Source organism: Protomyctophum bolini, assembly GCF_963924005.1.
Source record: "Protomyctophum bolini genome assembly, chromosome: 12".
Lineage (NCBI taxonomy): Eukaryota > Metazoa > Chordata > Actinopteri > Myctophiformes > Myctophidae > Protomyctophum > Protomyctophum bolini.
In genome coordinates, this window is record NC_137873.1 from 18,817,362 (window position 1) to 18,961,540 (window position 144,179).

The window sequence follows — 144,179 nt, forward strand, 5'->3', positions numbered from 1 at the left end:
CGGATGCTGTGGTTTAAGTGGTTAAATGACATTTAGTACAGGGAAGATAGAGCGACCGCTGCCTTCAACTGACTGCTATTGATGTACGATGCTTTACAACCTTTTCTGGATCAGGGCCCATTCTAACGAATGTAGCATAAAACTCATTTGTTAAGGTTTTAGAGAAATAAAATCTTAGTGTTTTGCCATTTATTTGGGGGCCCACTTGCAATATCCTCCCGGCCCACCAGCGGGCTCAGACCCACAGGTTGGGTAATCGCTGCTGTACATCAATGCAATAAGCATACATTGTACGTGTATTGTATTGTTTTTTTATAAAAAAGCGAGGCAGGTTTTATGTGGACTTATCCGTATGAATTATATCTACAGAGCTAAAACAAAGATATAAAGCTCTGTGTGTTGCAGGACTTCTGCAGTGAAGAGACCAAGGAAGATCATCATTATATAAGATCAGGTATAAATAGAAACTGTTAACCAGTCTTTCCCTGTCTGGAACATAGGGCAGGATATTTGGGAGCAGGAAGATAAAGTGACCCTTTGCAATCACTCGCTTTGGATACACGCAACTTTTGACCGATATGTTACAATTACATCCTCTTATCTCAGTTTCCCAGCAGATCTCGTTCACGTGGCGATAAAACTTGCAATAAAACTATGCAAGGAAGCAGCCCCCGGAGGAGGCTCATTTCATGGCACATTTCATTCATCATTTGACACAGTCAAGTTGTAACACTTTCCAAACACAGATCAAGTTGTGCAAGGTTGTCTATATTGTCCCAAGAGTCAGCCAAGAATCTGGGTGAAGTGCCTGTTCCTGTGAAAATACCTCATAGTTGCTATTATTAACACTGCAGAGTTCCTTGCACAACGCATCAATGTCCATGATTTAATGCTTGTGTGCTTTAATACAAACACACAGATTCTCGTGTGTGTGTGTGTGTGTGTGTGTGTGTGTATACGCATTGCAACCTCACACCCACCATGGGTGTTAACATGTATGAATGTGGTGATCCTTGGCAGAAATCACCTAACATTGCTACGATATGACTCAATGTTTTAGCTGCCTACCAGCCAGTCCTTGTGCCACTGTAGTTTTCCCAGATCCACTGGGTACCATGGGCCTTTAGCAGGTTCTGCTAACTTTGCGTGCAATGGAAACAAGAAAAAAAAATACATCAAATGTGAGTTAAACCCCAAACAAATGCATAGGGTCAGGGTGCTGAGTCAGATTAATTAGGCTCTGAGCTGGGTCTGACGGCACCTGGGTCACACTACTGTACTTCAGAAGTGTAAAGCCTACTTCATGCTCCGTCGCCGGGTTAGGGTTATGATGAAAATAGCAGACGATGCGTCTAGCAAGAATTTGGCTTCAGAGTCCCGTTCACTTTCCTTCTATGGGAGCAGGGGGTGGAATGTCTGGTTGCGGTGTTCTGATGCGACGCCTTCAACGCAGAAATAAAAGTGAACTCTGAAAGAACTTGGCTGTTCCCTCCTACCGAGCTCTGTCAAACAGCTCACTCAGAATGAATGGAAAGCAAATAATGTATTTTACTATAACTTAAGTGCATAGCATGATCATAACATGAGCCCACGGTTTATAGCTCTTGGGCGATGGCCATAATATGGGATATAACTTTGATTAATGCTCTCTGAGCAAGGTTTTGAACACAGTAGCTTTGCTTTGTGTCTTTAACGATGACTCCTTTTTTTTAGTGCAACATCAATGTGACAACATGTCACTTTGGACTAATTATTTGCTGTGAGAACCTGACCAAGTGAAGGAACCATCATTCATCATGGGTCCGAGTCCGGTTAACAATCCAAAGATCACCTCTAGAGTGCTCTGTGACAGTAATCCACAGCCTGCTACGGTCAGCTCCACAAGGCCTTTATAATTATTTTGTACAGTGTCTCCACCATTGTACTCCAACACGGTGGTTCTCAAAGTGAGGTTCGGGGACCCCCAGGAGTCCTTGAGGGGGGAGTTTGAGGGGGTTCCCAGCTAAATTTAACCTGACTCTGCCAGATGGGGGCGGTATTGGGTAACCATGTTCCCCAAAACAGCATCCATCTGAGATCGCTCAGGGGATTGAGATAACACCAAACCGCTCCCGGCTCGAACCAATCAGCGTGAGCTAAGGGCGGGATATGTGCAAAACCGGATGTCTGGGGAACATGGTTACTCAATATGATTGGTTGTGTTTGCACGCCCACACGGTGATAGACAGACGGTCCAATCCAATCATCTACCAAGTATCTTGAAAAAAAGGAACAGCCCCGTCATCGAATTAGCTCCCGAGATCCCAGATCCCAATAAGCTGTGAAACAAAGTGTAGCAAGCTTCTTGGATCTGGCAGCGTCAGGTTAAGCTAAATTATCGACAGATGGTAACAACAGATCTGTAACAGTGAGCGTGTACAAATGGAAGCAAATGGGCCAATTTTCTTCCATTTGTACCCTCTCAGATATATGAGGGTTTGTGGGCAAACTTGGGGTCCTTGAAATAAATACAAAAAGTTTAAGAACCCCTGCTGCGGACTGGGTCATGTTTGGGGGGGGCTACAAGGCGGGGGCGCTGGGCACTGGCCCACCCGTCGGGGAGCACAGGCCGGATGGGAAGGGCTGCAGCCCCAGCTGTCGGTTCTCCTGTAGCTTGCGGACGACGATGCGGCAGAAGTACTCGTTGTGGCGGTCGCACGTGTCCAGCAGCCGGCGGACCTTGTCGGTGCGCGTGGGCCGGCCCTGCACCAGCTCGTAGTCCTCCACCATCAGGAGCTGGCGCGCCAGCAGGGCGTCCAGGCTCTGGTTCAGGCACGCCTCCGTCATCTGGGAGACGATCTCCTCGCGCCGCTCGCCGATCCAGCGGGCAATGGGACCCTGTGAGGGCGGGGAGTGGCTCGGTGGCGGAAAGACGTCCACTGTTTTAATTTTAAGAAAGAAAGGGACGAAGAGAAGAGGTTCCGGTTTGAGTTCTACACGCAACAGATGTGATGCGACACTAAATGATACTCCAGTGAGGGACTGGTGTGTAATTTAGGGTGAATTTTGGATTATAATCCAATAGAATTTGCTGAACTGTAGCTTCGGGCAGGTAAACATACAGTGTACGCTGGTATACAGCGTAGGTCACAACATCCGTCTGACATACTGTAGGCACATTCACATGGGACCCTGTGAGGGCGGGGAGTGGCTCGGCGGCGGGAAAAACTATAGGCGACCGGGCCTTTGCAGTCCGTGCACCCTTACTGTGGAATGCCCTACATGGAGAATATCACCTAGATCTGCATATATGGAGCCGGTCAGCAACTCTACATCTGACCTCAAACTCTTAGATCTCCATATATGGAGCTGACCTGTTCCAACATTCCATATGTTGATCCTTTCTCACCCGTCCTTCCTCTTCGATGTCTCCCTTTGACTGATACCTGTCCAGTCAAGCTCTAGACAGGCCCGGAAATTAAGGCCTGGCCCTAACTGGACCCTAACTGGGCTGGCCCGAGGCCCCACCTGGCCTTACTAATTAGCACACATTTTACGCCCTACACGGCCCGAAAAGATGGAATAAAATCACACCTGTGTGAAGTGAGTGGTGCAACTCCGTGTGGGGGTCTCCGGAGGTTCCAGACCCACAGGAACGCCCCCAGGGTACTGGCCCGGTCCGAAATGGTTGAGAAATGACAGAGTTACCGTGTGGGGAGTGTACTGTACTGTACTGTCACACCCGAAATCATCATATATACAGTTAAGTGTGTGTGTGTGTGTGTGTGTGTGTGTGTGTGTGTGTGTGTGTGTGTGTGTGTGTGTGTGTGTGTGTGTGTGTGTGTGTGTGTTAGGCTGCGCAACAGTGACACTTGGTGGTGAAAACCAACAAAACGCTATTTTCGTGCTAGGACAGACCCAGCCAGCCAGGGACACACATAGCTGTCTATAGGAGTGGTTACACCACTCAAAATGTTCCATATATGGACATTCCCAGACCTGTAGTTTCAGCGCGACCTTCTCAGGGCATCTTACTGGTATTCTTTTTGAGACTTGGCCTTATAGATTGAAATGTGCTCAGTTTTGGCTCATTTCTGAGTGCTCCCATAATTAGTCGCTACGCACATCCCTGGTCGTGATCATGCGACCCACTGTGAACTTGTAGATCAGATTTGAACATTTACAATGACATGCCCAAAATAATGATTATTATCATTTAACTTAATTATTAGATTAAGTTATCGATATTCTTCTTACAATAGATTCAATCAATACGTTTTAAATAACTGTTTGCACCCCTAGTTACCTGGTTTTGGTGGCTGTGGTGGTGGTTGTGGTTTCAGAGAGGGCTCAGACGGAGGTTTGAGGGTCATCTCTGCCAGAGCGGTCTGACACTCAGGAACAGGCAGGCATGGGTTTGTAGGGATGTTTAAGTCTTTATGAAAAAAAGAAGCAGCAGCAGCAGCCGGGGATAAGTCGTTCAGATTGTTGTTGGTTGGGCTCTGGGCCCGCAGCGGCTGAGGAGGCTCCAGCGAGTGTGGCATGAATGATGACACCCCTGGATGAGACAGGAGAATGGTAAGGATGGGGAGAGATTGTGTATTCGGAATTAAAATATCGTTGCTGTCGGGCAGAAACCTATTCTAAACTTTCTACTTGATCATATCACAGCATCACACAAGTAGCAGATCCACAAGCTCGAAATGCAGCACAAAGCGATGCGTTTTGATGTTGCAGATCTGTTACTTCACTTGGTACTTTTGAATTTGAATCCGGAAAAGTAACAGTTTTGAACAGTATTTGTAAGACCCCGTCTTACACAAAGTATTTTCAACGTACCTTTTTCATTTCAAGGACCACCCAGGTTGATATGTATGATTAGGCCACAGACCCCCATTAGATAGGATTTAGTTATTTTCTGGGACCCCAATCTCCGCTGTGTTGATTTATCTCAGAGAGCGTACGTTAAAAGGTGTGATGTCATTACCTGTACCAGGAGGGGTGTTGGAGTTGGTGAGGAAGCCAGGCTGGGATATCTCCGTCTCCTGGGAGGAACAAGACTCCGAGCCAGAGGTAGAGCTCTGCTGAGGGAGAGACACACAGCATAAATCTAGAAGTTTTATGCGTTTACTCGTGGCCACTCAACAGATCCAACCTCTTTTTTAATATATACTTCTGCTTCAGCTTTAAAAATATGTGCTCCATTTCACCACTTAAACAGTTTCCAAAACAGCAAAAATAGCCAATCTACAAGCTCACAAGGCATTGCTTTGTGACGTATTGTGAACTTGGACATTGGCTATTTTCGCCTATGACATTGCCAAAATATGGCTGTCAGTTTGAAAGTGGTTAAGAAATAAAATACAACTTATAAAGTATTTAGCAGTTGCCAAATATAGCTGATCAACCAGCTCAGGCAACACATTGTGAACGTGTAGATAAGCTATTTTTGGTGAAGATGTTTGGTGTGAAAATGGCGCACCAAGTACAGTACAGTGCAACTCGGCCTAAAGGGTTTAAGTGGTTAAGGTGGCGAGTGAAAGCATATCAAGTCAAACAGTGTTCTGCCTACGGGAGTCCTGTAGAAAGGTGAAGGGGGTTCTGTGTTGACGGGTTTGTCCTCTCTCTTCTTCCCACACGTGGCCGTGCAACAGCCTGCACCCCTCATCAGCTGTGGACACACATGCACACGCACACACACACAGTGAAAAATGATTCAAAGCAAACCTACAGGTAGACAGTGAAATAGCACTAATACCACCATCAGAATCACTTAATTGGCTGAGTATGTTCACGCATGCACGCACGCACACACACTTTATTGCTGAGATAAGAGATAAACAAAGGTCCGCAATAAATTTGTAATCCACATGAAATTGATCACACTGCGTGCACACACAGAGACAGACACACAGAAAACAAGGAAGGATGTGTCCAACCGAGTCAATAGTGTTGAAATTTAAAATATGTCCAGTCATTCATTTGTCAGAAGTTGAACTGCTTACCCTGCTGAATAAATCAGCTCACACCAGCATGAGTAATAACTACTGTATGTAAGTAAGTGTTGTTCAACAAGATGGCCTACTTTTTTTATGCACCCAAATAACCGTGATTAGTATCGCTACGCGAGGCTATTAAAACGCAGCAATCGAACTGGGTTACTTAAAATGACACACCATCACAGCCACTCATCGTACAGCAATTTTGGAGTAGGTGTCCAAGAGGCCATAGAGTTCATTTCATTGTTGCTGTTCTAGATGTTATATTATTTGCCTTTACCCACTTAGTTATTATGCATTACTGATGAATATTTATCAAAAAAAGCATTGTCTAAGTATTTCATGAAAGCACAATGTAGTCATTACCACAGTTGATAATGAGGTACAGCACTTGACCAAAGGTATTCTGATATTACCTTTTGTCCATGTCACCTAGCCCTACTCTGACCCCTGACTGACCTTTGACTTCTTGACCTCCAGCACCGCCTCCAGAAAGTCAATCTCATCGAATCGTCTCAGCATGGGCTCCAGTTCAATCAGACACTCTGGATAAGAGACAGACAAATACAGCATGAGGTACAGTTCAGACACGCTGGATAAGAGACAGACAAATACAGCATGGGCTCCAGTTCAGACACTCTGGATAAGAGAGGTCCGGAGGACCTTTGTGCGACGGAGCATAAAGTAGGCTTGAGGGGCTGCCTGCATGCCGAGGAGACATGGTTCTGCTGCCGCGATCATGAGGAGCGCTCCCTCCATTCTAATGACGGCGAATGGAGGTGAGGTTTGGAGGACAACTGCTTCACATCGCTATTATTGTTTACTTAAACCAAGGATTATATATTTCAAGAGTGAGAGATCACAGTACACATCCTAAGCATTCTTCCGCCCTCGTCTGAACTTTATAAAGGAGGGAGACTAATGTGTCTGTGAAAATGAAAACAACACATTAAAAATGTGTTACATTTCTAACAGTTCTAGTACAGAAGGCAGCATTGGTACATGTTTCACTTCCTCCAGCAACATTGCTCAGTCATCATGGGTGGTCACATTCAGGCTGATGCAATTTGGTGAAGTGGCATCAAACTCTTCTGCCACATGTTACAGTATAGGTAGGTAATATATCTAGTTGTCTAATGTGATAGACATAGGCCTACTTTAACTACGTAGGTGGTATGGGACCTATGGTGAATGAATTATATTCATTATTTATCTGCGACGTACGAACATATTCGTACCCTCCAGCTATGGGACGTTATCAGCCATGTACGTACCCCCTCGTATACTCCGTGTATAATGGTTGAGGCCCACAGCCGTGTTTAACATTGATCCGGTTGCTATGCAACGCCTCCGCCATCCCCAGCTATGTGACGTTATAACTCATCTCCATTAGTCCATTTACCACAGTTCAAAGCAGGATTTTCAAACCTCCATAAGTCGAAATCTAAGAGTGCTGTCCTTGGTGGATCTTCAGCCATCCTAAGTTCGGATGTCATTTGTGACTTTGTACCGCATCGCTCCCGTCATGTAAACGTTTCTGGCGAGAGTGTCTGTGCGCTAATGATAGAAAATGTGTACAGTGAGTGTGTGCAGGGGGGGTGCTGCCGGGAGGAAATAGATAGCGTAGATATAGAGATACAGCTAGCAGCAAAAAAACATTGTCTGCCTTTCAATTCTGTAAGGGAACATAAACTTATCTCCTCTCACTATAGAGCCTCCCCATAAACTCGTTAATCATAAATCAGATTTCAGTAAATAAAGACATAAAACACATCACTGTATCGTGCAAGTTTAGAGACAATTTGATAGTACTGAGATGTAAGAATGTGTTTGTATCCATTCACATTGTGCTAACACTTTTAAGTCACAAGGCCCAGATATGGTGTAGCTCACTGGTTCTCAACGTGGGGTCCAGGGACCCCCAGGGGTCTTTGAAGGGGTTCCGCAGGGGGTCCCTAGCAAAACTCACACCACTCTAACCCTAATTTATACTCTTTTATACTCCCCACCCTTAAGATCTTAAACAATGTTGGAATCATTTAGAAACATTTTAACGACACAAATCGTCTCTTATGGAGCTCCCTGGCACAAAGTCCTTCCAGATGGGAGTCTGCTGCCATATCAGTTTAGGGATCCTTAGGGAACCACTCAAGGTGTAGCTTACTGAGGAAGGAGGGCCGTTCGTCTGGGTTGGTGGTCCAGCCAGAGACCATGAGGCTGATGAGGGTCTCTCTGTCGGGGATGTCGGGGGGCAGGCTCTCTGTGCCTGTGTCTGGACGCAGCCCATTCATCACGCTGAACATGATCTGAATGGGGTTGGTCGCCCCTGCGGACACACAAACAATACACACACACACACACACACACACACACACACACACACACACACACACACACACACACACACACACACACACACACACACACACACACACACACACACACACACACACACACACACACACACACACACACACACACACACACACACACACACACACACACACACACACACACACACACACACACAAGAGAATGACAAAGTTGATCTTGAAAACAGCCTAGATAAAGATTAACCCACTACTTCTCAAACAGTGGTCCATGCCATGGCAAAATTACAGGTTGTCTACAAGCTCACAATAGTTTGTACTTGTAGAGCTTGCAGATTGGCTACCGTATTTATGGTGTGACACCAACATGTTGAAATCTGGCTTTTAGATCATTAATGTCATGTTAAATCCTAATTAAACATTTAAAATAAAATAGAAAAGACATGCGTTATGCCTTATTATAATAGTAAATAGGGGTGGGGGTGGTCTTTAAGCATTGTTTGAAATAAACTAGTAGTCCAAGGCTACAAACAATTTTAGAACCTCTGGATTAGCCTACAATTTTTTATTTCTATTAAATACTTTCAACCTGGTGTCCCTAAACATTAAATTCTAATTATTGTCAATGGCGTTTTTAAAACAAACGTTGAACTAAAAACAAACATTAAACCTGTATATAGGAGAAAAACTGGATACGATAAAAAATAAATACCTTCATATGGAATCTGCCTGGACAGCACTTCCCACATAATGATGGCATAGCTGCAGGAGATATGTCAGTTAGAGAAGGAAGTCATGTATCATTCATTCCTGTTAAATGGAACCCCACTTGACTGAAAGGAGTTCATGAGAAGCACTCCATTAGCCTTTTCTCAGGTATGTCGTTGACATGATAAGATTCGTCAGGCATTCCTTCAAACCAGCTTGCCGAGAAAGTCTAGGGGAAGAACTCTGCTTATCGCAACTCCATTTAGTTACAAACTTACAACCATTCTTTTTACCCCCAAAATACTAATAAAAATCATCTGAATTCATAACTGGTATAAACAAGACAACAAGTAACACTTGTTCACACTGAAGAGATCATCTGCTTTGACTTCTGTGCTGTTGACGTCTCTGTTTAAATGTTCCTTTATAAAAACATATAGAATGCCTTTCTTGACATGCACAAAAAATAAAACCTGCAAAGGGAACTTGCAGCAAGGCCCAACAGTCGGATTTATGGGCAGTACAATAACATTTTTGACAAATCGTCAATTTTCAAAGTATAAATAATAATAGGTGATATCTAGTATATCATGATATCAATATATTCTTCTTTGTCAGCGACAACTGTGACCTGAATGTCTTCTCTCGCCGCATCCATAAACCTACTCTTTGGCCTTCCTCTTCTCCTCTTATCCTTCTCCCAATGTACCCCTCATCGATACTGTGCACTCACAGTTGGTGGAGGTTATAGCTGGGCTGCGCTGCAGGGTCTCACCTGTACATGTCGTGTTTGGCGTCGGCCTGCCGGCTCTTGGAGGGGTTGTACTGTTCAGGGGGCATGTAGATCACTGTTCCCCCCATCTCCGGGGGTTTGGATCCAGAGCCTTTACTGATGGACAGCTGCCGCCACTTTGAAAGGCCAAAGTCTGCGATCTGTGCACAACATTTTAGCCTAATGTTAGAGCAATGGTTCCTAAATCAGGTCCCACTTGAAAATGTCCAAAGTGTTTTTTGGGCTGCCGTGTTAAAATTTATATTTGGACTTTGTAACGGACCCACAGTTCATACTTTTATTTCGTATGTGTATATTCATGATGTTTAATGTGGTGACAGGGAGTCATTTATTTTGAAGGAATCGTACCAGCTGTGGCAGGGGTTTAAACCTGAACTCTACCTGACTGCCTCAGATTCAAGGAAATGCATGAAGGGGACAGAACAAGGTAGCATGGAGCTGATGGAGGTTTTCACAAATGTTTGTTTGATATGTACCAGGTCACGGACAGATAAGGAAAGGACAGACAAAGGATGGACAAGGCATCAAACATGGAAAGAGTGAGTTGCTGGATTGTACTCAACAATCACCTATGCAAATGGATGGAACGAGTTTAATAGTTATAATGTATTTCAGTCAGAGCTTCAGTTGGACCTCTACATGCTACAGAAGGTTTTAGCATCCAGCTGGAAGGGGGTAGGTACATTTTTGATTGTTTTGGTCTTTTTGGTTATTGGTCTATTATGTATTTTTCTAATGTTTGTGTAAAAGTGTAAAGTATTATGTTCTATGCTGTCATTTTGATAATTGTTTGTTCATGGATTATTGATTTATGCGTTGTTTTATGTGTGTATTTTATGCCTTTTTCTTTGTAGTTTCTGAATAAAACTTTCAAAACTCATCAGTCGGCTTCACCCTTTTATGGCCAGCTGGGTCCGCTACAGACCTATAGAGGGTATGCGCATTCATCATCATAACCGGAAGTTAATATTACTTTCTGGCCTTGACAGCCCATACATCCAAACAGAAAAGTCGTATCTGATTGCATTAAACGATGTGAATCGATGTTAAACTCACTTTGCCACTCGATTTTACACTCACTTTATGCATGTGCATACCCTCTATTCACAGAAACACACAAAAACGCACACACCTTGACGTGATATTCCCCATCCAGTAGAATGTTTTGCGTCTTGAGGTCGTGATGCAGTAGGGGCGGGGTCATGTTGTGGAGGAAGTTGACCCCCAGGGCGATCTCATAGAGAACCCTCAACCTCAAAGGCCAGGCCAGCACAGGGTACAAACTTGTCTATAAACAGAAGAAGATACCAGGTAAAACGCCATATTGTACTTGTGTTCAGGGAGTGAAGGAAATGGTTCTCAGATGCATTGATGTCAAGGACCCTCAAACTATGACTGAGAAAGGAGAGAGGCCGCACAGCTCGTAGTCACGATGCCATCACATTTTTACTGTGCCAAAAAACTTTCTCTGTGTAATAGAGCTTGGTCGATTCAGCTAAGAACCATACACAGATTACAGATCTCACCTAGCCTTCGCCATAAAATAAATCCTACTCTATCTCCTCTCTTAAGTCTTAAGTGTAAAACTGAAGAGGGAAATTATATTCACTGTATATGGTCATGTCATAAGATTAAACGATACTGGTTGGGTATCGTGCAGCAGTTGAATGAGATCTTTAATATGGAATTTGAACCTGACCCTATGTGTTTGATTCTTGGGCTGCCTGATGACAAGATTGTTGACAAGTTCCATACACGTCTGTTTAATCTCTTAACTTATGCTGCTAGGAAAAGTATTCTGTTGTCTTGGATTAATGAGACAAAAAAAGACTGGCACAAAATAATCATGGAGTGCATGCCGTTGGAATTCCTAACTTGCCTGCTACGCTCCACCACAGATACCTTCTATAAAATATGGGACCCATATTTGAGATTTGTTGGCCCTCAGTTAGCTACCACCTTGACCATAGGGTTCCAGGACAGAAGCGATGCCACTAACCTTGATTGATAAAGTTATGGATATTATTGTTATATGTATGTATACTGTATATGCATATCTTTTATTTTATTGAACTTCTGTTTGCCAACTCACAGGAGGGAATTTGGAGAACTCCACAATTCCACAATGTAAACAAGCATTAACCATGTGAAACTCTCTGCTTAGCAACTTTGTCAGACATGTAGTGAAATACCGTAATTCATCTATCTCTGTCTTTTGTCTGTGTTTGTACTACTGACATAAATTTAGATGACTAATATCATCATGACTGCATTGACTGGAAGTCTGCACTGGTGATTAGGCAAAAACAGTAAGAGCTCTAAGATCAGCTATTTTCACCAAATATTAGCCCCAGGAAGGGAAGCTAGCTTCAAATTGATTAACGCCAATAATTTGTGAAATAAAGTAACAAATGAGCAGTTTGAGACTCCAGTTCAGCGCCCAAGTCAAGGAGAACAGAATGTTGTAGCGGGCAGCCAGGTACAGTACAGCAGGTACAGTACAAACCTCATGAAGGAGCAGATCCAGGGAGCCGTTGCTCATGAACTCTGTGACGATGCAGAAGAACTCTGGCTCATTGCACACGCCGAAGATCTGGATGATGTAGTTGAACCTGGCCTTGTGGAGAACCTCTGCCTCCTTCAGCAGACAATTCCTCTCCCTGAAACACCATCACATCATGGCTTGAGCAAGCACTGCTGGAAGATGTACCTGTACTCACTAGTTAGCCACAATTTGCAACACTAGATTGTTTTTTTTAATGATGGGATGAATCTAGACTTCCAATACCCTCCATTGACAGCCCATTGATCTAAATCGAATTTCCGATCTGCTTGTATTAAACAACGTTAAAGTCACCAACATTGCAGCTGTAGGGCAAGCTTGAATTATCCTCTTTCAATCTGCAAAGTGTTTGTTTCATAAAAAATCAACTGTAGACAAGATTCATCCCATTATCTTTTTTAAATCTAGTGACGCAAATTGCGGCTACTCACTAGTCTCAAATCGTTTTACTTATATTAGAAATACCACAGTAGAATACATTGGCCATTAAGTTACAACTTCATGCATTCAAAATTGGGACTTGTTAAGTAAAATACATATTGTATTATTGTATAAGATCTAAATATATTTTACAGTAAATGTAATGAGTACTTGTTGTGCGGAATGACCGACTTAACAATAATATAATACTGTACTCTCGAGTCTCTACTGTATCATAATTATTGATATATGTGATAATTATTCATGTGTAGCTGATATTGCAGCTGGTAAAGGAGGGAGGGGCGGCCCAAATGGAACCTTACAAGTCTGTAACTCTGAGAGTGTAAGGGTCCCTTCGGTTCCATTATTTTGTGCACACATTGGGGGGAGGGGGGGGGGGGGGGTCTTTGAATGTGGTCTAGTCAGAGACGCAACACAGGATATTAAAGTGAAAGGAGTGTCGTCGCCGCCAGGCAGTCATAATAATCATGTCATCTCCAATTTGAAGCAGTGACGTTACATACACGGCCATCAAGCTTCATGTCAGGATCAGGCTGCATGCCATGGTCTCGGTCTGTCACAGGTTTAATAAAGAAGAGTTATCACAAACGCATTAGATACCTTTCACCGACGGGAGAGTCTAGCTTGAGGCATTTGATGGCCACGGTGGTCCTCCAGTCGGAATGCTGAGCCTTGAACACGGTGCCGAAGCCACCTTTGCTCAGGTAGTGCAGGTCCGTCAGCTTCTGGTAGGGGATGACAGGCAGGGTGCTGATCAGACTGCCGATGTTCACACAACCCGTGCCCGTACTGGGAGGCTCCATACCCGGGTTGCTGTGAGCCTGTATGCCCCAGTCCGGCGATTAACTCTGGAAGCTTGAAGGATTATTATTTATTATGAATCGTCCACTCACTAGACTCTAGTGGACTGGAACTGCATAGTATAGTCAGAGTACAGGAGAACAGAGTACAGATCCACTATCGCCCCATTCACAAAATTAATGTTCCATTCACCCAGCTCCTCGCTGGATAGGAAGCTGCAATGCGTCTGGCTGTCGAAGATGGTTTTAAATGAAAATGTAATAATATTACGAATTAATCAGCTGAGTAGATAAATAACGGCGTCATATGGCCGCTATAACGCATCATGTGTATGGATATGGAAGTAGTACTGCGTGTCTGCGGCGTCTGTTGTCATTTATGGCAGGCAGGTGTGCGTTGTGTTGGCGTCCAGTGACGTCACGCCTTCTTTTTCCGGGTGGGCGGGGCGCACACGATAAAACATCCACAACATCCCATGGCCTGGAGGGATGGTCACGCTGTGATTGGCTATGCCGCTCTCTGACGGACCTATTCAATCTGTGGCGTTCATCCCTTCCCCCCCCCCCCTTTTTATTATCAAATAACAGTGATGATGGCAAACAAACAATACATTACAAATGTATCAATTGATTGATTGAAGTATATTTATTAACAATTAAATCAATTACAATTACAGAGAATTACAGTAGGCTACATTTCAAGCACAACTCAATACAAAAACTGTTAACTGTGGCATAAAGCAAAAGCATTCGGGCGCCTACACTTATCCTTTTCAATTCATCAGAACATGAATAGACGTACAAATATACACTTCTAAGTTCTAACCAAAAAAAAGGAAATCATCATAAAAGCGGTAAAAAAGTGTGTGTGTGTGTGTGTGTGTGTGTGTGTGTGTGTGTGTGTGTGTGCTACCTGTGTGTGTGTGTGGGGGGGGGATACTGTACAGTGAGGGAAAAAGGGGTGGGGGGATTCAGATTTTACGGGGGCCATGCAGTTTCGAATTGCACCCGTCCGTAGGTGCCCTTTGAGAGCGGTTTTGAAGGAGGATTCACATCAGTCTTAATGATTGGTTCCACATTTTGGTGGCATATGATCAGATCGGAATGAATTTAGTGATTTTAGTCCCTTGTTTGTAAATTGTGCCGAATCTGGGTTGTACATGGTTTGTCGAAGTCATAACACCACCCGTCACCCGGGATTCGAACTCGGGTCTCCCGCGTGAACGCAGGATGAACTCACTGAACTCAGGATGGGTAGTGGAATTTCCCTGAGGCCAGTGCAGGGGATTCCCCTATTTAATAGGGGAATCCCCGCAGACTCCGCAGTGAGGGAGGATATATTTATGGAGGGTGATGCAATTTATTAGCTAAGCAAGAAGCGGATCAATATTTGGGGAACCGAAATAGAATTGTAGGCCTAACGGCATAACGGCCAAGCTATACACCAGGCTTTTCAGTGCGCGTTTACGCGAAAACGCGCGCACGCGCGAATTTAGGTCAAGTCCTATTTAAGTGCGCGTACGCGGGGTTCGCGTTTTAGGGTAAACGTAAACGCGCATGCGCGAAAAGCCTGGTGTAGTAAAAAAAAATCACACCCGTGTGAACTGAGTGGTGCATAATACTGCTGCAGGTCCATAAATGCACACATGATGGATAGGCTTCTTTTTTAATAACTGCAATATTTGCGTGAAATACCATCTTTTAAATAATGAATGGTTCAAGTACACATAACAGTGTATGCCTACAGCTTTTTTGGGCTGAGTATGCTCAAATCATACAATGGAGAATATACTGACGTAGCAAGGAATTTATTTTATTTTATTTGCGTGGGAAGGATGGGTAGCAAGGTTTTTTTCCTACAGCAATGATGGATAGGCTTATTTTTGAATAACTTCAATATTTGCCTGAAATACCATCTTTTAAATAACGAATGGTTCAAGTACACATAACAGTGTATGCCAGTACAGCTAAACATTTGAAAACTTTGAATAGAATGTCCACACACTGGTTGAATACTTTAGAGTTTTATTTTAATTCAACTCCAAACCAAAGTAAAGTGCTGCATCACTCACATACCAAAAAGCTTATATACATATATATATATATATATATATATATATATATATATATATATATATATATATATATAAGTTCATGTTTCAGCTTCATTATATTATATATATATATATATTATATATAATATAATAAAGCTGAAACATGAACTTGTGTTTTGAAGCAGAGAGCTACTGGCTATCCCTGGATCAAACAAATTAACTTAAACCAACAATGGCATAAAGTTGTATTATTATTATGTATTCATGTAGCTTCAGTTATCTTATGGTCATCATAAGTAAACACCCTGTATGGAGACTACAGTGTAATGTTAGCCTGTAGCTGGTGCTTTGCACAGGCAGACGAGACGACAGATACTTTGCACAGTCCATGCTTTGTTGTGTTGTTGCGCGTGCCGATGGTCTCATCAAAGACAATTTTATTTTTTACTCTGTCGTATTCTGCTCATGATGCAGCAACACAAACGTCCAACATAGATAACCGTTAGCTTCTCTCTTCATGCTAACGTTAGCTTATCTCTCCCCCTTGGAGACTACAGCATAACGTCATCCCGGGGGGGGGGGGGGGTGCTTTGCACGGGCAGACGACAGATACTTTGCACAGGTCCATGCTGTGTTGTGTTGTGCCCTGCGTCTCCTCCTTAATTATGTCTGCAATTTATTTAGTATTCGATCGAATTATTTGTGGCGGTGCCTTGCACGGGCAGACGACAGATACTTTGCACAGGTCCATGCTGTGTTGTGTTGTGCCGTGCGTGTCCTCGCGATGATGCATTCCAAAACATTTGCGCACGTGATATTTATATTTTAGACGAAAGAAAACTTTATTTTGACTTTGCGCGTGCCGATGGTCTCATCAAAGACAATTTAAATTTTTACTCGGGTCGTATTCTGAGCTTTTTTAATAGCAGATCTCCAAGCTCATGATGCAGCAACACAAACGTCCAACATAGATAAAAGTAATTACTCACATAATACTGCTGCAGGTCCATAAATAATCCCAGTGTTGTTGAAGATGCATAATAATGATTGTCGCGTGGTTTAGCGACGACTACCACAGTCGATCCACATACCACTATGACAGGAGAAAGTTGGGACTTTTGCGAAACTTTTGGACTTTTTCGATTGTGTTGCCACTACGGGGGTGCACGCACACACACACACACACACGGGCGCGGGTGCGTGCGCACACCACTGGTGCACGCACACACACGGGCGCGGGTGCGTGCGCACACCACTGGTGCACGCGCAGGTGCACGCGCACGCATGCGCACACCACTGAGGCTCAAAGACACAGGTACACACACACACAGGTAGGTACATGGACATTGCTGATTGTAGGAGTGGTTGCACCACTCAAAAAAAAAAGGACTATGCCTAGGCAGGCTATGAATTGAAATTGGAAATGGGGTCTATTTAATGTGCCTTTTCCTGTTATCGTGAGGCTGTGTGACAGTGTGAGGCTGTGTAATTCGATCGTTCTCTCTCAATTCCCTCTTCCCTATTCTATAAACTCTTTCTTGAGAGCTTGCACAAAAACGAAAATCACTCACTCGATTATTTTATATAGGCAACAATGTGACAAAACTGACAATGAATTGATTCTGATCATGACTCAAGCCAAGTCAATTCAATTAATCCACTGTTACACTATTGAATAGGTGTTTAGAATTAAAACAATGTTAAAATATCCAAATATTATAAACTTGTATAAGATTATAATAATAAACACTTAGTTACATATAAAGAGGATCTTGTACAATGTACACACAAAACTCCAGTAGTATTTAGCCTACTTTGTCACGATTTATAAATAGTCCTATTTGGACTATTTTGAGTATAGCCAAACAAAGGCTACAAAGCAGTGTTGTAGTGCTATTTTTAGAAGTGTGGGGAACACAACATGCACGCACAACACGCACTATAAAACATATGCAGACGAGTATAGCCTATTTAGAAACAGGGTTTAAAATGCTTAATCGTATCCAAAAAAGTAAATGAGAAGTCAAAAAACATATTTTTGCCCACAAATAAGCCAATCATCCCAAATCCAGTTGACAACAAATAAAAAGTGTTAAAAGAAAACCGTGATATTTAACACGATATCTAACATGAATGAACCAACTGTTGTCTTTATTTTTTATCTTTATGTGTGTGTTTGTTGTGTATAACTACTTGTTGAGAAAGTTGATATAAAAAAAAGATGCTCCTGAGCAAGCACGTGATCGTGTTTACGCTCCTGTCCTGTGTGTGCGACTGCATGTGCGTCGTTGCCAACCATTGAGAAAAGTTGTAACCCGAATCCAGGGGGTGTCACCGTTGTTACCCCCCAGGCCAGAAAGGGTATACGTGTCTACGTGGAATGGATTCAGTGCTGTGCTAGCCTATAGAGTTTACACAGATGAGACCGACAGATGAGATGAGACGACAGATATCAAGGTCTACAAAACAAGTTAACAACCCCGATCACTTCAGCTCAACCTGAAATAGTCTACATAAGACGGAGCCTTAAAAGCCAGGGATACAAATCTCGAACTTCTCCAGCCGTGCGTGAATTCACGAACGTCACTGAACGCGTGAGTATAGCTATTTTTTCTGTTTCGTTTCTTTATTTACATGATGAATGATATGCATGCGGCAGGCACTCGCATAGTATACGCTCCAGACAGAGTGACTGCTGTGACTTAGAAAGTGCAAGAGCACTTAGGGCAGGGCAGGGTATATGTTCACGTCAATACAGTGCAAACAAAACAATGAGTGATATTAATACTACTGTCTATAGGTATACTCATTAAACCACAAACCAGCATCTGTCCAAAAATGCGACTGGCTATCTAAATTGCATTCTTAACAGGCTATATGTTTAAAAATTACTCAGCATAACCAACACATTGACATTCTGCATAGTATACTTATAAACTACTGTATCAAACACAATTGGCAACAAGTGAAGGACTGTGCTAGGGGTTGAGGAGGTAGAGAGTCAGAAGAGGTGAGTTTTCAGACTGGGCAGAAACATGGGGAGTGAGTCACTGATTTACTGTGCTCCAATTTTAATTCACAGTATTACCAATCTTGGTGATGGCCACCCCGTTTGTCCCTGTCCCCTTCCCTATGCCACGGTCAGGAGGCTGTCGGTCTTGGTCCAAGAGGACTTCTTCTCCCAGAGGCAGTCATTCCCCTGGCAGTTCTGGGTCCTCCCCTGCCGAAGGGGGCATCCCCTGGGTGAGAGGAGGAGGCGCTGGGTGCTCGGTAGTCCCGGAGCCTGGTGGTCCCAGTGTGCTCCAGCCATGCACCAACCCCGAGGAATGCAGGAGAGCTGCAGTGGACGGGTCATCAGTTCTGAAGGACGGGAACCCCAGGAATAGCTGCATGGACAGACCCAACACCCCAACCCTGCTAGGCTATGAGATCATGGAGGAGAGGGCAAAGTTCACAGTAAGGGACGGGTTAACACAGTGGTTCTGAAACCTTTTTAATTTCAAGGACCCCACCCCCATAACTCTGAGAGCGTACAAATGGAAGCAAATGGACCCATTTGGTTCCATTTGTACACTCACAGAGTTACAAACCTGTAAGGTTCTAACTGACCACCCCCAAGGAACCCTGGGGTCTCGGGACCCCACTTTTGAGAACCAGTAGGTTAAGAGACAGATGTTCTGATCTAGATTTTATTATGGTATAAACAGGACATCCTGATAATGAAGGAAGAACAACTTCAGGCCAGCGGCTTGGAGTAATAAGGGCCGTTCACTAGCACTATAACGATATAACTAAATTTATATTGTTGTTGACCATATATAGTATATTCATACTTCGTAAAAATTATTGAAGTGAACCATCCTTTGGTATAATTTTTATTTCCCATTTCTCAATATGTATGAGAATATGTATACATATTGTATACATCATCATCATACCCGGTTATGCAGGAACGCCAACTGAAAACGACTTTCTGGCCTTGACTGCCCATACATGACGTTAAACTCACTTTGCCACTCAATATGCCACTCACTTTATGCATGCTCATACCCTGTATACACCACATGATAAGTATAACATAATACTGTGTCTGCACTAGTGTCACATTCACATCATATGGTTTCCTTTAGTAAAAGCTGCGAGCGTGTGTGTGTGTGTGTGTGTGTGTGTGTGTGTGTGTGTGTGTGTGTGTGCGCGTGCACTTGTGCTCGCATGTGTGTGTGATGTGTGTGCCATGTGTCATGTGTGTCTGTCTGAGTCAAGCCAGTCAGTCACAAGGTGGTGAGTGTGAAGAGCTTAACTCAGTTTGAAATAGCATCTGTATTCTCTCTATCTGCCTGGAAGGAGATCAGCTGTTTGCCTCAAAGAGGTCTGTGTGTAATAGAACGTTGTCATCAATACAAATTAATTATTGAGCTACATCTATTATGAAATAACATTTTTGCTAAATACTACAGTATCTCCTATTCACTCAATCATCTACCAGTTTTTATTATTATAAAATGATAATTATGTTTCTGTGATCAAACTTACTTTTTAGTTTGTTTTTGCTTTTTCAGGCCTTTATTGATAATAGTAGATTGAAAGGAAATAGGGAGAGAGAGACAGGGAGTGACACGCAGCAAAGGTCGTCAGGATCTGGATTTGAACCTGCGACACTGCCTGCTTGTTCAGGGGAGAAATAGCATTCACATTCAGGTCAAAATTTGTGTTAAACCAGAAAGAGGATTGTGTCAAAGGTCATGTCAAACCAGCCATAGGACCACAGGACCAAATACAACCAAACCAGTTGCATAAGTTTTATTGTTTTAACAACATAGCTTAGCTTATAACACAGCTTTCAGCAACGGATTTAACAATTATCAATCATCTATCCATCATTACTCTCTGACGAAGTTGTCTCCATAACATTGCAAAATATATACTATTACTCATTCCTCAACGTCATGCGTGATTTGTGGCTTTTGAATGGATGCTTATTTCCCCTGTGTGTGTCCTGATTTTAAGTTTAAAGTAAGGATGTATTTGGCCATATCTGTGATGGATGGGTATACGTGGAGGTAACACAGATCGAAGGGGAAACGGAATTCAACAGTTCCACATTCTGCTATTTTACACAGTAAGTAACAAACAGGTTTGCTCCACAGGGGATTCGTGCCATCACACCACATCTGTGTTTGTTTCTGTGTCTGTTCAGGTTTATAAGATCTTGGTGACCGGGAGTCAGGGAGACAGCTGGGTGATCTTCAGAAGGTACGCTGACTTCTCCAGGCTCAATGACAGGGTGAGAGCTGCAAACAATGTCACCCATCACCACATTCTGTTTACTCTGTATGCACCATTGTTTCATCTGTCAACAATCAAAGGCCTTAATTGGCCATAGGGGTTAAAATATGTAGGAATAAATCTGTAAATCTGTGTGAAAAACCTTATTGGATGTGTATTGTGTACGTATGTATGTGTGTGTGCTGTGTCTCTGTAGATGAAAGAAGTTTTCCCCAGGTTCCGCCTGGCTCTGCCTCCCAAGCGCTGGTTTAAAGACAACTACGACATGGACTTTTTAGAGGAGAGGCAGATCGGACTTCAGACCTTCCTACAGAATTTGATAGCTCATAAAGACATCATCAACAGGTACACAATATTCTCTCTCTCTCTCTCTCTCTCTCACACACACACACACACACACACACACACACACACACACACACACACACACACACACACACACACACACACACACACACTGTGTTAAAAGGTAGGGTAAGTGATTTTCTTTGGGTAAAATGTTACAAAGCTCTATATTGTGATAGTACTCATTGCTAGAGAGTTTGTTCAGTAACAGGAGTCTCCATGTCTCTCCTGCTTTTTATTAAACAGAAAATGCTTTTTTAGGTTGGGATACGGGCCCAATTTTATCCAATCAGTTTGTTAGAGAACACAGTCAGGATACAGATTAAACAAGTGGAATTGTAAGTGATGACAAAGAATTGAGCAGACAACATTGGAACTGGAACACTGTAAAAAAAATAAGCTGATAAATGGCTATTCTCTCCTGATTGGATGACATTTTGGCACCTACCTGAAAATATATTTTCTGTTTATTAAAGAGCTGGAGAGACATGGAGACCTGTTACTGAATAAACACTATAGCAAGGGGGGGGGGGGCACGAAACCGAATCAGCCAGGCTAACGGTGGCACAGTCGGTAGCGCTGTCGCCTCACAGCTAGAAGGTCCTGGGTTTGATTCCCGCTGGGGACGCCGTAGGCGCCGGGGAAAGTATCATAGTAGCTTGTTTACAACTGAAACGGACTTCCTGTGCATAACTTCCTCTTCAAAATAAGAGCCACATGTAATGATTAGTCAACACTAGCTTTATTTCTAAATCTACTTACAGGACATTAACATCACAAATCAAAAGTTCCTTTTGAATGCCTGTCAGATTTCTCTACATAACTGTCTCAGCTGTTGGTGCGCAAATGCGCCTTGCATGCCTTTGATCTACGCGCAGAAAACATTTTGACGACTTATGCGCACTGGCGCATCGGTTGTGTGCCCCCCTGATTATTAATAACATCTGAACATGTAACATGTAAACACAACATGAACATAGTACTCTTATTATGCATATCGCATTCTTGCAGAGAAATATTTGAGTAAAAAAAAAAGAAAAACGAATGGTTCAAGCCCATTAATTAAGATTCGAGTGCCAACCCTAACGAGCGAGTCACTGTTAGGGTAAAGTTTATGTTTTGCCATGTAGAGGTGATGATCTACTGCAGGGATACTCAAATAGATTTACCTGTGGGCCACATTACAAAAATGGCAAGGGGCCAGGGGCCAGTAGATAAAATTACGACATTAATGATACTTGATAACTTCTCTCTTTCAATTGCTTTATTTTCGCAAAATGTATCAAAGTACAATGTGCATGCACACAATATGTAAATAAATAAATGTGTTACATTTTCTTGCATAAACACAAAGAGCTGTTTCCATAACTGCACAAATTATTGCACATAACATGAGTAGCTGTTATAATAACATAATAACATAACATGAGTAGCTCTTTGCCTGCCTGCCTGCCTGCCTGCCTGCCTGCCTGCCTGCCTGTCTGTCTGTCTGTCTGTCCATGAGTAGTTATTTGTCTGTCTGTCAATGAGTAGCTGTCTTACTGTCTGCCTGTCTATGAGTAGCTGTCTGCCTGCCTGTCTATGAGTAGCTGTCTGTCTGTCTGTCTGCCTGCCTGCCTGTCCAATTGTCCATGAGTAGCTGTCTGTCTGCCTGTCTGAGTAGCTGTCTGCCTGCCTGCCTAATTGTCCATGAGTAGCTGTCTGTCTGCCTGTCTATGAGTAGCTGTCTGCCTGCCTGCCTAATTGTCCATGAGTAGCTGTCTGTCTGCCTGTCTATGAGTAGCTGTCTGCCTTCCTGCCTGTCCAATTGTCCATGAGTAGCTGTCTGTCTGTCTATGAGTAGCTGTCTGCCTGCCTGCCCAATTGTCTATGAGTAGCTGTCTGTCTGTCTATGAGTAGCTGTCTGCCTTCCTGCCTGTCCAATTGTCCATGAGTAGCTGTCTGTCTGTCTATGAGTAGCTGTCTGCCTTCCTGCCTGTCCAATTGTCCATGAGTAGCTGTCTGCCTGCCTGTCCAATTCTCCATGAGTAGCTGTCTGTCTGCCTGTCTATGAGTAGCTGTCTGACTGCCTGCCTGTCCAATTCTCCATGAGTAGCTGTCTGTCTGTCTGCCTGTCTATGAGTAGCTGTCTGCCTGCCTGCCAGCCAGCAAGTTGGTTAACAGAAAATAAATTGTTATGGCTGAGTAAAATAAAATACAATAAACAGAATTTGCCTGAAAATAGATTACCCAGCTATGACCTTTTTCATGAAAAAAAATGAGTAGTGATATGGCTGACTGAGTAAAATAAAACAATATACCTGAAAATAGATAGCTATAAGTGAAGAGCAATTTCCGCAATTTCCGCAATTACCATTTCCGCAATTTCCTCAATTTCCATTTCCGCAATTTCCATTTCCACCATTTCCGCAATTTCCGCAATTACAATTTCCGCAATTTCCATTTCCACCATTTCCGCAATTTCCACAATTACAATTTCCGCAATTTCCATTTCCATTTCCAACTATTAATGGCAGCTGGGTTTCATCATTCAAATAAAATAGAATTCTGTCCGTTTAGCTATAAAATTATGTCAGGGAATAGGGATACACAGTATGGGCCTGATTCATTAAAAAGAAATACGCCACCGTTACACTGTGGTGGAAACAGATATCGTATTTATCCGTCCGATCAAGCTACGTTGAGATGACGTGTTATTCAGAGAGCGGTGTGTACCACAGGTGCGCTGGCGTATCGCAGGTGTATGTCATACTGAATGCAGTGGGTGCAAAGTGATCGGAAAAGCACCCGACAACCTCATTTGCATTGATCCACGCCCCATATCGCACCATAAAAGGCTTCAAGCATGACTCAGCAGACAGCAGTTTGGTCTGTCAAAAAAAGAAAAAAGGCTTTGCAGCCGCAGACTATGCGGCTTCACAGCCGCGGTCAATGCATGAATATAGCCCGCACTCTATTAATATGTCCACAACGGTGCGTGCTCCGCTGCTGAAACAATATAATTATAATTTATTTAATTAAGTTCGGGACCAAGGCGGGTGCTGCACTCATACCTTTGCACTTTGCAGTCAGAGGTAAAACATAGGCTATCCTATCCGATATTTAAAATATCGGATATATGTCAATGCAAAAGTCGTCTTTTGAGAGAGAGAGAGAGAGAGAGAGAGAGAGAGAGAGAGAGGAGAGAGGGAGGGGGGCATGGCTTGCGCGATAAAGAACAGTACAAGCCTATACATTCATAAGTGAATAATTGGGATCCTCTTGTCTGAAGAATTTAAGAAATTATAATCCAGTGAGTTTAGCCAGTGAGTTAAACTATTCTGTGTGTGGCATCCATGCATGTGATCAATATCAATACATGATTATAAAGTCTGTCCTTCATATTTGCAAGCACGGGAGCAGCGCATGTGGAGCTGCGGAGCGGACCGTTGCCCCGTCGGCTAGAATGCTGTCGGAAAAAAGGCCGCCTCCCAGGCTAATGTGGTCTTCTATTTTTTATACAGGGCTATATAGCCCATTCATTTTCCAATGTGAATCGGATCGGCAGCACGCTGCTGTCTGCCCACCCCCCCACACACACACACACACACACACACACACACACACACACACACACACACACACACACACTGCACACACACACACACACACACCGACCGACAGTCAACTGACTCAAGGAGCTCCGTAACAAAACAATTTCAATAGGCCTGCCGCCTACTGCAGGCATTACTACACTAAACAATGTTGGATTCGTAGTGCAGAATGCAGATAAGCCTATGTGTTCTTATTATAATTGTGAGTTTGTTTTTTAACATGCGCGAGAGCCGATCTACAAGCTCACAACCGTTGCACTGCGAGTAGAAAGCTGTCAAGTGAGAAGCGCAATCGCGCATGCTATAGTAATATCCAAATGAATAAATAAAAAGGTGTCGGGCTTGCAGGGGCAGTTTCTGTATGGGGAAATGCATGCATTTAGGCATACAAGTGCACTCAGCTTTTATTATATAGGCTATCATTTATTTTGTGCTGATCGACCAATATGTCATGGGGACACATGCCTACATATTTTATCTGAGATTTGGGAACAATTTATTGATTCAGCATGAAGACTAAAGCCTTCTGAATAAATCTCACGTGTATGCTTCCGCAAATGTCTCCCGTCTGGGCCGTCTCCGCCACCTAAAGACGTCCCGTGGGAATTGACGGAGTTTCCGACCAACGTACGTGAGCGTCAAGTTCACGGCCATTTCCATGAATTCCAAATTAATGTGGGAAATCCACGTAAATGCCTTTCCGATAGCTTCACGTCATGTTATCACCGTAAACGTCGTTGTGAATCAGGCCCTATATGTCTTTCATTTGCATTGCATCTCCCCCCCCCCCCCCAAGCTTTTATTTTCGTTCGAGTAATAGTACAACTCTAATAGTATTACTTATAATAATGTAATTAAAGATAACTTCATTCAGATTTTTTTATTTTTATTTCATTTTCCAGATTTTTTTTTCTTCTTTTTTCTAGATTTTCATTGGTGGGCCAGTCATAATGGTCCCGCGGGCCTGATGTGGCCCGCGGGCCTGAGGTTGAGTATCACTGATCTACTGAAATGCATTTAACTGTTCTCTTCCTCCGCCAGTGAAGCGGTTAGACATTTCCTGTGTCTGGACGAGCCGCCAGGCCCATTCGACAGTCTGGAAGAGAGCAGGGTGAGATGTCTGCACCATTTAGTACACTCAGTACCCCAAAGTTGTAGTTCAATAGTGCACATTACAATCACTTGCATACAATTCATTAGTGTAAGTGTATTAGGTCTGGGAAATTATCTGTCCTTGTCTGTCCACCATGATGTTATCTTCCTGAGTATTTTGTTTAACTTTTCAATGGAAGCACCGTGTTTTTTGGAAGCCCCTGCAGTGTGATAAGGCGTTGAGCGTTTATTTTGTGCTTGTGTGTTGAGTAGATATAAAAATAAATAAATAATCGTTTATTAATTGTAATCAGGCAAAAGTTGTATATGAACCATACAGTGGGTTGTTAATGTTTGGTGAGCTCAGGTTTCTTTTGCACCCAGGCTTTCTGTGAAACACTAGAAGAGACCAACCATCGCCTCCAGGGGGAGCTGCTAGACAAACAGAGAGAAATTGACCGTTTGAAACATGCTCTGGAGGAAAAGGAAGAGCACATTGGAGTCCTGGAGAAAACAGTCAAGTAAAGATCTGCTTTGCTAGATCAAGTATCATTGTCTGCCCCTGTCCCTGCATGCTGAAAGTGTGAGGATATTAACATGTGTACATTACACATGTGCCAAGACCAGTGGTTCTCAAACATTTTCATGTCATGGACAGCCAAATTCTTACATGTATTTATGGCCCCTGACCCTAAATTGAAAATAGTTTATGACAGGGACCCGCAAGCCGATCTACAACCTCACAATACGTCACAATCCGCCAGGTTATGAGATTGTAAATCGGTTATTTTGAATAGCCAAAATATAAAATAGGGGTTACGTGTTTAAACTCTTCCTTGTTTTGTTGGCGACCACCTAGAATCCCTTCAAGGACCTCTCTGCCCCCAGACCGCAGTTTGAGAACCATTGGCCTAGGCATTATCGGTATATATGTTAATTGGTGTGTAATGCACAGGTCTTTCTTTCTGTGCTGACATTCATTTATTTGTGGTTCCTTCTCAGTGGCCTGACTCTATGTCCAGACAGTTCTAGCAGCTGTGGGCTATCAGCTGTGGGCGTTAACACAGAATCTGCCCAAGACGCTAAGGACGCAGAGGCCAGCAGAGATAGACTGCAAGACACAGATATGAATGCAGAGGTAGACGACACAGGCAGGAAATCCTCAGGAACCGAGACTGACCCAGAGTCCAGTCCAGGAGAAAGGTATGGGTAATACATTATTCTGGGAGCATTTAAGACGGTATGTGTGCAGACCTTCTCCGTTTGTTATGCATTTAGAAACCACCACTGGTGCTATTCAGAGGCGTGCCCAGGGGGTGGCCTCGGGTGGCACAGGCCACACCTGAATCTGAGGTGACACCCGATTACACACATTCGTAAATAAGTTCAGAGAGCGCTGGAATGCCCCAGCAGGGTGCTCCCTCTCGGTTGTTCGGGGAGTGTCGCCGATCGAAAAGAGCTGTTTTCTGTCCCTGTTAACGGTCGGATGAAGTTGCATTACAAAATGTAATGGTTGTTTATTTATCTATTTAGACATTTTCTGTTAGAGGATAAGCCCCTTCATCTTGTTTCTGAGCGGTTCCTCAAGACTATATCTATTGTATGACTGTCGAGGAATAATTTGTCTAAAAAGGTGAAATGTAGAACATTAATACACTGTAATGTTATTAAAGTAGTATATATTATGGGTATTAGTGGAGAACATGGTTATTAGCCTAATGGTATTACGACGCACGTGCGTGCATGCGTAAGTGCATGCATCAATACGGCCACCACAGTCAAAGAAGACTGGACACCCACTGCTATTGTGACCTTTGGGGTGTGTGTGTGTGTGTGTGTGTGTGTGTGTGTGTGTGTGTGTGTGCACGCGCGCGTGTGCGTACGTGTGTGTAATCCTCTACAGATATGAGATTCCTGGGTTAATGAAAAGTCATGGAGCGTACTGGAGTACTCACCCATCACACCTTGAATCGAAAGAACAAAATGAAAGGCAGTGAGACTAGAATATCAGAATGTAACACATTATATTGACAGAACTGGTCTTATTTTAATCTTGTTTCGTTTGATATTAATATTATATGAATGTATTTAGATTCCCTGACGACAGCAAAGTGTGTGTGTGTGTGTGTGTGTGTGTGTGTGTGTGTGTGTGTGTGTGTGTGTGTGTGTGTGTGTGCATGCATCGTGTTATCTATTTATAGTGCATCAAGACAGCCATGTGTTATTTATAGTGCATCAGACATATGTATGTACACATGCAGATATCGAAGAAGTTTATTGTCATGAAGTAAGTGCCTTTGTATTGTCTACCAAGTAATCTCAGCAATAAAATCAGGTTGTTGTAAAACTGATTTGTGGCTGCTGGGTTATGTGTTGATTTGTTGCATCTTTGCTGTAAATATGCGAGAATAGACGTTTGTCAGAAGATGGCGGTATTGTAACTGTTTCCGTAGATTTACAGAACAAAACTTCAATCATCACCAAGGGAATTCCTCCACATGGACACAAAGCTCACGTCTCATGTAATTATCCATCATTGTGGATCATTTTCATTTTATGTGCCCATAAAAAAGGAAACCTATTTGCTGGTTATTTTAAATGAACAAAAGGTGGAGAATAATTTGTTCCAAAGCTTATCCAGTCGCCCTTCATAAATAAATGCATAAATTAATAACGAACTCCAGAAACTTGAATGCTAGTGGGCAGTAAACAATCTCTCCTGGCAGGTGATGTAGTGCAAAACAGATGCAAATGAGCAATAGTCGTAACATTTCTCACATGAGGAAGCTTATTTCGGATCATTTCACTACTGAAATTTATATTGTGTGAAAGTCTGTCAGGAAATCTGGCAAAAACAAGGAACATTTTGTTAGAGGTCCTCTAGTCTAGTTACAGTGGTTCCCAATTTTTTTTCAGGGGACCCATTTTTTAAAGATGAAAAGGGTTAGTGTGTGTGTGTGTGTGTGTGTGTGTGAGAGAGTGCAAAAACATATTTGGGTGACCCAATTGAAATCTCCTTAATTCTGTTGTGTTCCTTGTTTTTGCCTGGTTTCCATTTTGTGTTGTCCTAATAGAAATAATTCAAGTCATACAACTTTTGAAGTTCCAGCTCTACAGTGGTGGTTCTCAAAGTTGGGTCTGGGGACCCCTAGGGGTCCTTGATGTGTGCCATGGGGTACCACAATTTGGTAATATGCAGTAGCATCATCACTTTTATACAGTACATTGACATATTTGAACATTACAATGTTTTGGGAGACGACGTGTTGTTAGATTGTAGATCTGCTTTTGGAAAAATATGTACAGTATCTTAGAGACACCTAAGTCTGTCTGTGGGTTTTGTAGGTATTTAACCAATGAAAAATATTAACCAACTTGAATGAGTCATATTCACCCACCATGGTTGGAATGTGCCTCTGGTTATTGAAAAAGGTCCAACCTGTTTATAATTACAGTGATTCCGATTCCCATTCAACTTTGTTGTCACATTACACTTGTCACATTTTACCGGGGTAAAAGAAAATATTTTTTCACACAACTAATTGAAGACAACTATACAATGTCCAATACAGTTTACAAAGACTGCACTTAATTTTCCTTAAACCATGCACCTTATGTAGGCTACATATCTGTTTAGGGATGTCCTATATTCACTTTTTTCCCCGATATCCAATATCCCAATATTGTCCAACTCCTAATTTCCGATACCTATATGCGGTCGTGGAATTAACATTCCAACAGCGCCACTTTTGCCCCTACTGGTACTCTAAACATAGTCCCATAGTGACATTGCTGTTCCTTGGAGTGGTTGCACCGCTCAAAAAAATTACACCTGTAAACCTGTGATGTGACGATAAAGTTGAGTTGAATTGAGATATATTTCAACGCATATTGCAATTGCAAGTTAAGGTGATGAATGGTAATAGCAAGCAGCAACAATGTAACAACAACGTGATTAAATAATTCAAAATTTTGCCCCTTAAACCTGAAACCCCCTCATGGAACCCTGGGGGGGTCCAGGGCAATAACTCACTCAGCACTGCACCTGTAGTGCAGAGCGACTCCCAAGATGACGAGATCTGCTCCTTATTGATGCATATTTTAGGTCAATCTCTCACCACTTTCATAAAATACACAGCAGCTCATTTAACTCCTCATGATGAATGAAACACATGCAGATGTAACATTTCAATCACACACAACCTTTATTTAACCAGTATAAAATCACAGTGAGACTAAAGTCTCATTTACGAGTGTTAACTCACGAGGCATAAATATTACAGAGCTTTATAACAAATACAGGACAGTAACAATAACAGATCATCGGTACAGCACACCGAGTAAAGCTCAAGGAAATTTCATTAAAGTGTAAAATAACAGATAGACAGAGAGTCCAATATGAAACTAAAATCAATTTTTAGAATTGGCTACACATCGAAGCAGGAGCAGTTACTGGTAAACATGTCCATGGTAATCCTTTTAAAATTCATTAGAGGAATCACAGAAGCAAATTTGAGTCTGGAATGTCCGTCTTGGCACATATGAGCAGACAGCCGCTGACAGAAGAAGCTGCGTTTTACGTAATTTCCGAGTTTGTGGACAGCTGGTGGATGGAAAAGAAGCTCCACCTCTGCGGCTGACTGCCACAGAGGAGAGTGTTTCCGGGAATCTGTCCGTCGCGGCAGTCAGCCGCGGAGGTGGAGATTCTTTTCCATCCACCAGCTGTCTAAAAACTTGGAAATGACGTAAAACGCAGCTTCTTCTGTCCACGGCTGTCTGCTCATATGTGCCCAGACGGATACAAGTCCTTCCACAAGGGCCCAAAGTACGAAATACCTTTTACAGCCTAAAATTACATACTATTTGAGCTGAGATTGAGAGAGTTTTGAACTTAATTTGGAACAAATGTAAGACGGGAGATTACCAAGACTAGTTTTGTAATATGAAAATTGCAGCCTGCAAGATGTTAAAGAGAACAAACCCACTGAGTACATCATTGTACAGTACAATGATGAGATATCCCTGGCCGGGTCATACCAAAGACCCTGCAGTGTCTCCCTGCTTGGCACTCAGCAGGTTGAGCTGACAAGCTGCCAAATCTGGCATTAGAAGAAATCTTCCAAGGTACTTTAGAGTACTTCCAAGTAAAATAGTGATAGACCTAGGTTAGGGTCTCACAGCATGCATTATGGCTCCTGGGAGTGAGTGTCAAAAACAGGAACAAGTGAGCGATAAGAACGGAAAACAGAACAGCAATTGCAAAAGCACTCTGCAGGAAGAATAAAGAGAAAGTCTAAACTCATGACCCTTTCACCTACCTCATTTGAGATATTAAAGCCCGTAAAGTATCTAAGGGCTCACTTGTGTTTCAGCAACACAAGTGAGTGGATACAGTTTAGTCTAATGAGTGACACAGTCTGAGAGATTATACGAGTCAAGCTGCATCACTAACCCTTTAGGTATAGTCCTTCTGTTGTACACTGAATTTGGTACGCTGTACAGCGCCTTTTATGGCTATATTGGCTAGGTGTTGGCTGTGTTGTTGTGGGTTCTTTTATTGACTCAGTCTACAACACAATATTTTTGGCATTCCACTCCAGTGATGGTGGTGTGGATTGGCGCTAGGTAGTTTGTTTTTGTGTGTTTTATGGATTTCTGTCAGAGACCGACCCAGTCAAATCCTCTTTAGGGATGAATAAAGCAGATCTTATCTTATCTTCATTTAAGAATTATTGTTGCGCCAGTCAAGAATGAATTTGATTATGGGAAGACATATGATACACAATTGATTTCAGATGCTTTGCTTGAGAGCAAAGCAGGGCAGAAGAGAATACTGGAAATTCAAATAATGTGGAGAGGAAATTACACGTCTTTTATAGTTATAATTTGGCATTTCTCATAAACAATAAATTAGTTATACACATCTTGGTGATTGAACTAGCTATATGCCACCAACATTCAAAAAACATTGTTTGATTCATGAGTGAGTCAGGATCGAGGAGTGAAAAATGTCCACCCTTATAACCTCACCCATGCTCCCTTACAGCATCATATACCTGAGGGCGACCTCGCCCTAAACCTCGCCCTAAAGGACGAGGTCGCACTAAAACAAAAGGTCTGGGAATGCCTGTATATGGTCTACATATATATATTTATTTATTTTACTTGACGTTTTCAGGCCAGGTAGGGTGTAAAATGTGTGCTAATTAGTAAGGCCAGCCAGGGCCACTGGCCAGCCCAGTTACGGCCTAGGTAGGGCCGGGCCTTAAAGGACCACTTCACCACTTTTCAACTTATCTTCATATAATTGGTCCTAACTAATGTAATGTTCATGATAAAATAGCACAATTATTTTCTACTCAGTCTGTGTCTCATAGGAGGGCTGTGGGCAGTTCAGAAACCTGTCCACCAGTGACATCATCATTAGGCAGATTTTTTTTAAACAATATTTAGATTTGTTGCGACCAAAGGTCACAGTTAACTATGCATTTCCCGTCAGTCAGTTGGTGTCAGTCAGTGTATCCCATACATGGGGAAAGCCCCCATATATGGTGCCCATGCAGGTTTCGTGACATCATGTGACATCATCAGGGATGATAGTAAATCAGGGATCATAGTAAATGCAACTTGCTGTCGCAATGAAGCCCATATGCAGTATGGAGATCCCTGATGTCATCAATATTAGTATATGGATATATGTTAGAACCTGTTCTGACATTCCATATGTTGATCCTTCCCCATCCATCCATCCTTCCACTTCGATGTCTCCCTTTTGACTGATACCTGTCCATTTAAACTCTAGACGGGCCTGCCCCAAAGTTATTTGTGCAGCCGCTATTTATAATAGTACATTTAATTTCATATTTAACTTAGACAAGCTCAGTGGTTCCAAAGCTGGGGTCCACCGTCCAGGGACCCTCAGGGTTCCTTTGAGGGTGTTCCAAATGGACCCTTAAAAGTCTGTAACTCAAGAGCGTACAAATGGAAGCAAATGGACTTGTAGTAGGCCTGTGTATGGGTCTTTGAAATTGAAAGGTTTGAAAACCACTGTTAGATGCCAATCTTGTTTTGAATGCTAGACAAGGTACATTTAATCTAGGTGAATTGTGACATGCTCAAGGTTAGGTGACAGCCATTGGGATTTAGAACAATGTTCTCTTAATTTCTGGAGATGACCATGCCTTTGTGGTAATGATTTGGTCTATATAGCCACAAGGAAACAAATGTAAAAATCTGATAACAGCATGTCATCTGTCTGTCCTCCCTGAATGTGTGTGGGTGTGGCTGATTTATCCTGTTGTGCATTGATTGATTTAATGCACAACAGCTCTGAGAATGACCACAGCCATCGCTCAGCCTTCACACCTATACAGTAGATATACCCTAGATATAAACTAGTGCGTAAGAAGTTGCACCTTATCGGTTGTCGTACCTTTATGCCCTATATATCGTCATATGACGAAGAGACCAAATAACCAATCTATTTACAAGCTCACACCGTGTCAGTTTGCAAAAAGTTTAACAACATGGTGAAAGTTGTTAAAATGTCTCAAACATTTTGGCACTGGGATCAGACGCTGCCTTGTATTAGTGCTCTGTTGGTTGCTGTGAAGGCAATTCCCAGCATGTTTTATGTTTTATCATTATGCTTAATTATTTTTTTGTCACAGATTGCGTCACAGACCACCTCGCAGACCACCTGTGCAAAAAGCTAAACTGGAGGTGAATGTGAATTACAGACAGACAACCCATGACGACTCTTATCCGCTACCTTGCATCGGTGATGCCCCATGAGTCCATGACCATGTATCAGGCTCCAGCAAGTTCAGTTCACTGGACCATTGCACTCTCCCTGCCTGGATGCCAACGATGAACCTCTGCCCCAAACTTTCCAGAACAGCCTGTTATAGCACCACCATGAGGCAGCTTTTCACCTTTTTTACCTAGAACTGCACCGATTTGCGTGAAACGTTGCATGCACCCTCCCTAGACTCCTAGAGGGTGCATGCACCTGCATTTTTCACATAGCGCCACCAGAAGGCTGACTTTTGTAAAACATATTTTTTTATATTACTCCAGATTCTGTCCAAAAATCCCGCAAATCGATACATCTCTATAGTCATGTGCTCAAGACAGATCTGTCCGATATTTCATATTCCATCCTAATTGGCTAACATTGGCTTTCAAAGTTTGCAGGATTGGCCCGTTTTGAACAAAAAGCCTAAAATCATGAATGTAGCATGCAATTTGAATAATTGAATACAGTATATCCCACCCTTCACATTGGCCTGTTATAGCGCCACCAACAGGTGGATTTTTGCAAAACACAACCAATGGCCATCAAAAGCATGAGAAGAAATTGCACCCTTTTCACATTGGCCTATTATAGCGCCACCAGGAGGCCACAAACTGACCTGGTCTGGTGGAGACCGGTGCCCCGAGGGGCACTTTTTCTAGTTTGGACAGTGAAAACCCATAGGCCTGATTTATACTTAGGGGCACACAAGTATCGTGTATGGAAAATAGCTGACAACGCATCACAGCCATAAGGTGTTGTGAGCTTGTAGATTTGGTACACGACAACCGTACAAGACTAAGTATTACCCAAGCTACGTCACGTGGAGGCTGTGTAGCCTCCAAGACTGTTAGTTGGCTGCAGAGGTACTTCCCAACATGACTCGGCATGTCTGTGTCTTTTATGTTCGTGTTCATTGGTTAATGTGCAAGGGAATGTGTTTATTTGGGTTTAATATGTTACGTATCGTATTATGTTAGCGTTTTATTGTTCAATTATTTGTATCATGAGTGTTTGTTCACTAACATGGATCTCCCCATCTCTCTAGCTTTAGTAAACAGAAAATAGATTTTCAGGTCGGATGCCAATTTCATCCAATAAGGATAATGTTCAGACAGTTATTGCATGCAATAAAGCAAAGACTTCATCTATACAATACCTTTGTCCATTATTTACAGGGCACACATTCAACATGAAAATATAAAAGGCATTCATATCATGCAGTATATACCAGCTCAGTGGACTTGCGGTTAGAGTGTACGCCCTGAGACTGGGAGGTCAAGGTTCAATCCCCGGCTGGGTCATACCAAAGACTCTAAAAATGGGACCCGATGCCTCCCTGCTTGGCACTCAGTATCACGGGTTAGATTGGGGGTAAGTCCCTGCGACATACTAGCGTCATGTCCAGGGGGTGTACTTCTACATCAAGCTGCCTCACGCTACAGAAACAGGAGACAGGCTCCTGCCCTATGGGCCTCATGTGCAGTATATGCCTGTCATTAAATGATGACCAATGGCAATTTCCACAAATCATATATTAAACCAGAAACTATTAATGTACCCAATTAAATAGAGATGTACTGTATGTATTTAATCATTTCAAATACACCCTTTCCATTTGATGTTCTTTGAATAACACTGACAATGTTTATATGAGTTAACAGGCTGCATGCAGCATGACACAAACATTTTCCAAATGGTTTAACTGACAAATTGAAACCGTTTGTTTAACTGTTTTTTCCCCTTGTTTATCGCATTAAAATACCTTTTTTATTTGTATTAATCTGGAACATTTACATAATTTATCTGTTTTATCTGTCATAATTTTATACTGCTTATTTGTCGATTATATTCTGAAGTAATTTTCACAATACAAAATGCCTAATGAAAAGAGTATTAAAAACGGACAAATTGAAGGTCTCACATTGGATCTTAATTGAATAATCAATTATACATGCAGTATAGATATACAATGTGACCCAACATTTTAAGTTCCAGGGCGCAACTAATGCTCCACAATTCTCTTGGCACTCTATAGAAAGTCACAGGCACATAATTGACTGCATGCAAGCCAGCTGCGAGACAAGGACATTTCCTCTGTTGACTGCATTGTTTGTCCTCAGCTCTCTAACACGTCTTCGTGCTGCTGCCTTGTACATCATAATCATTAGTTCCAACATGACTCCTTCTGTCAACCGCATCCTCTCCCCACAGGACTCCCCAAAGCACTGATTTTGTGATGGCTATATAGCACGAAACAGCAGTTCTCCTGTCTAAATGAATCTTCATCTGCAGTCATGAATGCATGTCTCCTACCTCAACTCATCCAGAGTGGTACGCTGTGGTTCTTCTTGTGGCCGTAACAAAATGGAGTGTGTAAACCCTGACTACAGGCAATGACTCCGCAAGATTTGCTGTCAAACCAAAAGTGACTTTAAGGAACTTTCCTCAAACTTCCTCCAGATTGTATTGATTGGCACACGCCTCTCTTTGCCTGTACACCGTGTACAGTATGGCCTTTGTGCGTTTGAGCAGAAGCTGAGCCATGCTGCTTGCACAAGACAAGAGCAACACAAGGACATCAGGGACACCTCACATGATGGCAGTTGTGTCTCTTGGCGAGAAGGTTGGCATTGTAGCACAATCCTGACATCCACCTCTTGTTGAGTACTTATCAAATCGGCTCGGATCCTTTTAGGTGGTTTTGGTCTCTGATTGATGTGTTTCCTTTTCCTGTTACTGGATGTCACATAGTCATTACCTACATTCTCCTCGCTCTTCTCACGGAATACTACAAAATGATGGAGTGTGCACGATAAACTAAAAAGAATCTCACCCACTGCTTTACTGATGTGAGAAATAAAACTGATTCTGCTTCCGATTCAAAAAGCTTTGGACACCATACACTAGAGGAAACTAATGAAAAACTCATTCTCCAGGCCTTCAGAAGTTCAGAATTCCTGAGGAGATGGTTCTGATGGTTCTAATTATCCATGTGGAAAAAAACAGTCAGTTGGGTGGTCAAAAGTGGGGGGGATGAAATCACCTATCTGTGACAGTGGGCGTGTCACGATGTACTCAGTGAATGGTGGTGACGCGCCTGTGCTGATGATATCGCCCTAGTCTTGGATACTGCAGAGAAAGGAAGAGAACTACTGATGGCAGTAGAAATTGAGTGCCTAAAGATTGACCACGGAATAGGATGTGAAAGTCATATATGAGTCCAAAAAAGGTGCACTGTTCGACAGTGTTCGGTTCTTATATTCTTTATTTTGTTTTGCTTATAATAAGGTTAGAAATAAGTTTAGGGCATTGTTTTACTGGGGTTAAGTTTAGGTATAGGATTAGGTTTAGGCATAGTTTTACTGAGGTTAAGGTTAGGAATAAGCTTAGGTTTAACCGTCTAAGCATAATTTACTCGTCGTTTGGTATTCAGTCCAGTGGCGGAAGGTTCCTATAACGACAGTGGGTGTCCACCTTTGAGTAGCCTATATATTTTAAGGTGCCCACCCGCCCCGCAACTTATTATTATTGGCTTATTATTTTGCCAGTGGGTGCTTCTGCTCCTGAGCACCCACGGAGTTGACGCCACTGATTCAGTCAAAGATGGAAAAACGTATTAAATCTTTCTGACATTCTGATGATTTAACCTTGAATGACATTCTGATGATTTAAGGCAGATGTCATCACTGAATTGTTTTCGGTTTTGAGGATCCAAACATAAACCATAGAAAATTGCCATGATGCCATCCATTTAAAATACTAGAAAATAGACATATTAGGCTAAAGTTAAAGTTAGGAGCATGGTTCTGCTTTGCACACACACACACACACACACACACACACACACCGCCCCTATTTTCCCTCCCAACATCAGGACAGAAGCAGCCAGCAGCCTGTTGGATTTAAAGGGACCCGAGAGAGAGACTGATAGAAGTTTTTTCTCCTGAAAGGAGCACATGGACATATCATTTTGAGTTGATTTGTTCAACATTTAATTCCAACATTTTAACAGATTTCTTCAGAATGTGGAAGTATCTGCTGGGTATTTTCCTGCTCTCAGTGGCTCTCCCGTTGTTGGCAGAGAGAGATAGCAAGAAGCACGAACATGATTCAGGTGAGACTCAACACCACCGGCTTCAGATTAACATTTCATTTTCACAAATTTAATTGAAGTGACACAGCACACAGGCACAGCGCGTTGGAAACAGTCGATTAATACCTTAGATACTCTAAGATGAATACACTATAGGCTAAAAGGATCGTGCGTCAATTAAATATCATATCACGCTCTCCCGACTCCCGTCGTGATTGTGTGCAAAATGTTAGTCACTCATGTCCCATTCCAAGCAATCAACAGGTGGAATGAGTTTGTTTGTCATAGCCTAATATTCTCTAGGCTAAGCTACATGTTGAGTTTAAAAGGTCCCTTTTCTGTTGCTTATTAGTTGCGTTAATATATTTTTTCTAAATAGACCTGGGCACCTGCATGGCTATACCTGCAAAGGCATATCACTCGATATGAAAGATAAATTTGTTAGGGTTAGGGTTCTGATGGACACGAGAGAAATTGGATCTCGCTGTCTGTATAGCTACACTACAGAATCACTACGAAAACTAAATAAATAGCCTACTTCGATCAATCAATCAATCAATCAAGACCAATAGAACTATAGTGACATACAAATATATTTTGCACTATAAATTGAGTTGTAGCCTCTATAGCGTATGACATCATCGTACATTAATTATGTTATGCGGGAACGCCCACTGAGTGGCAAAAAACTATACTTTGTGTCCTTGACAGCCCATACATCCAAACATAAAAGTCCTGTCTGATTGCATTAAACAATGTTAAACTCACCAACATTGCAGCTGAACGAAAAGCTTGAATTATCCTCTTTCTATCTGCAAAGTTTTGTTTCATGAAAATCCACCATTGAAACGTTATGATCGAGCTACTTTCTGTCAAGAAATGCCCTGCAACATTTTGCTGCCTCCTGCATTATGTGACATTTAGAAACAGGTGATATGCATTATGCAGGACGGTTGAGTGCTTCCAAACTCCAACACTCCATGCTGCTCAATGTTTTGCCACTCAGTCTAGATGAGGGGGGCGTGTCCTGATGGGAAAATCATGCAAATTGTGCATACTCTCTATTGGTCTATAAATGAAAGATATTAATTCTCGCTATAGTCCCACAGGTCCTTTTCCAATATTGTTATGTGTTATTATTTTTTATTATTTTTTTCTGTTGTATTATAAACATTAATCTCTTGGCATTATTCTTGAAATAACAAAGGGAAAGGGGAAAAGGATAGCCAGCTATCACATATCACATTTGGCTGAGTGTAGAACTGGAATAAGGTTAGTAAGATAATGATGATGATGATGATGATGATAAGTAGAAGAAGAAGAAGAAGAAGAAGAAATCAGAATAATTCAGTACCCTTTTCATCACATTTCAGTTATGATGTGACATATATTCCTGTTTTCTGTTCTTAAACCATCACCTGAACCACTATCACCAAGTTAAATTCCTGTGTGTTTGTTGTACATGATTCTAATGACCTATAGCATCCTTATTCCGGGTTAACATTTATAAAATAGAAGATCTACAAGTTCACAACGCCTTGCAAAGAGACATGTTGTGAGCTTGTAGATTACAGTAGCTATATCCTGCAATTATATTTTAGTGAAACTATAGGAGAGGGCCTAGTATAGAGCCCGGGGTATTCAACTATAGGCCTATAGGGTTTCAGTGTTCATTTCCAGCTAACTTAACATAAAAATTACAGAAGCCGTCTATACCCTATATGGGCGGTTAACATAATGTGTCATCTATAACAGATACGCCAGGCTGTTTTCTTTTTCTCTTAACCCAATGAAAAGATGATTTCGGCAAATTAGCAGTGATGAAAGAGCTAGAGGCACAGCCTACTCGGGAACAATACAAGTTGGGAACGATGAAAGTTGGAAAAGCATGCCCCATCTGTTTATGTGGTAAACTGAAATACTTTCATGGCATTAACTATACTATAGCTAAACCTTTACATAAAATATGTCCTTAAAATGTACGTTGATTGGCAGCGATGATGGCACCATATGTGGGGAGGGTTGGATGCTCCCCTGGCCCTACGCTGGGAGTTCTTCAAAATTGAAATAGATATCCGTGTGCACATGAGTGAGGGCATGTGCACAGGACAGGCCAAAGGATTTCATACCACTATAGTGGGAGGGCATCCATGATGGGCACAGGACAGGCCAAAGGATTTCATACCACTATAGTGGGAGGGCATCCATGATGTGCACAGGACAGGCCAAAGGATTTCATACCACTATAGTGGGAGGGCATCCATGATGGGCAGCAAAACAAGAAAGAGAAAAGAAAACATGAAAACGAAAAGTGTAATAATAATGTATACAATTCTCAAACAAGCAAAAACACACAATAGGACAGCAGCAGAAGAAAGCAAACAGATCCAATGACAAAGGATTGGTTTTAAAGCAGTGGTCATAGGTTTGCTACCATGTCCATAAAAGCCTAGTTCATTCAGAGAGAGAGAGAGAGAGAGAGAGAGAGAGAGAGAAAGAGAGTGTGTGTGTGTGTGTGTGTGTGTGTGTGTGTGTGTGTGTGTGTGTGTGTGTGTGTGTGTGTGTGTGTGTGTGTGTGTGTGTGTGGGTAGTCGCAGGCATGTGTTTTTACCTAGTGGGATCAAAGTCTTTCAACAAGAAGTATGAAATGACTGTGGACAAGATGATGGACGTGTGTGTGTGTGTGTGTGTGTGTGTGTGTGTGTGTGTGTGTGTGTGTGTGTGTGTGTGTGTGTGTGTGTGTGTGTGTGTGTGTGTGTGTGTGTGTGTTGTAGTTACAGGCATGTGTTTACCTAGTGGGATCAAAGTCTTTCAACAAGAAGTATGAAATGACCGTGGGCAAGATGATGGACATGCATATGTGCATGTGTGTGGTACCAGTGTGTGTGTGTGTGTGTGTGTGTGTGTGTGTGTGTGTGTGTGTGTGTTATTGTGTGTGCACAAGTGCGTGCATACGTGTGCATGGCATGCAGCAAAATGCTCACAAACTGTAGTAAAATCTCCCAACATTATATATATTTTACTATAGCAGCAGGCCACAGATCCTCAATTCTTGAATATCTTTTTAAATTGGTCAGACATACAAGTTACAACTATGTCATTTAATGTAATTGAATAATTATAGCACAATCCCTCTAGGCTCCTGCCAGGCTACAGGACAGATTCTAGCCAATCACAGACATGGGTGGTGCTGGCAGGAAAACAAACCCAATACCCATACTGACCCCAAGTCCTATACCAGTGGTTCCCAAAGTGGGGTCCGGGGACCCCCAGGGGTCCTTGAGGGAGTTCCAGGGGGTCCCCAGCTAAATGATAGTCTAATGGGTCCATTTGGTTCCATTTGTACACTCCCAAGAGTTAAATTTACATTGATTCTACTATATAAATTGGGGTCCCAGAGATAGAAATGCCATTAAATGGGGTTAGCCTAATTCATGCCAAACTGGGGGTCCTTGAAATTAGATTGTTATAGAGCGTTATAGGTCCACGGGCTAATCCGTGTCAATTTGGGGGTCCTTGACATGAAAAAGTTTGGGAACCACTGCTGTATACTTTGTTCGTTGTATGACACAAATCTAAATAACTGATTTACAAGCTCACAACGAGTCACATCGAGACGCATTCTGTGAAGTATTTTGTTTTTATTCTTAAATCCGACATGCCCAGAATAGATATGCCAGGTTGAAATGGTTCAAGCCAAATTATAGGGAAGACCTGAGTATACCATTGATTTACTGCTGATGTGAAATTATGAATTAGTTAGTACAAGGAAGAACACACACATGGCTATCATTGTGATTGTGTGTGCTTTGGGATTCTGGGATTCAGACACACACACACACACACACACACACACACACACACACAAGGGCTCTGCTGGTTTATCCCACATATGAGAGGCCACACGGGTGGATGGTTGAAAGTGTCACATCTGGTGGTGAAGTTACACTGTGCACAGGATCCACATTAGAAATTACCTTATTATTTGACATTATTGTCCAGGAAAGTACGAGGTGTTTGGGGGTTATGATCAGATCTCACCAGCATCGATCTGATGTTTGGTGCCCTTATGTATTTAGAGATATATTTAAAACATTTAAAAATATTTAAAAAAAATATTAAAACAGTCTGTAACAAGCTAAAAAAACAGCAAGTTTTCTTGAAACTGTTTTTAGTTTTGAAACTGTGTTGTATTATTGTAAACTTTCTTGCTGTGGTGGTTATTCATACTTATTGTCATGTCACTCATTGGTGTTTGTAAATTACCTACCCAGTCAACATCAGTCACGTGACGTGACGACCTTGAAAGGGAGGTTGTCACATACTAACTACTATCACCTGATGAAGGCTGTTCACGGCCCAAACGTCGTGTCTTAACTTATGGTGTTTTAAATACAATAAAACACTACTGGAGCAAAGCCTGTGTGCGGACTACTTTCTTCACTGTATGCATCTACCTTAGTCCAGCACATATTTGAAAATAGCACCATTTGCATTGAAGAAACGGATAGCAAATCACTTTTTCCCCCAGGTGACTCCGCCCCCCACCTGTTGACGTGCTGATGACACCATGCCGTGTGTGTTGCTGTGCGCCGAAGTATAATTTTTTTTTTACATTGAGGCCTGTAGATAACTAAGTTCAATTTCCTCACAATCGTGAAATGAATACATCTATCTATTTGATTTGATTTAATCTAATATGAGTATGGCCATATAATTGCATGTAATCTTCGCCAATCAACCAACACTAGCCCACCCACTGTGACAAAGAAATTGGAAGGCCACATTAAATGATCAAATCAGCCGCTCAGGCGTTGAAAATGGAAAATGGAAATCAGAATTATAAATCAGAAGTTGACTATAAACATCTAAAAGGGTCAGGCACTGGATTGTTTTTCACGGACATAAAAACCAGGCCTCTTAACAAAAATCTGTGTTTCCAACTGTAGCCTGGGGCCAAGGAAACCACCGACGCTTGTTTGCCAGGAGAAGAATCTCTCCACTCCAGGGAGATCATCTTCCTGTAAGTTGTTTGCTACATCAACCTCATGTTTGGGAACTCTAAACTCCAAACAAATGTTTTGTTGTCAGTCAATGAGCTTTGTTCTCCCATCCTTGACTGAAGAAATATTGGCTTTCCCTAGTACAGTATCGAAGGGAAAGCCACTGTGTCTTAATCTCTCTCTACAGTATATATCTTGCTCCATCTTGACCTGTTTCACCCTTCCTCTCCACCCAGCTCTCTCTCTGACAGTCACAGATACACTTGGTTGAATTTAAGATATTTTATTCCTCCCTTCATGTTCCTCTCTGCGGTCTTTACTTTCCCTGTGGCCCTGCTATGTGGATTTAGCTTTTTCTGTAAAGTTGCTGTGTATTTCTTTTGTGTGCACCTTATGTCTAATCATACACATCACATACCTACTGCTATGTGGATTTACACTATGCTGGTCTTATGCAATGCATAGTGTGTGTGTGTGTGTGTGTGTGTGTGTGTGTGTGTGTGTCTGCAACTCTGCATAGATATCTTGATCTTTTTGAGCGGTGCCTCCGCTCCATTACGCAGCTATGTGTGTCCGTATGTGTACGTGTATGTGTACGTGAGCACGGAAAGCTGCAACACGGTAACTGTCATTTCTCGACCCGTTTCGGACGTGGGAAGGCTCGCTGGAAGCACGCCTTCTGACAAGCACAAGAAGGCGTGACCACATTTCTCCCGTTTTAGCTTCACTGCACTGGCTCCCTGTATGTTTCAGGATTAAGTTTAAGATTATATTGTTTGTTTTTAAATCTCTTCATGGGCTAGCGCCTCCATATATTTAGGACCTTTTAAAATTGTACGTCCCAGAAAGGGCATTGAGATAGGCAGACAAGCTGCTGCTGGAGGTCCCGAAGTCCATGCTGATACTTTATTCGAAAGCTTTTAACCCAGGTCCCAGAGTGAGTAATTTTTTGTTTTACCGTTTTCCCCCACCTTGACCTCGTTGTATATTTGTATCTCTATACTATGTTTTTTTTATCTTGGACTCTTGGACTTTTTAAATGTGCTCTATAAATAAAGGATTGGATTGAAACAATGATGGAGCTCAGTTTAGGCAATTTATTTTATTTTATACCCACTTCTTTACATCTGTAAGCCAGTGATGTAACAATAAAGTTGATTGGGGTGTGTGTGTGTGTGTGTGTGTGTGTGTGTGTGTGGTGCAATAGCAGAAGCGGGTGAAGGCCCCGGGCCCTGCGCGCCGCTGCAGTAGGCTGATGGAGAACTGCTCCTTCAACGAGCCCTGCTGCGACCCGTGTGCCTCCTGCCGCTGTCGCCTCTTCAACACCATCTGCCACTGCTGGAGGATGGGATCGCAGTGCTCCAAGAAGACTTAAGTCTTCATTTAGTGCAGTGGTTCTCAAAAAACCTTTTTAATTTCAAGACAAACCCCCCCCCCCCCCCCCCCCCAGTTTGATATTGCATTAGGGCCACAAACTACCCCCATGACACAGAGAGTGCACGAATGAAACCGAATGTGTCCATTCGGTTACATTTGTACACTCTCCGATAAGGTTCTGTTTGGTATCTAGGTATCTAGATCAAGAACCACTGATACTATGTAGTACTGCGGTGTCGCTAGCCACAAATAACTGTAGATTGCGTCGGCTGTGTACGACATATAACATAATTTCTAATTGAGAAAGTTAGAAGTTCAAATGTTGCAGCAGCTGAAATAGTTACAAAACAGGCATAAGTTACAGTTTACCATAAATCTCACACCCTAGTCGTTAGTAAGCGTAAAGTCCTCTGTAAAATAGTGAAAGTCATGGTGCATCCTGCATAGTTTTGGATAACTTGGAGGGGCGATTTATACTGGCCGTTTGGCGTGGCCAGTGAATTCTCTGTGACAGATTACATACCCAGTAGTAATTCACGATGACAGATTTATGCCTGTGCTTTGGTTTTTCCACGAGTGGAGAAGCTGAGGATTACTGAGCTGCTGACAGGCACAATTACACACAAAACTTTTTTTCTCCACCCTCCGGCGAGACCACATCCCGGGGCGAGAAACAGTTATTGAGTATGACAGGTTGTTGCCTCCGAAATTACGTTACATAAAAACAATGTTAATAAAATAGTACAGTAGGCAACAACCTCATCCTCGATCATAATGACTGTTTGCATTTAGGTTATGTAATTTAACAACACGGCAATGAACTACCAAGAATTACACTGTTCGCTGAAAATATTCTGTGACAATATAGGGTGGACTAAGATGAATCTTACATCTTTCTCCTTAACTCGGCACAGCTTTAACTAGTTTCAACGTATTGTTTAGTGTGGACCCTAAATGAAGAGAGAACTTGCGTACGGCTGGTGCAACTGACTGCTATAGGCCTACTGTATCTATAACATGTCCCGGCGTGATGCAATGTTAGCTTGTAGATCTGTTCTTTCTGGCAAGCAAACATCCTTGTGCGATGGATTATGCATTAAGCTCAAAGCTAAATTTATACTATGTCACTCAATGGTGCCGCTTGTTGAAAATAACTGATTTTGGTTTGATACTGTGGTGTATAGGCTCTCACACACACACACAGACACACACACACACACACGCTGCATAGAAAATATGTAGATGCACAAACATACTATGGACTGAACTTGTACGCCCACCACTGTTGACAGAGGGAACTTCAACACAGTTGCAGTACACAGAATGATCTCATATTACAATGAATGTACATTGTATGTGAACGATATAAGGGACACATGATGTCATGTTATAAACTGACCAGGTTTAACCCAATCTAACATCTGATCCCCGTCTAATTCCACTTGGTTTAGTTAAAGCTACAATCTTTATCCAATAAGTACACTGAAGATGGAGGCTACCATGCAAGACACCGGCTCATTGGGAGCAGTTGTCCGCTCTCACTCTACACTCCTTGTTTCATTTCCGGGTTATTCAGTGAGGTGGGGGCTATTGTTGTAAGCACAGTCATCGTTAGCCATAGCTCATACCCCTTAGCTATCATTACAAACAGTTACATGTGCTCAGCGATACAAACTCACAAATGATTTACGATCGTCGGGATGCGCGACGGCTCACCATGGACGCTCAAAGCTTTAGAGAAAATCCTGTTATAATGGAGGCTCTCCATTGTAACCGAAGCAATGCTAAAAGGTAAATACGAATGTACATAGTTAGCACCTTTAGTACCGTTGGCTTTAGCTACGATTATAAACGTAGCAGGCAGAGAAAAAGTTAAGGACACTTCGACACAAGAGCCAGGAGAAGCAAGAAGAAACTGGAACCTTCTAGCTCCCATGGTGGCCACTCTACCGCCTGAGCTATTGTTACTATTAGTTAAAATCACCTTTTTATAGACATGTCATAATGTATGACACAATGTCACATCAGTAAAACATGAGGGTACAGCCCAGTATTAGGAAGGTGTCCCTTACTTCTTACAGTATATCTTATGCATACAGTCATAAACACAAACAAGTGTATACAATGTATCACATTTCACACAACATAACGCTTCATGAATATATTTTGTGTATGCGCCTTCACCTCTGGTATTGTCCCCAGTTAACCCCATTAACCCTGGTGTCCCTATTTTGGGCAAGTCATTAAAAATCGCCTATTTTTACAACAACACCGTCCTACGACAAAGTATAAAATCAGGCTAAGTGGTTAACTGTATTGCAGCTGCTTCTGGTTATCTGAACCATTTCCTCTTTAAATTCAATTATCTTGTCAGGAATGAGTACGTGGATCTATATGGGAACAGAAATAATATTTCTAACCTCATCTTAAAGCTCCTTTCCTTTATTTTGAAAGAAAACAGAATGAGTTGTTTTCAAGAAAAAAGAAAAAAAGTTTCTGTTCCTGTATGTATGTGATTCAAGCCTTTGAGAAAAGATTGTCTATATATATTTTTTTCTATTGAATAAAAAACTATTGGCCATATGTTCCCTCTTTTATTGTCCTCTTTCTAATCTAATCACTTCTGGAAAACTGGTTTATAACCAGAATTCTACCAGCAGACCCAAACATTTAATACAGCCAAATACAGCCCAAAATTCCGTCTGGAAGCTCTATCCACTATGCAGCCATCTTCTCATGTCTTTCCGGGGTGGGGTTAGTCAGACAATCCTGTGCTGCAGGTTAAAAATCACCCATGGCTCCCGACATGTGTGGCAGGTTAAAACGCTGGGACATTTAACAACTTGTGTTAAATGCTCAACACTTTGTAAACTTCACCTTTGACTTGGTCTGCTCTTTTTACCCTGTACATCAAATCTCTTTGCTGAAAATAGTCAATCTACAAGTTATTTAGGGCCAATGTTATAGGGATGCAAGGGTAAAAATAACAATAATTCCCTATGACACAAAGATTTGGCATCTCTGAGAACCCCCCAGGAGTATCGGTCCCGCTGTAGAACTGGTTCTATCGGTGCGTCAGGCGAGGCGTCAGCGCGCGTCGGACGCCGCCGGTGTGCGATAGGTTCATTGAAAATAATGCAGCTTTTTTGACACACGGCGTTCGCAGTCGGTGTGGGAGGCCCTTCAGTCAGTCACTGCTATAATATCTATCTATCTATCTATCTATCTATCTATGTATGCTCAGACCCAGCCAGCCAGCCAGCCACACACATATTGCTCAGACCCAGCCAGCCAGCCAGCCACACACATAGTGCTCAGACCCAGCCAGCCACACACATAGTGCTCAGACCCAGCCAGCCAGCAAGCCACATACATAGTGCTCAGACCCAGCCAGCCATACACATAGTGCTCAGACCCAGCCAGCCAGCCAGCCACACACATAGTGCTCAGACCCAGCCAGCCACACACATAGTGCTCAGACCCAGCCAGCCAGCAAGCCACATACATAGTGCTTAGACCCAGCCAGCCAGCCAGCCACACACATAGTGCTCAGACCCAGCCAGCCAGCAAGCCACATACATAGTGCTTAGACCCAGCCAGCCAGCCAGCCACACACATAGTGCTCAGACCCAGCCAGCCAGCAAGCTACACACATAGTGCTCAGACCCAGCCAGCCAGCAAGCCACACACATAGTGCTCAGACCCAGCCAGCCAGCAAGCCACACACATAGTGCTCAGACCAAGCCAGCCACACACAGCTCCGTAAGGGAGTGGTTGTACCACTCAAAAAATCTTCAAAAAACTGAAGAGGCTACTGGAGATTGGAGAACCTGATTTGGACATGATCTGATGCAGGACAATGTCACTATGACAGAAAGAGATGGGTCTTCACACACACACACACACACACACACACACACACACACACACACACACACACACACACACACACACACACACACACACACACACACACACACACACACACACACACACACACACACACACACACACACACACACACACACACACACACACACACACACACACACACACACACACACACACACACACACACACACACACACACACACACACACACACACACACACACACACACACACACACACACACACACACACACACACACACACACACACACACACACACACACACACACACACACACACACACACACACACACACACACACACACACACACACACACACACACACACACACACACACACACACACACACACACACACACACACACACACACACACACACACACACACACACACACACACACACACACACACACACACACACACACACACACACACACACACACACACACACACACACACACACACACACACACACACACACACACACACACACACACACACACACACACACACACGACTTTGTCCCTATAATGTGCACGGGCTACTGGCACCGTTCCACTTCATCATATCACGCAAGAGACGCCACACACCAGTATGGAAGAGAGATAGTCACTTACTCACTTGTTGTAACTTGTATACAGGGATGCCACAAAGTGACTATCAGCCAAATTGAATAGTCGACAGCTCTGCCGATTAATAATCAATTAATTGAACCCACCCCCCATATTAATCAATATCAGATAAAACGTATAAGATTTTATATTATGCACATGCCATGGTCACATAACCATTATGTTGAGTGCATGCTTTGATGGTTACAGTTATATAATCATGAGTAAACCTTTGTGGAGATCTTCTCAGTTCTCATTGTATGCTAGTTACTGCCATTCAGGATGGAAAATGAAATCAATTTGGATTTGGGGAGAAGTAGTTTCATAAGGGGCTGGTATGAAGTACTTGATATAAAGAGAACATGTTCAGTTCACTAGTCTACACTCTACTCTACACCTGCCTTCATTTCATCTGATTGTCTGTCTGGCAGGCACTTAACAAGCAATCGTTAACTGTGTCTGTTAGAGAGAGGGGCAGAGAAGAGTGGCTTTGCTCAACTTGATTTATTTATATTCTCCACTCTGATGAAGGTACATGTTCGATATATCATGCAGCCTTACTTATAAGCCTATATTTTGGCTATTAAAAAAAATAGCTTGAGGCAGGCGGGCCACATAAAATGACATGGCGGGCCACATTTGACCCGCGGGCCTTGACTTTGACACCCATGCCATAGCCCATGGGACAATTGCGCTGCTAAAGACCAAATCTTTATGACATCACCACAACCTAATGTGTATTTCTGGGTAGATCTGGGTAGTTCCGGCAGCATCGCACTGTGGCAGTTTTATTCATTAACCTAATTTTTTATATTATCGTTACTGAATAGCCTATTAGAAATATGTTGGCTGACCAACGTGTGAAACTTCACTCTGAGGTCATTGCATGGAGCCACTTGGTTTATGTGAGGTTGAGGTTTTGTGTGATGGGCCGCAGGACAGTCAATTCCTCTATAAACCTTCTGTGTGAAGGCTGGGGTTTCATTTCACACTGGCCAGGCGTGTCCCTCCAGCACTGCTGAGAAATTAACCACATTTTTCTCTGACTTTGTCAGGGGAGAAGCTTAATTACTTAGACTCACTTGCCGACCTGATCTTCAAGCTGACAATCATGAATCGGATTATTTAAAAAATAAAGAAAATAGCTGATCCACAAGCAGGTCCGGCTTATTAATGCACAATTAGGACATGCACAATGCACATTTAGGACATGCACAATGCACATTTAGGACATGCACAATGCACATTTAGGACATGCACAATGCACATTTAGGACATGCACAATGCACATTTAGGACATGCACAATGCACATTTAGGACATGCACAATGCACATTTAGGACATGCACAATGCACATTTAGGACATGCACAATGCACATTTAGGCCGGGCTACGAACCAGGGTACCCAGCTTGTTGGGGCCGGGCACAAAACGCTTGAAAACACACACACACACACACACACACACACACACACACACACACACACACACACACACACACACACACACACACACACACACACACACACACACACACACACACACACACACACACACACACACACACACACACACACACACACACACACACACACACGATTATGATATGATACCTTAAACATGAATTCTAGCTACCTTGCCTAAAATGGCATATGAAACAAATCTTATTTAAATTATATATTTCTTTCTAATCAAGGCTGCATCTGTAGCCTACATTGATCCGTATCTTTTCCTGGGATGCTGTCAGCTTTCCTGGAAGGTGATGAAAGGGATGGAATGCATCACAAACTGTAATGCTGCCCAGTGGAATCAGTGGAATACAGGAATAACCAACATGGAATTGAATGTATTACAAATAAAAATCTAGCGCATCTGTAACACATCTTACATGTCTGAAAGCCAAAGGTTTTACAGTCCTTTGAGGAAATTATTACTCAATCATTACGGTTGCCAGTGCCTTCTGGTATCAAGTACACAACCCCAAATATCTTTAACAACCTAAGCCATACTACTCTATAGATCCTCCAGAAAGCCATACATCATACTCAGAAAACCACACATCGTACCTCTTGCTCGAATGTCTTATCTAATACACCAAACTAAAAATCCAAGACGGGCTTGTTTCTCTACTGAATGTAATCACATGTGCTTCACAAATTAACGAGATACTCAACAGACACTGGCATGTGCTTCAAGCTGAACCATCTTTGAAGGACTTGCAAATCCCCACCCAAAATCCTCTCATTCAGGAGAGCATCCACAATCAAACACACTGTAATGTTCAAAAACATGGTCCAAAAAAATAACCACATGACAACAACTGGAATGTAAGTATAGCTGTGGTAACAACAGACCGCTCAAACGCCACACCGGAAGGAAGATTCCGATTCATGAATTCATTCACTGTAAATCAACACTTTACAATCAGCTTTTAGGTCCTCTGACCAGCTCCTCCAGGTAGTGCCTAAAACCAGGCTGAAGCTCAGAGGGAACCGGGCTTTTGCAGTGGCAGCTCCCAAGCTCTGGAATGAGCTGCCTCTGCACATAAGACAAGCCCCCACCCTTCAGGTGTTTAAATCACGCCTCAAGACGTATCTTTATTCTTTGGCATTGCCAAGCCTAGTATGAGCTGTTTTTGATGTTGAAAGTGACACCGTGTATGTCGTTTGTTTTTAAATGAAGTTGTATTATTATTATTTTATTGTAAAACACTTTGGTACAACTTTGTTATTTAAATGTGATATATAAATAAAGATGGCATGGTATGATATGTCCCTGTGGTCTAGTATACATGTACTTACTTAGTACCAGTTCCTGCAGTCTCTTCTCCATCCAACACGGTTTTGGGCTATCCTTTCTGCCTCCTAGTACAAACAATCAAACGACCCCTTATCCCCCGCCGGCGGGGGCAAACGGCTGTCCACCTCATGAACAGCTCTCAGTGGGTAAATGGGGCTGGTCAAGGTCTCAGGTTCCAACTCCGATATTTTAGATTTTCCCTCCCGGACCCCCGTGGCGTTTAAGAGGTTAAACAAAGACCGATCAGAACACAAAACAATCCGTACAGACAAACAATATCGATTATTATGCAAAGCTAAATGTTATGCTGAAGCAAATCATGGTTCTTCACCCTCATCATTACGACACTCAATGGACTGAATGATGATTATACAGGTAACCTAAAATGGAAATTTGAGCCCAGCTCACATGTTGTAAAAACGTTTAACACAAATCTTCCTTGGCACCAAATCTTTTCAGATGGTGTTCAGCGGCCAAATACATATAAATGTACTACAAAAGAGGAAGGGAAAATAAAGAGAGCCTGGGTGTTTGTTAGTCATAGAATGAAAATGCAGAAGTCCATGCAGAGACAGAGCTGGACATTGTGAAGGACAAACAGTACAGTAAAGTGCAGCCTGTCGGGTTAATATCTTTGGGTAAATTTGATACATTTGGGATGATGGCAGTGTGTGCAGAGCTGGCATTCAACGTGGACCATGGATACCTGGAGGGTCTGGTTCGAGGAATGAAAGCCCAGATTCTGACGTGTACCGACTATCACAACCTGGCACAGTGCGAAACACTGGAGGGTAAGATACCACATGAAGACTTGGATTGTCATAATATCATTAGGTGATATGGTATTTGTGGGCTCATATAATTTGTTTATTATTTGAATGTTAAGGGCTTACAGCTCTGAGTCTGAGGTTCTGAACACGTACCCTCTACCGTGTCAGTGTTGACACTGTTCCATCAGTGTCCAAGAACCTAGGAATTATGTGACAGCATCAAAGCCATCTTGTCAATCTTCTGTTCAGCATAAGGAGACTTTTATTCTTTACACTAACATGTCCTTTGATAAATTATGCCATGAATGAAGAATGCACCCACGAGCTTTCAGTCCTAAGATCTTCATGAGGCCTTAAATTATGCCATGAAATTGGCATGATCCATTGGACTTTTATATATTTTTAGAATCAAGTGTGTCACAAGGTGGAATGTTTTTTCCATTCCATCCAAACAATCTGGTGGTTCAGACATTGTTAACTATATAAGAAGTTACCGATAACAACTTACTCAGCCTTTAAAACCTTCCAATAATACATTAAAAAGTGTCAAAAGTGGGAGCACTCAAATGACCATCATAGATTTCAGGAGGACATCTTAATCTCAGATTTATTCTAAGGTAATAATAAGAGAGATACAGTAAGAGGATAGATCATTTGAAATAATGTGACGAAAGACGCACTAGAATTCCTCACAAATACTTTGTGTTTGATTCCAATATAATATAATAATATAATAATAATAATATATAATATCTAAAAACAGATCTGTCAGACAAAACTAATATCTTCATTGCTGGATAGACTGAAGTTCTTATTCAGATATGGCAAATCAGGGAACATTAAAAAAAACATAAAGATAGCCAATGAATAGCAATTATTCTGTGTGTGTGTGTGTGTGTGTGTGTGTGTGTGTGTGTGTGTGTGTGTGCGTGCGTGCTTGCGTGAGTGCTTGTGTGGTTAGTCACTGTCACATCCTCTTCAGAGAGAATTAATCATGTTTGTGTAGCTTTTCATTGGATGATATTTGTTAACAACCGTGTGGTTTGTAAATATAATTGAGCTATGATTCAGGGTATCTGCAGAAGTCTGGAGGCACATTTAAAGGGAAACATAGCAGACATTGGCTAATCAAAGTGACCAAGAGCCACATACAGTACAGTACACATAATGTATACTGCACAGTGCCTTCAATGGCAGACACAACACAACAGACAGATTCATCAGCCTTCAAATCCATGCAGAGCCAGAAACTAGAAACAGTTCCCTGAATATGTTTCATTGCCACTCATGGTTGGCCCCAATACAGCAATACAGCTTGCCTTGAATCACAATAGTATACGATTACGCACAGCATACAACACAAGCAGCAGCAGCAAATAAGAAAGAAAAAAAAATGTTTCCGTGTTGTATTCTACCAACACAGATGATAATTATAACTTCTCTTTCAACTGTCACATGTGACTCAGGCTCAGCACTCCATGACAATGGACAACACTAAACTCTACTCAACTTCCATGAGGTGTAATGTTACAGTACATTATCTGCCAAACGCCAACACCTTATTTTGTGTCTCAATTATCTGTCAAAAATATCAATGGCATGACTTCAATCTAGGTTCATATATGACCATGAATATCATAATAATAATAATGTTGGCGATGCCACCTACTAGGACCGTGGCAAATCGTCAACTTTATTATTTCATATTCATCACCAGATAGTTTATTGCCCACCAGTGTCTGGTGGCCCTGGTCCACACCCTAGGGTGGGGCAAACGCTTATAGAGTCTCTGCTTGTCTCCTGTGCAGACATGAAGCTCCACCTGCAGACCACAGAGTACAGTGGGCTGCTGTCCACGGCCAGCGAGGAGGAGCTCACATTGTCCCTGGTGGACAGCAGGCTGAGGGACAACCTGCTGACCGAGTTCAGCTGCCTGCGCTCCAACGCCCTGCCGCCCCTCTCAACCTTCCTCGACTACATCACGTATGTTATCATCAGTGCTTATCAAAGTTAAAAGATAATCAGTGAAATCACTCTGCATTAGAAACAGATAATAGTGACAAATAGTGATCACAAAACACACATTTGTTGGATGGGGAGCATAAAATTCCAGTTCTCGTCATACAGTACAATGTGTTTGTGGTCTTGACAACACCAGAGGAGTTCAGTGTATTATCCTCATGACGAAAAACACAACATATATTCCAAATAACATCATGCAGTTGGGTAAAGACAAGCGGCAAGTGAAACATTTTAGAGTATGTGGGGAGCCGTTCCACAGGCAGATGCTGCTGAACAAGAGGGGCTATGGGGAGATATGCTGAAACGCAGGTTGGGGTTTAGCAGTGACTGCATGATGATGTGAACATCCAAGAACCCATGAAGGTGAAAGGGCAAGCGTACTCAGCCTGCACCAGAAGTCGTATTATAAGTATACAAATGAAACACCCTGAGGGGGAGCATGAAGAGAATCAAAGCGGAGATGAGGATGATTAGATGGATGTGCAGTCAGTGTGTCACTGAGGGAGAGAAAGACCAGTGCTGAGCTGACACATACAATTTACAATTTAGGCATTTAGCAGACGCTCTTAATCCAGAGCGATTTACATTAGGCAAGAACAAAAAAGCATGGGAATACATCACATAATACATCTATATATTATATAGAATGCATTTATCATGAAGCTAAGAACGTAACTAGAACATATCTATATATGGGATGGGAGTGGAGTTCATTGTGGATTTGATGGGAGGCAGACTGTGATTTGTACAGACGTAATAAGGAAGGAAGACAATGGGAGAAGAAAATTCCAGTTTTAGGTCAAAAGATGACCACCTAAAACTACATGAAGTCACACCGTGGTGATAAGCGACTCACCGCTCACCTGAACACATCTCTTTGTTTTTACTAATCACAGTTTTGGTGGTCACATGAACTGGAGTTAATTTTCTCCGTAGGCTCAGACTTTTTGGTGTAAGTAGAAACATAATGCTGATCTTCTATAGAGCTAGTATAGTCAAATCTATGGTATGGCATCACCAGTTGGTTTGGAAACCTAACTGTAAAATACAAATCTGAGATCCTTAGATTAGCCAAAATGGCAGGGAAGATCATGGGTATGTCCACACTTCCGATCACCCCCCAGGTCATCTTTGAGCAGGCCACCATTGGACAGATTAAGAAAATTGTGTCTGACCCCTCCCATGTACTATACCCTGAGTATCGGCTAATGCCATCAGGTAGGAGGTACGAGGTCTATGCGTACAAATATAATAGGTACAAGCATTCCTTTGTCCCTCTGTCAATCACACTCCTTAACAGAGTCCTTGCAGAGGGCAGACAGGGTAGGGGTCGAAGGTTATGAGGTGATGTTCTTCCTCTTTTGCACCTGGGTATGTTGGTGTGTGTGTGTGTGTGTGTGTGTGTGTGTGTGTGTGTGTGTGTGTGTTTTTTTTTTATGTTGTACGTGTCACTGTGTGCCTTTGTTGTCTTGTATTGTTTTGTTTTGTATTGTATTGTATTGTATCTGTATGCTGCAGGGTGGGTCCTTGGGGTCCAAGACAAATTTCTCCCGTGGGAGACAAAATAAAGAAACCTTGAACATTGAGTATGAATAGGCCTTTAGAGGGGACAAGACCCACTGGACAGCCTAAGAAGACCTGGCAGACGACCGTCTGGCCCGTTTCCAGGGTAAGAAAGCCAGAGAGGATCCAGTCCAACCCAGCGGGATTTTGATGATTCTCAGCAGCACTTGACCAAATCACTGGGCAGTACTCCAGGTGTGACAAAACAAGTGACCAAACAACATGACTCATAACAGAAGATGGAACATACAGTACAGTATGCACAGCAGTTCCTTCGAATAGCAATGCTCAATCTCAAGATCAATTTGATCAGACCAAGACAATAAGCACCCAGTGGCCTGCAGGCTTGGTGACTCAACTCGACATGCTCAACTGATATTCCATCTATAAACAAGATAAAGTGCCCCTCGGGGCACAGGTCTCCACCAGGTCAGGTTGTGGCCTCCTGGTGGCGCTACCATATAGGCCAATGTGAAAAAGTTGGGATATATTCCTCAGCCTAGTAGGAAAGTCTGTGAAAGATGTCACGTAAGTTGCAGGATGCGTTCATGATTTTGAGGCTTTTTGTTCAAAACGGGCCAATCCTGCCAACTTTGAAAGCCAATGTTGGCCAATTAGGATGGAATATGAAATATCGGACAGATCCGGCTTGAACACACGACTATGGAGATAGTGTCTAACGATTTGCGGAATATTTGGACAGAATCTGGAGGAGTAATATAAAAAAATGTGTTTCTCAAAAGTCAGCCTCCTGGTGACGCTATAACAGGCCGTTCTGGAAAATGTGGTTCATGTTGGCCTCCAGGGAGTGTGTGTGCAAAATTTGGCACCGGGTTAACTGTTCCGGAGATTAGCTGTACACAGACGGACGGACGGCGGACACACACACGGACGGAGTGCAAAACGTACTCTCTCTCCCCATTCCTTCGGCCTGGTGGAGACAATAAGTACTGTACAGTGGCATTATAGCCATTAGCCAGAACATTCCCAGTATCAAATGCAATAGTTATATAGTTAATAATTTAGTTTTGGCAATGTCTAATTGGTTCATTTGTTCAGACCACCAGATAGATATAAGCCATCAGGAGCAGCAGTATGATCATAGTTTATAGCTGAAACCTGTTTGTTTTGATTCCTACATAATCTGTGAGCACACTGTGCTTGAATAATAATATTTATTGTATTTATTAAATAAATAATAAAAGGCTGCAGATGGCCTAAATGAACAGACAAATGGGACAGAACTCAAGTACTAGTCTGGAACCACGCTCATGTTTTCCTCCTCCGTATGGCCTCGTTTCCATAGCTACAGCTACATGATAGACAACGTGGTGCTGCTGATTACCGGAGCCCTGAAGCAGAAGGACGTTGGCGAGCAGCTCCCACGATGCCACCCGCTGGGCGCCTTCGACCAGATGGCCGCCGTGGGCATCGCCCGCACCTCCACCGAGCTCTACTCCACCATCCTGGTCGACACACCCCTCGGTACTTGAATGCTGGCATCCCTGTTAGAGAGTTTGAGACATTCTACTGTAACTAAAATCATAGAGTCTATATGATTTTAGTTACAGTAGTTTGGGTTGGTTTTTATACACAATACATCTTCAGTAATTTCTTGTTTTTGTTAAGCATCAGCCTAAAATGTTTGATGGATTCTAGGTTTAGTAATGCAGTTGGTTTTAGTTAACTATGATAACCCTACAGTGATGTTCCATGTGTGGCAGCTCCATTTTTCCAGGACGCTGTGTCTGAGTCCAACCTAGATGAGATGGGAGCCGAGATCCTCAGAAACAAACTGTACAAGGTAATTCATCAAAAGTAAGAGTACAAGATTTCTAAAGATTTGTCACACGACAAAGTGTGCTCGACCACAAATGCTAAGAATGTTATTGTTTGTTTAGACAGATGCTGGGTGTGATGTTTGTGATTATGACTGTGGAACTATACCGTTTTACCTTTTAATATGGCTTCATGTACATTGACCTTAAAATAAAGATGCCACGGATCAAAAAAGAAGCACCAAAAATGTAGTATTTTTGTGTGCCGAGATAAACACATTTTCACTAGATTTTTCATTATCCCTTACAAATAAGAAATAAAAAAATAAAAAGTAGCCACTGCTTTGCACGGAGACAAGTAGCGAGGAGAGCAAGAAAAGGAGAGTGTAGTAGCCTATTGCAGAATAATATTAAGATATCCAATCTGAAGAAGAATCCATTTTGGAAGTCCAGCATACTGGGCTGCGTACCGGTCGCTGTCATACTTAAATAGGTGGTTTAAATAAAGAACATAACTTATAATTAGCTTGCAATGTGATATCGGTCACATATGTGTCTTCTTGGACATAAAGTAGGAGATATTACAGGAGAAAGGTGTCTCCCAACATCATTATTAATTAATGAATTAATTAATTCACTTCCTTTATGCTCAAAAGGCACTGAGGTTGCCCTCATTTACAGTGACGTTGAGCGAATATACGAACTGTAGCAAACAATAAGACAAACATATATAACAAGACATATAAAATAAATAACTAGAGCTAGATCCTAAAATATATTAAAGTTAAATACTAAGTAGATTAAAAACAATTACAAACATACACAATGGAGCGTAGTTATGGATTTGAACTGTGCAAACTATGGCATTGAAGCAAACTTTAAAATGTGTTAAAGGAGTGGGAGGCATTAAAAGAAAAGTCACACCTATGTGAAGTGAAGAGTGCTCTTATCATCATAGATCACATTCTGTGCTCAACCAATCAAATCATCACAAATGTCATTCTGGCCAATCACTTTCTGCCCTCACTTTTATCTTCAATATGTACTTTGCATAGCCAATCAAGGGCCAGTCAACAATACATAAAGTGCAGTGATGCATCTCCTGCAATAAATCTGAACTGAGTCCAGGGGCTTTAGGGTTGAGGCTGCAGCATTCCTGTAGTCCATATATAGGATATTGTCTATAGTATAGATAATCACCAGTCAAAACTGAGGAACACTGCCTCCATAACCGGTTTCCTCAACAGAAAACTGTCAGTGTCCACTTCAACTTGCCGAATACCTTAATGAACTAAAATACTCTTAAATAGGAGAAAACACACGCCTGACTATTCAGATACTAAATACAACCCCTTTGCACCTTGCATGGGCAGAGGCTTTGCGCCCAGATAACACACTGTTTATTTAACAGGCAAAAAAGTAAGGCAGAAATACCCAGCACATTTGTGCTCTGCGTTTTAGATTGTCTAGGACCCACTCAAAAATAGTTCAGATAATCAGGACAAAATAAAGACAGTCCGATTTGTTTACAAGAAACTGATAATACCTGTAAAACTAAAAATTACACCTGTGTATAGTGAGGGGCGCTTTGTGTTGCCACACAAATTTACGTCATATTTGGCGGACATTTGACCTAATTTCTCCTTTCATTGTCAATGGCAAATATTGAGACGTGTGGGACAAAAGCTGTATATAGGAGGGGCTAGCGCCCCTCAACTAACACTTGTGTGAAGTGAGGGGCACAAGATGTATAAATTGACGTCACATGACGTTTAATGCTGTAAATATACTTGGCTCCCACTCTGTTTGCTAAAAGTGCTCTAAACAAACATTAAAAGTCCATAGATTTGGCTGCCATATTAAAAAGCCAGATGTGGGAGGCGCCCCTCAAAAAGGGCAATGCGGTTGTAAAACGACAGCACCATAATAGTACTAAAATATTCTGTCTAGAAATGTGACATCATACATGGAAATCAGACAGGTGTGTTTGTGTCTAAGACACTGGTTCTCAATATTTTGTACAGGGACCACAGGAGGTTGAAGGTCCAGAGATTCAAAATAATCACACTTGTGTGAAGGGAAGGGCGCTCTTATCATCATGCATCATCATACATCACATTCCGTGCTCAGTCAATTAAGCTGAGCACATTCTGTGCTCAAACGGACAGACACACAAAGCTGTGAATAGGAGGGGCTAGCGCCCCTAAAAAATCATCCTAAGGTGATGGGGGTCCGTGGCCAAATGCATATACCGGTAATCACCAGTATAACATGTACAACACCAGGTGGCAAGTTATTAGCATTTGTGAGAACAAGGAGCTACATGTATAGGATTATGGCCAGCATTTAGGAATTAAAAAGAATGGCACCAACTAAGTCAGGCAATGCTCAACATTTAGACAACTGCAAATTGCCCAAGTCTATTGTCTACCAGTTTTTACATCCTCCTCAGGGTTCGAGTTGTAAAAAAAACATGGGGGACATTAACCACTTAAGCCCTATTTACGTCATCGTACAACGAATAGTGATATACTGTAGTCGATCAAACATAATTATCAGTCTGCATGTCCCAAAAGGAAAAGCATTGACTAGAAGCGGGGATAAGACATTATCCCTACATTCAATAAAAAACAATGACCAGAGGGGTCAGCAAATTAACCCCTGGTCCTTTCACTGATTTTTCTCCCTTACCCGACATCTCTATGATGTACAGTATAGGGCACGGAAAGCAGTACTTTAAAAAAACCATGTCAACAAAGTTAAATAGCAGATAATGCACTGCAGGAACTAAAAATATTATCAAGACTCCCCAACCCCCGATTCCACCCACCGCCATTTAATTATATTATAAAATGTTAGTTAAAGAACCACAGTGAAAATAAGGATTATTTTGGTCTTTTATACATTTGAAAGATGTACAAATAATATGCATGCTTAATACAAAATATCAATCAATCAAAAAACATCAGACGGCAACACAGACGGCTGTTTCTTGAGCCGGGTGGGAGATGGGAGTTTAAGGGACATGTCTTGGATTCATGTGGTCCTTGGAGGGAGAGAAGCATCAGTGTTGAGAACTAAGTGGTGGAAATAAAATCTGCATTCAATCGTCACCTGGTGTTCGTCTCACCTTGGGGTCTGGCAGAACTTGAGAGACTATGCGTCTGCCGGCTGGCTGAGCAGGAGCGCTGCCTGGCCTGTCTTCTGGCTGGAGCGGGACACGGAACGTTGGCGGCGGCTGCCATTGCTACCACGGCTACGGGAGCGAGAGCGGTAGCGGTGGCCGCGGGGGGACCGAGACCTGGAGCGCAACGCCGGGGACCTGGAGCGAGATCTGCTAGATCTGCGAGGAGGGCCGAGGACTCCTCCTCCTCCTCTCTTGAAGCTCTTGCAGTCGTAGGCGTAGTGGCCCCTGTCCCCACACTGGTAGCACCTGTCATTGGGATCGAAACGACGCTTGCCGGGGCGCCCGCCGCGGCCCCTCCTGGACATGCCTGTGGACATTTCCACGCGGATGCGGTTGCCACACAGGAACTTTCCGTCCATGCTTTTCACGGCGTCCTCCGCGTCTCTGTGGTTCTCATACTCGACGAAGGCGAACCCGGGCGGGTTCCTGGCTACCCAGACGGTTCGCAGGGGACCGAAGAGATTGAACGCCCGCTCCAGCTCATCTTTAGCAGCACCGGTTCCCAGGTCACCAATATAGACTTTACAGTCGGTGGCCCTTGAAGAGTAGTATGACATCTGTCCTGGCCTCCTTCCGCGAATCGGGTTGATTTACTAGTCGACTCTGAACAGAACGGACACCCTGGTTACATACGACCAATAAATAGCTTCGACTTTTATTAACCCTAATTAAAATTTGAATTATACAAGTTTCTAGTAAAGTTGCTACTTGAATGAGTATTCATTAATCGTACGCGTCACCTATAAATACGTATTCATGATGTATGATCCCATATTTGGGCAAGGCTCCAGTGCTTCCATCCATTATAAAATGATTAAAGTTAAATATGTCAAATAAAACATGGAGGAAAAAAAAGTCCATGGCCAACTGGCAGCATGCACAAGTAACATCAGCTCGACAGACTCAGACTCAGACTCATCTCCAATTGTGGGTAAAAAAGGTGAGGCCAGGCCAGTCTGTGATGTCTAACGTATGATGACTCCATATTTGGTCACGATTCCAGCCCCATCTTACTGACAAGTAAACCTATGGTTTTCAAAGTGGCTCCTCGGGGAGTTATAGGTCTGTAACTCTGAAAGTGTATGAAGAATATTTGATGAACCACACTGACCATGTTTTCTGCTATTTCACATTTATGGGCAAGCTTCATGCTATAGTTGGCTTCAGTTGTTGACCATCTCTTAAACATTATGTCATGACACCCTCTCAGCAGGCACCAGTGTTGATCAATCAGGTGATTTCCAACTAAAGCTGCAAGTTAAGGTGTCAATGTCAATCATGTGGGTGTCCTTGCAAGGGGGTCCCCAAAATAACTGCCTGTCCCTCAGCTTTGTGTAGCCTACCGGTATATATTCTGACTCAATGTAAGGATGGTGTGCCGTTGGGCTGGCCACCATGGTGGTCAGCCATGCAGGTTCCTGCTTGTCCTCTGCTGTATTCTGTACTCTGGACTAGGGATTAGGGTTAGGGTTTTATGATATTGTAGATTGTGGCCCTAGAGTTAGAAAAGTACATCAAGTCCTTGGCTTTAAGCATATAAAAATGGGGGTCCTTTTTTTTAAAGAATTGAGATTGAAAAGTTTGCGAATCACTGATCTAAACTACACAAACATGTACTGTGATTATTTGCCAGGCATATTTGGAGTCCTTCCACTCATTTTGCCAGCAGATTGGTGGTGCAACAACGGAGGTTATGTGTCCTATCCTTGAGGTAAGGCAGTAAGGTCCTCTGCGGTCTAAAAACAAGGCTTACAACAGTTTTCACTCATTTGACAGTTTGATCTTATACAGTACATGTGCGAGCGCGTGTATGTGGTGTGTGTATGTGTTTGTGTGTATATGTGTGTGTGTGTGTGTGTGTGTGTGTGTGTGTGTGTGTGTGTGTGTGTGCGTGTGCGTGCACACCTCAGTTCGAGGCGGACAGGAGGGCGTTCATCATCACGGTGAACTCGTTTGGGACAGACCTTGGCGGTTCGGAGAGGAGCGCTCTGTACCCTACCTGTGGCAGACTTCACCCTGACGGGCTGCGGCTGCTGGCCAGGGCAGAGGACCATGAGCAGGTCAAAGCTGTGGCTGACATCTACCCGGTGGGTCTGGAGAACACTGCCGGTGGGCTCTGTGCATCACTGCAGTCCTGGCTCGGCAGCAGATATGAAGGTCTGCTGCCGAGCCAATCAAATGAAAAAGTGCCAAAGAAGTCAACTTCAATTTATGATGATCGAGTCAAACACGTTTAAATGTTTACTTTGTTGTTCAAAATGCACGTACAATTTCAATTATTTATTTTTATATAATGGCTAGTGTTTGTGAAAGAATGCAACTTGTGAGTTGACGCGAGTGAAAAAATGTATACAAATAGAAATGAATGGCAACATACTGAAGAATTGTTATCTTGTTCAATCGTGGCCCAAGAATCGTAATCTTATGAAATTGTGAGTTCCTTAACGAACATTTCATGAGATGTTGCTATATTCTAAATGAGTGGTTCCAGGGCCCCTCAGGGTTCCTTAAAGGGTTTCCAAAAGGACCCCTACAGGCCTGTAACTCTTTGTTATTTTGAACCAACGCTCCAGATTGAGTTTATAACATTAAATGACGCATGATGCAGTGAGACTCAGCTGTAGAACAGTTCATAATGGAAGCATTCCCTGCAGGACTATAAAATTATCTTCACGGAACGTGAGCCTGGATCCAATGCCAGAACTCTGGAGGACAGATTCTTTGAGCGAGAGGTAAAGTCACGCTGATTCAGTTTATCCAATTGCAATTACCATGCCCGTCTGTCCTCTTTTTCTTTAAAGCAAAAATAGCACATCTACAGGCTCCCGTTCTTATTTCCTTGTGTACATTTTGTTTGTTTTAATTTGTTCATGTTATATGAAAGTATTTGTTTTTAATTTACAGTAGTTTATGTACATATGTATGAACTATGGATTTTTACTTACTTTTACTTACTACTACTAATTTTGCTGTTTTTTAAATCTAGTTTTTTGCATGTTTCAGAAAGTGCTTTATAAATTAAGTTTATTATTATTGTCATCATCAATTCTTCTGCAGGTGAAGTTGAACACACTTGCGTTCCTGCAGCAGTTCCACTTTGGAGTGTTCTACTCTTACGTCAAATTGAAGGAGCAGGAGAATCGTAACATCGTGTGGATCGCAGAGTGCGTCACACAGAGACAGAAGTCCAAGATAGACAACTACATACCCATCTTCTAGATCACCCACTCTCAACGTCGTCCAAATGAACGTCCCTTAAGGTTCTGTAACAGTGTTAAATACTGGATGTTCCACTGTACATTGGGGTCCCATTCCCCCCAGACAAAAACTGAAATCAAATGGTACTGTGTTGTATGGTAATGTAATAAATGCAGTTCATCAGTCTAAAGGTCTAAAGTATGTGGCATTTATAGTTGCATTAGACCCCCTGCTTCATTGTTTGCACTGGTTATAATGAATGACGGAACATTTGGTAGCACAAATCTCAAATCAAATTTGTACATACTTACAGATCATTCATACAAGAGACACAAAACGTTTTCCCAATAAAGCTACTGCAAGGGCATTGGGATAGTGTTTGATATAGTGTTTTCATTCACATTGTTGACATACAGCATATCTACACAAATCCAACATTGCGTGTGTTATGAAAGTACTTAATCAGTTTGTACAAAACAAATCTGAAATGAAATCAGACAGTGCATTAGTATCAGAGAGTGCATAAGTACAGTATAGAGAAGTGGTATAGCACATCAAAGTGATCAGCTATAGCAGCTAACGCACATCAACCAAAAGGCCCGTCTTCATCTGTGGAAAAAGGTCCTCCCGTGACCGTCTTTCATAGCCGTGCTGAAATGAAAACAAGAACATGCTTTTGTTTTGTCATTTCAGCGTCACACTGAGGAATTCACTGCAGAATAGCACTGCAAAATGGAATTAAATTGTATTTTCAGAGGATTTAATTTCCATATTGTGACATTTTTCCATCCAGAATAAGGATGCTGGGGTTCAATTGTTTAAATAATTAGGGACCATGTTCTGGAAAATGTCATATATTGGCAACTAACTGATGGATTTGAGCTGTCTTTAAGGATAAAAGAAGGGGTTTTGAGGGTTTTTTTACCATGCGACCACTGGTTTTAGGAGCAGCTTATCAGCTCAGCAAAATGAACACCACAGTGGCCACACGCGCCACACGTGTCATAAATTATGAGAACTCACAGCACTGTGCAGGGATCTCCAGTGGGACGTAGTTTCTCTGGCAGAGGTGGACAAAAGCCACAGCCAGTCGGCATTGGGTTCTGGACACACCCGGGACAGTGTCACAGTGGCTCGTCTCACATACTGACAAGAACTGGCTGGGATCCACCTGACAGAGAGAGAGAGAGAGAGGACAGTGAAAGATTAAACCCATTTTGACCTGAGATCAGATTTTACAGTTTTCTGAAAAAGCTATGTTTCTATGTCAGTCGTTCTTCCATTTTTCACAAATAGCAGACCTACAAGCTCGTAGCGCGACACTCGGTGGCGCGCTATGAGCTTGTAGGTTTGCTATTTTTCAATAGCTAAAGCATAACTAATACTAACACCAAAAGGGGTTCCCGCCCAAAATGGATTAATGTAGGGTCCAACAACGATAGGCAAAGGCAGAGTTTAAAAAAAATCTAAAATAGTAATCTATTGTAAGCTTGACAAGCTTGACAACGCTGTTGAGCGACAAAGTATAAAATAACTTATGTGGTTAATTGATTTGTTGATATAAAAAAATATATTTAAAGAAATTGATTATTTAATTAAACGTAACATAGATAACACAACATGATAATAATATGGCACAAACTCCCTTTTCACTGTATACAATATATTTTGCATGTCATCTCTATCTGTTGGGTGTCCAAAACTGCTAAAGTAGCAGATCTACAAGTGTCATCCCCCAGCAGCTGATAGGGAAGCTGAGCACACTGGGTCTCAACACGCCTCTCTGTAACTGGATTCTGGACTTCCTCACCTGCAGGCCGCAGTCAGTCAGAATAGGAGGACATAGCTCCAGCACCATCACACTGAGTACCGGCTCCCCCCAGGGCTGTGTGCTCAGTCCACTCCTGTTCACCTTATTGACCCATGACTGTTCTGCCAGGTCCAGCTCCAACCAGTTCATTAAATTCGTTGACGACACGACAGTGGTGGGTCTAGTCAAGAACGGCGATGAGACACAGTACAGAGAGGAGGTGGAGAAACTGGCCATTTGGTGCAATGACAACAACCTGTCCCTAAATGTGGACAAGACCAAGGAGATGGTCATTAGAGGCCCCACTGTGCTCACCCCACTTACCATCAACGGTGCTGCTGTGGAAAGGGTCAAAAGTACCAAGTTTCTAGGGGTGCACATTGCTGACGACCTAAAGTGGTCCACTAACACCTCAGCCATCACGAAGAAAGCCCAGAAACGCCTGTATTTCTTGCGGAGTCTGAAGAAAGTGAACTCCCCCCCCTCTATCATGACATCCTTCTACAGAGGAACCATCGAGAGCGTCCTGACGTACTGCATCACAGCCTGGTATGGGAACTGCACAGATGCCGACCGCAAGTCCCTACAGAGGATAGTGAGAGCAGCGGAGAAGATCACAGGTGTCCCCCTCCCCCCCATAGCTGACATATACACAGACCGTTGTGTCAGGAAGGCCATGAACATTATGACCGACCCCTCCCACCCCTCCCACCATCTCCTTGAACTCCTGCCATCTGGTAGGAGGTTCAAGAGCCTAGGAGGAAGCACCAGCAGGCTGTCCAACAGTTTCTTCCCCCAAACCATCAGGACTCTGAACACTCGCCACATATTGCCCCCAAGGATAGGATGAATAGCACTTTACACACATGCACTTTGAATGCATCAGCACTTTTTTCCTGCCAATGTTGTCTGCTCCTTTTATCTTCTTAATGTTTTTTTAACAAGGCCTTGCCTCTTTTTAATGTGTCTATTGTTTTTAAATGTGAAGCACCATGAGCCATGGAGAACGGTATTTTGCTCCCCTGTATGCCCATGAGTGTATATTTGTGGAAGTAACAATAAATCTGATTGATTGATTGATGTGGATGCGACTGGAGTAGAGTGCTACTTTTGATGCTTTTGTGTGACGCTGTAGTATGAAGAGTGGCCTCACTCACCACTCTGAAACAGGAGCTGAGTGGAGAGCCAGGGGAGGAGAACACTCACCACTCTGAAACAGGAGCTGAGTGGAGAGCCAGGGGAGGAGAACACTCACCACTCTGAAACAGGAGCTGAGTGGAGAGCCAGGGGAGGAGAACACTCACCACTCTGAAACAGGAGCTGAGTGGAGAGCCAGGGGAGGAGAACACTCACCACTCTGAAACAGGAGCTGAGTGGAGAGCCAGGGGAGGAGAACACTCACCACTCTGAAACAGGAGCTGAGTGGAGAGCCAGGGGAGGAGAACACTCACCACTCTGAAACAGGAGCTGAGTGGAGAGCCAGGGGAGGAGAACACTCACCACTCTGAAACAGGAGCTGAGTGGAGAGCCAGGGGAGGAGAACACTCACCACTCTGAAACAGGAGCTGAGTGGAGAGCCAGGGGAGGAGAACACTCACCACTCTGAAACAGGAGCTGAGTGGAGAGCCAGGGGAGGAGAACACTCACCACTCTGAAACAGGAGCTGAGTGGAGAGCCAGGGGAGGAGAACACTCACCACTCTGAAACAGGAGCTGAGTGGAGAGCCAGGGGAGGAGAACACTCACCACTCTGAAACAGGAGCTGAGTGGAGAGCCAGGGGAGGAGAACACTCACCACTCTGAAACAGGAGCTGAGTGGAGAGCCAGGGGAGGAGAACACTCACCACTCTGAAACAGGAGCTGAGTGGAGAGCCAGGGGAGGAGAACACTCACCACTCTGAAACAGGAGCTGAGTGGAGAGCCAGGGGAGGAGAACACTCACCACTCTGAAACAGGAGCTGAGTGGAGAGCCAGGGGAGGAGAACACTCACCACTCTGAAACAGGAGCTGAGTGGAGAGCCAGGGGAGGAGAACACTCACCACTCTGAAACAGGAGCTGAGTGGAGAGCCAGGGGAGGAGAACACTCACCACTCTGAAACAGGAGCTGAGTGGAGAGCCAGGGGAGGAGAACACTCACCACTCTGAAACAGGAGCTGAGTGGAGAGCCAGGGGAGGAGAACACTCACCACTCTGAAACAGGAGCTGAGTGGAGAGCCAGGGGAGGAGAACACTCACCACTCTGAAACAGGAGCTGAGTGGAGAGCCAGGGGAGGAGAACACTCACCACTCTGAAACAGGAGCTGAGTGGAGAGCCAGGTGAGGAGAACAAGGAGTGGCAGCTCATGATGGGTCCGTCAGACGCTGTAGAACATGCTTCTGTGACAGAACACTCCGTAGTCATCTGGACACACACAGGATCACGACTCACATACCAAAATTCTTAAACTAATTCTTAAACTTAATTTAATTTCACCACGCACGCACACACGCCACACACCCTCACAATGGACCCGTACACTCTCTGAGTTAAGATCTGTAAAGGCCTGGTTCCTCACTATCAAACATTTAGCTGAGGACCCCCTTAAAGGACCCATGGGGTACCTGGCCTGGAACCGACTTTGAGAACCATTGTGCTGGAGAAATGGATGCTCTCATGTCAAGATACTTGTCAACCCCTATAGTCTAATCCCTCAACGCACGCACGCACGCACACACACACACACACGCACGCACACGCATGCACACGCACACACACACACACACACACACACACACACACACACGATTCAGTTTGTGTCATGATTATGATACCTGCCAACTGTAGATGAAGTCAGCCATGTTGTCAGCCTGAGCTCCGTCAGGCAGAGGTAATTCATTCCCTGCTTCATTGTCATTGGTCCCCAGGAGACCAGTGGACATGCCTGCAAAGACATATTGACACATCTTTACTCGTACTTTGCTGGCCGGTTGCTCATCATTGGTGACATGTTTTGTCTTCCTATAGCGTGTAACTGTTAATAATAAATAATTTACATTTGGGAGATATCTTTCACAATAATGAATAAAACATGTTCTAGACATTCTAATGATCACAAAAAATTAGTTATTTTACTTACTTTTATCCAGAGACTTTTTAATTTGTGTTAATTTCAGCCTCTGTGGGGGGTATTTATATGCAAATATCATGACCAATGGCATTGCAACGAACATCAATGATGACGTTTAGGTGAAAAAAGAACATTAAAAAATATATAATTATTATTAATTAATTAATTAAAATATATTGTAGTATTGCAACGCTGGGTGTTACAGGGTTTTAACTGAGTTCAGTACTGAGCAGGGAGTAATGTATAGCAAAGTCTGAATGACAAGATCAAATATAAAATTCACACTTGTATTTACATACCGGTATTAACACTTTATCTGCCCGCTAGGTGGTAGCATAAGCACAGCTAACCTGTGCCAGGCATAGATTCCAATTGTAACGAGTCTCCGTTTAAGGGAGGAGGGGGCTGTTGTTGTGAACAGTGATCATTAGCATTAATGCTTAGCACACACCGTTTACCTCTCGTCCGAAACAGTTACATGTCCGGAGCGATGAGAGACAAAGTCACAAATTAAATCCGATCATCGGATGCGCAACGGCTCACCATGGACAGCACTCGAAGCTTTAGAGATACAGCTCAATGGAGCTGGAAGAACCCATAGCTGGTGGGGACGGAGGCGTTGCATAGCAACCGGAGCAAGGCTAAATGCTAACCATCTAACCCTGCTAACCATCCATGCAGGGTCAAGCTGCACACGTCCAGGTCCAAGTAGGGCGTACATTTACAAAAAACACACGAAAAGATGGAACATGGAGATAAGAGGATTCTGCCTGACAGCAACGATTTGCTTCTTGATTGTTATTGATAGAATATACGTAATATCTAAGAAAATATGGTAATCGATGTTTGCAGTCCTATATTCCAACCATGTAACCATCCATCTAGACCAGGGGTAACCAACCAGGGGTTCGCGAGCTACTAGTAGCTCGCGGGAACCTTTCAAGTCGATCGCGAAGTGTCAGACCCATTGGAATGCAAATGCTTGCCTTTCAGGCTGCCTTTATATCCTACTCGTCTCTTTGAAAACGCTTCTGATTGTGATTGTGGTTGGGGGGGGCGGACGGATGACGGGGACCAAACGGCGGTGAAAAGTTGACTTCACTGACTGATTTATAAACGGCTTCGAGTCAGTGTTACTTCCATGTTGCGTAGCACTGTCCAATCTTTGGTATCTTTGGCAGCAGCAGCTGTAGGCTATTTTGTCACGATCGCGTTAATGAAACCAAACGCTACACGCGGTGCAGGATCTCTATTTCATGTGAATCATGTCAAAATGAAAAGATGATGATGTGGTTGGCACACAGCGCAGCAGCAGCGCAGCACAGCGGCCCGAGAACACAATAAGAAATATAACATTATTATTCTCCTCCTCCAACAACTCGATAACGTTCTCATTTTAGTTTGTTACTCATTTTCTGAGCCATGCAAATAAACAACCACCAGCACTGACTGGAGACGGAGAGGTTCATGTGCCCTGCCAGAAACAGGACAGTCATTGCGTCAGCATGGATGTAGCCTCGGAAACCCAGACGTTATATTTCCAGCACAGAGGTGAGGGGGGGTATCGTTTGGGGGTAACGTTTCCGGCTTCTATCTGTTACTTCTCTGACACAGCGCAGTTCAAACAGACTTCAGCCAGTCAATAGTGGAACACTGCACGCTGAGAGCCACATACAGAGCTGCATTTGGTTTTTAATTAAGGGCGCGTTCTGAATATACCAGTGTGCAATGCAAACTAATAGGCGAGTGCACTCCAGGGCATTATGCAAAGGGAAAGAATGACTTCTGTCCGTGACAATAATCAATGCTCCTGTTTGAATTCTGTACACACGCACACATAGAGCAAAAAATATGATAAATATGAAATATGAAAACTTGTTGAAGTACAACGCATGAGTCAAGTAGCTGCTTTTGTATCAAACCCTTTCCTCTTTACTGAGCCTACTGTCATTGAACTGCTGTCCGATAAAATGCAGGATGTGTTTGCATTAACTTCAGATATTTAAATGGAGATTATTGGATTAGTAAGTGACTGTCACCTGCAGGTCAGAGCTAAAGAGAAGGAATTTTGGTCTCTTGTGAGGAGAGAAGTATCCCCTGATTGTGTCGTGTGCACTGAAGCTGCATGCCTACTTTGGTTCCACGTACTTATGTGAAATGGCCTTTTCACAAATGAAAATAATAAAATCCAAGTTTAGAACTCGTATGACTGACTCACATCTTAATGACACCCTCAGACTGGCAATCACTAAATATGAACCAGATTTCAAAACGCTTGCAGATAAAGTGCAGTCACAGCAGTCTCATTAAAGGTGGGCTGACCCTGAGAGTATGTCACCATATCTGTGCAAATATATATGGTCATGTTATGCCTATGTCATTTGAACATCTGCCAATGTGAATATTCATTCAAATGAGAAACAAAATATTTCTAATACTAATTATTTCTAATTTGTCTTAATATTATTTGACATTGATAATATAACTTACAGTACTATAAGTATTTATTCAAATTTAAGCTTTAGTCTTTGTGTGGATGTGTGCACATGCATTGAGCCTGTCAGAAATAGCAAAAAAACAAGTGTTTTTTCTAACACGTTTTAGTGGTAGATCTTGGCTTACAATTGGGAATAAAATGGGCTCTTGGGCTTGAAAAGGTTGGTTACCACTGATCTAGACTCTAGTCAGCCCTTTGTTCCTACCATGTAACCATCCATCTAGACTCTATACTAGAGTCTGTCCAATGTTCCTACCATGTAACCATCCATCTAGTTCTATCTAGACAATAGAGTCAGTCCTATGTTCTTACCATGTAACCAATACCATCCATCTAGTTCTAGACTCTAGAGTCAGTCCTATGTTCCTACCATGTAAACATTCATCTCTAGACTCTATAGTCAGTCCTATGTTCCTACCATGTAACCATCCATCTAGTTATATTCTAGACAATAGAGTCAGCCCTATGTTCCTAACATGTAACCATTCATCTAGAGTCAGTCCTATGTTCCTACCATGTAACCAACCATCCAGGGTCAGGCTGCACACGTCCAGCGATTGGTCACACAAAACAGACACTCCATTCTGATTGGTCACCTCCACCATGTTGGAAGTTCTCCTGACGACCATGTTGTTTCTATTATGGGATGTGGTGGGGGTTATGTGGCAGCTGTCAGTCACCTGCAACATAAAACCAGGTCCTCAGGTAAATGTTTCCTCAATGTTAATTTATAACTCTGAAGAGTACACAACTGGAATCCTACATTACATTACATTCATCCATTGCCACTGACGGCAGCAGAGGAAACCATGCAAGGCACCAACACTAAAGGTAACACAGGGGGAGCCCAGGAACCTTCTGTGCTCCCATTGATTGTCGTACAAACACTTTCGGGATCCTACCGGTCCGTTGCGGTGGATTTCGACCGTGCTGTTGTTCATGCGCACCACCAGGGAGCGCTGGTGAGAGTGCGAGGCAGAGGCGAGTAGCAGCGTGAAGGAGGTGGCCTGGGTGACATCTTGGGCCAGGAGGACTGGACACGAGGCTGGTGGCAACTCGTACAGGTGGCCGTCGAACGTCACCACAAACTGGTCTGCTACCAGTAGAGCCTGGTCTGATGCGGACAACGACAGAAAGACAGACAGGTATAAAGATACAAGAATAAGAGGAACAGAGGAGTTCCTTTATTATAGGATTCTTTTTTTTTTGTGGAAGCATTTTCATAGCATTGCTGTCGGGCAGAAAACTCTTATGTCCATATTCTGTGTTTTTGAGTGGTGAAGCCACTCCAAAGAACAGCGATGTATGTACTAGTCCTTACCCGTTCTGAATATATGAACAGCAAATATATATATAGTAAATATATATATATATATAATATTAGTGGTCCATGACATGAAAATGTTTGAGAACCACTGCTCTAAAACAACATTGGACAATGATGTTTGACAGTCAGCAATATTATTGCTTATTCTAGATTTATTTTCGGATTTTCTGACTGAATTTATGTCCCCGAATGTATGGATATGGACTTATGGCTCCATCGCTGCCTCTTTCTTTAGTAGAAGTAGAAATTTAACGTGTTGCTGACTGTTTACCGTCCGCGCGCGCGCGCGCACACACACACACACACACACACACACACACACACACACACACACACACACACACACACACACACACACACACACACACACACACACACACACACACACACACACACACACACACACACACACACACACACACACACACACACACACACACACACACACACACACACACACACACACACACACACACACACACACAGCCTCCTGGCCTGAGGGGGTTGGAAATATCCCGGTCACTGTGAAGGCCGTAGTACTGTAAATATGACATGAATATGAATGCAAAGTAGTGGTCCATGTGTGGACAGGCTAGCTGTCGCTGCTGTGCATGGTGAGATGTGTGCAAACCGTGTAGTTTAGCAGTAGAAGACGACCAAAGGATGCAACACACACACACACACAGTCAGCGGCGCCAAATTGTATAGGGCACATTTTGTTGTGTTGCGGCGGTAGCTAGAGGAAGCATGCCAGTGGGGTAACGGTGAGAACGGTGGCCTGTGATGCAGGTGTCGCTAAGGGACGGATTTGTGTGAGGGTGCGAGGTTAATTCACTAATAAATTCATTATTAATCCTTAATGTGTCAAATGGGAAAAAGGGCTCCGTTAAGACCTCCATATAATTATGGTCCATGCCTGTGTGAAAAGTGGGAATGATTCGTGCAGTTAATGATGAGATAACGCGCTGTCAGTGACATTCAGACAGACAGACATTGTTAGAATTATTAGATAGATAGATGTATGCATGTATTTATGTCTGTCTGTACCAACAGTGCCACTGTCATTTCTCAACCGTTTCGGACACGGAATGCTGTCTTTGGTTTAGGCAGTGGGTGCTCAGCTCTAAATCCTCTGAATGCTGTCTTTGGTTTAGGCAGTGGGTGCTCAGCTCTAAATCCTCTGGATGCTGTCTTTGGTTTAGGCAGTGGGTGCTCAGCTCTAAATCCTCTGAATGCTGTCTTTGGTTTAGGCAGTGGGTGCTCAGCTCTAAATCCTCTGTATGCCGTCTTTGGTTTAGGCAGTGGGTGCTCAGCTCTAAATCCAATACCAACAAGTGGAAAAAGCAGCACTCCAAAATAAATGACGCAAGACTGGCTCATTTATTGAGAACACGTTCTCAATAAATGAGAAATTGCATCTGAGCCAGTTTTGCGCATCATTGATTTTGGAGTACCGCTTTTTCCACTTGGTGGTATTTGATTGAAGTGAACCCAGTACTTTTCTGACTGACTCATGATTTTGTTTGCCTTGGAGTTCGCTATTAATTAATATATGAGATATAAGACATAAAGCAACAGGAAACTTTGGTTTGTGTAGTTATCCCTGTCATGACTCATAATGTAATAATAGTCCAATTGGCAAGATATTGCACATAATCATATTAACTAATAACAAAGGTGATTCTGACACTTTACATAACATCACAAAACCCAGTACGGCATTTGTTTAAAAAAAAAAAATATATATATATATATATATATATATATATATATATATATATATATATAATTTGATACGAATATCCACTTCATGTTGTGAACACTTTTGCTATTAAAAATAGGCGATCTACAAAATATCGACCTCATGGTTGTTGACATGTTGTGAGCTTGTAGATTTTCTATTTTTGAAATGTTGTTAAAAACCTTTAAAAAATAATGTGAATACCGGTAATCGGGAAATGTTTTAAGACAAATATAATCTTCTGGGGGTCCCTGGCACAATATCTTTTCAGATGGGGGTCCGCGGCATGAACACTTTTGAAAATCTATGTAATGATTTACCTAAATGGACCTGTACACTGTGTGCTGTATATACAATGACATACGTACAGTACAGTAACTGTGAGCTTACATGTGAAGGGGCTGTCGATGATCCTCCTCTTCAGGCGGTAGAGCTCTGCCGCAGGCCTCAGCGAGGCCAGCGTCTGCAGGGGTCCCAGGACCCACTCCTCCAGAAGGACGTCTAGCACCCCAGACTGGGGGGTCCGCGGCAGGGGCAGCGGGACCACCACAGACACTGAGCAGTCGCTGCAAAAGTCAACACGAATGTGTGTGTTCAGAATATTATTTTTAAAAATTGTAAAAACAAATCAAGATTTTTCAAATTCTTCAAAAGCTCACTTTAATCTTGTAGATCCATTGGCTATTTTTCAACAGCCAAAGTATAAAATACAAAAATATGGTTAACTATATTATGAAATTTAGCTGGGGACCGCCTGGACCGCTGGGATTAACTGAACCCACAGATGAATCCAACGCCTTTTACAGCAGCTGACACGTACGACTGAGAACGCTTCCCATAACTTAATGAAAAACAAAAGTACAGCATAAATCCAACATAATATTCCTTTATGCCGCTGGCATCACAGTCGAGAGACAGCCATTACACAAACATCCTCTGAAGTCTGAACCGAGTATAATTTGTCAATTTGTCAAGGAGCAGAGCTGTGCATCACCTGGGGCCATGTTCAAATTGCACACAGGGTTTATTATTAAGCCATTTTCCAATAAAAGATAACATAGCAAAATGTAAAAAAAAATTGCCACTCTCTGCACTCTCTCATGTTGCAGATTGGCTATTTTCAGCAAAATCTTTCCCCACAGAAAACAGAAAATAGCATAGAGCCCTGAGGGACTCCGCTGAACCATATGGGGTTTTAAGTGGTCAAAGTTCTCAGATCAGGTTGTGTGTATGTATCGTGTATGTCATCTCTGAGGGGTGAAGAGCCTGACCTGAGGGACAGTTTGTAGACAGACGCCAGACGCTTCCTGGTTCCAGACAGCATGCCTGACAGCCTGCTCTCTGCCCAGTGCACTGTCTGCTGGCCTGCCTAACACACACACACGCACACGCGCACGCACATAATTATATTATAATCCGTTTGTATAGAACTGCTGTAACAGATTGCCGTAAGCAATTGACATAAAATATAGGATATTAAACAAGCAAGATCACTTTATGAAAATGTATCAAATCAACGAAATAATAATAGAAACCAAAAATACACTACAATCTGTAGACACGCATGCACGCAGTCAAAACAGCTACCATCTATACCCAATACTAGTGTTGTACCGATTATGAACTTTTGCAATTATCGTTTTCTGTACACTGGAACTTTGGAACTTTGGAACACTGGAACTTTATGAATAAAAGTTACGTTTCTGTTTGGCTTTTAGGCTTCGTAAACAAAAGTATTTCCAACATTTTTGAAAATGTTTGAAAATATAGGAACATTTCTAACATGGAAATGATTATGAGCATTATGCAATAAATAATTTGCGATTATCTCAAACAATTGCAATTCTAAAACAATTGCAATTGGGCGATTATGTATATTTGTACTAATCTTCCACAATGATGGAGCACAAACTTCACACACTTCAACGGGTAACTTGCCAACTTCCCTTCCCTTAAACACCATTGTGTAAATAAAGGTCATCTCACCAGGTCCAGGGCGGTGCCCAGGGTGCTGAGGCCGGCCTGGGCCAGGGCTCTGAGCTGAGGGTGGTGTAGCAGAGGAGGCAGAGCCTCCACCATGCTGGAGCTCCACACAGACACCAGCTCCCTCCACAGCAGCTCCAGCCTCTGGCCTGTCACGTCGTGGTACACTCCTGCCACCGTGGCCAGTGGCCCTGTTGACCATGGACAGCATATACTGTAGTAGAGTGTTCACGTTTGAGTGCTTCTCAAACGGTTTTTTATTTTTTTTTTAATTTTTTGTCAAGGATCCCTAATTGATATAGCGGTACATTTGGCCATTATAGATTTGTTTGGGCATTTTCAGACAATATTACATTTTTCTGCTACATCTTCTGATACAGAATATATAACCATATGTGACCAAGTAAGTACTGCTTTGGAACACAAGGAGCCGGGGGCCAGATTTGCTTGCACAGCAAATATTAATTCCTTTGCACGGGGAAATGGAAGTAGGAAACATGATGGCATTTCTAAATCAACGGCGCCAGAACATCATCGTGAAAGCATGAAAATATGTTTTAGAATACATTTTACGGAACATTTATTGTATAGTACACATGTTAAGAGTCATTTTTTTAACAGTATGTTAATCTACAAATCACCCATTCAGACTCACTCCTCAGCTCCTGCTGGCCCAGCAGGGAGGCGTGCTGCAGCAGGGCGAGGAGGCCAGGCAGGGTGTGGGTCAAGAGGTGTCGCGCGGGGCCGTACCTCCACAGACCCCACGCCTCCTTATCCTTCTGCCCCAGCAGGGTCTCTGCTTGCTGGGTGACGTGAAGGACTGCGGCACTCACCTCCTGGAGGAACTCACTGTCTCTGGACTGGGAAGAAGAGAACACGCACACAATTCCAAATCTAAAATTGCCAAAATAGCAGAACGACAAGGTGGGGGGGGACAAGAAACGAGGGGAGAGAGACGGGGACTCGGGGAGTGACATACAGCAGGGGTTCGCCAGGGAACGAGACTCGAACCCGCGATGCGCTACATTAGGAGCCTATAGCTGCCCAGACCGCTAGGCCGGCCCGGGCCGTAGCTCAGCTCTTTTATGTTTTTGTGTAACACTGCAGCTGTAGTATGAATGTATGATCAAGGAATGCATTTATTTACGAGAAAAATCCAAAGAAGAAGAACACAGCAAGTAAATGTTAAACATTGTAAGACAGTCTCCTCCATGAATCACCATGAACACAACGTTGTGAATACTGTACCTGGCGTCTGAACTCTGTGAGGAGGTGCTGTGCAGTCCTGACTCTGTCCAGCAGGGTGTTCCGTATCCGCAAACTCACATAGTGAACACGTTCCTGTGGGAGATGTCACAAGATGACAGGCTTGATTTTCAAACTCCTGGGGTCATTTGAACGTCTACTCATACTGTGTCTGTGTACACCCCAGAAAGTTGCTTGATTCAATATTTAGATATTCGATAGGATATTCATTGGATCAGACATGCCTCCCTCCAAATTCTCCAGTAGAAGACCATTGAACTCCAGTCTCCATTTTAACCATGAACTGTGGTTCAATGTAGCTACTTTTATATTTTCCCCCAAAAAAGTATAAAACTAGGCGTCATGAACGGCATCAGCTCTCTATTCCATAATCGTTCGTACCTCCGTGGCAAACAAACTTTCCGAACAGCCGCTGGCTCTGAAAAAAAGGCTGTGATTGGCTGCTCCCACGGATACGGAAGCCAGAACTTGAGGGACAACTGTGTCCTCCCGTCTCTGGACATCCAGGGTCAACATCCGTCCCCTCTCCACACACACCGAGACACTGAGGTCTTCGCCTGGGTCTGGGTCTAAACACACATGCACAGGTGTGCACGCACGCACGCAAGCACGCACGCAGGCACACACACGCACGCACGCACATTTGTATTGCTGTACTTTTTATTGCAATTTTATTGCTTTTTCAGTTTAGTCACACAAACAATTAAGACAACAAATGAAACAAAACTAGACAAGAAAAGAATAAATACATTACACAACGAAATATTTACAGAAAAGATAATACAATACAGACATGTATTGCTGTGTTGCTGGACATCAACATTTTAGGACGATTTGATAAATGCCATTTGATTTGTGCCAACTATAAATCAGAGATAACTCAACCCAACCTCTATGTCTAAACCTAATTCCAACCTGAATGTTTCCTAAGCCAAACTAGCCAAACTCTAAAAATATATGTTTTTTTTTACCTTTATGGTTAAAAAAAACATATCTCTCACAAGTTGTGAGAGATTTACGTTCTGTAGTATCTGTATTATTGTTGCACTGCACTGTACATCAGCTACTTTTGCTACTTTGCCATTTGAATCCTGAAAAGTAATAGTTTTGGTTTCCACCCGAACAGAGAGACGATAATGGAATAGTAATTCAATGGAAATAATATCTGTGTTTACCATTTCTATACCCTGCTGTGGTGTGTAGACATCTGCCCAGTAGCGCCCCCTTCAACCAGAAGTGCTCGCTGCGGTCCAGCCTGGCCTGTACCTGAAGCCCGGGCCCCTGAGGTGAGGATAGGACCCTGCCCACCACCTCCACACTCCAATTACCTATCCTAGACTGCACACACACACACACACACACACACACACACACGCACACACACGCTTTTGTGTGATGCTGTAGTATGATACATGATATGTAAATGAATGCTCTACCATTCACTTACAGGGGAAAAAGGTTGAATAGTGGAGATAGGAGGTTTCTGCCTGAGAGCAACGACAAACGAGTGTGTGAGGATCCGTGTTACCTGGGTGAGCAGGGACATGTTGGTGCCATGGACAGTTACCTGGGTGAGCAGGGACATGTTGGTGCCATGGACAGTTACCTGGGTGAGCAGGGACATGTTGGTGCCATGGACAGTTACCTGGGTGAGCAGGGACATGTTGGTGCCATGGACAGTTACCTGGGTGAGCAGGGACATGTTGGTGCCATGGACAGTTACCTGGGTGAGCAGGGACATGTTGGTGCCATGGACAGTGGAGCTGTTAGTGAGGGCCAGCGTCAGGCTGCAGAGCGGCGTGGGACGTCCCGTCACTGAGAGGCGAGTCTGTGTGTAGAGCAGCTTCTCTCCTGAGTTCACCCTGTGGGTCCCTGACCACGACACAGTCTGGGGGAGACGGAAACTACAGTTCACCCTGTGGGTCCCTGACCACGACACAGTCTGGGGGAGACGGAAACTACAGTTCACCCTGTGGGTCCCTGACCACGACACAGTCTGGGGGAGACGGAAACTACAGTTCACCCTGTGGGTCCCTGACCACGACACAGTCTGGGGGAGACGGAAACTACAGTTCACCCTGTGGGTCCCTGACCACGACACAGTCTGGGGGAGACCAAAACTACAGTTCACCCTGTGGCTCCCTGACCACGACACAGTCTGGGGAGGCCAAAACTACAGTTCACCCTGTGGGTCCCTGACCACGACACAGTCTGGGGGAGGCCAAAACTACAGTTCACCCTGTGGGTCCCTGACCACGACACAGTCTGGGGGAGACGGAAACTACAGTTCACCCTGTGGGTCCCTGACCACGACACAGTCTGGGGGAGACCAAAACTACAGTTCACCCTGTGGGTCCCTGACCACGACACAGTCTGGGGGAGACGGAAACTACAGTTCACCCTGTGGGTCCCTGACCACGACACAGTCTGGGGGAGACCAAAACTACAGTTCACCCTGTGGGTCCCTGACCACGACACAGTCTGGGGGAGACGGAAACTACAGTTCTCCCTGACCACGACACAGTCTGGGGGAGGCCAAAACTACAGTTCACCCTGTGGGTCCCTGACCACGACACAGTCTGGGGGAGACGGAAACTACAGTTCACCCTGTGGGTCCCTGACCACGACACAGTCTGGGGGAGACCAAAACTACAGTTCACCCTGTGGGTCCCTGACCACGACACAGTCTGGGGGAGACGGAAACTACAGTTCACCCTGTGGGTCCCTGACCACGACACAGTCTGGGGGAGACCAAAACTACAGTTCTCAACAGGCCTGAAAAATAAGGCCCAGCGGTTTGCCCAGCGGTTTACCCCCCCCCCCCCCCCCCCAAGGACCTGGAATGTAAGAGTTGTACATTACATGTCTGGTTCCACAGATAAATATTGTGGAATTATCTTGAGCCTTACTGAATTCGAAGTACAGATGGTGGTACTCACTGGCTGTGTGGGGCAGAGCCCCAGCAGCACGCTGTGCTCCAGGGTGGTCCTCAGGTTGCTGTGGACCTCTGCCCGGAGGCTGTGAGAGGGACAGGGGGCAGCGGGCCACATGTTCTCAGCCCCAACCTCCATCTGGAGAGTGTGCATGCCCCTGGGCGTCCTCTGGACACAGACACACACACACACGTTCGAGATCCGAATCAACTTTATGTTGTCATGTCACAGGTTTAAATAATACCCGTGTTAAAAAAAGCAGTGGGTGAAATTCATTTTTGTGTGAGCTCCACTGTTTGTGTTGTTTTCAGAAGGAGAAAAGAAAAGACGAGGGAAAGGAGAGGCATACCAGGTACTTCAGGGCTTGTGTTACACTCCTGTTATCCCACTTCAGCTCGGCATTCTGGAAATATGAGTTCATCTCCTGGGACACTGAGACGCAGCCTTCGACAGATGAAAGGGCTGCCTACACAGGCACGCAAAAAAATATATAATAATATTAATAATCTTCTGAAATATTTCTCTTTTTTTAACATAAGTAACATAAAAAAGGAGATATATACTAGCGACCCAGAACAATGGGTCTGTAACCCCAAAAATGGGTCCCAACCCATGGTTTGAGACACACTGGTCTACAGCAGCAATAGAGACACACAGGGACTACAAATGTCACTGCCCCAAATGAGACAGCGGCCCACTTCAGGTCCGTTAGAACGCTGTACTGCAGCTGTCAATGCAATGCATCATAAAATACTCTAATTTCACTGGTTCATTACTGAGGCTGTAGCGATTATTTTGTGTTCTTTCTTTCAATCATTTAATTTTTCATTTTTGCACAAACTGATACATGACTCACATATACATACAGACTAACCGACATACCTACATACATTATACATACATACGTCCATATGGACATCATCTTCTTCTTACTACTTATATATATAATTATTCATGTAGTCTTGTAGAAATCATAAAGCCTTTGTTCTTAACATGAATGGTTCCTTAATTTGCCAAACCTCTTGATAATATTTCTGCGTATTCTACTCCCATGTATTCCACAACTGGGCCCCAAACCAAGAAGAATCCATCCATGTCTCCTTGGAGAACATGTGTGAGCCGTTCTAGTGGGAGCAGTTGTAGAACATTATGGAGCCAACTCGATACAGATGGAACAACATTCCCAATCCAACATTGTAGTATTGACATTGTGTTCTAATAAAGTGTCCCATATGTTTGATCTGTCCTTTTCAATGTCACATACCTGCCATCTTTTTCGTTTTATAGGATTTATAGGATATGCATTTGTGGAAAATTATCCAAACAGCATCTTGCAAGAATAATTATTAATACTCATCTGGATAATTCACTAGGTTGTTGAAAATGTCAGGATATGTCACTCCTCCATTTAGCTGGTTATTTCCCCAACTATTCAGTTATAGTTATACAACAATTAACGATAAAACACAGTCAGAGCTCCACGGTAGCCGGTAGGTAGAACATATATAGTATATGTGACCCAAAATATAAACATGATGAATGAACAAAGTCAGTCGGAATCGGGATACATATTATTATTGAGAATTCAACTCTTCAAAGTCGGCACTCGTAGCCTCGTAAGAGTCGTAAAGGCAGTGACGTCTCCCCTATGCTCTGTTAAATTATGGGTAACTCATTCAAGTGGTAAATTAAATGTGAAATACATCCTCTACTGAGAAAACAACAAGATATGTTGACAAAGACACTTCATAGATTTGGAAACATATTTTTATTCAAATCAATATAGTCTTCTTCAGTTCATTTCGTATTTAAAAGTAGGCTAACTACAGTTGAATTTCAATTGACTTCTATGGGCTGGCCTGCAGTACACCGTTCTAACGGACCAGAAATGGGGCCGCTGTCTCATTTGGGAAATTTGTAGTCCCTGTCTCTATACCTACCTGTCTGGTTGAGAAGAGGGCACAGGCCTGCCCCCTGCTGGACGTGTCCTGCCACCGTTTGCTCAGACTGAGGGAGATGTTCACAGGGTCCCCGCTGTCCCATGACACATGGCCCTGGACAGCATGCAGACACAAAGAAACCCCTTCAGTTGTCAAAACGTGGTCACTCACCCGGAGCCATGTCGAACTACATGTCGAACACATCCACAACACTAGAGTGAGCGACCATGATCTGGTACCGCCCAAATTTAGAACAAAACACAGGAAAAGTCTAGAACTCTGCTTGCCACCAAAATGTGGAATGCCCTGACACCATCCATTAAAGATGTGAAACACTTGTTTCTTTCAAAACTGGCCTGAAAATCTATCAACCATAGGGAGACTTTTGTACATAATACTGTTTGTATTTTCTTTTTTTATTACTGTGTAAATTGTTATGCTGATGAGTTGAACACATTCCATCCAAAGTTACATTTGTTACAGTTTAGTAACAATGCATCGCATTTCTACACAGACACCATACACATACAGTACGGTGTCTTACTTAGTCCTGACCAGAGTAATATAGTAAGAGAGTGGCGACACTAGCATTGTTACAAAGAAATGCGGAAGTGCTCAATCTATCTCAATGGGATAGTTCCAGCCATAGGAGCAATGTTCGGAACTATAGCCCATAGGCACCCGCTTTGCTGCGAGATCAAAGCATGTCGCCACTCTCCTACTCTCTGGTCCTGACAGGCCAGCACCTTCTTCCTGTGGCTTCAAGCCACATCTGATGTTTGTTGGCAGACTGGTGCAGCACAAGTGTGTACTGTAATGTACTGTAGGGCCATATGCATTCCCCTGTGTACTGGAGTGTACTGTAGGGCCATATGCATTCCCCTTTGCTGATGTAGTAAGTTGCTAATACACCTCTACAATCTGCACCAATCTGCACCAACTACATAGATCCAACACAGGTCCATTTGGTTATGTTTGTAAACACTGAAGATGTTACTGTGTGTAGACATACTTCTGTGGTGTCAGGCTTGTATCAGTCACATTCACTAGTGTGGAACTTACCATAGTGGTTCACTTGCCGTAGGGCAGAGGTTCTTTGTGCATTTTCAGAACATGTTTATTTGATTGATTAATCAATCTATTGTGTTTCAGCTTGGATCAATGGAACTAACATAGTATACTTTAAGGTCCTATTCGGTATCACAATGAAAAGTAACTTTAAACTAAGAAAAAACACTATACGTTTTACATTGAAGTCCTAAATGTGATGTGGGCCACACGTGGGCCAGTTAAATACCTGATGGCTGTTCCAGCGTCCTCCCTGAGCGGCCTGAGACAGTGTGTGGAGGGAGAACTGAGAGAGCAGGGCACTGAAGGGCTGTTTGAGCTCTATCCTGGCCTCACTCTGGTCCTCTGACTGATGCCACTGACTGAGCGCCTTCACCTGGAGGCGAGGGCAACACGGTAAATGAGGCTAGACTGACATCAACCGACAAGGTTTGAAGAACAAGCTTTGTGGCAAGAGGTAATCTCGATTCCTCACAAATGTGTACTGTAAAAATAATAATAACACAGATCACAGCGGTGGACAAAGCATATCGCTATTGTCAGGCAGAAACCTCTCATCTCCATACTATACACACTACATACCTTTTGTGTAAATGAATGCCCTACTGTGTGAATGAATGCGCTACTTGATCTTACTAAAGCGTCACACAAAAGCAGTAAAAAAAAAGTAGCAGATCCAAAAGCTTGAAACGTGGCACAAAGCGATGGGTTTTGAACTTGTATCTGCTACTTTCGCTACTTTTGTACTTTGAATCCTGAAAAGTAATAGTTTTATTAAGCAAATACTCAAATATATAAAAGTTGTCTTTTTAATATCGATGCATTACATTACACTATATTTGAAAGAGAACTAAGTGGTTAATTAATTTTGTACATTTTGACTACACTACATAGTGGTGTCAATATTTCTAATTGAAATGTAGCTTCAAAACATGTACTTAAAGGACAACTTTAGTTTTTTTCAACCAAGGTTCATGTTTTAGATTGTTATTAGAGAAAGTAAAAGATGAATGTTAATTTTCTTTCATTTGTTGCTTTCTTTCGTTTTAGGGATTTTAGCTGTTTTTGACAGGGGGGCGGGGGTATTCGAGCATGGGCCTAAATATGTATTTTTTTACAACATTTTATGGCGATTTATTTTTGTATTATTTACTATAGTCCTAATATACCCCAGGAAATTACATCTGGCCACAGAAGATCACAGGATCTACTGAATGTGATCTACCTACTGGGGGAAGGCTTATACTGTGTGTATAGGGCTCAATATGTCAGTTTGTCACATTCAATAGATCCTGTTATATTTTGTGGTCAGATGTAATTTCTTGGGGTTTATTAGGACTATGGTAAATAATAAAAAAAAAAATCGCCATAATATTTTGTAAAGAAATACATACTTAGCCCAATGCTAGAATGCCCCCGCCCCCCTGTCAAAAACTGCTAAAATACCCAAAACAAAAGAAAGCAGCAAATGAAAGAAAATTAACACTCACCTTTTAGTTTATCTAATAACAACCTAAAACATGAACCTTGGTTGAAAAAAACTAAAGTTGTCCTTTAAGTACATGTACACTCAAGTAAATGTATTTAGTTGTCCACCACTGACAACAAGTCCATAGTGGTCATAGAGGCTGCACAGATATTGTACTTACATTTTACATCTTGGGGAAAATGCCCTCTATATTAGAGTCATAATTCTTATTTCTTTCCAAACTTGGACTTTAACCAGCTGTTATTCTATGTATAAAGTATACACAATGCCTCTATGGCATTTTAAAATGAGAATATCCATCACTTTTTCTATATACAGAGATGAAATGAATGAACAGAAGAGAGATTGGTGACAGCCAAACACTAAACAGACACAAATAACTGCAACTGCAAGTGTGGACATAAATCGCCATGTAGCGAAAAATGAAACTCTGCGTGTATTATGGAAAACCGTGAGCCATCTTATGTCCTGACTGAGTGGTTCTCAAAAACGTTCATATCAAGGACACCCTTTCATTATTATTCTGAGTCCTCGAATGAGTGAATAGGGGAAGGGGATCAACGCCATGTGATTCTTTGTTTGACCCAGCAAAAACTCAGATGTGTGTCTCAAAGAATATGATTATTGGCAGAATCGTGGAAAGTTTAGAATATTTGGCAGTCCCGTTTAAAAATGTGGTGGTTGTTGCAATCATCTGCTCTACAATACTTCACCATAATGTTGCGCTATGACAAGAAAAATGTAATATGTAATAAATAAATAAATAAAATGTAACAACGTGTACGTGTACGTTCCCTAATGCAATTCCACTGGTAAACTGTGTTGTTTACCAGTGAAGCAATAGCCACACCCTGAAATACCCGTATGTGTGTCTCAAAGAACAGCCCAGTGGTCTTCAACGTTTTTAAGACTCTTTAGCTGAGAGAGACATGAAGCCCCTCTACATATTGTTGAAAGTTATGTTGCAGATTCAACTTTTTGATATATTTCATAAAATAGCTTCATAGACTTGTTTGACAGCACTGTCATCACTGTTGTGTAAATTCATGTTTTTTGGTTTGTTGACTTAACATTATAATTAATTGATGATTCATGTTATTTTCAGAACACTTAAACCCTCAATACTAAATAAACCCGATGGCTCTGTACTTGGTCTGCTTTTTTTACCCTCTGTCTACAGCAAGCCTTTTTGATGAAAATAGACGATCTACAAGCTTGTAGTATAGTGCTTGTAGGGATTCTAGGGTTCAAGTGCCTTAATACAGACACTAAAACAAGAGAGAATGGAGACCCCCTGTAGTAACTGAATACGACTGGTATATAGAGTTAAAGTGGTTAAACTGATGACCCCCCCCCCTGGAACCCCCTGGACTGTGTTACTCTGAGAAGCACTGCTCTGACCTGCTCCAGTCGTCCATGCTTGGTCCAGCCCAGAAGAACGGTGTCCAGTCTGCCCCACAGAGAGCGTTCCAGTGTCACCTCCAAACTGCTCCCACGGGGAACGCAGGCCATGTGAACTACCAACAGAGGAGCACTGTCCTTTCATAAAGATGAAAACATTCACCCGCGCGCCGCTACCCGTTTGCTCATTTAAATCAGTGGTTCTCGAACTGGGAACTATTTTGGGGGGTCCACTCCCCAGATGATTTAACCTGACTCCACCAGATGGGGAGGTATATTGAGTTCAAAATTACAAACGTGAAGCAAGCGTCTTCCATCTGACGGAGTCAGGTTACAGATGATTATCTTAATGTGCCACATTGTTTGTTCACTCAACAGTAAACAAACCAACATACAGAATAAGTGTATACAGGCCATGGTATCTGCACATTTCTAAAGTGACAATTAAATTACTTTTGACGAGACATTTTAATGCCGAATTGTCAAATAAAGAGACAAACAATGTGACAATAGCCAGTTGTGGTTCCCGGTGTCTATAGCTCCAGAGGAACATGGTAGAGTCCTATACCTTTCAGGGTGTGGTTTCCTAGTCTCTAGCTCCAGAGGAACATGGTAAGAAGAGTCCTATACCTTTCAGGGTGTGGTTCCCAGTCCCCAGCCCCAGGGGAACATGGTAGAGTCCCGTCAGGCTGACCTCCTGGCCGCCCCAGACTGCTCCATGCTGAACCTGGTAGCTGCCGTTCCTCGCCTCGTACAGTGTCCTCACAGCCACCGTCCTGGGCAGAGGTTTCAGCTGCACAACCAAAACACCAAGTACACAAACCGTCACTCAACGTCAGTGGAGAGATCACTGAGCAATTTTCAGGAAATTATACTGATCGCCCAGTTGTTATTGTTGTTGCTGCGCCCATGCCGTGGTCTGACACTCTGCTAGTCCAAAACGCTAAAGGCCCAAGCTCAAACAGTTTAAAAGCACTTAAACCCACTAAACTTAGTGAAACAGTGCAACGCCTTGAAGAAAAAAGAAATACAGAAAAAAAAATCTAATTGTACTTAAGTACAGTACGTACTTACGTAAATTAGTACCGGTACATAGTTACATTACACCACTCCAAAAAGATACGAAACCTCAAAGCAAAGCAGGGTATCTGTCATCAAGAGCTCATTCTGCAGCTTAACTTGAAATATGTGATTGTTTCTAAAATGATTAAGTGCATTTTGAACAGATTTCATGTGCCATAAATCCATTGCACGTAGACTAGATTAGCCATTTAAACCCTATTTTGGATTTCCGAAATAACTCTGTTGACAACTGCTGATCCTGTTGATAACTGCTGATCTACAAGCTCACTGTATTTTACAGCCAGGGTTGTACAGCCTTAGTCAGATTAACATTCTAATAATTTATAAATTAAACACTGATCGCAGCGTGATGCGTTGTGAGCTCATGTCTAATGTTAGTCCCAGAATAGAGATGCTAGGGGAATGTGGTTAAATCATTGAGTGTACAATGTCACACAACAACAACTTTCTTTACTTTCTTTAAACCTAAGTCCTGGTTATTTGTACCGGTAATTGTGAAAATATTAAGTTCTCATTGGTCTGCACTAAACAGCAATGTTTCAGACAGATAAACTATAGGACGCATAGACACTGAATAAGCGGCACCTGTGGGAAGGAGTGGTTTAGCTCCAGGGTCTGCTTGTAGCCCCCCTCAATGATGGTTATCTCTCCCAGAGCCCAGAGCCTCCTACGGCCTGACGACAACTCCACTAACCCCCCTACACTGGAGTCAGTCTGGTTGAACTGGAAAGACAGACAGACAGACAGACAGACAGACAGACAGACAGACAGACAGACAGACAGACAGACAGACAGACAGACAGTGAATTTGTCGCAGTAAAATAATAACACATTCCTACACGGACACCATACAATGCCAGACAATAAACCAACGTGTCTTACATAGACCTGACAGGCCAGAACTTTCCTCCGTGTGGCTTCAAGCCACATGGCGTAAGTTAACACTGAGGAAGGCCTGCGTGCCAAAATTCGGCCTGCATGCCGAAATTTGTTTCGTTGACTGCTGCTGCGGATCTTCAACATTATTAAAAAAGACTCCTGAGACTTCTACAGAGAGTGTCTGTGGTTTCTGCACCCAGTTTATTCAAGGACTTTCCCCTGAAGTGAGTTGCATTCAAGCCACATCTGACATTTTTGTTGGCAGACTGGTGCACCGTCCGGCATCATTTCAGTGGAAGGCAGTGCCTAACTACGGCATGTTTGTTTGTCCCATGCATGTCTACTGAGGCAGGAGGTTTCTCCACTATTAGAATTAGGGATGTCCCGATAAACGTTTTTCATTTCCGATCCGATACCACAATTTCTGTGTTAGCCAATATAATACTGAATACCGATACCAGAGCTATCTAGCTATATATCTTGTGTTGTGTTTATAGCCATCTAGCTATATATCTTGTGTTGTGTTTATAGCTATCTAGCTATATATCTCATGTTGTGTTTATAGCAGACTCCTCACTCATTATGTGCACTTGCAGTTTGGGCAACTTGAAAGCAAACTCCACATGCCCCAACATTTTATTTACCTGCCATAGTGTCAACACCTTACCCCTGTGTCGGATCGGTGGTTAGACTGGCAAGTCTGGCATATTCGCTGATCATGACCCGATATGGCCTAATAAGGACCGAACTGATACTTTTCCAATACCGATACAGTATCGGGACATCTCTAATTAAAATCATCACTAACGCTTCACGTTTGGTTTGTTATAAATGTTTTATTTTATGTTATGCCATAAGACTCAAGTACAACTCAGACCTTTGTTGCGTTATGACCAGCTTGCGTGCATAATATGGGGGTGAGGGGTGGTGCTGATTAGTCTACCTACATACAGTTACAGTATCTATGACCATAGAGTGACCATCTGCTTCTGAGTCTGCAGTATGCCATAAACAAACACCCCAGATGGGACTCAAACCCACAATCCCACACTTCCACACTAAGGCCAGTGCCTTAGGCAACCAGGGCTAAAACAAAGGCCAATGGAAGTTGCAGATACACTTCCGCACTAACTTATGTGGTGGTGGCTCAGGGGTAGAGTGCCTGGATGGGAACCGCAAGGTTGCCAGTTCGAACCCGGGCTCCCCCAGAGTTACTGTCGAAGTGTCCTTGAGCAAGACACTGAACCCCTAATTGCTCCCGATGTGCTAGTTGGTGCCTTGCATGGTTTCCGCTGCCATCGGTGTGTGAATGGGTGAATGTAATGCACAATCTATGTAAAGCGCCTTGGAGAAAGGCGCTATATAAATGCACCATTTACCATTTACTTAACATAAAAACTTTACTGTGATAACACATTATATTTCGTCTCTGTTGGGTGGAAACTGGAAAGGTCATATATCCAAAACTAATTTCACTCATTCAATTTTAAAAGTTGCAAAAGTAGCAGATCTACAAGCTCAAAGGATCTGCTACTTTGGAGTGAGGTTGTAGTATGATCAAGTAGTATGGTATTAATTCACGAAAAATCACAAACCGTTTCAATAATGGAGATACAGTGTCACGATATATGCCATTGATACACAATGTACTGTATGTACAGTATGTAAACCAACCTGAGCCCGGCCGTTGAGTTGAGCAGGTAAGTAGATCAACAGCTGGGGAAGATTCTGCACCACCTTCAGCATCATCTCCTTACTGGGCAAAAAGGACGTCCATCAGTCAACATAATAGAAGTGATCCGATGGGGGTCCGATGGGTGGGTCGTGTGCATTTCCAGAGCATGTTTATTTTAACCAATTTAGACCGGGAACCCCTATTTATTGTTATGCCTTTCAATCCGGGAACCCATTTTTGTAACATTAGCTGTTGCTATATAGTACTGTATATACTAGCTGCTAGCAACATATTTATTTGATGTTTTTCAGAAAAGTTCGGTCAGAATTTAGAAGCCGGCCTCAGTTCTAAATGGGTTAATGATTAATCAATCAATTGTTTTCCGGCTTGGATCAACGGCACTAACCTAGTATTTTTCAAGGTTTTAATGAAAGAATACCATTTTGTTTTGTCATACATTTTAAAATCTTAGTGTTTTAGTGATTTGCTTAGTGATTTGGGGGCCCACGTGCAGTATCCTCACAGGCCACAAGTGGGCCCAAGCCCACAGGTTGGGGATGGCTGGTGTCACAGGCCTTCACACAGATGGAATGTGTGGACCAAATGTGTCCAGAAGCATATAGTATAATTTGAGAAATAGACATTGTGAGGACGGTTTCCTGGTCCCCACAAGAGAAATGGTTGTTTTGTGGTTGATAATTAATTATATGCTTATAGATAAGTTTTAGGGTTAGTGTTAGGATTAGACATTTAGAGGTCAGGTTTAGGGGTTGGAATTAGAGTAAAACGTGTTTTGTTTTATGTGTGCTAGTGTCATGCACCGAAAAATATCAGATCTGCTATCAGCTCAAGCTTGTAGATCAGCAATTTTTCGGTTTTAGGCTTATGGTTAAAGAAGTCAAAAAAATGTAGGGAAAAATGGCAAAATTAAATTCATGTGTACGTGCATGCATGTGTGTGTGTGTGTGTGTGTGTGTGTGTGTGTGTGTGTGTGTGTGTGTGTGTGTGAGTGTGCATGAGTGTGTGTTTGGCGTGCACACGCACGCGTGTTCGTGCGTGCGTGTGTCTGTGTGTGTGTGTGTGTGTGTGTGTGTGTACCTGTCAGGAAGACGGTGGCCCTGTAGGATCAGTGCCAGTGAGGAGGGGAGCTCAGGGTTCATGGCCATAGAACACCTCAGCTGTGAGTCAGTGATTCTGCCCCACGCTTCTACCTACAGTACAAACACATGGTTACACAAAGACACCACAAGCAGCCATAGCAGAATGACTTTTCCATTATTCTATTTTTGTTTCTCTCCTCATCAAGTATTTTACCTGTATCGCCCCAGTGGCCTAATGGATAAGGCACTGGCCTCCTAAGCCAGGGATTGTGGGTTCAAGTCCCATCTGGGGTGACTGATATAGCAGAGTGGCGCAGCGGAAGCGTGCTGGGCCCATAACCCAGAGGTCGATGGATCGAAACCATCCTCTGCTACAAGCTTCTTTTTTTAAAAATGTCAAATCAAAAGCTAAACTCATCAATTTCTGTCAGCCATGTCTAGCCACATCTGTCTAAGTCGTGACTTGTCTTGTGCCCATCAGAGCGTGAGGAAGCTGGGGAGGTGGACTCTTAGAGGCCCCTGAACAAGCGATTTTAATTTGGGGTTGAATGGCTAATGCATTCATGACACGCAGTGTCAAACCTTGGCAGTTTAGTTTGCATGTTCTCTCAGGGTTAATAAACCAAGTGTACTGTATCTTTTGGGTCTCGAGCTGAAAGGTTTGGGAAGCCCTGAGATACAGTAGATCAGCCACACATCATCACAACTATTCATGTGCTCTCTCCTAAGATTCCAGAGATTCCACGTGGAATGTAACTAATTCATGGCTACAGCATGGCTAACAGCTGCATGTATGGTTTCTGTAAAGCTCTGGGAATAAATAAAAACGTACCAAATACTGCCGTTATCTGTCCTCTGTTACAACTAAGCACATTTTCTATTTTAGGCGCTTTACATAAAGGCAAGGCATTCAAAGACAACCAAAAACAACCTAAAAGAAACACAAAATATAGTAGACAAGCACTGGATCAAAATATAGTAGACAAGCACTGGATCATCTGGGAGTTTGTTCCAACTATGTTTGGCATAACTACTGCATGTTTGCCGTCCAAGAGAGCACACTGAATGAAAATTTAAACAGGTTAAATCAGGATAAACACCATTACGATATAGAGACTACATCCTCGCTGTTTTCAATGCTCTCAAAGGGTACAAAACTTAGTCAAATACAATGTTTATGTATCCGAGGAAAAGCATTCTGGCCAAAACAGTTTATATAAACTGGTACAGTTTATATATCGTTTCTGTCGGGCAGAAACGTTGTATCTCCATAGTCTAACTTTTTGTGTTTTTTTGTAAAGAAATTGTTGATTGATCAAACTATAGCATCATAGAAAAGTATCCAAAATAGCAGATCCATAAGCTCGAAATATGGCCGCTTACTTTTGCTATTTTTTTATTTGAATCCTGAAAAGTACGTTTTGGACAGAGATTTCCACCCGACAAAACATTGTGCACATATCCTGTATTTATTTAAAAATATTGAGTGATTTAAAGATCACCAATCAGCAATATTTTAAAATTATAATAGAGAAATGCAGTAGTCCCACACACTGACTGTCTTATTTCACTTACAAAGCAAATGTATAACGTAGAACGTTTCGGTCAACCTACGTTCAACTGTCAGCAGGTACCAGATGAAAGTGAGTTGCCCAAACATAGTCTAATAAATTTGTTTTGTACGTGCACTAAGTGGGACTACTTTCTCAACATTGGCCATACCTGTCCTTTGCACATGTCTATTGTAAGCAGGTGTGCAATTTATGAATTATGAATGGATGGAAACCTCATTATGTCCAAAACTGTTACTTTTCTTTTTTTCAAAAAATGTGTTGATTCACGCAGCAGTTCAAGCTTGCGGATCTGGATACGTTTTATGCTTTCGTGTCACGTAAATTTACAAAAAGAAAAACTGACGAGATACATTCCAGATGTGTAAGAGATTAACAGATTCATATTTGCACCCACATTAAACTCTGAGAGCAGCTCTTCAGGGGCATGAATGTGTTTTGGAGGAGGTTTGGTATAAATTCATCATCACACTGGGGCCTTAGAACTGAGACTCTCAAAGTGGAATCCTCTTTTTGTAATGCCTGGGGCTTAGCAGTTGACAGAGATAGACAGCTAATTTCAGAACGCAGAAACTAGAGGTCTAACAATCTGTAAGAACACTTTATACCAACTTTCAGATCTCTGCACAGACTGGCAGAAACCTCTTATCTCCATATCTTAAGAGCTGTTCCATTCTGCCCTCTATTGGCCGTGAATACCACCTTTGTTTGATGTATTGTTGTTACAGCCCCACTGCCCCAGTGGCCTAATGGATAAGGCACTGGCCTCCTAAGCCAGGGATTGTGGGTTCGAGTCCCATCTGGGGTGTTTGTTTATGGCAGACTCTTAACAATGAAATATGGTGTACTGTACCCATAGAGGATAGATAGATATAAACATAGAGTGTCGCAGTCTTGCCCCCGACAAGCGGCCCGGAAGAGAATTTCCATTTTTTTCCCATAGACGTTCCAGAAAGTATTTATTTAAAGACCTGTAAGCCTCAGATGGTGACAACTCATGACAATACACTTTTGTTTTTGGGCCGAACAAATAATTTCTTTTGGGCCCAGAAAAAGGGCCCAAGGGTTGTCTGCTGAAGCAGGAGGTCTATCCCCTATTCAAATAATCAGAATTCTCAACCAATTTTCACACGGTTTGGTTTGTTATTAAAGAGTTAATGTCAATACATAGCCACGGACACATACATAACATAAATACATGTATTTATGTTAAATAAATAAATTGTGTTTCACACAAAAACACCTTATCTAACATAGATATTAAGTAACAGTAATGGTCAAAAAAGAGAAAACCTTTTTTTACAATACACCTTTCTCACAGTGGAATTATGACCAGCTTCCCTAATCCCTCCATAATATGAGGGCGGTGCTGATGTGTATGTAGCCCAGTGGCCAATGAGGTGTCTACCTATTTATGACTATTGCTATGGTTTGGTCACTCTGGTTTTGCCTCACCTGTAAGACGGGGCTGGTTTGTCCGTGCACTCTGTGCTTCAAGGTGACTCTGACCTCTCTGTAGCCTACATGTGTGCCCCAACCCCTCACATCCGCCAGCAGGTACAACCTGCGGCCCGCACAATGCACGTCCATGGACACGCTTCTGAGGGGGCCTAGAGACGAGGACAAGTCCACTGATTAAATGAGTAGTTCTCAAAACATTTCGTGCCAAGGACCCCCCCAAATTGATATATATTTGGCCGAGTCCCACCATCTGAAAACGCTGGGACAACGCTCCACACGTCCCAAACTCTTCTCCCTTCTGGCTCCAAAACTATGGAATGCACTTCCCATTACAATCAAAACTGCATCCTCACTCCCAATCTTCTGCCCTAGTTTGAAAACCCACCTTTTCAGACTCCATCATGGCCCGTAGCACTTGCCCTAGCCCCTTAGATAGCACTTTTTGTAGACTTGGATAGCATTTTATACAGACTTATAGCATGTTACTAGAATTGTATTTTATGTAGTCATAGCACATTAGTATAGTAGTATACAATATATGTATAGTTTCATTATATAGATATTCCACTGTTACGTTCTTAGCTTACACATGTTTCATGATAACTACTTTTTATGTATGTGATGTATTGCCATGCTTTTGTTCATGCTTCATGTCTTAACGGTACCACGTGCTGATTTACATTTCTGACTAATAAAGTATCCAATCAATCAAATGCACAGTTCTTGAGCATGACCTGTGAACTGGGCAGCCATCACGGCATCCAGATAGTGTGGTCTTCCTGTCTGACTGACAGAGAGCAGCAAGGCCAGTCTCCCACTCGCTGCACTGACGTTGAGACCAGAGAGCAGCAGTCTGTGTCCGTCCACTGTGAGCTGCGCCTGGGACTGAAGCTGAGACCAGGGCCCATCCATGGAGCACAGGGCCTGAGGCAGACAGAGGGAGGGAATGTCAATTGCGTATTGCTCAGAGATAACAGTTCAGTACAGTATGGGCACAATCTGACATGCTTATTCTCTTGTATATTTTCAGTGACGGGTGGAAACCGTCTCCATATTTTAACTTTTTGTGTTTTTTCGTAAATTAATGCCCTAGTGCATCATACTACTGCGTCACACAAAGGCATCAAAAGTAGCAAATCCGAGGCAGGGTTGGCGAAAGGGCCTTTCTGTGTAGAGTTTGCATGTTCTCCTAGGGTAGGTACCCTCCCTCACAAAAACATGCAGTAATCCTGGTCACTAAACTACCTCCCCCTGGCCAGCTGGGGCGCCTGATGGGAGGGGAAAGGAACTGGTCGGAATAACGTGTTCCATCCACGTGCTATTTCCGACCGGGGGAACTCCCCCTGTCTGGTGAAAAGAAGCAGCTTGGACTCCCCATCCATATAAGTAAGATGAGGTCAGTCTGCTGCCGGTCGGTATTGCTGGATTATAGTGCTGCCTTTGAAGTTATTGATCTACTGTCAGACAATTTCTGTTACTGTATACTGTATAGTGTCTCATCACAAAGAGCATTCTTCAATTTGAGTCTCTAATATTAAACATACATTCCAGGGAAGCTGCCTTGGGCTATTATCGTTCACCATATTGATATTGACCTGACATTAATCGTAGACAGGGCCAAATGTAGGCTGACGACATCACTGTGCATATGCCAGCCACTAATCTGAAAGACATGACTGTGGTTCTAGACAAGGAATTACAAAGGGTATCAGATTGTCTTGACGGTCTTAAAACAGCTCAAAAGCAAAAGGTATTGTTTTGGCTCATATTACATGCAAAAGTCAAATCTCAAACTCAATTTATCTTACTGAGATTTAGGAATTGAACAGGTAGATGAAACAAAACTGCTTGGCATTTCATTAGACAGTCATTTTACAATGTAAAATGACTGTCTAATGAAATGCCAAGCAGTTTTGTTGGTCCATATGGTCCACTCATATTTAAAACATAAGGAATAAAATGTGAAGGGGGCTGGCTGTCCATGATCAGGAGATTTGTGGAGCACTTAACGTCAGTGGTGGAAAGTAACTTAATACTCAAGTATTTTTACTTTATTTTAGCATTTCTCAGTGCTCCATCTCACAGGCAAATATTGTACGGTACTTTGAAATCCATTAGAAAACTTTGAGTGAAACTTTTGACTCCACTACTTCATGCCAACATCTGCTGCCCAGGTTTTCCAGGCACTGGTGCTATCTATCCCACCTAACTAGCTGTCTGTGTGGTCCAGTCCAGCAAAAGAGGATAGTGGGGAAACTACACCTAGGCCAGAATAAGGCAGCACATATTGCCCTTAGGTGCAAGGTGCAACACACTAATAATGCATCACAACCTATGGAGCACAGATTAGCAGCAAGTGTTATGTTATTGTTTCAGGGATATCTGTATGGAGCAAGAAAACTGCTTATGTAAAACTAGACATTAAACTAGTATTACACATAATACAGCCTAAAAATAGGGCTTAAGTGGTTAGGAATGCAAAAGAAAGAACAAGAAGTTCTTGCGAGCAACACCTTCGCAGCATGCTACTGTATAAATTAGGCATGACTCTGAAACCCATGGATTTGTCCAGGACTAAATCATTATGAATGGTTTTAACCGCTAAATCCCATCATCCACTGTCTGGACAAAGTGTTCTATTTTCAGCGAAGATATATAGTTTAGAGTGGAATCACTAGTATAGAGCCCAGAGGGGTATAGGGGTTTAAGTGGTTATAGAAAACAATGTCTGGATGAATACGCGTGATGTTTCACTAATCTCCATCTATGATTTAATGGATTGAAGGTTTAGGATTTAAAAAAAAGTTAACATTGTTTTTAATTTACTTTATTATTATTATTATTATTATTATTTACTATATTTTGTAATGTCAAGGTACTTTATTTCTCAGACGAAATATTTTCTAATTTAAAATTTAATAAAGGATAATTACAAAACATACCATTTAACTTCAGATATTTGAAAATAGCCAATGTACAAGTGCACAACGAGTGACATGTTGTGAGCTTGTAGAGAGGCAATTTTCGGCTATTTTGAGTTTATTCTTTTTTTTTTTTGCATATTTTTTGTATATCAGCAATTGTTTTGCTATTTACGTATAGATTTGAGCTATTTTACTTTGGCACTGTGTTCAGTATATTTTGATGCCAATACTACATTGCTGCGGTAATGTTACTTTTACTTACTCTTTCTTACTTTTTTCTTATTTTGAAAATATCTGAGTACTTCTTCCACCACTGTTGATACAATAAAAAGAGTCCTTTCCATGCCAGTGTGTATCGTATTACCTCGGCACTGAGTGGCAGTCCTTTGTCCTTAAGCCAGTGCCAGCTGTGCCAGACGCTTCCCCTTAACTCCGTGGTCACGGGGAGGGACTTCATGCTGAGCTTCAAGCCCGCCCGCTGGGCTCCAAACTGGGCCTGCACGCTCAAGTTCTTCCCCTCAGCACGACCCAGCACTATCTGCTCTAACAGCAGGTACAGTACAAGAGACATGGCCGTAGTTATTGATCGTTTACCGTAACACCTGACCATATTTTTTAAACTGTAAAAATTTCAACGTTCATATTTATGAGCATTTACGGTAACAAACAACTATATTTATGATGGATTTATGGTAATACCCGAGCATATTTTTGAACATTTTCGGTAACATATATAATATTTATGATGTTTTTTTTTATGGTAATAGCCTACCCATCCATATTTACGAACATTTACAGTAATATCCGACCATGATTATAATGCCCTTACGGTAATACCGAACCTAAATTATGAACGTTTATGGTAATACCCAATCATATTTACGATGCTGTAACTGAGAACAATCACAAAAAGTGAGTGAGTGAGTTAACAAGAGGTACACACACCTCACAGAGCCATCAATCACATATAATGTTGTCAAGGTAGTTTTGAGCCAGAGGAAAAGAAAGAGTGAGAGCTACAGAGGAAGAGAGAGGAAGCGCCGAGTGTTGTGTGCTGAAAATAATAGAAAAAAAACGGTATACATTACTTTGTCGTACAAAGACTGGTGACAATAGCCAATCTTCAAGCTCACAAAGCATAGCAATACCATATGTTTTGAGGTTGTAGATCGGCTATCATCGCTATGAGGCAGATTCTACAAATTACTTTTAAATCAGTAGTTCTCACACTTTCAAGATTAAAAACAAATAAAAAGAAATAGCAGATGTACAAGGTCGCAGCACGGCCCAAAGTGACACGCTGTGATCTCGAAATAAGAAAATCCGAAAATTGTGTGTCTGACCTGAAGAGTGTTGCTTTCAGGCACTCCAGATCTCTTCAGGTAGCCCACAGAGTGCCGCAGAACACTCTGGACTGTCACAGACCCAGAGCTCTTTTCCACTGTCGCCTCTTGAATCAGCTGTCAAATAAACATGGACAAAAATATCACACCAGTGAGGAGCTCTATCTAACAGTATAGCGAAGAAATACTATGTATAGCAGTGGTTCTCAAACCTTTTGGTTCTCTATTCCCAAATAGATATGAATTTGGCCCACAGACTCCCATCTGAAAACATTTCCTGCCAAGGACCCCAATACAAGGATTATTTGAAAATTACAGGGCCACATGAGATTTAGAGTTGTGTTTTTGATTTCTAATGTTGTGGACATGTTACATTACATCTGGCCCTGACTGTTTTTCGTGTGGAAACAATGTGTGTGTGATTTGAAAGATTCAGCCCTGATTAGAGCTGTGGAAACTCAACCGTGTGAATCCATCGACAACATAAAAATGTTCCCCAACTTGATTTGCCAACAAGTTTTGAAGTGCGTGTTTGTGTGTGTGTGTGTGTGTGTGTGTGTGTATGTACACATATCAATGAACCAGCTGTACACAATTTAGTTATTGTTGTTTTTCAGCTATTAAATTGTCACTTGGCTGAGGTTAAAAGACCCAAAACTACTTAAATACTCTCCATATTTCTCTCTCTCTCTCTCTTTCACTCACTCACACATACACACACACGCACAATGTGCTTGCAATGACATACAGTAACGTATACTTTTTCACGGGACACGATATTATCTTATGCGCCTTCATTTGGACTTCATTTGTGCCATTGTCTTCGACGTATGTTATGGGTACTCAAAGCATGTGTGGACCTTCTTCCCTGAACTGTTTGACCGTTTGATTAATTAATCTATCTATCGCGCATTGCCAATGTTTTATCGCACGCAACCCTTATTTTGAAGAGCCAAGGTTATTATTTCCACACAACAACTCTAAGGTATATTAATGACATAGTAAAATGTTGAAAATGAGTGTTATTCCCCTTTAATGAATGCCACATTAACGTTTTTTAATTAAAAAACACACTTCTCGATTGATAGAAACATTTCTAAGAAAATAAAAATAAATTGCACCCCTAGTGAAAATGTGTGCAAATCTTTGAATACTGTAGGTAGGCTATATATATCTTAACTATATATTTAACTAAAAGCTTTGCTTCTGGAGGTCTCTGGCCCTTTTTTAAAGTTTGAGAGCCAGGCTTATTGCCTCCTACCTACCTGTTGCTTTGTGACAGCGCAGTGCAGGAGATAATGGTAGGATCCATTTGCATGGTTCAGGGAGTTCAGTATGACAGCAGCATCTGTGGGGATGCCCACCCACTTCATCAGGGGCACAGAGTGGTTGAGAGAGGCTGAAGCCTCATTTCTATGCTGAAAGACAGAAACACACTTTTATTGTTTATTTACTCCAACACGCATGCATAGCCTACAGTAAGCAACATTTATTTATTCATGTTGGCACCTGAAAGATGAAAACCTTTTGAAAAATGCTCAGTGGAAAGTGGAAAGAAACAAAGTACATTTATATACTTGAACATACTCAAGTTGTGTGGAAATTATTAAAAAAAGTCCCCCCATTCTGTGTTGCCTAGAACTGGAGGTCTGAAAAAACCATTAACATTATGAAGTACATCTCAGTGACATCACAAAGATGTACACAAAGATGTTACAGATTTTTTCAGCTTAAAAGATGAATCTTAAAAAGACAAAAGTGGCCGCACACACCGATAGCCAAAGTGCTAATTATTTATTAGGACGCAGAGTGAGAAACCAACGTTTCGGCAGATGCAACTGCTTTCTTCAGGGTAACTGATTTTTGTCAGACCTCCAGTTCTAGGCAACACAGAATGGGGGGGGGGGGGTTATTATTTCCACACAACAACTCAAGGTATATTAATGACATAGTAAAATGTTGAAAACGAGTGTTATTCCCCTTTAATTAATGCCTTATTTACTGTACTTATGGTTATGTCCATTTTTCAAAACATTATATTTCTACTCCACTACATCTCAGAGGTTGATATTGTGCTTTTCACGCTTATTATTTGACAAATGTGCTTTTTATTTTTTTTATAACTTAAAAATTTATTGTATTTCAATACAAGACAGAAAAGACAAAATTACATTATTTGACACTTTTGGTTGTTGAAAAACAGCTTCTAACCATTATTTGACACTTTGGTTGTTGAGAAACAGCTCCTAAAACATTATTTTACACTTTTGGTTGTTGAGAAACAGCTCCTAAAACATTATTTGACACTTTTTGTTGTTGAAAAACAGCTTCTAACCATTATTTGACACTTTGGTTGTTGAGAAACAGCTCCTAAAACATTATTTTACACTTTTGGTTATTGAGAAACAGCTCCTAAAACATTATTTGACACTTTTGGTTGTTGAAAAACAGCTTCTAACCATTATTTGACACTTTGGTTGTTGAGAAACAGCTCCTAAAACATTATTTTACACTTTTGGTTATTGAGAAACAGCTCCTAAAACATTATTTGAAACTTTTGGTTGTTGAAAAACAGCTTCTAACCATTATTTGACACTTTGGTTGTTGATAAACAGCTCCTAAAACATTATTTTACACTTTGGGTTGTTGAGAAACAGCTCCTAAAACATTATTTGACACTTTTTGTTGTTGAAAAACAGCTTCTAACCATTATTTGACACTTTGGTTGTTGAGAAACAGCTCCTAAAACATTATTTTACACTTTTGGTTATTGAGAAACAGCTCCTAAAACATTATTTGAAACTTTTGGTTGTTGAAAAACAGCTTCTAACCATTATTTGACACTTTGGTTGTTGAGAAACAGCTCCTAAAACATTATTTTACACTTTTGGTTATTGAGAAACAGCTCCTAAAACATTATTTGACACTTTTTGTTGTTGAAAAACAGCTTCTAACCATTATTTGACACTTTGATGGTTGAGAAACAGCTCCTAAAACATTATTTTACACTTTTGGTTGTTGAGAAACAGCTCCTAAAACATTATTTGACACTTTTGGTTGTTGAAAAACAGCTTCTAACCATTATTTTACACTTTGGTTGTTGAGAAACAGCTCCTAAAACATTATTTTACACTTTTGGTTATTGAGAAACAGCTCCTAAAACATTATTTGACACTTTTGGTTGTTGAAAAACAGCTTCTAACCATTATTTGACACTTTGGTTGTTGAGAAACAGCTCCTAAAACATTATTTTACACTTTTGGTTGTTGAGAAACAGCTCCTAAAACATTATTTGACACTTTTGGTTGTTGAAAAACAGCTTCTAACCATTATTTTACACTTTGGTTGTTGAGAAACAGCTCCTAAAACATTATTTTACACTTTTGGTTATTGAGAAACAGCTCCTAAAACATTATTTGACACTTTTGGTTGTTGAAAAAGAGCTTCTAACCATTATTTGACACTTTGGTTCTGGTTATTTTGGGAGGCAAATTATTTTGGCAAATTATTTTGGGAGGCAAATTATTTTGGCAAATTATTTTGGGAGGCAAATTATTTTGGGAGGCAAATTATTTTGGGAGGCAAATTATTTTGGCAAATTATTTTGGGAGGCAAATTATTTTGGGAGGCAAATTATTTTGGCAAATTATTTTGGGAGGCAAATTATTTTGGCAAATTATTTTGGGAGGCAAATTATTTTGGCAAATTATTTTGGGAGGCAAATTATTTTGGCAAATTATTTTGGGAGGCAAATTATTTTGGGAGGCAAATTATTTTGGCAAATTATTTTGGGAGGCAAATTATTTTGGCAAATTATTTTGGGAGGCAAATTATTTTGGCAAATTATTTTGGGAGGCAAATTATTTTGGCAAATTATTTTGGGAGGCAAATTATTTTGGCAAATTATTTTGGGAGGCAAATTATTTTGGCAAATTATTTTGGGAGGCAAATTATTTTGGGAGGCAAATTATTTTGGGAGGCAAATTATTTTGGCAAATTATTTTGGGAGGCAAATTATTTTGGGAGGCAAATTATTTTGGCAAATTATTTTGGGAGGCAAATTATTTTGGGAGGCAAATTATTTTGGCAAATTATTTTGGGAGGCAAATTATTTTGGGAGGCAAATTATTTTGGCAAATTATTTTGGGAGGCAAATTATTTTGGCAAATTATTTTGGGAGGCAAATTATTTTGGCAAATTTTTTGGGAGGCAAATTATTTTGGGAGGATTATTTTGGCAAATTATTTTGGGAGGCAAATTATTTTGGCAAATTATTTTGAGAGGCAAATTATTTTGGGAGGCAAATTATTTTGGCAAATTATTTTGGGAGGCAAATTATTTTGGGAGACAAATTATTTTGGCAAATTATTTTGGGAGGCAAATTATTTTGGCAAATTATTTTGGGAAGCAAATTATTTTGGCAAATTATTTTGGCAAATTATTTTGGGAGGCAATTATTTTGGGAGGCAAATTATTTTGAGAGGCAAATTATTTTGGGAGGCAAATTATTTTGGCAAATTATTTTGGGAGGCAAATTATTTTGGCAAATTATTTTGGGAGGCAAATTATTTTGTGAGGCAAATTATTTTGGCAAATTATTTTGAGAGGCAAATTATTTTGGCAAATTATTTTGGGAGGCAAATTATTTTGGGAGGCAAATTATTTTGGGAGGCAAATAATTTTGGGAGACAAATTATTTTGGCAAATTATTCTGGGAGGCAAATTATTTTGGCAAATTATTTTGGCAAATTATTTTGGGAGGCAATTTATTTTGGGAGGCAAATTATTTTGGGAGGCAAATTATTTTGGCAAATTATTTTGGGAGGCAAATTATTTTGGCAAATTATTTTGGGAGGCAAATTATTTTGGCAAATTATTTTACACTTTTGGTTTTTGAGAAACAGCTCCTAAAACATTATTTGACACTTTTGGTTGTTGAAAAACAGCTTCTAACCATTATTTGACACTTTGGTTGTTGAGAAACAGCTCCTAAAACATTATTTTACACTTTTTGTTATTGAGAAACAGCTCCTAAAACATTATTTGACACTTTTGGTTGTTGAAAAACAGCTTCTAACCATTATTTGACACTTTGGTTGTTGAGAAACAGCTCCTAAAACATTATTTTACACTTTTGGTTATTGAGAAACGGCTCCTAAAACATTATTTGACACTTTTGGTTGTTGAAAAACAGCTTCTAACCATTATTTGACACTTTGGTTGTTGAGAAACAGCTCCTAAAACATTATTTTACACTTTTGGTTATTGAGAAACAGCTCCTAAAACATTATTTGACACTTTTGGTTGTTGAAAAACAGCTTCTAACCATTATTTGACACTTTGGTTGTTGAGAAACAGCTCCTAAAACATTATTTTACACTTTTGGTTGTTGAGAAACAGCTCCTAAAACATTATTTGACACTTTTGGTTGTTGAAAAACAGCTTCTAACCATTATTTGACACTTTGGTTGTTGAGAAACAGCTCCTAAAACATTATTTTACACTTTTGGTTGTTGAGAAACAGCTCCTAAAACATTATTTGACACTTTTGGTTGTTGAAAAACAGCTTCTAACCATTATTTGACACTTTGGTTGTTGAGAAACAGCTCCTAAAACATTATTTTACACTTTTGGTTGTTGAGAAACAGCTCCTAAAACATTATTTGACACTTTTGGTTGTTGAAAAACAGCTTCTAACCATTATTTGACACTTTGGTTGTTGAGAAACAGCTCCTAAAACATTATTTTACACTTTTGGTTATTGAGAAACAGCTCCTAAAACATTATTTGACACTTTTGGTTGTTGAAAAACAGCTTCTAACCATTATTTGACACTTTGGTTGTTGAGAAACAGCTCCTAAAACATTATTTTACACTTTTGGTTATTGAGAAACAGCTCCTAAAACATTATTTGACACTTTTGGTTGTTGAGAAACAGCTCCTAGAACATTATTTGACACTTTTGGTTGTTGAAAAACAGCTTCTAACCATTATTTTACACTTTGGTTGTTGAGAAACAGCTCCTAAAACATTATTTTACACTTTTGGTTATTGAGAAACAGCTCCTAAAACATTATTTGACACTTTTGGTTGTTGAAAAACAGCTTCTAACCATTATTTGACACTTTGGTTGTTGAGAAACAGCTCCTAAAACATTATTTTACACTTTTGGTTATTGAGAAACAGCTCCTAAAACATTATTTGACACTTTTGGTTGTTGAAAAACAGCTTCTAACCATTATTTGACACTTTGGTTGTTGAGAAACAGCTCCTAAAACATTATTTTACACTTTTGGTTATTGAGAAACAGCTCCTAAAACATTATTTGACACTTTTGGTTGTTGAAAAACAGCTTCTAACCATTATTTGACACTTTGGTTGTTGAGAAACAGCTCCTAAAACATTATTTTACACTTTTTGTTATTGAGAAACAGCTCCTAAAACATTATTTGACACTTTTGGTTGTTGAAAAACAGCTTCTAACCATTATTTGACACTTTGGTTGTTGAGAAACAGCTCCTAAAACATTATTTTACACTTTTGGTTATTGAGAAACGGCTCCTAAAACATTATTTGACACTTTTGGTTGTTGAAAAACAGCTTCTAACCATTATTTGACACTTTGGTTGTTGAGAAACAGCTCCTAAAACATTATTTTACACTTTTGGTTATTGAGAAACAGCTCCTAAAACATTATTTGACACTTTTGGTTGTTGAAAAACAGCTTCTAACCATTTTTTGACACTTTGGTTGTTAAGAAACAGCTCCTAAAACATTATTTTACACTTTTGGTTGTTGAGAAACAGCTCCTAAAACATTATTTGACACTTTTGGTTGTTGAAAAACAGCTTCTAACCATTATTTGACACTTTGGTTGTTGAGAAACAGCTCCTAAAACATTATTTTACACTTTTGGTTGTTGAGAAACAGCTCCTAAAACATTATTTGACACTTTTGGTTGTTGAAAAACAGCTTCTAACCATTATTTGACACTTTGGTTGTTGAGAAACAGCTCCTAAAACATTATTTTACACTTTTGGTTGTTGAGAAACAGCTCCTAAAACATTATTTGACACTTTTGGTTGTTGAAAAACAGCTTCTAACCATTATTTGACACTTTGGTTGTTGAGAAACAGCTCCTAAAACATTATTTTACACTTTTGGTTATTGAGAAACAGCTCCTAAAACATTATTTGACACTTTTGGTTGTTGAAAAACAGCTTCTAACCATTATTTGACACTTTGGTTGTTGAGAAACAGCTCCTAAAACATTATTTTACACTTTTGGTTATTGAGAAACAGCTCCTAAAACATTATTTGACACTTTTGGTTGTTGAAAAAGAGCTTCTAACCATTATTTGACACTTTGGTTCTGGTTATTTTGGGAGGCAAATTATTTTGGCAAATTATTTTGGGAGGCAAATTATTTTGGCAAATTATTTTGGGAGGCAAATTATTTTGGGAGGCAAATTATTTTGGGAGGCAAATTATTTTGGCAAATTATTTTGGGAGGCAAATTATTTTGGGAGGCAAATTATTTTGGCAAATTATTTTGGGAGGCAAATTATTTTGGCAAATTATTTTGGGAGGCAAATTATTTTGGCAAATTATTTTGGGAGGCAAATTATTTTGTGAGGCAAATTATTTTGGCAAATTATTTTGAGAGGCAAATTATTTTGGCAAATTATTTTGGGAGGCAAATTATTTTGGGAGGCAAATTATTTTGGCAAATTATTTTGGGAGGCAAATAATTTTGGGAGACAAATTATTTTGGCAAATTATTCTGGGAGGCAAATTATTTTGGCAAATTATTTTGGCAAATTATTTTGGGAGGCAATTTATTTTGGGAGGCAAATTATTTTGGGAGGCAAATTATTTTGGCAAATTATTTTGGGAGGCAAATTATTTTGGCAAATTATTTTACACTTTTGGTTTTTGAGAAACAGCTCCTAAAACATTATTTGACACTTTTGGTTGTTGAAAAACAGCTTCTAACCATTATTTGACACTTTGGTTGTTGAGAAACAGCTCCTAAAACATTATTTTACACTTTTTGTTATTGAGAAACAGCTCCTAAAACATTATTTGACACTTTTGGTTGTTGAAAAACAGCTTCTAACCATTATTTGACACTTTGGTTGTTGAGAAACAGCTCCTAAAACATTATTTTACACTTTTGGTTATTGAGAAACGGCTCCTAAAACATTATTTGACACTTTTGGTTGTTGAAAAACAGCTTCTAACCATTATTTGACACTTTGGTTGTTGAGAAACAGCTCCTAAAACATTATTTTACACTTTTGGTTATTGAGAAACAGCTCCTAAAACATTATTTGACACTTTTGGTTGTTGAAAAACAGCTTCTAACCATTATTTGACACTTTGGTTGTTGAGAAACAGCTCCTAAAACATTATTTTACACTTTTGGTTGTTGAGAAACAGCTCCTAAAACATTATTTGACACTTTTGGTTGTTGAAAAACAGCTTCTAACCATTATTTGACACTTTGGTTGTTGAGAAACAGCTCCTAAAACATTATTTTACACTTTTGGTTGTTGAGAAACAGCTCCTAAAACATTATTTGACACTTTTGGTTGTTGAAAAACAGCTTCTAACCATTATTTGACACTTTGGTTGTTGAGAAACAGCTCCTAAAACATTATTTTACACTTTTGGTTGTTGAGAAACAGCTCCTAAAACATTATTTGACACTTTTGGTTGTTGAAAAACAGCTTCTAACCATTATTTGACACTTTGGTTGTTGAGAAACAGCTCCTAAAACATTATTTTACACTTTTGGTTGTTGAGAAACAGCTCCTAAAACATTATTTGACACTTTTGGTTGTTGAAAAACAGCTTCTAACCATTATTTGACACTTTGGTTGTTGAGAAACAGCTCCTAAAACATTATTTTACACTTTTGGTTGTTGAGAAACAGCTCCTAAAACATTATTTGACACTTTTGGTTGTTGAAAAACAGCTTCTAACCATTATTTGACACTTTGGTTGTTGAGAAACAGCTCCTAAAACATTATTTTACACTTTTGGTTGTTGAGAAACAGCTCCTAAAACATTATTTGACACTTTTGGTTGTTGAAAAACAGCTTCTAACCATTATTTGACACTTTGGTTGTTGAGAAACAGCTCCTAAAACATTATTTTACACTTTTGGTTGTTGAGAAACAGCTCCTAAAACATTATTTGACACTTTTGGTTGTTGAAAAACAGCTTCTAACCATTATTTGACACTTTGGTTGTTGAGAAACAGCTCCTAAAACATTATTTTACACTTTTGGTTGTTGAGAAACAGCTCCTAAAACATTATTTGACACTTTTGGTTGTTGAAAAACAGCTTCTAACCATTATTTGACACTTTGGTTGTTGAGAAACAGCTCCTAAAACATTATTTTACACTTTTGGTTGTTGAGAAACAGCTCCTAAAACATTATTTGACACTTTTGGTTGTTGAAAAACAGCTTCTAACCATTATTTGACACTTTGGTTGTTGAGAAACAGCTCCTAAAACATTATTTTACACTTTTGGTTGTTGAGAAACAGCTCCTAAAACATTATTTGACACTTTTGGTTGTTGAAAAACAGCTTCTAACCATTATTTGACACTTTGGTTGTTGAGAAACAGCTCCTAAAACATTATTTTACACTTTTGGTTGTTGAGAAACAGCTCCTAAAACATTATTTGACACTTTTGGTTGTTGAAAAACAGCTTCTAACCATTATTTGACACTTTGGTTGTTGAGAAACAGCTCCTAAAACATTATTTTACACTTTTGGTTGTTGAGAAACAGCTCCTAAAACATTATTTGACACTTTTGGTTGTTGAAAAACAGCTTCTAACCATTATTTGACACTTTGGTTGTTGAGAAACAGCTCCTAAAACATTATTTTACACTTTTGGTTATTGAGAAACAGCTCCTAAAACATTATTTGACACTTTTGGTTGTTGAAAAACAGCTTCTAACCATTATTTGACACTTTGGTTGTTGAGAAACAGCTCCTAAAACATTATTTTACACTTTTGGTTATTGAGAAACAGCTCCTAAAACATTATTTGACACTTTTGGTTTTTGAGAAACAGCTCCTAAAACATTATTTGACACTTTTGGTTGTTGAAAAACAGCTTCTAACCATTATTTGACACTTTGGTTGTTGAGAAACAGCTCCTAAAACATTATTTTACACTTTTTGTTATTGAGAAACAGCTCCTAAAACATTATTTGACACTTTTGGTTGTTGAAAAACAGCTTCTAACCATTATTTGACACTTTGGTTGTTGAGAAACAGCTCCTAAAACATTATTTTACACTTTTGGTTATTGAGAAACGGCTCCTAAAACATTATTTGACACTTTTGGTTGTTGAAAAACAGCTTCTAACCATTATTTGACACTTTGGTTGTTGAGAAACAGCTCCTAAAACATTATTTTACACTTTTGGTTATTGAGAAACAGCTCCTAAAACATTATTTGACACTTTTGGTTGTTGAAAAACAGCTTCTAACCATTATTTGACACTTTGGTTGTTGAGAAACAGCTCCTAAAACATTATTTTACACTTTTGGTTGTTGAGAAACAGCTCCTAAAACATTATTTGACACTTTTGGTTGTTGAAAAACAGCTTCTAACCATTATTTGACACTTTGGTTGTTGAGAAACAGCTCCTAAAACATTATTTTACACTTTTGGTTGTTGAGAAACAGCTCCTAAAACATTATTTGACACTTTTGGTTGTTGAAAAACAGCTTCTAACCATTATTTGACACTTTGGTTGTTGAGAAACAGCTCCTAAAACATTATTTTACACTTTTGGTTGTTGAGAAACAGCTCCTAAAACATTATTTGACACTTTTGGTTGTTGAAAAACAGCTTCTAACCATTATTTGACACTTTGGTTGTTGAGAAACAGCTCCTAAAACATTATTTTACACTTTTGGTTATTGAGAAACAGCTCCTAAAACATTATTTGACACTTTTGGTTGTTGAAAAACAGCTTCTAACCATTATTTGACACTTTGGTTGTTGAGAAACAGCTCCTAAAACATTATTTTACACTTTTGGTTATTGAGAAACAGCTCCTAAAACATTATTTGACACTTTTGGTTGTTGAGAAACAGCTCCTAGAACATTATTTGACACTTTTGGTTGTTGAAAAACAGCTTCTAACCATTATTTTACACTTTGGTTGTTGAGAAACAGCTCCTAAAACATTATTTTACACTTTTGGTTATTGAGAAACAGCTCCTAAAACATTATTTGACACTTTTGGTTGTTGAAAAACAGCTTCTAACCATTATTTGACACTTTGGTTGTTGAGAAACAGCTCCTAAAACATTATTTTACACTTTTGGTTATTGAGAAACAGCTCCTAAAACATTATTTGACACTTTTGGTTGTTGAAAAACAGCTTCTAACCATTATTTGACACTTTGGTTGTTGAGAAACAGCTCCTAAAACATTATTTTACACTTTTGGTTATTGAGAAACAGCTCCTAAAACATTATTTGACACTTTTGGTTGTTGAAAAACAGCTTCTAACCATTATTTGACACTTTGGTTGTTGAGAAACAGCTCCTAAAACATTATTTTACACTTTTTGTTATTGAGAAACAGCTCCTAAAACATTATTTGACACTTTTGGTTGTTGAAAAACAGCTTCTAACCATTATTTGACACTTTGGTTGTTGAGAAACAGCTCCTAAAACATTATTTTACACTTTTGGTTATTGAGAAACGGCTCCTAAAACATTATTTGACACTTTTGGTTGTTGAAAAACAGCTTCTAACCATTATTTGACACTTTGGTTGTTGAGAAACAGCTCCTAAAACATTATTTTACACTTTTGGTTATTGAGAAACAGCTCCTAAAACATTATTTGACACTTTTGGTTGTTGAAAAACAGCTTCTAACCATTTTTTGACACTTTGGTTGTTAAGAAACAGCTCCTAAAACATTATTTTACACTTTTGGTTGTTGAGAAACAGCTCCTAAAACATTATTTGACACTTTTGGTTGTTGAAAAACAGCTTCTAACCATTATTTGACACTTTGGTTGTTGAGAAACAGCTCCTAAAACATTATTTTACACTTTTGGTTGTTGAGAAACAGCTCCTAAAACATTATTTGACACTTTTGGTTGTTGAAAAACAGCTTCTAACCATTATTTGACACTTTGGTTGTTGAGAAACAGCTCCTAAAACATTATTTTACACTTTTGGTTGTTGAGAAACAGCTCCTAAAACATTATTTGACACTTTTGGTTGTTGAAAAACAGCTTCTAACCATTATTTGACACTTTGGTTGTTGAGAAACAGCTCCTAAAACATTATTTTACACTTTTGGTTATTGAGAAACAGCTCCTAAAACATTATTTGACACTTTTGGTTGTTGAAAAACAGCTTCTAACCATTATTTTACACTTTGGTTGTTGAGAAACAGCTCCTAAAACATTATTTTACACTTTTGGTTATTGAGAAACAGCTCCTAAAACATTATTTGACACTTTTGGTTGTTGAAAAAGAGCTTCTAACCATTATTTGACACTTTGGTTCTGGTTATTTTGGGAGGCAAATTATTTTGGCAAATTATTTTGGGAGGCAAATTATTTTGGCAAATTATTTTGGGAGGCAAATTATTTTGGGAGGCAAATTATTTTGGGAGGCAAATTATTTTGGCAAATTATTTTGGGAGGCAAATTATTTTGGGAGGCAAATTATTTTGGCAAATTATTTTGGGAGGCAAATTATTTTGGCAAATTATTTTGGGAGGCAAATTATTTTGGCAAATTATTTTGGGAGGCAAATTATTTTGTGAGGCAAATTATTTTGGCAAATTATTTTGAGAGGCAAATTATTTTGGCAAATTATTTTGGGAGGCAAATTATTTTGGGAGGCAAATTATTTTGGCAAATTATTTTGGGAGGCAAATAATTTTGGGAGACAAATTATTTTGGCAAATTATTCTGGGAGGCAAATTATTTTGGCAAATTATTTTGGCAAATTATTTTGGGAGGCAATTTATTTTGGGAGGCAAATTATTTTGGGAGGCAAATTATTTTGGCAAATTATTTTGGGAGGCAAATTATTTTGGCAAATTATTTTACACTTTTGGTTTTTGAGAAACAGCTCCTAAAACATTATTTGACACTTTTGGTTGTTGAAAAACAGCTTCTAACCATTATTTGACACTTTGGTTGTTGAGAAACAGCTCCTAAAACATTATTTTACACTTTTTGTTATTGAGAAACAGCTCCTAAAACATTATTTGACACTTTTGGTTGTTGAAAAACAGCTTCTAACCATTATTTGACACTTTGGTTGTTGAGAAACAGCTCCTAAAACATTATTTTACACTTTTGGTTATTGAGAAACGGCTCCTAAAACATTATTTGACACTTTTGGTTGTTGAAAAACAGCTTCTAACCATTATTTGACACTTTGGTTGTTGAGAAACAGCTCCTAAAACATTATTTTACACTTTTGGTTATTGAGAAACAGCTCCTAAAACATTATTTGACACTTTTGGTTGTTGAAAAACAGCTTCTAACCATTATTTGACACTTTGGTTGTTGAGAAACAGCTCCTAAAACATTATTTTACACTTTTGGTTGTTGAGAAACAGCTCCTAAAACATTATTTGACACTTTTGGTTGTTGAAAAACAGCTTCTAACCATTATTTGACACTTTGGTTGTTGAGAAACAGCTCCTAAAACATTATTTTACACTTTTGGTTGTTGAGAAACAGCTCCTAAAACATTATTTGACACTTTTGGTTGTTGAAAAACAGCTTCTAACCATTATTTGACACTTTGGTTGTTGAGAAACAGCTCCTAAAACATTATTTTACACTTTTGGTTGTTGAGAAACAGCTCCTAAAACATTATTTGACACTTTTGGTTGTTGAAAAACAGCTTCTAACCATTATTTGACACTTTGGTTGTTGAGAAACAGCTCCTAAAACATTATTTTACACTTTTGGTTATTGAGAAACAGCTCCTAAAACATTATTTGACACTTTTGGTTGTTGAAAAACAGCTTCTAACCATTATTTGACACTTTGGTTGTTGAGAAACAGCTCCTAAAACATTATTTTACACTTTTGGTTATTGAGAAACAGCTCCTAAAACATTATTTGACACTTTTGGTTGTTGAGAAACAGCTCCTAGAACATTATTTGACACTTTTGGTTGTTGAAAAACAGCTTCTAACCATTATTTTACACTTTGGTTGTTGAGAAACAGCTCCTAAAACATTATTTTACACTTTTGGTTATTGAGAAACAGCTCCTAAAACATTATTTGACACTTTTGGTTGTTGAAAAACAGCTTCTAACCATTATTTGACACTTTGGTTGTTGAGAAACAGCTCCTAAAACATTATTTTACACTTTTGGTTATTGAGAAACAGCTCCTAAAACATTATTTGACACTTTTGGTTGTTGAAAAACAGCTTCTAACCATTATTTGACACTTTGGTTGTTGAGAAACAGCTCCTAAAACATTATTTTACACTTTTGGTTATTGAGAAACAGCTCCTAAAACATTATTTGACACTTTTGGTTGTTGAAAAACAGCTTCTAACCATTATTTGACACTTTGGTTGTTGAGAAACAGCTCCTAAAACATTATTTTACACTTTTTGTTATTGAGAAACAGCTCCTAAAACATTATTTGACACTTTTGGTTGTTGAAAAACAGCTTCTAACCATTATTTGACACTTTGGTTGTTGAGAAACAGCTCCTAAAACATTATTTTACACTTTTGGTTATTGAGAAACGGCTCCTAAAACATTATTTGACACTTTTGGTTGTTGAAAAACAGCTTCTAACCATTATTTGACACTTTGGTTGTTGAGAAACAGCTCCTAAAACATTATTTTACACTTTTGGTTATTGAGAAACAGCTCCTAAAACATTATTTGACACTTTTGGTTGTTGAAAAACAGCTTCTAACCATTTTTTGACACTTTGGTTGTTAAGAAACAGCTCCTAAAACATTATTTTACACTTTTGGTTGTTGAGAAACAGCTCCTAAAACATTATTTGACACTTTTGGTTGTTGAAAAACAGCTTCTAACCATTATTTGACACTTTGGTTGTTGAGAAACAGCTCCTAAAACATTATTTTACACTTTTGGTTGTTGAGAAACAGCTCCTAAAACATTATTTGACACTTTTGGTTGTTGAAAAACAGCTTCTAACCATTATTTGACACTTTGGTTGTTGAGAAACAGCTCCTAAAACATTATTTTACACTTTTGGTTGTTGAGAAACAGCTCCTAAAACATTATTTGACACTTTTGGTTGTTGAAAAACAGCTTCTAACCATTATTTGACACTTTGGTTGTTGAGAAACAGCTCCTAAAACATTATTTTACACTTTTGGTTATTGAGAAACAGCTCCTAAAACATTATTTGACACTTTTGGTTGTTGAAAAACAGCTTCTAACCATTATTTGACACTTTGGTTGTTGAGAAACAGCTCCTAAAACATTATTTTACACTTTTGGTTATTGAGAAACAGCTCCTAAAACATTATTTGACACTTTTGGTTGTTGAGAAACAGCTCCTAAAACATTATTTTACACTTTTGGTTATTGAGAAACAGCTCCTAAAACATTATTTGACACTTTTGGTTGTTGAAAAACAGCTTCTAACCATTATTTGACACTTTGGTTGTTGAGAAACAGCTCCTAAAACATTATTTTACACTTTTTGTTATTGAGAAACAGCTCCTAAAACATTATTTGACACTTTTGGTTGTTGAAAAACAGCTTCTAACCATTATTTGACACTTTGGTTGTTGAGAAACAGCTCCTAAAACATTATTTTACACTTTTGGTTATTGAGAAACAGCTCCTAAAACATTATTTGACACTTTTGGTTGTTGAAAAACAGCTTCTAACCATTATTTGACACTTTGGTTGTTGAGAAACAGCTCCTAAAACATTATTTTACACTTTTGGTTGTTGAGAAACAGCTCCTAAAACATTATTTGACACTTTTGGTTGTTGAAAAACAGCTTCTAACCATTATTTGACACTTTGGTTGTTGAGAAACAGCTCCTAAAACATTATTTTTACACTTTTGGTTGTTGAGAAACAGCTCCTAAAACATTATTTGACACTTTTGGTTGTTGAGAAACAGCTCCTAAAACATTATTTGACACTTTTGGTTGTTGAAAAACAGCTTCTAACCATTATTTGACACTTTGGTTCTGGTTATTTTGGGAGGCAAATTATTTTGGGAGGCAAATTAATTTGGGAGGCAAATTATTTTGGGAGGCAAATTATTTTGGGAGGCAAATTATTTTGGCAAATTATTTTGGGAGGCAAATTATTTTGGGAGGCAAATTATTTTGGCAAATTATTTTGGGAGGCAAATTATTTTGGCAAATTATTTTGGGAGGCAAATTATTTTGGGAGGCAAATTATTTTGGGAGGCAAATTATTTTGGCAAATTATTTTGGGAGGCAAATTATTTTGGCAAATTATTTTGGGAGGCAAATTATTTTGGCAAATTATTTTGGGAGGCAAATTATTTTGGGAGGCAAATTATTTTGGCAAATTATTTTGGGAGGCAAATTATTTTGGCAAATTATTTTGGGAGGCAAATTATTTTGGCAAATTATTTTGGGAGGCAAATTATTTTGGCAAATTATTTTGGGAGGCAAATTATTTTGGCAAATTATTTTGGGAGGCAAATTATTTTGGCAAATTATTTTGGGAGGCAAATTATTTTGGGAGGCAAATTATTTTGGGAGGCAAATTATTTTGGCAAATTATTTTGGGAGGCAAATTATTTTGGGAGGCAAATTATTTTGGCAAATTATTTTGGGAGGCAAATTATTTTGGGAGGCAAATTATTTTGGCAAATTATTTTGGGAGGCAAATTATTTTGGGAGGCAAATTATTTTGGCAAATTATTTTGGGAGGCAAATTATTTTGGCAAATTATTTTGGGAGGCAAATTATTTTGGCAAATTTTTTGGGAGGCAAATTATTTTGGGAGGATTATTTTGGCAAATTATTTTGGGAGGCAAATTATTTTGGCAAATTATTTTGAGAGGCAAATTATTTTGGGAGGCAAATTATTTTGGCAAATTATTTTGGGAGGCAAATTATTTTGGGAGACAAATTATTTTGGCAAATTATTTTGGGAGGCAAATTATTTTGGCAAATTATTTTGGGAAGCAAATTATTTTGGCAAATTATTTTGGCAAATTATTTTGGCAAATTATTTTGGCAAATTATTTTGGGAGGCAATTATTTTGGGAGGCAAATTATTTTGAGAGGCAAATTATTTTGGGAGGCAAATTATTTTGGCAAATTATTTTGGGAGGCAAATTATTTTGGCAAATTATTTTGGGAGGCAAATTATTTTGTGAGGCAAATTATTTTGGCAAATTATTTTGAGAGGCAAATTATTTTGGCAAATTATTTTGGGAGGCAAATTATTTTGGGAGGCAAATTATTTTGGCAAATTATTTTGGGAGGCAAATAATTTTGGGAGACAAATTATTTTGGCAAATTATTCTGGGAGGCAAATTATTTTGGCAAATTATTTTGGCAAATTATTTTGGGAGGCAATTTATTTTGGGAGGCAAATTATTTTGGGAGGCAAATTATTTTGGCAAATTATTTTGGGAGGCAAATTATTTTGGGAGGCAAATTATTTTGGCAAATTATTTTACACTTTTGGTTTTTGAGAAACAGCTCCTAAAACATTATTTGACACTTTTGGTTGTTGAAAAACAGCTTCTAACCATTATTTGACACTTTGGTTGTTGAGAAACAGCTCCTAAAACATTATTTTACACTTTTTGTTATTGAGAAACAGCTCCTAAAACATTATTTGACACTTTTGGTTGTTGAAAAACAGCTTCTAACCATTATTTGACACTTTGGTTGTTGAGAAACAGCTCCTAAAACATTATTTTACACTTTTGGTTATTGAGAAACGGCTCCTAAAACATTATTTGACACTTTTGGTTGTTGAAAAACAGCTTCTAACCATTATTTGACACTTTGGTTGTTGAGAAACAGCTCCTAAAACATTATTTTACACTTTTGGTTATTGAGAAACAGCTCCTAAAACATTATTTGACACTTTTGGTTGTTGAAAAACAGCTTCTAACCATTATTTGACACTTTGGTTGTTGAGAAACAGCTCCTAAAACATTATTTTACACTTTTGGTTGTTGAGAAACAGCTCCTAAAACATTATTTGACACTTTTGGTTGTTGAAAAACAGCTTCTAACCATTATTTGACACTTTGGTTGTTGAGAAACAGCTCCTAAAACATTATTTTACACTTTTGGTTGTTGAGAAACAGCTCCTAAAACATTATTTGACACTTTTGGTTGTTGAAAAACAGCTTCTAACCATTATTTGACACTTTGGTTGTTGAGAAACAGCTCCTAAAACATTATTTTACACTTTTGGTTGTTGAGAAACAGCTCCTAAAACATTATTTGACACTTTTGGTTGTTGAAAAACAGCTTCTAACCATTATTTGACACTTTGGTTGTTGAGAAACAGCTCCTAAAACATTATTTTACACTTTTGGTTATTGAGAAACAGCTCCTAAAACATTATTTGACACTTTTGGTTGTTGAAAAACAGCTTCTAACCATTATTTGACACTTTGGTTGTTGAGAAACAGCTCCTAAAACATTATTTTACACTTTTGGTTATTGAGAAACAGCTCCTAAAACATTATTTGACACTTTTGGTTTTTGAGAAACAGCTCCTAAAACATTATTTGACACTTTTGGTTGTTGAAAAACAGCTTCTAACCATTATTTGACACTTTGGTTGTTGAGAAACAGCTCCTAAAACATTATTTTACACTTTTTGTTATTGAGAAACAGCTCCTAAAACATTATTTGACACTTTTGGTTGTTGAAAAACAGCTTCTAACCATTATTTGACACTTTGGTTGTTGAGAAACAGCTCCTAAAACATTATTTTACACTTTTGGTTATTGAGAAACGGCTCCTAAAACATTATTTGACACTTTTGGTTGTTGAAAAACAGCTTCTAACCATTATTTGACACTTTGGTTGTTGAGAAACAGCTCCTAAAACATTATTTTACACTTTTGGTTATTGAGAAACAGCTCCTAAAACATTATTTGACACTTTTGGTTGTTGAAAAACAGCTTCTAACCATTATTTGACACTTTGGTTGTTGAGAAACAGCTCCTAAAACATTATTTTACACTTTTGGTTGTTGAGAAACAGCTCCTAAAACATTATTTGACACTTTTGGTTGTTGAAAAACAGCTTCTAACCATTATTTGACACTTTGGTTGTTGAGAAACAGCTCCTAAAACATTATTTTACACTTTTGGTTGTTGAGAAACAGCTCCTAAAACATTATTTGACACTTTTGGTTGTTGAAAAACAGCTTCTAACCATTATTTGACACTTTGGTTGTTGAGAAACAGCTCCTAAAACATTATTTTACACTTTTGGTTGTTGAGAAACAGCTCCTAAAACATTATTTGACACTTTTGGTTGTTGAAAAACAGCTTCTAACCATTATTTGACACTTTGGTTGTTGAGAAACAGCTCCTAAAACATTATTTTACACTTTTGGTTATTGAGAAACAGCTCCTAAAACATTATTTGACACTTTTGGTTGTTGAAAAACAGCTTCTAACCATTATTTGACACTTTGGTTGTTGAGAAACAGCTCCTAAAACATTATTTTACACTTTTGGTTATTGAGAAACAGCTCCTAAAACATTATTTGACACTTTTGGTTTTTGAGAAACAGCTCCTAAAACATTATTTGACACTTTTGGTTGTTGAAAAACAGCTTCTAACCATTATTTGACACTTTGGTTGTTGAGAAACAGCTCCTAAAACATTATTTTACACTTTTTGTTATTGAGAAACAGCTCCTAAAACATTATTTGACACTTTTGGTTGTTGAAAAACAGCTTCTAACCATTATTTGACACTTTGGTTGTTGAGAAACAGCTCCTAAAACATTATTTTACACTTTTGGTTATTGAGAAACGGCTCCTAAAACATTATTTGACACTTTTGGTTGTTGAAAAACAGCTTCTAACCATTATTTGACACTTTGGTTGTTGAGAAACAGCTCCTAAAACATTATTTTACACTTTTGGTTATTGAGAAACAGCTCCTAAAACATTATTTGACACTTTTGGTTGTTGAAAAACAGCTTCTAACCATTATTTGACACTTTGGTTGTTGAGAAACAGCTCCTAAAACATTATTTTACACTTTTGGTTGTTGAGAAACAGCTCCTAAAACATTATTTGACACTTTTGGTTGTTGAAAAACAGCTTCTAACCATTATTTGACACTTTGGTTGTTGAGAAACAGCTCCTAAAACATTATTTTACACTTTTGGTTGTTGAGAAACAGCTCCTAAAACATTATTTGACACTTTTGGTTGTTGAAAAACAGCTTCTAACCATTATTTGACACTTTGGTTGTTGAGAAACAGCTCCTAAAACATTATTTTACACTTTTGGTTGTTGAGAAACAGCTCCTAAAACATTATTTGACACTTTTGGTTGTTGAAAAACAGCTTCTAACCATTATTTGACACTTTGGTTGTTGAGAAACAGCTCCTAAAACATTATTTTACACTTTTGGTTATTGAGAAACAGCTCCTAAAACATTATTTGACACTTTTGGTTGTTGAAAAACAGCTTCTAACCATTATTTGACACTTTGGTTGTTGAGAAACAGCTCCTAAAACATTATTTTACACTTTTGGTTATTGAGAAACAGCTCCTAAAACATTATTTGACACTTTTGGTTGTTGAGAAACAGCTCCTAGAACATTATTTGACACTTTTGGTTGTTGAAAAACAGCTTCTAACCATTATTTTACACTTTGGTTGTTGAGAAACAGCTCCTAAAACATTATTTTACACTTTTGGTTATTGAGAAACAGCTCCTAAAACATTATTTGACACTTTTGGTTGTTGAAAAACAGCTTCTAACCATTATTTGACACTTTGGTTGTTGAGAAACAGCTCCTAAAACATTATTTTACACTTTTGGTTATTGAGAAACAGCTCCTAAAACATTATTTGACACTTTTGGTTGTTGAAAAACAGCTTCTAACCATTATTTGACACTTTGGTTGTTGAGAAACAGCTCCTAAAACATTATTTTACACTTTTGGTTATTGAGAAACAGCTCCTAAAACATTATTTGACACTTTTGGTTGTTGAAAAACAGCTTCTAACCATTATTTGACACTTTGGTTGTTGAGAAACAGCTCCTAAAACATTATTTTACACTTTTTGTTATTGAGAAACAGCTCCTAAAACATTATTTGACACTTTTGGTTGTTGAAAAACAGCTTCTAACCATTATTTGACACTTTGGTTGTTGAGAAACAGCTCCTAAAACATTATTTTACACTTTTGGTTATTGAGAAACGGCTCCTAAAACATTATTTGACACTTTTGGTTGTTGAAAAACAGCTTCTAACCATTATTTGACACTTTGGTTGTTGAGAAACAGCTCCTAAAACATTATTTTACACTTTTGGTTATTGAGAAACAGCTCCTAAAACATTATTTGACACTTTTGGTTGTTGAAAAACAGCTTCTAACCATTTTTTGACACTTTGGTTGTTAAGAAACAGCTCCTAAAACATTATTTTACACTTTTGGTTGTTGAGAAACAGCTCCTAAAACATTATTTGACACTTTTGGTTGTTGAAAAACAGCTTCTAACCATTATTTGACACTTTGGTTGTTGAGAAACAGCTCCTAAAACATTATTTTACACTTTTGGTTGTTGAGAAACAGCTCCTAAAACATTATTTGACACTTTTGGTTGTTGAAAAACAGCTTCTAACCATTATTTGACACTTTGGTTGTTGAGAAACAGCTCCTAAAACATTATTTTACACTTTTGGTTGTTGAGAAACAGCTCCTAAAACATTATTTGACACTTTTGGTTGTTGAAAAACAGCTTCTAACCATTATTTGACACTTTGGTTGTTGAGAAACAGCTCCTAAAACATTATTTTACACTTTTGGTTATTGAGAAACAGCTCCTAAAACATTATTTGACACTTTTGGTTGTTGAAAAACAGCTTCTAACCATTATTTTACACTTTGGTTGTTGAGAAACAGCTCCTAAAACATTATTTTACACTTTTGGTTATTGAGAAACAGCTCCTAAAACATTATTTGACACTTTTGGTTGTTGAAAAAGAGCTTCTAACCATTATTTGACACTTTGGTTCTGGTTATTTTGGGAGGCAAATTATTTTGGCAAATTATTTTGGGAGGCAAATTATTTTGGCAAATTATTTTGGGAGGCAAATTATTTTGGGAGGCAAATTATTTTGGGAGGCAAATTATTTTGGCAAATTATTTTGGGAGGCAAATTATTTTGGGAGGCAAATTATTTTGGCAAATTATTTTGGGAGGCAAATTATTTTGGCAAATTATTTTGGGAGGCAAATTATTTTGGCAAATTATTTTGGGAGGCAAATTATTTTGTGAGGCAAATTATTTTGGCAAATTATTTTGAGAGGCAAATTATTTTGGCAAATTATTTTGGGAGGCAAATTATTTTGGGAGGCAAATTATTTTGGCAAATTATTTTGGGAGGCAAATAATTTTGGGAGACAAATTATTTTGGCAAATTATTCTGGGAGGCAAATTATTTTGGCAAATTATTTTGGCAAATTATTTTGGGAGGCAATTTATTTTGGGAGGCAAATTATTTTGGGAGGCAAATTATTTTGGCAAATTATTTTGGGAGGCAAATTATTTTGGCAAATTATTTTACACTTTTGGTTTTTGAGAAACAGCTCCTAAAACATTATTTGACACTTTTGGTTGTTGAAAAACAGCTTCTAACCATTATTTGACACTTTGGTTGTTGAGAAACAGCTCCTAAAACATTATTTTACACTTTTTGTTATTGAGAAACAGCTCCTAAAACATTATTTGACACTTTTGGTTGTTGAAAAACAGCTTCTAACCATTATTTGACACTTTGGTTGTTGAGAAACAGCTCCTAAAACATTATTTTACACTTTTGGTTATTGAGAAACGGCTCCTAAAACATTATTTGACACTTTTGGTTGTTGAAAAACAGCTTCTAACCATTATTTGACACTTTGGTTGTTGAGAAACAGCTCCTAAAACATTATTTTACACTTTTGGTTATTGAGAAACAGCTCCTAAAACATTATTTGACACTTTTGGTTGTTGAAAAACAGCTTCTAACCATTATTTGACACTTTGGTTGTTGAGAAACAGCTCCTAAAACATTATTTTACACTTTTGGTTGTTGAGAAACAGCTCCTAAAACATTATTTGACACTTTTGGTTGTTGAAAAACAGCTTCTAACCATTATTTGACACTTTGGTTGTTGAGAAACAGCTCCTAAAACATTATTTTACACTTTTGGTTGTTGAGAAACAGCTCCTAAAACATTATTTGACACTTTTGGTTGTTGAAAAACAGCTTCTAACCATTATTTGACACTTTGGTTGTTGAGAAACAGCTCCTAAAACATTATTTTACACTTTTGGTTGTTGAGAAACAGCTCCTAAAACATTATTTGACACTTTTGGTTGTTGAAAAACAGCTTCTAACCATTATTTGACACTTTGGTTGTTGAGAAACAGCTCCTAAAACATTATTTTACACTTTTGGTTATTGAGAAACAGCTCCTAAAACATTATTTGACACTTTTGGTTGTTGAAAAACAGCTTCTAACCATTATTTGACACTTTGGTTGTTGAGAAACAGCTCCTAAAACATTATTTTACACTTTTGGTTATTGAGAAACAGCTCCTAAAACATTATTTGACACTTTTGGTTGTTGAGAAACAGCTCCTAGAACATTATTTGACACTTTTGGTTGTTGAAAAACAGCTTCTAACCATTATTTTACACTTTGGTTGTTGAGAAACAGCTCCTAAAACATTATTTTACACTTTTGGTTATTGAGAAACAGCTCCTAAAACATTATTTGACACTTTTGGTTGTTGAAAAACAGCTTCTAACCATTATTTGACACTTTGGTTGTTGAGAAACAGCTCCTAAAACATTATTTTACACTTTTGGTTATTGAGAAACAGCTCCTAAAACATTATTTGACACTTTTGGTTGTTGAAAAACAGCTTCTAACCATTATTTGACACTTTGGTTGTTGAGAAACAGCTCCTAAAACATTATTTTACACTTTTGGTTATTGAGAAACAGCTCCTAAAACATTATTTGACACTTTTGGTTGTTGAAAAACAGCTTCTAACCATTATTTGACACTTTGGTTGTTGAGAAACAGCTCCTAAAACATTATTTTACACTTTTTGTTATTGAGAAACAGCTCCTAAAACATTATTTGACACTTTTGGTTGTTGAAAAACAGCTTCTAACCATTATTTGACACTTTGGTTGTTGAGAAACAGCTCCTAAAACATTATTTTACACTTTTGGTTATTGAGAAACGGCTCCTAAAACATTATTTGACACTTTTGGTTGTTGAAAAACAGCTTCTAACCATTATTTGACACTTTGGTTGTTGAGAAACAGCTCCTAAAACATTATTTTACACTTTTGGTTATTGAGAAACAGCTCCTAAAACATTATTTGACACTTTTGGTTGTTGAAAAACAGCTTCTAACCATTTTTTGACACTTTGGTTGTTAAGAAACAGCTCCTAAAACATTATTTTACACTTTTGGTTGTTGAGAAACAGCTCCTAAAACATTATTTGACACTTTTGGTTGTTGAAAAACAGCTTCTAACCATTATTTGACACTTTGGTTGTTGAGAAACAGCTCCTAAAACATTATTTTACACTTTTGGTTGTTGAGAAACAGCTCCTAAAACATTATTTGACACTTTTGGTTGTTGAAAAACAGCTTCTAACCATTATTTGACACTTTGGTTGTTGAGAAACAGCTCCTAAAACATTATTTTACACTTTTGGTTGTTGAGAAACAGCTCCTAAAACATTATTTGACACTTTTGGTTGTTGAAAAACAGCTTCTAACCATTATTTGACACTTTGGTTGTTGAGAAACAGCTCCTAAAACATTATTTTACACTTTTGGTTATTGAGAAACAGCTCCTAAAACATTATTTGACACTTTTGGTTGTTGAAAAAGAGCTTCTAACCATTATTTGACACTTTGGTTGTTGAGAAACAGCTCCTAAAACATTATTTTACACTTTTGGTTATTGAGAAACAGCTCCTAAAACATTATTTGACACTTTTGGTTGTTGAGAAACAGCTCCTAAAACATTATTTTACACTTTTGGTTATTGAGAAACAGCTCCTAAAACATTATTTGACACTTTTGGTTGTTGAAAAACAGCTTCTAACCATTATTTGACACTTTGGTTGTTGAGAAACAGCTCCTAAAACATTATTTTACACTTTTTGTTATTGAGAAACAGCTCCTAAAACATTATTTGACACTTTTGGTTGTTGAAAAACAGCTTCTAACCATTATTTGACACTTTGGTTGTTGAGAAACAGCTCCTAAAACATTATTTTACACTTTTGGTTATTGAGAAACAGCTCCTAAAACATTATTTGACACTTTTGGTTGTTGAAAAACAGCTTCTAACCATTATTTGACACTTTGGTTGTTGAGAAACAGCTCCTAAAACATTATTTTACACTTTTGGTTGTTGAGAAACAGCTCCTAAAACATTATTTGACACTTTTGGTTGTTGAAAAACAGCTTCTAACCATTATTTGACACTTTGGTTGTTGAGAAACAGCTCCTAAAACATTATTTTTACACTTTTGGTTGTTGAGAAACAGCTCCTAAAACATTATTTGACACTTTTGGTTGTTGAGAAACAGCTCCTAAAACATTATTTGACACTTTTGGTTGTTGAAAAACAGCTTCTAACCATTATTTGACACTTTGGTTCTGGTTATTTTGGGAGGCAAATTATTTTGGGAGGCAAATTAATTTGGGAGGCAAATTATTTTGGGAGGCAAATTATTTTGGGAGGCAAATTATTTTGGCAAATTATTTTGGGAGGCAAATTATTTTGGGAGGCAAATTATTTTGGCAAATTATTTTGGGAGGCAAATTATTTTGGCAAATTATTTTGGGAGGCAAATTATTTTGGGAGGCAAATTATTTTGGGAGGCAAATTATTTTGGCAAATTATTTTGGGAGGCAAATTATTTTGGCAAATTATTTTGGGAAGCAAATTATTTTGGCAAATTATTTTGGGAGGCAAATTATTTTGGGAGGCAAATTATTTTGGCAAATTATTTTGGGAGGCAAATTATTTTGGCAAATTATTTTGGGAGGCAAATTATTTTGGCAAATTATTTTACACTTTTGGTTATTGAAAAACAGCTTCTAACCATTATTTGACACTTTGGTTGTTGAGAAACAGCTCCTAAAACATTATTTTACACTTTTGGTTATTGAGAAACAGCTCCTAAAACATTATTTGACACTTTTGGTTTTTGAGAAACAGCTCCTAAAACATTATTTGACACTTTTGGTTGTTGAAAAACAGCTTCTAACCATTATTTGACACTTTGGTTGTTGAGAAACAGCTCCTAAAACATTATTTTACACTTTTTGTTATTGAGAAACAGCTCCTAAAACATTATTTGACACTTTTGGTTGTTGAAAAACAGCTTCTAACCATTATTTGACACTTTGGTTGTTGAGAAACAGCTCCTAAAACATTATTTTACACTTTTGGTTATTGAGAAACGGCTCCTAAAACATTATTTGACACTTTTGGTTGTTGAAAAACAGCTTCTAACCATTATTTGACACTTTGGTTGTTGAGAAACAGCTCCTAAAACATTATTTTACACTTTTGGTTATTGAGAAACAGCTCCTAAAACATTATTTGACACTTTTGGTTGTTGAAAAACAGCTTCTAACCATTATTTGACACTTTGGTTGTTGAGAAACAGCTCCTAAAACATTATTTTACACTTTTGGTTGTTGAGAAACAGCTCCTAAAACATTATTTGACACTTTTGGTTGTTGAAAAACAGCTTCTAACCATTATTTGACACTTTGGTTGTTGAGAAACAGCTCCTAAAACATTATTTTACACTTTTGGTTGTTGAGAAACAGCTCCTAAAACATTATTTGACACTTTTGGTTGTTGAAAAACAGCTTCTAACCATTATTTGACACTTTGGTTGTTGAGAAACAGCTCCTAAAACATTATTTTACACTTTTGGTTGTTGAGAAACAGCTCCTAAAACATTATTTGACACTTTTGGTTGTTGAAAAACAGCTTCTAACCATTATTTGACACTTTGGTTGTTGAGAAACAGCTCCTAAAACATTATTTTACACTTTTGGTTATTGAGAAACAGCTCCTAAAACATTATTTGACACTTTTGGTTGTTGAAAAACAGCTTCTAACCATTATTTGACACTTTGGTTGTTGAGAAACAGCTCCTAAAACATTATTTTACACTTTTGGTTATTGAGAAACAGCTCCTAAAACATTATTTGACACTTTTGGTTGTTGAGAAACAGCTCCTAGAACATTATTTGACACTTTTGGTTGTTGAAAAACAGCTTCTAACCATTATTTTACACTTTGGTTGTTGAGAAACAGCTCCTAAAACATTATTTTACACTTTTGGTTATTGAGAAACAGCTCCTAAAACATTATTTGACACTTTTGGTTGTTGAAAAACAGCTTCTAACCATTATTTGACACTTTGGTTGTTGAGAAACAGCTCCTAAAACATTATTTTACACTTTTGGTTATTGAGAAACAGCTCCTAAAACATTATTTGACACTTTTGGTTGTTGAAAAACAGCTTCTAACCATTATTTGACACTTTGGTTGTTGAGAAACAGCTCCTAAAACATTATTTTACACTTTTGGTTATTGAGAAACAGCTCCTAAAACATTATTTGACACTTTTGGTTGTTGAAAAACAGCTTCTAACCATTATTTGACACTTTGGTTGTTGAGAAACAGCTCCTAAAACATTATTTTACACTTTTTGTTATTGAGAAACAGCTCCTAAAACATTATTTGACACTTTTGGTTGTTGAAAAACAGCTTCTAACCATTATTTGACACTTTGGTTGTTGAGAAACAGCTCCTAAAACATTATTTTACACTTTTGGTTATTGAGAAACGGCTCCTAAAACATTATTTGACACTTTTGGTTGTTGAAAAACAGCTTCTAACCATTATTTGACACTTTGGTTGTTGAGAAACAGCTCCTAAAACATTATTTTACACTTTTGGTTATTGAGAAACAGCTCCTAAAACATTATTTGACACTTTTGGTTGTTGAAAAACAGCTTCTAACCATTTTTTGACACTTTGGTTGTTAAGAAACAGCTCCTAAAACATTATTTTACACTTTTGGTTGTTGAGAAACAGCTCCTAAAACATTATTTGACACTTTTGGTTGTTGAAAAACAGCTTCTAACCATTATTTGACACTTTGGTTGTTGAGAAACAGCTCCTAAAACATTATTTTACACTTTTGGTTGTTGAGAAACAGCTCCTAAAACATTATTTGACACTTTTGGTTGTTGAAAAACAGCTTCTAACCATTATTTGACACTTTGGTTGTTGAGAAACAGCTCCTAAAACATTATTTTACACTTTTGGTTGTTGAGAAACAGCTCCTAAAACATTATTTGACACTTTTGGTTGTTGAAAAACAGCTTCTAACCATTATTTGACACTTTGGTTGTTGAGAAACAGCTCCTAAAACATTATTTTACACTTTTGGTTATTGAGAAACAGCTCCTAAAACATTATTTGACACTTTTGGTTGTTGAAAAACAGCTTCTAACCATTATTTTACACTTTGGTTGTTGAGAAACAGCTCCTAAAACATTATTTTACACTTTTGGTTATTGAGAAACAGCTCCTAAAACATTATTTGACACTTTTGGTTGTTGAAAAAGAGCTTCTAACCATTATTTGACACTTTGGTTCTGGTTATTTTGGGAGGCAAATTATTTTGGCAAATTATTTTGGGAGGCAAATTATTTTGGGAGGCAAATTATTTTGGGAGGCAAATTATTTTGGGAGGCAAATTATTTTGGCAAATTATTTTGGGAGGCAAATTATTTTGGGAGGCAAATTATTTTGGCAAATTATTTTGGGAGGCAAATTATTTTGGCAAATTATTTTGGGAGGCAAATTATTTTGGCAAATTATTTTGGGAGGCAAATTATTTTGTGAGGCAAATTATTTTGGCAAATTATTTTGAGAGGCAAATTATTTTGGCAAATTATTTTGGGAGGCAAATTATTTTGGGAGGCAAATTATTTTGGCAAATTATTTTGGGAGGCAAATAATTTTGGGAGACAAATTATTTTGGCAAATTATTCTGGGAGGCAAATTATTTTGGCAAATTATTTTGGCAAATTATTTTGGGAGGCAATTTATTTTGGGAGGCAAATTATTTTGGGAGGCAAATTATTTTGGCAAATTATTTTGGGAGGCAAATTATTTTGGCAAATTATTTTACACTTTTGGTTTTTGAGAAACAGCTCCTAAAACATTATTTGACACTTTTGGTTGTTGAAAAACAGCTTCTAACCATTATTTGACACTTTGGTTGTTGAGAAACAGCTCCTAAAACATTATTTTACACTTTTTGTTATTGAGAAACAGCTCCTAAAACATTATTTGACACTTTTGGTTGTTGAAAAACAGCTTCTAACCATTATTTGACACTTTGGTTGTTGAGAAACAGCTCCTAAAACATTATTTTACACTTTTGGTTATTGAGAAACGGCTCCTAAAACATTATTTGACACTTTTGGTTGTTGAAAAACAGCTTCTAACCATTATTTGACACTTTGGTTGTTGAGAAACAGCTCCTAAAACATTATTTTACACTTTTGGTTATTGAGAAACAGCTCCTAAAACATTATTTGACACTTTTGGTTGTTGAAAAACAGCTTCTAACCATTATTTGACACTTTGGTTGTTGAGAAACAGCTCCTAAAACATTATTTTACACTTTTGGTTGTTGAGAAACAGCTCCTAAAACATTATTTGACACTTTTGGTTGTTGAAAAACAGCTTCTAACCATTATTTGACACTTTGGTTGTTGAGAAACAGCTCCTAAAACATTATTTTACACTTTTGGTTGTTGAGAAACAGCTCCTAAAACATTATTTGACACTTTTGGTTGTTGAAAAACAGCTTCTAACCATTATTTGACACTTTGGTTGTTGAGAAACAGCTCCTAAAACATTATTTTACACTTTTGGTTGTTGAGAAACAGCTCCTAAAACATTATTTGACACTTTTGGTTGTTGAAAAACAGCTTCTAACCATTATTTGACACTTTGGTTGTTGAGAAACAGCTCCTAAAACATTATTTTACACTTTTGGTTATTGAGAAACAGCTCCTAAAACATTATTTGACACTTTTGGTTGTTGAAAAACAGCTTCTAACCATTATTTGACACTTTGGTTGTTGAGAAACAGCTCCTAAAACATTATTTTACACTTTTGGTTATTGAGAAACAGCTCCTAAAACATTATTTGACACTTTTGGTTGTTGAGAAACAGCTCCTAGAACATTATTTGACACTTTTGGTTGTTGAAAAACAGCTTCTAACCATTATTTTACACTTTGGTTGTTGAGAAACAGCTCCTAAAACATTATTTTACACTTTTGGTTATTGAGAAACAGCTCCTAAAACATTATTTGACACTTTTGGTTGTTGAAAAACAGCTTCTAACCATTATTTGACACTTTGGTTGTTGAGAAACAGCTCCTAAAACATTATTTTACACTTTTGGTTATTGAGAAACAGCTCCTAAAACATTATTTGACACTTTTGGTTGTTGAAAAACAGCTTCTAACCATTATTTGACACTTTGGTTGTTGAGAAACAGCTCCTAAAACATTATTTTACACTTTTGGTTATTGAGAAACAGCTCCTAAAACATTATTTGACACTTTTGGTTGTTGAAAAACAGCTTCTAACCATTATTTGACACTTTGGTTGTTGAGAAACAGCTCCTAAAACATTATTTTACACTTTTTGTTATTGAGAAACAGCTCCTAAAACATTATTTGACACTTTTGGTTGTTGAAAAACAGCTTCTAACCATTATTTGACACTTTGGTTGTTGAGAAACAGCTCCTAAAACATTATTTTACACTTTTGGTTATTGAGAAACGGCTCCTAAAACATTATTTGACACTTTTGGTTGTTGAAAAACAGCTTCTAACCATTATTTGACACTTTGGTTGTTGAGAAACAGCTCCTAAAACATTATTTTACACTTTTGGTTATTGAGAAACAGCTCCTAAAACATTATTTGACACTTTTGGTTGTTGAAAAACAGCTTCTAACCATTTTTTGACACTTTGGTTGTTAAGAAACAGCTCCTAAAACATTATTTTACACTTTTGGTTGTTGAGAAACAGCTCCTAAAACATTATTTGACACTTTTGGTTGTTGAAAAACAGCTTCTAACCATTATTTGACACTTTGGTTGTTGAGAAACAGCTCCTAAAACATTATTTTACACTTTTGGTTGTTGAGAAACAGCTCCTAAAACATTATTTGACACTTTTGGTTGTTGAAAAACAGCTTCTAACCATTATTTGACACTTTGGTTGTTGAGAAACAGCTCCTAAAACATTATTTTACACTTTTGGTTGTTGAGAAACAGCTCCTAAAACATTATTTGACACTTTTGGTTGTTGAAAAACAGCTTCTAACCATTATTTGACACTTTGGTTGTTGAGAAACAGCTCCTAAAACATTATTTTACACTTTTGGTTATTGAGAAACAGCTCCTAAAACATTATTTGACACTTTTGGTTGTTGAAAAACAGCTTCTAACCATTATTTGACACTTTGGTTGTTGAGAAACAGCTCCTAAAACATTATTTTACACTTTTGGTTATTGAGAAACAGCTCCTAAAACATTATTTGACACTTTTGGTTGTTGAGAAACAGCTCCTAAAACATTATTTTACACTTTTGGTTATTGAGAAACAGCTCCTAAAACATTATTTGACACTTTTGGTTGTTGAAAAACAGCTTCTAACCATTATTTGACACTTTGGTTGTTGAGAAACAGCTCCTAAAACATTATTTTACACTTTTGGTTGTTGAGAAACAGCTCCTAAAACATTATTTGACACTTTTGGTTGTTGAAAAACAGCTTCTAACCATTATTTGACACTTTGGTTGTTGAGAAACAGCTCCTAAAACATTATTTTACACTTTTGGTTATTGAGAAACAGCTCCTAAAACATTATTTGACACTTTTGGTTGTTGAAAAACAGCTTCTAACCATTATTTGACACTTTGGTTGTTGAGAAACAGCTCCTAAAACATTATTTTACACTTTTGGTTATTGAGAAACAGCTCCTAAAACATTATTTGACACTTTTGGTTGTTGAGAAACAGCTCCTAGAACATTATTTGACACTTTTGGTTGTTGAAAAACAGCTTCTAACCATTATTTTACACTTTGGTTGTTGAGAAACAGCTCCTAAAACATTATTTTACACTTTTGGTTATTGAGAAACAGCTCCTAAAACATTATTTGACACTTTTGGTTGTTGAAAAACAGCTTCTAACCATTATTTGACACTTTGGTTGTTGAGAAACAGCTCCTAAAACATTATTTTACACTTTTGGTTATTGAGAAACAGCTCCTAAAACATTATTTGACACTTTTGGTTGTTGAAAAACAGCTTCTAACCATTATTTGACACTTTGGTTGTTGAGAAACAGCTCCTAAAACATTATTTTACACTTTTGGTTATTGAGAAACAGCTCCTAAAACATTATTTGACACTTTTGGTTGTTGAAAAACAGCTTCTAACCATTATTTGACACTTTGGTTGTTGAGAAACAGCTCCTAAAACATTATTTTACACTTTTTGTTATTGAGAAACAGCTCCTAAAACATTATTTGACACTTTTGGTTGTTGAAAAACAGCTTCTAACCATTATTTGACACTTTGGTTGTTGAGAAACAGCTCCTAAAACATTATTTTACACTTTTGGTTATTGAGAAACGGCTCCTAAAACATTATTTGACACTTTTGGTTGTTGAAAAACAGCTTCTAACCATTATTTGACACTTTGGTTGTTGAGAAACAGCTCCTAAAACATTATTTTACACTTTTGGTTATTGAGAAACAGCTCCTAAAACATTATTTGACACTTTTGGTTGTTGAAAAACAGCTTCTAACCATTTTTTGACACTTTGGTTGTTAAGAAACAGCTCCTAAAACATTATTTTACACTTTTGGTTGTTGAGAAACAGCTCCTAAAACATTATTTGACACTTTTGGTTGTTGAAAAACAGCTTCTAACCATTATTTGACACTTTGGTTGTTGAGAAACAGCTCCTAAAACATTATTTTACACTTTTGGTTGTTGAGAAACAGCTCCTAAAACATTATTTGACACTTTTGGTTGTTGAAAAACAGCTTCTAACCATTATTTGACACTTTGGTTGTTGAGAAACAGCTCCTAAAACATTATTTTACACTTTTGGTTGTTGAGAAACAGCTCCTAAAACATTATTTGACACTTTTGGTTGTTGAAAAACAGCTTCTAACCATTATTTGACACTTTGGTTGTTGAGAAACAGCTCCTAAAACATTATTTTACACTTTTGGTTATTGAGAAACAGCTCCTAAAACATTATTTGACACTTTTGGTTGTTGAAAAACAGCTTCTAACCATTATTTGACACTTTGGTTGTTGAGAAACAGCTCCTAAAACATTATTTTACACTTTTGGTTATTGAGAAACAGCTCCTAAAACATTATTTGACACTTTTGGTTGTTGAGAAACAGCTCCTAAAACATTATTTTACACTTTTGGTTATTGAGAAACAGCTCCTAAAACATTATTTGACACTTTTGGTTGTTGAAAAACAGCTTCTAACCATTATTTGACACTTTGGTTGTTGAGAAACAGCTCCTAAAACATTATTTTACACTTTTTGTTATTGAGAAACAGCTCCTAAAACATTATTTGACACTTTTGGTTGTTGAAAAACAGCTTCTAACCATTATTTGACACTTTGGTTGTTGAGAAACAGCTCCTAAAACATTATTTTACACTTTTGGTTATTGAGAAACAGCTCCTAAAACATTATTTGACACTTTTGGTTGTTGAAAAACAGCTTCTAACCATTATTTGACACTTTGGTTGTTGAGAAACAGCTCCTAAAACATTATTTTACACTTTTGGTTGTTGAGAAACAGCTCCTAAAACATTATTTGACACTTTTGGTTGTTGAAAAACAGCTTCTAACCATTATTTGACACTTTGGTTGTTGAGAAACAGCTCCTAAAACATTATTTTTACACTTTTGGTTGTTGAGAAACAGCTCCTAAAACATTATTTGACACTTTTGGTTGTTGAGAAACAGCTCCTAAAACATTATTTGACACTTTTGGTTGTTGAAAAACAGCTTCTAACCATTATTTGACACTTTGGTTCTGGTTATTTTGGGAGGCAAATTATTTTGGGAGGCAAATTAATTTGGGAGGCAAATTATTTTGGGAGGCAAATTATTTTGGGAGGCAAATTATTTTGGCAAATTATTTTGGGAGGCAAATTATTTTGGGAGGCAAATTATTTTGGCAAATTATTTTGGGAGGCAAATTATTTTGGCAAATTATTTTGGGAGGCAAATTATTTTGGGAGGCAAATTATTTTGGGAGGCAAATTATTTTGGGAGGCAAATTATTTTGGCAAATTATTTTGGGAGGCAAATTATTTTGGCAAATTATTTTGGGAAGCAAATTATTTTGGCAAATTATTTTGGGAGGCAAATTATTTTGGGAGGCAAATTATTTTGGCAAATTATTTTGGGAGGCAAATTATTTTGGCAAATTATTTTGGGAGGCAAATTATTTTGGCAAATTATTTTACACTTTTGGTTATTGAGAAACAGCTCCTAAAACATTATTTGACACTTTTGGTTGTTGAAAAACAGCTTCTAACCATTATTTGACACTTTGGTTGTTGAGAAACAGCTCCTAAAACATTATTTTACACTTTTGGTTATTGAGAAACAGCTCCTAAAACATTATTTGACACTTTTGGTTGTTGAAAAACAGCTTCTAACCATTATTTGACACTTTGGTTGTTGATAAACAGCTCCTAAAACATTATTTTACACTTTGGGTTATTGAGAAACAGCTCCTTAAACATTATTTGACACTTTTGGATGTTGAAAAACAGCTTCTAACCATTATTTGACACTTTGGTTGTTGAGAAACAGCTCCTAAAACATTATTTTACACTTTTGGTTATTGAGAAACAGCTCCTAAAACATTATTTGACACTTTTGGTTGTTGAAAAACAGCTTCTAACCATTATTTGACACTTTGGTTGTTGAGAAACAGCTCCTAAAACATTATTTTACACTTTTGGTTATTGAGAAACAGCTCCTAAAACATTATTTGACACTTTTGGTTGTTGAAAAACAGCTTCTAACCATTATTTGACACTTTGGTTGTTGAGAAACAGCTCCTAAAACATTATTTTACACTTTTGGTTGTTGAGAAACAGCTCCTAAAACATTATTTGACACTTTTTGTTGTTGAAAAACAGCTTCTAACCATTATTTGACACTTTGGTTGTTGAGAAACAGCTCCTAAAACATTATTTTACACTTTTGGTTATTGAGAAACAGCTCCTAAAACATTATTTGACACTTTTGGTTGTTGAAAAACAGCTTCTAACCATTATTTGACACTTTGGTTGTTGAGAAACAGCTCATAAAACATAATTTTACACTTTTGGTTATTGAGAAACAGCTCCTAAAACATTATTTGAAACTTTTGGTTGTTGAAAAACAGCTTCTAACCATTATTTGACACTTTGGTTGTTGATAAACAGCTCCTAAAACATTATTTTACACTTTGGGTTGTTGAGAAACAGCTCCTAAAACATTATTTGACACTTTTTGTTGTTGAAAAACAGCTTCTAACCATTATTTGACACTTTGGTTGTTGAGAAACAGCTCCTAAAACATTATTTTACACTTTTGGTTATTGAGAAACAGCTCCTAAAACATTATTTGAAACTTTTGGTTGTTGAAAAACAGCTTCTAACCATTATTTGACACTTTGGTTGTTGAGAAACAGCTCCTAAAACATTATTTTACACTTTTGGTTATTGAGAAACAGCTCCTAAAACATTATTTGACACTTTTTGTTGTTGAAAAACAGCTTCTAACCATTATTTGACACTTTGGTTGTTGAGAAACAGCTCCTAAAACATTATTTTACACTTTTGGTTGTTGAGAAACAGCTCCTAAAACATTATTTGACACTTTTGGTTGTTGAAAAACAGCTTCTAACCATTATTTTACACTTTGGTTGTTGAGAAACAGCTCCTAAAACATTATTTTACACTTTTGGTTATTGAGAAACAGCTCCTAAAACCTTATTTGACACTTTTGGTTGTTGAAAAACAGCTTCTAACCATTATTTGACACTTTGGTTGTTGAGAAACAGCTCCTAAAACATTATTTTACACTTTTGGTTGTTGAGAAACAGCTCCTAAAACATTATTTGACACTTTTGGTTGTTGAAAAACAGCTTCTAACCATTATTTTACACTTTGGTTGTTGAGAAACAGCTCCTAAAACATTATTTTACACTTTTGGTTATTGAGAAACAGCTCCTAAAACATTATTTGACACTTTTGGTTGTTGAAAAAGAGCTTCTAACCATTATTTGACACTTTGGTTCTGGTTATTTTGGGAGGCAAATTATTTTGGCAAATTATTTTGGGAGGCAAATTATTTTGGGAGGCAAATTATTTTGGGAGGCAAATTATTTTGGCAAATTATTTTGGGAGGCAAATTATTTTGGGAGGCAAATTATTTTGGCAAATTATTTTGGGAGGCAAATTATTTTGGCAAATTATTTTGGGAGGCAAATTATTTTGGCAAATTATTTTGGGAGGCAAATTATTTTGGCAAATTATTTTGGGAGGCAAATTATTTTGGCAAATTATTTTGGGAGGCAAATTATTTTGGGAGGCAAATTATTTTGGGAGGCAAATTATTTTGGCAAATTATTTTGGGAGGCAAATTATTTTGGCAAATTATTTTGGGAGGCAAATTATTTTGGCAAATTATTTTGGGAGGCAAATTATTTTGGCAAATTATTTTGGGAGGCAAATTATTTTGGCAAATTATTTTGGGAGGCAAATTATTTTGGCAAATTATTTTGGCAAATTATTTTGGCAAATTATTTTGGCAAATTATTTTGGCAAATTATTTTGGCAAATTATTTTGGGAGGCAAATTATTTTGGCAAAATTTTTGGGAGGCAAATTATTTTGGGAGGCAAATTATTTTGGGAGGCAAATTACTTTGGCAAATTATTTTGGCAAATTATTTTGAGAGGCAAATTATTTTGGGAGGCAAATTATTTTGGCAAATTATTTTGGGAGGCAAATTATTTTGGCAAATTATTTTGGGAGGCAAATTATTTTGGGAGACAAATTATTTTGGCAAATTATTTTGGGAGGCAAATTATTTTGGCAAATTATTTTGGGAAGCAAATTATTTTGGCAAATTATTTTGGGAGGCAAATTATTTTGGCAAATTTTTTGGGAGGCAAATTATTTTGGGAGGCAAATTATTTTGAGAGGCAAATTATTTTGGGAGGCAAATTATTTTGGCAAATTATTTTGGGAGGCAAATTATTTTGGCAAATTATTTTGGGAGGCAAATTATTTTGGGAGGCAAATTATTTTGGGAGGCAAATTATTTTGGCAAATTATTTTGAGAGGCAAATTATTTTGGCAAATTATTTTGGGAGGCAAATTATTTTGGGAGGCAAATTATTTTGGCAAATTATTTTGGGAGGCAAATAATTTTGGGAGACAAATTATTTTGGCAAATTATTCTGGGAGGCAAATTATTTTGGCAAATTATTTTGGGAAGCAAATTATTTTGGGAGGCAAATTATTTTGGGAGGCAAATTATTTTGGGAGGCAAATTATTTTGGCAAATTATTTTGGCAAATTATTTTGGGAGGCAAATTATTTTGGCAAATTATTTTGGCAAATAATTTTACACTTTTGGTTTTTGAGAAACAGCTCCTAAAACATTATTTGACACTTCTGGTTGTTGAAAAACAGCGTCTAACCATTATTTGACACTTTGGTTGTTGAGAAACAGCTCCTAAAACATTATTTTACACTTTTTGTTATTGAGAAACAGCTCCTAAAACATTATTTGACACTTTTGGTTGTTGAAAAACAGCTTCTAACCATTATTTGACACTTTGGTTGTTGAGAAACAGCTCCTAAAACATTATTTTACACTTTTGGTTATTGAGAAACAGCTCCTAAAACATTATTTGACACTTTTGGTTGTTGAAAAACAGCTTCTAACCATTATTTGACACTTTGGTTGTTGAGAAACAGCTCCTAAAACATTATTTTACACTTTTGGTTGTTGAGAAACAGCTCCTAAAACATTATTTGACACTTTTGGTTGTTGAAAAACAGCTTCTAACCATTATTTGACACTTTGGTTGTTGAGAAACAGCTCCTAAAACATTATTTTACACTTTTGGTTGTTGAGAAACAGCTCCTAAAACATTATTTGACACTTTTGGTTGTTGAAAAACAGCTTCTAACCATTATTTGACACTTTGGTTGTTGAGAAACAGCTCCTAAAACATTATTTTACACTTTTTGTTATTGAGAAACAGCTCCTAAAACATTATTTGACACTTTTGGTTGTTGAAAAACAGCTTCTAACCATTATTTGACACTTTGGTTGTTGAGAAACAGCTCCTAAAACATTATTTTACACTTTTGGTTATTGAGAAACGGCTCCTAAAACATTATTTGACACTTTTGGTTGTTGAAAAACAGCTTCTAACCATTATTTGACACTTTGGTTGTTGAGAAACAGCTCCTAAAACATTATTTTACACTTTTGGTTATTGAGAAACAGCTCCTAAAACATTATTTGACACTTTTGGTTGTTGAAAAACAGCTTCTAACCATTTTTTGACACTTTGGTTGTTAAGAAACAGCTCCTAAAACATTATTTTACACTTTTGGTTGTTGAGAAACAGCTCCTAAAACATTATTTGACACTTTTGGTTGTTGAAAAACAGCTTCTAACCATTATTTGACACTTTGGTTGTTGAGAAACAGCTCCTAAAACATTATTTTACACTTTTGGTTGTTGAGAAACAGCTCCTAAAACATTATTTGACACTTTTGGTTGTTGAAAAACAGCTTCTAACCATTATTTGACACTTTGGTTGTTGAGAAACAGCTCCTAAAACATTATTTTACACTTTTGGTTGTTGAGAAACAGCTCCTAAAACATTATTTGACACTTTTGGTTGTTGAAAAACAGCTTCTAACCATTATTTGACACTTTGGTTGTTGAGAAACAGCTCCTAAAACATTATTTTACACTTTTGGTTATTGAGAAACAGCTCCTAAAACATTATTTGACACTTTTGGTTGTTGAAAAACAGCTTCTAACCATTATTTGACACTTTGGTTGTTGAGAAACAGCTCCTAAAACATTATTTTACACTTTTGGTTATTGAGAAACAGCTCCTAAAACATTATTTGACACTTTTGGTTGTTGAGAAACAGCTCCTAAAACATTATTTTACACTTTTGGTTATTGAGAAACAGCTCCTAAAACATTATTTGACACTTTTGGTTGTTGAAAAACAGCTTCTAACCATTATTTGACACTTTGGTTGTTGAGAAACAGCTCCTAAAACATTATTTTACACTTTTTGTTATTGAGAAACAGCTCCTAAAACATTATTTGACACTTTTGGTTGTTGAAAAACAGCTTCTAACCATTATTTGACACTTTGGTTGTTGAGAAACAGCTCCTAAAACATTATTTTACACTTTTGGTTATTGAGAAACAGCTCCTAAAACATTATTTGACACTTTTGGTTGTTGAAAAACAGCTTCTAACCATTATTTGACACTTTGGTTGTTGAGAAACAGCTCCTAAAACATTATTTTACACTTTTGGTTGTTGAGAAACAGCTCCTAAAACATTATTTGACACTTTTGGTTGTTGAAAAACAGCTTCTAACCATTATTTGACACTTTGGTTGTTGAGAAACAGCTCCTAAAACATTATTTTTACACTTTTGGTTGTTGAGAAACAGCTCCTAAAACATTATTTGACACTTTTGGTTGTTGAGAAACAGCTCCTAAAACATTATTTGACACTTTTGGTTGTTGAAAAACAGCTTCTAACCATTATTTGACACTTTGGTTCTGGTTATTTTGGGAGGCAAATTATTTTGGGAGGCAAATTAATTTGGGAGGCAAATTATTTTGGGAGGCAAATTATTTTGGGAGGCAAATTATTTTGGCAAATTATTTTGGGAGGCAAATTATTTTGGGAGGCAAATTATTTTGGCAAATTATTTTGGGAGGCAAATTATTTTGGCAAATTATTTTGGGAGGCAAATTATTTTGGGAGGCAAATTATTTTGGGAGGCAAATTATTTTGGCAAATTATTTTGGGAGGCAAATTATTTTGGAAAATTATTTTGGGAGGCAAATTATTTTGGCAAATTATTTTGGGAGGCAAATTATTTTGGCAAATTATTTTGGGAGGCAAATTATTTTGGCAAATTATTTTGGGAGGCAAATTATTTTGGCAAATTATTTTGGGAGGCAAATTATTTTGGCAAATTATTTTGGGAGGCAAATTATTTTGGGAGGCAAATTATTTTGGCAAATTATTTTGGGAGGCAAATTATTTTGGCAAATTATTTTGGGAGGCAAATTATTTTGGGAGGCAAATTATTTTGGCAAATTATTTTGGGAGGCAAATTATTTTGGCAAATTATTTTGGGAGGCAAATTATTTTGGGAGGAAAATTATTTTGGCAAATTATTTTGGGAGGCAAATTATTTTGGGAGGCAAATTATTTTGGCAAATTATTTTGGGAGGCAAATTATTTTGGCAAATTATTTTGGGAGGCAAATTATTTTGGGAGGCAAATTATTTTGGCAAATTATTATGGGAGGCAAATTATTTTGGCAAATTATTTTGGGAGGCAAATTATTTTGGCAATTTATTTTGGGAGGCAAATTATTTTGGCAAATTATTTTGGGAGGCAAATTATTTTGGGAGGCAAATTATTTTGGCAAATTATTATGGGAGGCAAATTATTTTGGCAAATTATTTTGGGAGGCAAATTATTTTGGCAATTTATTTTGGGAGGCAAATTATTTTGGCAAATTATTTTGGGAGGCAAATTATTTTGGCAAATTATTTTGGGAGGCAAATTATTTTGGGAAGCAAATTATTTTGGCAAATTATTTTGGGAGGCAAATTATTTTGGCAAATTATTTTGTGAGGCAAATTATTTTGGGAGGCAAATTATTTTGGGAAATTATTTTGGGAGGCAAATTATTTTGGGAGGCAAATTATTTTGGGAGGCACATTTTTTGGGAGGCAAATTATTTTGGCAAATTATTTTGGGAGGCAAATTATTTTGGCAAATTATTTTGGGAGGCAAATTATTTTGGCAAATTATTTTGGGAAGCAAATTATTTTGGGAGGCAAATTATTTTGGGAGGCAAATTATTTTGGAAAATTATTTTGGGAGGCAAATTATTTTGGCAAATTATTTTGGGAGGCAAATTATTTTGTGAGGCAAATTATTTTGTGAGGCAAATTATTTTGGGAAATTATTTTGGGAGGCAAATTATTTTGGGAGGCAAATTTTTGCCGGAGGCAAATTATTTTGGGAGGCAAATTATTTTGGGAAATTATTTTGGGAGGCAAATTATTTTGGGAGGCAAATTATTTTGGGAGGCAAATTATTTTGGCAAATTATTTTGAGAGGCAAATTATTTTGGCAAATTATTTTGGGAGGCAAATTATTTTGGCAAATTATTTTGGGAAGCAAATTATTTTGGGAGGCAAATTATTTTGGGAAATTATTTTGGGAGGCAAATTATTTTGGGAGGCAAATTATTTTGGGAGGCAAATTATTTTGGCAAATTATTTTGAGAGGCAAATTATTTTGGCAAATTATTTTGGGAGGCAAATTATTTTGGCAAATTATTTTGGGAAGCAAATTATTTTGGCAAATTATTTTGGGAGGCAAATTATTTTGGGAGGCAAATTATTTTGGCAAATTATTTTGGGAGGCAAATTATTTTGGCAAATTATTTTGGGAGGCAAATTATTTTGGCAAATTATTTTACACTTTTGGTTATTGAGAAACAGCTCCTAAAACATTATTTGACACTTTTGGTTGTTGAAAAACAGCTTCTAACCATTATTTGACACTTTGGTTGTTGAGAAACAGCTCCTAAAACATTATTTTACACTTTTGGTTATTGAGAAACAGCTCCTAAAACATTATTTGACACTTTTGGTTGTTGAAAAACAGCTTCTAACCATTATTTGACACTTTGGTTGTTGATAAACAGCTCCTAAAACATTATTTTACACTTTGGGTTATTGAGAAACAGCTCCTAAAACATTATTTGACACTTTTGGATGTTGAAAAACAGCTTCTAACCATTATTTGACACTTTGGTTGTTGAGAAACAGCTCCTAAAACATTATTTTACACTTTTGGTTATTGAGAAACAGCTCCTAAAACATTATTTGACACTTTTGGTTGTTGAAAAACAGCTTCTAACCATTATTTGACACTTTGGTTGTTGAGAAACAGCTCCTAAAACATTATTTTACACTTTTGGTTATTGAGAAACAGCTCCTAAAACATTATTTGACACTTTTGGTTGTTGAAAAACAGCTTCTAACCATTATTTGACACTTTGGTTGTTGAGAAACAGCTCCTAAAACATTATTTTACACTTTTGGTTGTTGAGAAACAGCTCCTAAAACATTATTTGACACTTTTTGTTGTTGAAAAACAGCTTCTAACCATTATTTGACACTTTGGTTGTTGAGAAACAGCTCCTAAAACATTATTTTACACTTTTGGTTATTGAGAAACAGCTCCTAAAACATTATTTGACACTTTTGGTTGTTGAAAAACAGCTTCTAACCATTATTTGACACTTTGGTTGTTGAGAAACAGCTCATAAAACATAATTTTACACTTTTGGTTATTGAGAAACAGCTCCTAAAACATTATTTGAAACTTTTGGTTGTTGAAAAACAGCTTCTAACCATTATTTGACACTTTGGTTGTTGATAAACAGCTCCTAAAACATTATTTTACACTTTGGGTTGTTGAGAAACAGCTCCTAAAACATTATTTGACACTTTTTGTTGTTGAAAAACAGCTTCTAACCATTATTTGACACTTTGGTTGTTGAGAAACAGCTCCTAAAACATTATTTTACACTTTTGGTTATTGAGAAACAGCTCCTAAAACATTATTTGAAACTTTTGGTTGTTGAAAAACAGCTTCTAACCATTATTTGACACTTTGGTTGTTGAGAAACAGCTCCTAAAACATTATTTTACACTTTTGGTTATTGAGAAACAGCTCCTAAAACATTATTTGACACTTTTTGTTGTTGAAAAACAGCTTCTAACCATTATTTGACACTTTGGTTGTTGAGAAACAGCTCCTAAAACATTATTTTACACTTTTGGTTGTTGAGAAACAGCTCCTAAAACATTATTTGACACTTTTGGTTGTTGAAAAACAGCTTCTAACCATTATTTTACACTTTGGTTGTTGAGAAACAGCTCCTAAAACATTATTTTACACTTTTGGTTATTGAGAAACAGCTCCTAAAACCTTATTTGACACTTTTGGTTGTTGAAAAACAGCTTCTAACCATTATTTGACACTTTGGTTGTTGAGAAACAGCTCCTAAAACATTATTTTACACTTTTGGTTGTTGAGAAACAGCTCCTAAAACATTATTTGACACTTTTGGTTGTTGAAAAACAGCTTCTAACCATTATTTTACACTTTGGTTGTTGAGAAACAGCTCCTAAAACATTATTTTACACTTTTGGTTATTGAGAAACAGCTCCTAAAACATTATTTGACACTTTTGGTTGTTGAAAAAGAGCTTCTAACCATTATTTGACACTTTGGTTCTGGTTATTTTGGGAGGCAAATTATTTTGGCAAATTATTTTGGGAGGCAAATTATTTTGGGAGGCAAATTATTTTGGGAGGCAAATTATTTTGGCAAATTATTTTGGGAGGCAAATTATTTTGGGAGGCAAATTATTTTGGCAAATTATTTTGGGAGGCAAATTATTTTGGCAAATTATTTTGGGAGGCAAATTATTTTGGCAAATTATTTTGGGAGGCAAATTATTTTGGCAAATTATTTTGGGAGGCAAATTATTTTGGCAAATTATTTTGGGAGGCAAATTATTTTGGGAGGCAAATTATTTTGGGAGGCAAATTATTTTGGCAAATTATTTTGGGAGGCAAATTATTTTGGCAAATTATTTTGGGAGGCAAATTATTTTGGCAAATTATTTTGGGAGGCAAATTATTTTGGCAAATTATTTTGGGAGGCAAATTATTTTGGCAGGCAAATTATTTTGGGAGGCAAATTATTTTGGCAAATTATTTTGGCAAATTATTTTGGCAAATTATTTTGGGAGGCAAATTATTTTGGCAAAATTTTTGGGAGGCAAATTATTTTGGGAGGCAAATTATTTTGGGAGGCAAATTACTTTGGCAAATTATTTTGGCAAATTATTTTGAGAGGCAAATTATTTTGGGAGGCAAATTATTTTGGCAAATTATTTTGGGAGGCAAATTATTTTGGCAAATTATTTTGGGAGGCAAATTATTTTGGGAGACAAATTATTTTGGCAAATTATTTTGGGAGGCAAATTATTTTGGCAAATTATTTTGGGAAGCAAATTATTTTGGCAAATTATTTTGGGAGGCAAATTATTTTGGCAAATTTTTTGGGAGGCAAATTATTTTGGGAGGCAAATTATTTTGAGAGGCAAATTATTTTGGGAGGCAAATTATTTTGGCAAATTATTTTGGGAGGCAAATTATTTTGGCAAATTATTTTGGGAGGCAAATTATTTTGGGAGGCAAATTATTTTGGGAGGCAAATTATTTTGGCAAATTATTTTGAGAGGCAAATTATTTTGGCAAATTATTTTGGGAGGCAAATTATTTTGGGAGGCAAATTATTTTGGCAAATTATTTTGGGAGGCAAATAATTTTGGGAGACAAATTATTTTGGCAAATTATTCTGGGAGGCAAATTATTTTGGCAAATTATTTTGGGAAGCAAATTATTTTGGGAGGCAAATTATTTTGGGAGGCAAATTATTTTGGGAGGCAAATTATTTTGGCAAATTATTTTGGCAAATTATTTTGGGAGGCAAATTATTTTGGCAAATTATTTTGGCAAATAATTTTACACTTTTGGTTTTTGAGAAACAGCTCCTAAAACATTATTTGACACTTCTGGTTGTTGAAAAACAGCGTCTAACCATTATTTGACACTTTGGTTGTTGAGAAACAGCTCCTAAAACATTATTTTACACTTTT

The 144,179-nt window shown here is 39.3% G+C and overlaps 6 protein-coding genes across 12 annotated transcripts; 3 read left to right on the forward strand and 3 right to left on the reverse strand.

Moving 5' to 3' along the window:
- Positions 1–1,119: 1,119 nt before the first annotated feature.
- On the reverse strand, positions 1,120–13,962 carry ripk2 (receptor-interacting serine-threonine kinase 2). 4 transcript variants are annotated; one of them, XM_080778001.1, is made up of 13 exons: positions 13,707–13,962; positions 13,414–13,538; positions 12,316–12,469; positions 10,942–11,097; positions 9,792–9,949; positions 9,021–9,070; positions 8,143–8,304; positions 6,438–6,523; positions 5,552–5,650; positions 4,967–5,063; positions 4,286–4,537; positions 3,574–3,648; positions 1,120–2,918 (listed from the first exon to the last, which is right to left on the reverse strand). In XM_080778001.1, exons 3-13 carry the CDS (start codon positions 12,349–12,351, stop codon positions 2,560–2,562), a joined length of 1,530 nt encoding a protein of 509 aa, XP_080634127.1. In that variant the 5' UTR covers positions 12,352–12,469; positions 13,414–13,538; positions 13,707–13,962; the 3' UTR covers positions 1,120–2,559. The 4 variants fall into 4 exon arrangements, with proteins under 4 accessions (XP_080634127.1, XP_080634125.1, XP_080634124.1 ...); XM_080777999.1 differs by having other exon boundaries at positions 4,967–5,060; positions 13,414–13,962; XM_080777998.1 differs by having other exon boundaries at positions 13,414–13,962.
- A 4,052-nt stretch (positions 13,963–18,014) lies between these two features.
- Positions 18,015–28,301, forward strand: LOC308326337 (sorting nexin-16-like). 2 transcript variants are annotated; one of them, XM_080779143.1, is made up of 8 exons: positions 18,015–18,261; positions 18,750–19,123; positions 20,865–20,951; positions 21,150–21,298; positions 25,933–26,002; positions 26,368–26,504; positions 26,986–27,186; positions 27,887–28,301. In XM_080779143.1, the coding sequence occupies exons 2-8, from the start codon at positions 18,767–18,769 to the stop codon at positions 27,978–27,980; spliced, it is 1,095 nt and encodes a 364-aa protein (XP_080635269.1). In that variant the 5' UTR covers positions 18,015–18,261; positions 18,750–18,766; the 3' UTR covers positions 27,981–28,301. The 2 variants fall into 2 exon arrangements, with proteins under 2 accessions (XP_080635269.1, XP_080635270.1); XM_080779144.1 differs by having other exon boundaries at positions 18,813–19,123.
- Positions 28,302–37,716: 9,415 nt separating this feature from the next.
- On the forward strand, positions 37,717–46,829 carry LOC308325481 (uncharacterized protein). Of its 3 annotated transcripts, XR_013965028.1 has the most exons (4): positions 37,717–37,895; positions 42,824–42,897; positions 44,085–45,858; positions 45,920–46,829. XR_013965028.1 is itself a non-coding variant. In XM_080777981.1 (3 exons), exons 1-3 carry the CDS (start codon positions 37,805–37,807, stop codon positions 44,250–44,252), a joined length of 333 nt encoding a protein of 110 aa, XP_080634107.1. In that variant the 5' UTR covers positions 37,717–37,804; the 3' UTR covers positions 44,253–46,829. The 3 variants fall into 3 exon arrangements, 2 of the variants coding, with proteins under 2 accessions (XP_080634107.1, XP_080634108.1); XM_080777981.1 differs by having other exon boundaries at positions 44,085–46,829; XM_080777982.1 differs by having other exon boundaries at positions 44,088–46,829.
- Positions 46,830–52,185: 5,356 nt separating this feature from the next.
- LOC308325479 (V-type proton ATPase subunit d 1-like) lies at positions 52,186–64,291 on the forward strand. The gene is made up of 8 exons (XM_080777979.1): positions 52,186–52,365; positions 54,153–54,327; positions 57,236–57,414; positions 57,654–57,733; positions 62,528–62,605; positions 62,805–62,981; positions 63,549–63,626; positions 63,952–64,291. The coding sequence occupies exons 1-8, from the start codon at positions 52,233–52,235 to the stop codon at positions 64,111–64,113; spliced, it is 1,062 nt and encodes a 353-aa protein (XP_080634105.1). The 5' UTR covers positions 52,186–52,232; the 3' UTR covers positions 64,114–64,291.
- Positions 60,728–61,451, reverse strand: LOC308325480 (serine/arginine-rich splicing factor 7-like; the record flags this gene model as incomplete). The annotated part of the gene is made up of 1 exon (XM_080777980.1): positions 60,728–61,451. One exon carries the CDS (start codon positions 61,449–61,451, stop codon positions 60,864–60,866), a length of 588 nt encoding a protein of 195 aa, XP_080634106.1. The 3' UTR covers positions 60,728–60,863.
- Positions 64,292–64,514: 223 nt separating the features above from the next.
- Positions 64,515–91,494, reverse strand: LOC308325262 (uncharacterized protein). Its single transcript, XM_080777739.1, has 23 exons — positions 91,390–91,494; positions 90,291–90,372; positions 88,323–88,460; positions 87,285–87,447; positions 86,655–86,770; positions 83,994–84,140; positions 82,697–82,810; positions 81,106–81,222; positions 80,763–80,924; positions 79,547–79,711; positions 78,999–79,161; positions 78,205–78,392; positions 77,806–77,898; positions 77,213–77,417; positions 76,561–76,748; positions 75,846–75,943; positions 74,965–75,140; positions 72,409–72,620; positions 72,021–72,186; positions 68,714–68,823; positions 68,187–68,303; positions 65,116–65,263; positions 64,515–64,743 (listed from the first exon to the last, which is right to left on the reverse strand). Exons 1-23 carry the CDS (start codon positions 91,455–91,457, stop codon positions 64,733–64,735), a joined length of 3,147 nt encoding a protein of 1,048 aa, XP_080633865.1. The 5' UTR covers positions 91,458–91,494; the 3' UTR covers positions 64,515–64,732.
- Positions 91,495–144,179: the final 52,685 nt, after the last annotated feature.

Excerpts from the sequence above, each read along its gene's own strand:
- LOC308325262 (XM_080777739.1), bottom strand. The coding sequence starts at position 91,457 with ATGGCCATGAACCCTGAGCTCCCCTCCTCACTGGCACTGATCCTACAG. Across the intron at positions 84,141-86,654 it reads AGCATGGACGACTGGAGCAG|GTGAAGGCGCTCAGTCAGTG; the intron begins GTCAGAGCAGTG and ends CCTCGCCTCCAG. Across the intron at positions 68,824-72,020 it reads CCTGGATGGTTGGTTACATG|GCATGTCCACTGGTCTCCTG; the intron begins GTAGGAACATAG and ends ATGTCTTTGCAG.
- ripk2 (XM_080777998.1), bottom strand. The coding sequence starts at position 13,616 with ATGGAGCCTCCCAGTACGGGCACGGGTTGTGTGAACATCGGCAGTCTG. Across the intron at positions 6,524-8,142 it reads CGAACGGCCCTCCTTCCTCA|AGTGTCTGATTGAACTGGAG; the intron begins GTAAGCTACACC and ends TCTCTTATCCAG. Across the intron at positions 3,649-4,285 it reads ACCACAGCCACCAAAACCAG|TACCCTGGGGGCGTTCCTGT; the intron begins GTAACTAGGGGT and ends GGACCGGGCCAG.
- LOC308325479 (XM_080777979.1), top strand. The coding sequence starts at position 52,233 with ATGATGGCAGTGTGTGCAGAGCTGGCATTCAACGTGGACCATGGATAC. Across the intron at positions 52,366-54,152 it reads ACAGTGCGAAACACTGGAGG|ACATGAAGCTCCACCTGCAG; the intron begins GTAAGATACCAC and ends TCTCCTGTGCAG. Across the intron at positions 54,328-57,235 it reads ACCTTCCTCGACTACATCAC|CTACAGCTACATGATAGACA; the intron begins GTATGTTATCAT and ends TCGTTTCCATAG.
- LOC308325481 (XM_080777981.1), top strand. The coding sequence starts at position 37,805 with ATGTGGAAGTATCTGCTGGGTATTTTCCTGCTCTCAGTGGCTCTCCCG. Across the intron at positions 37,896-42,823 it reads GAAGCACGAACATGATTCAG|CCTGGGGCCAAGGAAACCAC; the intron begins GTGAGACTCAAC and ends TTCCAACTGTAG. Across the intron at positions 42,898-44,084 it reads TCCAGGGAGATCATCTTCCT|CAGAAGCGGGTGAAGGCCCC; the intron begins GTAAGTTGTTTG and ends GTGGTGCAATAG.
- LOC308326337 (XM_080779143.1), top strand. The coding sequence starts at position 18,767 with ATGGCCACCCCGTTTGTCCCTGTCCCCTTCCCTATGCCACGGTCAGGA. Across the intron at positions 20,952-21,149 it reads TCTCCAGGCTCAATGACAGG|ATGAAAGAAGTTTTCCCCAG; the intron begins GTGAGAGCTGCA and ends GTGTCTCTGTAG. Across the intron at positions 21,299-25,932 it reads CATAAAGACATCATCAACAG|TGAAGCGGTTAGACATTTCC; the intron begins GTACACAATATT and ends TTCCTCCGCCAG.